At 60.5% G+C, this 114,817-nt stretch overlaps 8 protein-coding genes across 22 annotated transcripts; 4 read left to right on the top strand and 4 right to left on the bottom strand.

Moving 5' to 3' along the window:
• The first annotated feature begins 702 nt into the window (after nt 1–702).
• ASPHD2 (aspartate beta-hydroxylase domain containing 2) lies at nt 703–9,793 on the top strand. Its single transcript, XM_083803367.1, has 4 exons — nt 703–841; nt 3,880–4,966; nt 7,305–7,418; nt 8,669–9,793. Exons 2-4 carry the CDS (start codon nt 4,087–4,089, stop codon nt 8,776–8,778), a joined length of 1,104 nt encoding a protein of 367 aa, XP_083659493.1. The 5' UTR covers nt 703–841; nt 3,880–4,086; the 3' UTR covers nt 8,779–9,793.
• A 1,742-nt stretch (nt 9,794–11,535) lies between these two features.
• On the bottom strand, nt 11,536–25,019 carry HPS4 (HPS4 biogenesis of lysosomal organelles complex 3 subunit 2). Of its 7 annotated transcripts, none has more exons than XR_014573468.1 (14): nt 24,868–25,019; nt 24,644–24,734; nt 24,108–24,251; nt 22,988–23,095; nt 22,781–22,897; nt 22,569–22,663; nt 20,923–20,995; nt 20,172–20,205; nt 19,434–19,530; nt 18,058–18,976; nt 15,339–15,471; nt 14,965–15,264; nt 14,753–14,827; nt 14,467–14,503 (listed from the first exon to the last, which is right to left on the bottom strand). XR_014573468.1 is itself a non-coding variant. In XM_083803358.1 (13 exons), exons 1-13 carry the CDS (start codon nt 24,891–24,893, stop codon nt 12,665–12,667), a joined length of 2,118 nt encoding a protein of 705 aa, XP_083659484.1. In that variant the 5' UTR covers nt 24,894–25,019; the 3' UTR covers nt 11,536–12,664. The 7 variants fall into 7 exon arrangements, 4 of the variants coding, with proteins under 4 accessions (XP_083659484.1, XP_083659485.1, XP_083659486.1 ...); XR_014573469.1 differs by having other exon boundaries at nt 14,469–14,503; nt 14,965–15,171; XM_083803358.1 differs by lacking the exons at nt 14,753–14,827; nt 14,965–15,264 and adding an exon at nt 11,536–12,836 and having other exon boundaries at nt 14,395–14,503.
• Nucleotides 24,973–27,462, top strand: SRRD (SRR1 domain containing). Of its 2 annotated transcripts, none has more exons than XM_083803372.1 (7): nt 24,973–25,103; nt 25,177–25,217; nt 25,699–25,832; nt 26,171–26,269; nt 26,345–26,499; nt 26,743–26,788; nt 27,060–27,462. In XM_083803372.1, the coding sequence occupies exons 1-7, from the start codon at nt 24,997–24,999 to the stop codon at nt 27,282–27,284; spliced, it is 807 nt and encodes a 268-aa protein (XP_083659498.1). In that variant the 5' UTR covers nt 24,973–24,996; the 3' UTR covers nt 27,285–27,462. The 2 variants fall into 2 exon arrangements, with proteins under 2 accessions (XP_083659498.1, XP_083659497.1); XM_083803371.1 differs by having other exon boundaries at nt 26,090–26,269.
• An 864-nt stretch (nt 27,463–28,326) lies between these two features.
• On the bottom strand, nt 28,327–36,741 carry TFIP11 (tuftelin interacting protein 11). The gene is made up of 12 exons (XM_083803357.1): nt 36,419–36,741; nt 35,985–36,141; nt 35,193–35,349; nt 34,566–34,693; nt 33,942–34,094; nt 32,837–33,346; nt 32,028–32,134; nt 31,643–31,811; nt 31,194–31,437; nt 30,387–30,529; nt 29,946–30,111; nt 28,327–28,766 (listed from the first exon to the last, which is right to left on the bottom strand). The coding sequence occupies exons 1-12, from the start codon at nt 36,607–36,609 to the stop codon at nt 28,411–28,413; spliced, it is 2,481 nt and encodes an 826-aa protein (XP_083659483.1). The 5' UTR covers nt 36,610–36,741; the 3' UTR covers nt 28,327–28,410.
• A 134-nt stretch (nt 36,742–36,875) lies between these two features.
• TPST2 (tyrosylprotein sulfotransferase 2) lies at nt 36,876–52,431 on the bottom strand. 5 transcript variants are annotated; one of them, XM_083803364.1, is made up of 8 exons: nt 52,347–52,423; nt 45,765–45,837; nt 45,341–45,636; nt 41,939–42,857; nt 40,352–40,550; nt 38,992–39,042; nt 37,883–37,931; nt 36,876–37,105 (listed from the first exon to the last, which is right to left on the bottom strand). In XM_083803364.1, the coding sequence occupies exons 4-7, from the start codon at nt 42,772–42,774 to the stop codon at nt 37,902–37,904; spliced, it is 1,116 nt and encodes a 371-aa protein (XP_083659490.1). In that variant the 5' UTR covers nt 42,775–42,857; nt 45,341–45,636; nt 45,765–45,837; nt 52,347–52,423; the 3' UTR covers nt 36,876–37,105; nt 37,883–37,901. The 5 variants fall into 5 exon arrangements, with proteins under 5 accessions (XP_083659490.1, XP_083659488.1, XP_083659489.1 ...); XM_083803362.1 differs by lacking the exon at nt 45,341–45,636 and having other exon boundaries at nt 52,347–52,431; XM_083803363.1 differs by lacking the exons at nt 45,341–45,636; nt 52,347–52,423 and adding an exon at nt 46,858–46,906.
• A 95-nt stretch (nt 52,432–52,526) lies between these two features.
• CRYBB1 (crystallin beta B1) lies at nt 52,527–55,947 on the bottom strand. 2 transcript variants are annotated; one of them, XM_083803373.1, is made up of 5 exons: nt 55,832–55,947; nt 55,110–55,257; nt 54,262–54,380; nt 53,494–53,892; nt 52,527–53,103 (listed from the first exon to the last, which is right to left on the bottom strand). In XM_083803373.1, exons 2-5 carry the CDS (start codon nt 55,236–55,238, stop codon nt 52,920–52,922), a joined length of 831 nt encoding a protein of 276 aa, XP_083659499.1. In that variant the 5' UTR covers nt 55,239–55,257; nt 55,832–55,947; the 3' UTR covers nt 52,527–52,919. The 2 variants fall into 2 exon arrangements, with proteins under 2 accessions (XP_083659499.1, XP_083659500.1); XM_083803374.1 differs by lacking the exon at nt 55,832–55,947 and having other exon boundaries at nt 53,494–53,636; nt 53,760–53,892; nt 55,110–55,244.
• On the top strand, nt 55,261–59,713 carry CRYBA4 (crystallin beta A4). Of its 3 annotated transcripts, XM_083803370.1 has the most exons (6): nt 58,186–58,301; nt 58,462–58,507; nt 58,631–58,749; nt 58,977–59,118; nt 59,241–59,383; nt 59,477–59,713. In XM_083803370.1, exons 2-6 carry the CDS (start codon nt 58,469–58,471, stop codon nt 59,622–59,624), a joined length of 591 nt encoding a protein of 196 aa, XP_083659496.1. In that variant the 5' UTR covers nt 58,186–58,301; nt 58,462–58,468; the 3' UTR covers nt 59,625–59,713. The 3 variants fall into 3 exon arrangements, with proteins under 3 accessions (XP_083659494.1, XP_083659495.1, XP_083659496.1); XM_083803369.1 differs by having other exon boundaries at nt 55,262–58,301; nt 58,631–59,118; XM_083803368.1 differs by having other exon boundaries at nt 55,261–58,301; nt 58,462–59,118.
• Nucleotides 59,714–60,292: 579 nt separating this feature from the next.
• LOC310883738 (uncharacterized protein) lies at nt 60,293–68,158 on the top strand (the record flags this gene model as incomplete). Its single annotated transcript, XM_083804552.1, has 5 exons — nt 60,293–60,484; nt 61,187–61,344; nt 61,822–61,851; nt 63,284–63,364; nt 63,679–68,158. 5 exons carry the CDS (start codon nt 60,293–60,295, stop codon nt 64,373–64,375), a joined length of 1,158 nt encoding a protein of 385 aa, XP_083660678.1. The 3' UTR covers nt 64,376–68,158.
• Nucleotides 68,159–114,817: the final 46,659 nt, after the last annotated feature.

The following is a 114,817-nucleotide window of genomic DNA, read 5'->3' as shown; positions in this document are numbered from 1 at the left end:
TGTCATTTACCGACCGAGGGACCCTCCTAAATGGGGGGCAGGAACCGGCTGCGAGCCCGGGGGGCCTCACATGTGTCTGCCACCCCTCTGGACTGCTCACACCCCTGGGACCTGCGTCCCCAGGCACCTGCATCCCAGGTGCTGCATCCCAGGTGCCCACGGCCCCAGGGCCAGCACCTCCTGCATCCCGGCAGCCAGCACCCCAGCCGACAGCCTCTCCCCATCCCAGGTGCTGCAGCACAGCCGCAGATCCCTGGCTGGGCAAAGTCTCGGGCTTTGCCTCCCCGGGTGCTCCTTGTCCTGGGGGCCGGCACCGCCTGCATCCCGCACACCAGCATCCTTGGGGACCAGCAGCTCCTGCCGCCCGGGTGCCGGCTCCCCGGGTGCCCGTATCCCTGCGGACGGCGCTCCCCGCGCCCTGGCCGCCCGCACCCCCCGGGGCCAGCAGCCCCCACACCCCGGCTGCCGCATCCCTGGGTGCCTGCATCCCCCCGGCGCATCTCCGGGGTGCCCGCAGCGCTGGGGGCCGCGCCCCGCACCCCGGGGTGCCCCGCGCCGCGCTCCATCCCCGGGTGCCGCAGCCCGGCGGCGGCGCGGGGGCGCGCTGCGGGGGCGCGGGGGCGCGGGGGCGCGCTGCGGGGGCGCGGGGGCGCGCTGCGCCGCCCCGAGGCCGCGGCGAGGGGCGGGCCGGGCGGGCGGTGCCTTGGCCCGGGGCCCGCAGGCTGCCGCCCGGCGCGGTGCCGGCGGGGGCGGCGCGGGCCCCTCCTGCCCGGGCTGCTGGGAGTTGTGGTCCGGGGCGGCGGCGCGGAGCGGAGCGGAGCGGGAGCGGAGCGGGCGGCAGGTCGGTACCGCCGCATCCCAGCGCAGCGCGGCGGAGCGGGCGGGGCCGGGCGCTGCGGGCCCGGGGCGGGGGCCGGGGGGCGGCACGGCCGCGGGGGGGGGGCACGGCCCGGCCCGGCCCGGGGCTGCCGGGGGTCGGCGGCGGGCGGGCGGCGCCGCGGGGCCAGGTGCTGCCGCCGCGCCGGGGATGTGGCGGCGGGGCACGGCCCGGCCGCCGCACCGGGGACGTGCGAGGGGCTCAGCGCCCGGTGCCACCCGGTGCGGAGCGGCCGCCGCGGCTGCCCCCGTTGGGCACGGCCGTCGGGAGGGGCGAGGCTGCGGCCGCCGGGGCCGGGCCGGGCAGGGCTGCAGCCCCGGGAACGGCCCGCCTGGCCCGGCCGAAGCTGCCCCCCCGGGAGGGATCGGTGTCCCCGGTGCTGCCCCCCCCCCGGTGCTGCCCCCCCCCCGGTGCTGCCCCCCCCGGTGCTGCCCCCCCGGTGCTGTGCCGGGCCGGCCGCCTTATGTAACGCCTGCCGTAAGCTGCCTGGCGCGGGGCTGCCCCCACGTCCTGCACAACTTCGGCACGGCGGTGAGCGGAGCCCCCCCGGCCCGAGGGTACCGTGGGCTGGCGGTAGCCGGTCCGCTCCTGGGGTCTCAGCCCGCGGGGGTCTCCCCGAGCCCCGTCTCAGCCCGGCGGCTGCAGCCCCGAGCGGGTCCCGGCGGGGGCTGCGGTGCCCCCGGGGAGCTGCCCACAGGAGCCACGGGCGAGGCTCGGCCTGAGGCCACCCCAGGGAAGCTCGGCCCCAATTCCCAGCAGGTCCTGTGCCCCTGGGGAGCTGGGTGGGGTGCCGGTGGGTGCAGGGGCTTTGATCCTTTCCTGCCCTGACGGTTTCCCCTTGATTTTCCCCATCTGAGGTGCTGGCCGCAGCCCTGGGGCAGCAGCAGAGCTGTGCTCGTGCTGGGGACCCCCAGGCTGTCGGACCCCGCTCCCCCCAGGCTCTCACTTCATCCACCAGCTTCAGCTTCTGAAGGAGAGCCTTGCTGCTGGGCTCCGTGTCAGGGCAGGGGAGCTGCTGTGAATACAGATGGCTCCTGGGCTCTGCCTGCCTTCCTGGGGCACGTTCTGGCACCGCTGAGCCGGTGCCGCCGGGGCTGTGCCAGCATCGGGGGGGGACACCCCCACGTCCGGCCCCGCGGCTGCACTCGGGAGCCGAGGGCTGGGCTGGAGGAGCCGGCGTGTGTGGCGGGATGCCAGCCGCTGGGGAGGGAGGAAAGTTGTCTTGAAATTTCCAGGCGGCTACGACACGCCACGTGGACGGCGGGACCCGGGACGGGGCACACGGGCACCGTGCCACGAGGAAGCAGGGTGGAAGGAGCTCAGCTGTGCACGTGTCCTGCCTGTGGGATGAAGCTGCCTCAAGCCCTGGTCCCCAGCCCTGCGCCGGGCCTGCTGCTGCAGGGTCAGGTCCCAGCCAAAGCTCCATCAGCTGAGGTGCATCACCCTTCGGTCTGTGGGGAAATGCACGTTCATTTACGAGCTGCAGGACCTTGGCAGGGAGGGCCGGGAATGGCTTGGATAGCTTCCCTGGCTAATAAAGCCGGCCTACTCCTTCCAGTCCGTGCGCTTGCAGATGAGACAGATAAGCTCCCACAGCATCTCCCTCCCTCCCCGTAACCTCTGCCATCCTTGTTTCTCTCCTCTGAGACGGAGGACGCGGAGCTGGTGCCCTGCAGCTCCCGCCTGCCCCTGCCCTCCAGCCGGGCTCTGCAGCGGCTGCCACGTGCAGGAGGTGCAGTTGGGGCACGGCGCTGGTGGGGGGGGACCGGCTGAGAGCCTGCAGCCCTCGCTCTGCTTCCCTGTGCCCCGGGGTGGGCTGCACCCCCCGCACGTGCCCAGCTGCCTCAGCCCATGGACGGTCCCAGTCAGCAGCTAGTGGCTGGCTGGTAATTGCAGGGCTCTCCTTCGGGGGGTATAGTCGGGGGTAGCCCTTGGTGTGCTCTCCGACCTGGTTTGTGTTTCCCTTCTGTTTCTCGCCGCTGCCTTCCCTGCCCCTCTACCTGCCGCTCAGAGGCGCCCGGGGGTGGCGCTTGGGGTGAACAGGGGCCACGCGTGGTTACCAGGAGCAGGGGCATGGCCTCACCCGGCTGCTTCCCCGAGAGCTTTGGTGCGGGGCAGGGCAGAGCTGCCTGAGGTCAGCGCTGCCGGCGTGGAGCTCTGAGGGCCTCGGACAGCAGGAACGGCCCTGCCGGGTGCTCAGTGGCTGTGCTGTGAGGATGGAGCTGGTACGGTGCTCTGCCCGGTGAGGGGCAGCGAGCGGCCGCTGGCTGCGTGGGGGATTTGCCCCTGCCCAGGGGAGGGAGGACAGGCTCTGCTTTTCGGGCTGGGCTGACACTAGCCCAGGTGAGCCGGGCCGTGGTGGCAGTGCTGGGAGCCATTCAGCTCCTGTGACCCGCAGGCTTGGGAAGCTTCGGCCAGTGGAATCAAACCGACCGTCCCCAGACCTGCCACTGTCATCGCCGTGTCCCTACCAGGCCAGGCGGGCACCAGTGGGAACCCGCAGCGGGTGCTGGGCTCGCTGGGTGCAGGTGGCAACCTCCTGGTCTCTGGAGGGAGCGTCGTTTCAGAGCGTTCAGATCCAGAAGATAAATCGATGTGCTGCGAGGTGGGGCTGCTAAGAGGCTGTTCTGAGCTTTGCTCCTGGCTCAGCCAGATGTGGCTCCTTAGCAGCCGGATTTCAGGTGTGACAAGGCAGCAAAGCAGAAGAGAAGTGTGGGGAAAGAGCAGGGGAGGAGATGGGGCAGCGGGAGCTGGGGGGCTGGCTCTCCCCACTTACCTTCCAGTGGACGTCGGGATTCTTGTGGCAGATGCTGTTGGGAGCGGGTAGAGGCTTTTCTCAGTGTGGGACAGCACTGGGCTCGTGGGCAAACAGCGGGGCTCCTTGTCAATCATCCCCTCTCCCCCCATGAGGAGCCAGTGCCCCCCACAGCCCCAGGCTGAGCCCCCCCAGAGACCCCAGGGGAAGCCAATGCCCCGTAACACCTCCGGATTTGTCTCCCCAGATCCTCCCTGGTGCTGCATTTCGGGATGATCCGCCCAGGAGCGCAGGCGGGGACCCTCTGGGCACGTCTCTGCTGACACCGTGGCTCTGGCACCCCCAGGCCGCCCGGCCGCCCGCCTCCCCGCGAGCTGCCGGCGGCCGCTGCCCATGCGGAGGTGCCGGGCGTGCTGGGGACAGCCGCAGCTCCGCTCCCCCATGGCAGACCTGCATGGTGTGGGTGCCCCTGAGGACCGCCAGGACTGACCGCCGGGCCCCCCTGCGCGCCAACCGCTGCGCCAACATGTCTGTGGAGTGGCTGGTGGACTGGAGCTGGTCCCTGGACGGCCTCCGGGATTTCATCGCCACGGGCATCCAGTCCTTCCGCGACTGCGACGCCACCGCCCTGGCCGCCGTCGCCTGCCTGCTGGTCCTGTTCGTGTGGTACTGCTACCACGTGGGGCGGGAGCAGCCCCGTGCCTACGCCACCGTCAACGCCCTGATGCAGAGCGCCGAGGCCAACGGCGTGCAGAACGGGTACGTCTACTGCCACTCGCCCGAGTGCGTGCGCTGCACGCACCACGACGGGCTCAACCAGAAACTCTACCACAACCTGCAGGAGTATGCCAAGCGCTACTCCTGGTCCGGCATGGGCAGGATCCACAAGGGCATCCGCGAGCAGGGCCGCTACCTCAACAGCCGGCCGTCCATCCAGAAGCCAGAAGTCTTCTTCCTGCCGGACTTGCCGACCATGCCCTACTTCGCCCGGGACGCTCAAAAGCACGACGTGGAGTTGCTGGAGCGCAACTTCCAGACCATCCTGTGCGAGTTTGAGACCCTCTACAAAGCTTTCTCAAACTGCAGCCTCCCGCAAGGATGGAAAATGAACAGCACGCCCAGCGGGGAGTGGTTCACCTTCTACCTGGTGAACCAGGGCATGTGCGTGCCCAGGAACTGCAGGAGATGCCCACGGACGTACCGCTTGCTCGGCAGCCTTCGCACCTGCATTGGCAACAATGTCTTTGGGAATGCTTGCATCTCCGTGCTGAGCCCGGGCACCGTCATTGCGGAGCACTACGGACCCACCAACATCCGCATCCGCTGCCACCTAGGTAAGCACCCCGCGGGGGCCGTGCGTCCTTGCGGGACGTCCCTCGCCGTCCCCCGCTCCGGGCAGCCTGGGGCACTGCTCCGGCCACCGAGCTGCCTCCCGGTGTGGGTCCATCCTGTATGTCCTGGGTTTTAGGGCGAGGGACACAGTTATTGCCACTGGGAGGTGTGAGCAAAGAGCTGGGCCAGGCGCTGCTTCGGTGCCGGTCCCAGGGCAGGGAGGGGGTCTCTGGGGGTCCCCTCCAGGGGGGCAGGCGCTGGGCAGGCGGCGCGGTGCTCCCCGCCCCGCGGGTGCCCGGGAAGGGGGGAGCCCACGCGGCACAGATGGCTGGGACTCTGCCGCGCTGGAAGCAGCGCAGATCGCGACGGGGGAGGCACCGCACGGGCCCTGCTGGCAAACACCGAACGCGATTGTTCAGCCAACTCCTCTTGGGTAAACACACGCCGGCTGCGACTGGCCATTTAATTACAAGTGGGAGCTGGTCTTCTGAGCTATCTGACGAGCTCTCCTGCCCTGGGGAGCCGTCGGTGAGTCGGGAGCCAGCCCCTGAAGCACCTGGGGAGGCAAGGGGCAGAGCGCGGTTCCTGGGCGCAGAGTGAGGCACGGCTCAGCCTGGTGCAGGCGACAGCAGCGCAGAGCCGAGGCCAGCTCTCCACCTGGAGCGTGCATGCCTTGGGGAGACGAGCGATGTGGGCCATCCCCTTGTCCTGCATTTCCCAAAGTCCTGCTCCATCTGCTGCCTGCTGCTGGCCCTCCTGCCAGGACACAGCCCCGTGCCCGGGGCGTGCCGACAGCTGCTCATCTCAGTGACGTCCCCACCTCGGTGCTGCTGTCCTGGCTTCCACTGTGCCCAGGCCATGGCCACCTTTGAGACAGCCAGTCCTTCCAGGTCAGCTTGCTCTGCGTAGCCAGAACAGCAGGCAGTGTAGCTGAATCTTCCCGGGTTTTACCCCAGCCCCCCCATTGCTCTGCCAAGCACCTGGGGCCAGGCACAGCCCCAGTCCTGCTGCTCCAAGGGACAGGGACGCATCCTGCAGAGCGCTGGCCCAGAAGGAAAGGCTGCACGCTGCTGCCGCCTCCTCCTGCCTCCCCTGGCTGCTCAGCTCGCCCCTTCCAGCTGGAGCGACTCCAGCTGAGGCCACTGTGCAGGGAAATGGGTTTGGGTTTTGCCGTCTTTGAAATGTACATTAGGAAAGCAGAGCAGCTTTTACGCTCCCAGCTCTCCTGGGCAGATGGGAGTCCCTGCTGTGCTTGCTTGGATTTGGCGTAGAAACCCCTTCCTGCTCGTTTGCAGCATCACTGGCACCTGACAGTCATGGGAGCGCTGCCCCTTCCCCACCATGGCTGCACCTCGGGGCAGGTTGCTGCCCCAGCTCCAGCACTCCCCCTGTGCCACGGCTGGCACTCCTGACGCACGGGGCGGTGGGATCGTCCCTCACCAAACTGTCCCGACTTGCGCTAGTCCTTTAGGAACAGACCCATTTTATTCCTAGGGCTGTCCTTCTGCATCTTGCCTTCGTGGAGCCTCTTCTCTTAGGACAGTTTTGCAACCCTGCTGAATTTCTGTCCATGCAGCTGCCTGGTGGGGCATTGCTGCAGCAGCATCTTGGCTGGGTGACCAAGTGACAAGGCACACGATCCTAGAAATGTAGAATGCCTTGGGTTGGAAGGGACCTTGAGGTCATCTAGTTCCAGCCCCGAATGCAAGAGGTAACCGTGACGCATGGTGCAAGGTCAAATGGGGAGCAGGGGCAGAGCCGTGCATTGAGCCCATTCCTTAAGTCCCAGTGCAACGTTTTCATCCTCCAGCCTTGCAGTGGGCAGCGTAATCACACCAGTGCTGGAGGAAGATAAGCGTGCAGGCTCTGCCTTTGGTCCCGAAGCTACAAAAATGCACCAGGAAACTGGCTTCCTACATACAGCTCATGCCTGTGGGCTCCTGGGACTTGGCAGCCGTTCCGGGTACAAAAGAGGGTGCCCACGACGCTGAGCTCGGTTTGGGTACAGCAAGGCACTGCAGGGGGGCGCCCCGCAGCCCTGGGCACAGGATGGGCAGGAGGGAGAGGGCAGGGGCCGAGCTACACCGGTTTGGGAGTTCAGCCTGCAAACCCAGTGCCCTGGCGCTGTTTGAGCCCTGCGCTGAGCCCTGCTGCTCCTGTTCCCGGGGGGGGCAGCAGCCCCTCAGCACCCCTTGGGCTCCACTTTGCCCGGGGGCAGCAGCACGGAGCTCGCGTGGTGCTCGCTGCTCCCATCTCAGGACCGCTCCCTGAGGGGCTCCCTCGCCGCGGGGAGCGCAGCGCCACCTGACCCCCCCTCTCTTCTCTCCTCTGTGCCTGAAGGTCTGAAGACCCCCAGCAACTGCGAGCTCGTGGTGGGGGGCGAGCCGCAGTGCTGGGCGGAGGGGCGCTGCCTGCTCTTCGACGACTCCTTCCTGCACACCGCCTTCCACGAAGGTAAGCGCGGAGCTCACACGTCGGCGCTTGCCCCGTCCCCCTTGCCCAGCTGACCCGGGGTCCTCTCCTCCGCGGGGTGCTCTCTGCCCTCACCCTGCAGCCTCGCAGTCCTGCAGTGATCCCGCCAGCCCCTCGGGGCCCTCCAGCCTCTCCCCACCCAGTGCTGAGCACAGAGAAGCTCCCTCGCCCCCGAGCGCTGCAGGGCTGCCCAGGCACCGACGCTGGCAGCCCCGCGCCCCGGCTCACAGCGGCGCTGCCAGCTGCAGCCAGCCCTCTCGCAAGGCAGCCGCTCGGCGCCTGGTGTGCCAGAGGGGCCTTTTCCTCCATCGATGGGAGAAAAGCTTCACAGCCCCCAGCACCCCGCTCCCCGACCCCCAGGGCTGGCTCTGCCACCCGTCGTGCCCCAGGCGCTCCGCGGCAGCTCCTGGTGCCTGTCCCCTCTCTGCATCGGGTCCCAGCTCCTCCGGCTTTTCCCCCAGCCTCCCCCCAGTTTGCAGAGCTCGAGCCAGCCCAAACCTTTCGGTAGCCGCAACACCGGGCAGGGTGAATTTGTGCTTCCCGTGGCGAGCACAGCAGGGGTCGGCCGGTTCTGCTGCCCCTCTCCGTTACCGGCGGGGCTGTTCTGCTCCAGCTCTCCTGGATTAGCCGGCATTAGTTGCCGATGGCATAAAAGCGTCACGCGGAGCTGTTTTTTGCAGGAGAGCGTGTGAAGAGGGTGGGAGAACAAAAGCTGTTGCTCCCACATAAACCCTGCTATGGAATGGGGAAATGCAGCTCATTGCAGCGCCGTGGGGATGGGGAAGGCCAGAATAGCGCAGCAGCGGCTCCGTGCACCGCTCTGAGACGCAGCTGCAAGGACGGCTGCTGCTGAACAGCAAACTCAGCACCATGCCCGCTGCCCTGAGGTGCCACACATTGCTGTGTGATCGCAAAAAGCGGGGCTGGGGCCCTGTCGAGAGCACCCCACCCCGGGTGCTGGAGGCACTAGGCTCCCGGTAGCAGCTGGGGTGGTGTTTGCTGGAGTTGCGCAGGGCCGAGCCTGCTGCAGCGTGCGTGATGGAGGGGTGCGCGCAGTGACCTCGCCGAGTGCCTCGGCTGCCCATGCTGTGGGGGCCTCATGCTGTGGGGCTGCCCGGTTCTGCGGCAGAGGCCGGCATCCCGGTGCTCAGGCAGGCGCAGCTCGCTCCGACCCGAGCAGGGCAAGGAGCACAGCGACCCCGCGCCTCACCCCGCTGCTGCGTCCCTCCCAGGTCCCCCGGAGGAGGGTCCCCGCGTGGTCTTCATGGTGGATCTGTGGCACCCCAACGTGGCAGCCGCCGAGCGCCAAGCCCTCGACTTCATCTTCGCCCCGGGACGCTGAGGGCGCTGCCTCGCTGTGGGGGTGAGGGCAGCCGGGACCCGGCTTCGTGCTGGTGGCACCGCCGCAGCCCCAGCGCCGCACGCGGCCGCCCGCCCCGGGGGGGCTGCTCACAGCACCCGGCGCTGGGGGCTCCCCTCCGGGTTCTTGTAAATGGAAACGTCGATGTGTATCAACGCCCATCTCCTCCCTCCCATCACTGGCTTCAGGGATCCTTTTCCACCACGACGGTGCATTTCCTTCCCTCCGTGGTTAGACGCGGCACCGCTCCTCTACGTGTTATGTTGCTACCGTGTTTTTGCAGTGTTCAGAAGTAGAGTTACCAGGGTGTTTGTTTGAATGTGATAGTGTAAAATTTCTCGTGGCCATCAAAAGGACAACGCTCCCGCACCAGAACAGCGAAGCAGCCAAACAGCGGAGCTCTGCGCTCAGCCTGCCCCGTCCCGTGTGCGGTGCCGTGTGGACGGACGGACGGGCAGCAGCAGGCACCCAGCACCTCCCGGGGGGCAGACCCAGCGCCGGGCACGGCCAGCCCTGCTCTTTAACCTTGCCAGAGGTGTTACCCATTGCCTAAATCCCCTCCTTGCGTTATCGGCAGCCCTTGGTTTCCACAAGTCGAGGCTGGGAAGCCCCCGCCGGGGCAGGGAGGCGTTCGGCACCACGGCCCCTGCGCTGCCCCTGCGCTGCTCCCCTGGCTGGGGAGGGGCTGGGTGACTCCCCCACCCCCTGCCCTTCCCAGGGGGGACGCGGCCCAGCTCCAGAGCGACTTCTTTACAGACTTCTCAGCGGTCGGATTGCAAGGGAAGGCAGAGATTTCAAATACATCCAAGATATTTTTTACACCTGTCTTGTTACAGAATATCTGAAAGTGCATGATTTCTACCATGATTTCTACATGCATTGATTACTTGGAAACAGACTCTGAGGAAGCAGGCTGGCTTGGCAACTGTCTTACAGTTTGGTAACATTCATACAGTGGATAAGCAAAGATTATCAATAAACCGTTGTGCTGAAAACAGACGGGGCTCTGCCTGCTGGTGTAACTGCTCCAGGGTAAAGCAGAACGCCGAGGAGCTGGCTCCTTTCCTGAGCTGGCCCCGGCCTCCCGAGGCCTCAGCAGCTCGGTCGGCGGGGACGGGGAGAAGTGCTGAAAATAACAGGAGCGCTGGGGGTGGGAGGAGGTGAGGGGCCTGGTGATGAGCTTGCGGGCGATGCAGGGCGAGGGCACCGTGTGGCACACCCGGCCCTGTGGCACCTCCGTGCCCCGCAGCCTCCCCACCGCCTCCGCTGCCACCGCCCTGGGGGGCATCCGCTTCGCGCCTCCCCGCATTTATCGCGCCCCCTGGGGCCGTGCCGCCCCCTGCAAAGCCGGGCAGCTGGCCCCAGCCTGCGCTTCCAGCGCACCGCCTGCCCCAAGGCAGCAGAGGCCGTGGCCCGGTCGGCAACGGGAACTGCCGCGCTAATTCAGCGCTCTCCAGGCTCGGCAATAGGGCCACCAGAGCCTGCACGAGCCTCCCAGAAAGAAACAAAACACAGCGTTTTGCAAAAAAAAAAACCTCACAGCTGCCTGCGCTGGCCCACCAAGGGCAGCAGGCAGCTTCACCAGGAGCAGCTCTGGGGCAGAGGATGCCATGCTGCCACCCAAACACCTACTGTCTCTGTGCCCAAAAGCCAGCGGAGCTCAGCGAGAGCCCCCCCGGCCCCGTTAGCAGCAGCACTGCGCCCCGGCAGCACGGCCAGGGCCGCAGCCGCCCTTCGTCTCGTTACACTCGAGCACGACCACTTTCTGAAGTGGGCTCTCCAACGCAACCGCTCAGTCAAGGGCCTGGAGCGCTTTGCCGGGTGCCAGCAGCCAGCTTCCCCCCCCGCAGGGCTCCAGCAGCTCTCGGTGCCCAGACGCAGCTCGAGCAGCAGAACGCAACGAGACCGTCCCAGCTGCTGCGCTGCCGCCAGCCGGCACAGCTGATTGTGGCGGAAGAGTCCCGAAGACAGCAGGCGAAAGCGTCCACGTTGTGCTTCGCTGCTGTGCCAAACTCCCTCCTGTCCCCCTCAGGCTTTTCCTCCATCCCCGCGTTTCCTGACGGAGCACACAGCCACTTCCCCAACGCCAGGCTAGGAGTCAGCCCCCGCCTTCTGCTCTTTGCAGCCCAGAGACTTCCTCACCCCCCGACCATCGCAGCGGGGCCCTGGCTCAGGGCAGCGTCGAGCGGAGCACGGGTGGGAGCCGCTTGGCCCGGGGCATCAGAGGAGCCCAGAGCACCGCAGGGCTGGAGCACGAAGCACCACTCCCTCCTGCCTCCCTCCCTCACCTACACACACCTCTCTGCGCTGTCCTCGAGCCGAACCAGCACCCAGCTTGCCCGTACCCCAGGAGAGCGGAGGTAACCTCACTCCGCGCGCTGGCTGTCGCCTACCCAAGGCTCAGGGACAGCCGTGGCTCGGGCTGTGCAGCGGTTTCGCACCTCTGCTGCTAGCAGCCGACAGGCACCGGGCAGCACTTCCACCCAGAGCCTCCCTGGAAGGGGGCTGCTGACACCGACAGCCTGCTCGCCATTTCACAGGACAGCCAGGAAGGCACCTACCTCGAGCTCTGCGCTCCCGACAAGCGGCTCCTGCGCAGGGGCGGCTGAAGCAGCAGGCGCTGCCCGCTCGGCCCCAGCAGCACAGGAGCTCGTCTTTGGGGGGAGCTGGCAGGCAGCGCACGGGTCACCCGGCCCTAGCCCCCCACAGGAACCACAAATGAGACGACCAAGCAGTACGTGGGACTCTGACACGCAGGTCTTGTCTCGGGGACTTTTATTTTCACAGTGATGTGTGCGTGGAACAGCAGCGGTCTTTGAAGCACGCAGCACAGCCCGGAGGGAGGTGCTCAGCCCTCGGACCTAAGCACCCATCACCGCCTGTCCCGCCGCCAGCTGCGCAGTCTGCCCAAGCAGAAAGACAACAGCTGCTGAGGGGCTGCAGACCCCCTTTGGTCCCGTTAGCTTAAGGGGCTCCCACTCACCTCCTCTGCCGACGGAGCGCAGACAAACCGAGCAGCGAGGGCAAGGAGGTGAGGCAGGGTGCTGCAGCAGGAGGGGAGGCAGCGGGCAGCCCAGGAGCAGGCAGCAGGGAGCAGTGCTCCCAGTTCCACAGCCCCCTTTGGCCCCGGGAGAGGCCGGCAGTCACAGCACCTTTCTGCTGCTGGTGGGCAGCCCGGAAGGCAACGCTGCACTTCACAACCACTGAGCAGGCATGCGAGCAGGGACAAGGATCTCCCAGATCCAGCTACAGAAAAAAAACCCACTGACAGCTACTGGCGGAGGGCTAGGAGCTTTGTAGAGCTTGTTCTATTCCAGTTAGCGGGAGAGCGCGTAGGCTCTGTTAATCAAGGTAAGGCACAAAGGTGCAGCAGGGGATCGTTTCTATATATTAAGAGGTATAAATAAAGCCCGAGTCTGACCAGGGCAAGCACAGTAACAGAACTCTGGGCAGGCGCAGTGTCTGGCTGTCATCTCTGAAAGCAAGTACTGCCCAGTAACCCAGTGTCCTGTGTAGCTTACAGCACAAAGAGGTTTTTCTTTAGGTCAAGGCACTCCAGGAGTCTCTGCCTACGGCAGCAGAGCACCATCAACAGTTACAGTCAATGTAAACCAAACACCCCAACACAGCTATTTTCTATCTTCAGTCTTTGGTAAGTGCTAACGTCAATGATATCCTGCACTAGAACAAAACGTGCTGCAGGAATAGGGCAATAAGGGTACCTCTCATCAGGGCTAGGCAGGCTGGAGAGCCCGTAGTTAGCACGGAGCCCCATGCCCCCTACAGAAAAAATGGCTTTGAGATTTCGCTTCTTGGAGATGAACCGTCTTCCATCACGGGCAGAGACACGCTGCCTCGCTGCACCAGCTCAAAGCAGATTCACTCCGTGCTTCAGCAGCTTCTGCTTGGCCTTGCCTGGCAAGCTAAACGCGCTGTCGTGAGGGTTGGGAACGCCCGAGTTACGGAGCGGAGCACCCAGCTGCTGGAAGTAGGTTTCCTGGACGGGGTTCCGGCAGGCGTACACGGCCGTGGAGGCGTTCCTGGTAGGACAGGAGAGAAAGCAGCGGTCAGGATTTGCAGCCTTGTGTAAGACCCCCTTCAACTCCCAGCGCTGGGCACTGGGGTGCTCACAGCACTGGGCTCCCAGCCACTTAGAGGGACTTTGAGATCTATTTCAGCAAAGGAACACAACGCTGAAATGGGCACCAAACCCCGGCAACGTATTGCCAAAAGGCCACAGGGAACCAGACCCTCCTTCCTTCTCAAGGGTCCTGGCACCCTGAAAGAAAAGGGGTCATATCCCTCGTAGTCTGGAACCTATTCAGCAGCATTAACACCTGTGTACGTGTCCATCCTCAGAGAACCTCCCTTACTGGCAGAGCAGCCCAATACACAAGCTGACGGCTAAATACTCCTCGTGTCTAACGCCCCGTCCTTCCTGCAGGAACCGAACTCCCTGCTGCTGTCCATACGGCAATCCCAGCACAGCGCCCTTCAGCAGGAACCTTACGAGGTTTAGTCACGTGTGATGAACCCAACGCACTGGTCAGACACGGTAACCGGGAAGGCTCAAGTCATTCACTAAAAACCACCGTCAGTATTTACCTGAGAGAGGCGGGAGGAAGCAAAGCAAAGGACTCTGTATTCCTGCGTGACAGCGGAAAGCAGCAACTGATATGTTTGCTGACACCCTTCTGTGACAACTCTCCATAAAAGAAAGCAGTTTTAGTCATCTTGTTACTCAGCCTGATTCACACAGTGAGTTGCTTTTTTTGGGGGCAACGCAGAATGCGCCAGCTTACCCGGTACGGGGTTTAAGGAGCCAGTCAATCTAACGCTAACCACGGAGTTCTCCAGCATTAAAGTGTATGACTCACATTCCCTTGGCAAGCAGCATCAAAGAAATGCAACAGTAATTCCCAGAAGCATCTTTATTCCATCACATTTTGGACAAACAAGCACGGCCAAGCAAGCAGGAACTCTGCACACGCGACACGAGCACCCTGCTCGAGATCAGCTGCGGGAACGGGAGCGCTGGAGCACAAGAGCAGCTTCTGCTGGGGCTGTGCGGAGAGCTGGCTGCGATAAGGCCATCCTGCTTGGCGCATTACAATTGAGTTTGCCACGCACATTACAGCGTGTTTCCAACCCAACAAGCCGTGCAAGAAAACAAAATCTAGGTTGCCAATTCTGGGTGCTTTTGGCTCCCAGCCGAGACACAAATTATTAGGAACAGCTATATTTAAAACTGTGTCTCAGAACCTTATGGTGCCAGGAACTGGTAATATTCTAGTATTATATCTTAATTCAAACCCGGGGCACAGCTCAGCTGCGCCTCCAGCTCACTCGTGCTGGTGCCATTTTAGCTTATCAACACCCAGCTCAAACTACAGACAGAATATTAGGCAGCCTGCCTCTGAGGAGGGGACTTCAGGGGACGAGGTGACAGGCCTGACCGCGGCAAGAGACACCAGCACGATTACAGCACGTGCCAAACCTCAGCGAGCTTTAGAAAAGGAGTTCCCCCCTTCCGCCTACTGTGTGCGCTTCACAGCAGCCCCGTGCCTGGAGGAGGAGGCAGTAACAAAGACACCTTACCTAATTATCATTTCGGAGGCAGTCGGAAGCTGACTGAAGTCCGAGTGGATCAGTGTGGCAGCCCTCAGGAAGTGCCGATCCAGGGGGCCAGGTGTGAGGGGCAGGTTGGCTGCCGGGCAGGAATAAGGGGGGTGTTAGGAGCCTGCGCTGTGAAGAAGCGAGCAGGAAGAGGCTGGGGATTCCTCCCGCAGTCCCTGGGTATCAGCAGAGCAGAGCGCACAGCACCCTCAGTCACGGCGTGATCTCAACAGTCAGCGGCCGGTTTGTGCTCAGCCACGCGCAGACAAAGGGCCTGGCGTGCCTTTGCCCACGTGTACACGGAGCAGAGGGGCGACAAGGGAGGCTGAGGTGGGACTACCTACAGTCACCGGGCTTCCTCTTTCCCTAAAGCGATTCCTCCAAGCGGGAGAGAGCCGGGACGCTGCCTGGGAGGCTGCCAGAGAAGGGGGCACGTCAGAACGAAGGGGGGCAGTACGTGCAGGGGGCCTCCTGCGTGGGCTGCCCGTCAGCGCAGGGCGGCGCTCTCCCAGCCGCAGGCTGCTGCCTGCCCCCAGCCCCTGCCTGCTGTACCTGGGGAAGGCTGACGCCAGGGCTGAACAACGCCAGGGGGCTGGAGGTCGTGGTCAGAGAGGGTGTCGGTCCTGTCCTTGGGCCCAGCAGAGCCCCAGCCAACATCTCCCCAAGCAACGTGCCAGTGGCAGAGGCTCCATCTCCCAACGGGCTCCGGCTCTGAACCGCACGGCGTGCTCAGCAAGCCTTCAGCGGGCTACAAACTCACTAAAGACGAAGTTTCCTCAACTGAGCTGTATAACCGGGCCATTTCTTAGGGGTTAACTGCACATAGCTTAGCGAGCAACGTTTCTGAGGTGTCTGAAACGTGAGGAAGGTTATCACAAACCCCGTGTAGCTCCTGCTCTGACACAGCCCGGCAGGCGAAGGCCTACCTGTGAGCACGTTCTGGATGCAGTCGTAGTGCGTGAAGCTGTAGGTCGCCTTGGCTGAGGACACGGAGTCTTTGGGCAAAGTCTCCCTCAGGTGAACCTCGAGGCCATTCAGAGAAGCCAGGCTGCTGTGGTACTGCACACAGGGCAAAAGAAGGCACACGTCAGGGCGGGCTTCCCAGGGGGCACCGGAGGGAGCGTGGTGACCGCTGCCGGCAAGGCAGGGACCAGGCCCCCGCGCAGGAGCCGCCGGTAACTCGGGCAGAGGAAAGCAGTGAGACGGGGACCCAGAAAGGGGCACCCCAACCTGAACAGCAGCCGTTACGCCACCTGGAGTTGCGGCTCCCCCGGCTCAGCGCAGGCCTGGTGCCCCGGGGGCTCACGGGGCTGCAGCCCGGGAGGATGGATCGGGTCGCCACAGAGGCTGCAGCCTCCACCGGCCCCAGGACGATTAGCTCCCTAATCCCCCGCCCCGCTCCCTCCTCGGCCGCCCAGAGGATCAAGCCTCTATCCAGCACTAGGCCCCGGGCACAGAGATTTGCTTTTCTCTCCAGCGAGGAGAAGGGACAGCACCCACGGACACGTGCCGGGGCCAGAAGCCTGCCTGCTCTGCAGGAAAGGTCTGCCTGCCTTAGGAACCGCTCTCCCCGGGAGATGATCTGCGTTGCCACTGCTTGCTGCCGCGTAAGTAGCATATTTTACCCTTCTTTGGTGTCATTGAGGGGCCTCAAAGCGTTTGACAAATTAATTACAGCTAAGCTTTGACATCCCTGAGAGCTGAGGGTCATTTGTAACCCACAGATAAACAGAAGAACAGCCAAGCTGAGGCCGTGCCTCAAGCCCAGCGCGGCGCCAGCAGCAGAGCCTCCAAGTTCCCAGCTCTATGTCCTAGAGCAAGGTGCTCTTCCTCCCGGGGTGACGGGACAGGCAGCACATCTCCTCCAGGAAATACCTGCTCCAAGAGGAAGGGTATAGCCAGGAAAACCAGGAGGAAATTAAAGCTGGGCAGAGGTAAAGGTTGGCTAAGACGAGATCCAAAGCAAAAGCGTGTGCGCTGGAAGCGGCGTGTCTGAGGAAACGGGAACCTGCACGGAACAGCCCCCCGTCAGCACTGGGACTACACAAAGGGAAAACGAGCCGAAGGCAGCACAGCAGTGTCACACGGGAACGAGTGCTCATCTCGAGACGTGGCGAGCCCAACGACCGACCGAGCCAGGACGGGCCCACCTTGCTCGTTGCTGGCCGTGCCCAGGGTCCGATGGAGGAGGAGCAACGCGTGCCTGCCACGAGCAGCGCTAACCCCAAGGCCTTTACACGCTGGCTGTGTCCTTCAGACGTTCCCTCTCAGCGGCAAGTAGGGCTGAGGGCACGAGGCAGAGCAGTGGCTGGTGTCTGACAAGTTCCTGACAGAGGGTCCGGCCCCTCCAGCAGCTCTGCGCCCCCACGAGCTGCGGGACGGCACCGCCAGCCCCACGGGACAGAGGGGAGCCGAGGGCGTCTGCACAGCACCGACACCCTCCAGCTCCTGAGCGTGTTGTTCCTCCCCGTGCGCGCCCCACCTCCTGCCCCAGAGATGCACTGGCCGCTGTGTGGCCGCCTGTTCAAGGTGAGCGGGGGGGGGACAGCGATTTGGCACCTCTGGTGCAGAAAGCTAAGGCGTCCTGGCCTTGCCTGGTTCTGCAGCAACCCCTTCCCTGGCAAGCCAGCCCCTGCGGGCTGCGCATCCCCCGGGGCACGGGGGGGTCACGGACACAGCCGCCGAGCCCAGAACCAAACCTCGAGGTTTGTAACCTTGAGGCTGTGCTGCTGCTGGGAGCCAGCATTAGCCTGAGCTCTCCTCCAGCTTCCCGTCTGGCAGCTGAAGAAATGAGGTTGTTCCTATGGCAACTGGCGCACCGAACGGGCCTCTGCAGCTTTGACTCAGCTCCCCAGCTGAGGCAGAGGCCAGGCAGCAGCTCTGCAGCCCAATACCTGGCAGGGAAGCGCCGCAGCAGGCACGTCCTTCCCCCGCGCTCGTGAGCGCCTCGTTAGCTGCACCGCAGCGCCTGGCAGGGAAGCCGGCACACGGCAGCAGGCCCGGCAGCACGAGGCCTCTTGGGTCGCCCCGGCGCATCACCCACGCGCGGCGCTCCGAGGACAGCCTTCGCTCCTGCCACGGGCCCCCCAGGGAGAGCAGGGCCAGGGAGAGGCCGGCTGGGGGCCCGGGGGCCCGTCGGGAGAGGAGGCGCCGCTGGGGCCTGCTGCCAGGCGCCTCGCCGGTGCTGCCGCGCCGGGAAGCCGCGACCTGCGACGCGGAGGTTACGCGCCGAGCAAGGCCTGCCTTCCAGAAAGCGCCACGGAACTGGCGGGGCTCCCCAGCAAATCCCAAACCCAGCGCAGCCCCGGGGCAGCCTGCAGGGCCGTCTGGCACCAACACGTTCTGCTCAGGAGCGCCGTGCTGGTGCTGACAGACGACAACAGCTACGGGAGCGACCCGCGGCAGCGCTCCCACCTCCCAGGCTGGCTCCTCACATTCACCAACAGATCCCTGTGTTGTCTGCCTGTGGCGGCTGCCGCCACGCCGAGCAGCTCTGCCTTCTGTGCCACTCAGCAGGTGAGGGAAGAGTCGGGAACAGACCCACTGCTCACTCTGCGCCTCCAACCCCCGTCCTGCACCACCACCACCACCACTGGACCGGCAGCAGCCAAAGACGTGCAGGTGCCGAGGAGGTCTCCTACTCACCACATCTTCGATCGAGCTCTGGTCATCTCTGAGGTGATCCTCGGCCAGCAGGGCGAGCACGAGCCCCTTGATGCAGTGGACGTACAGGCTCATCTTAACCGGTCTGCAGTGCCCGCTGGTCTCCGCACCACCCTGGGCTCCCCGAGTGCCCACCTGAGGCCAGCCGCTCTCCCCCGCCCCGGGACGGGCTGTGCTCCCCGCTGGGGCACTGCGCGGGCTCCCCTGCACGCCTGCAGCTGGCAGCTCACGCCTGCTTCTGAGCTCTGACCGTGCACCAGCGGCTGGACAATCCGCAGCCCGGTTACCACCAGCTGCACCGCTGCTTTCTGCAGAGACGCTTGTACGGCTCGGAGTCCCTTCCCTGTCTTGTTCACTTGACTTCCTTCTGCTCAGCTCCTGGGCAGGAGAGCAAATAGACGGACTGGCGCTGGCTGCAGGACAGCTCTGGGAACTGTACCGTTTGACATCGGAGTCCTCAAGACGTTCCCCTGTGCTCTGCCTCTCCTGCGCGTAGGGGTTTGGGAAGGAGAAGCCTTCCAGATACGGACCTGTAGTCTGCGCGTGTTCAGCAGCATGCAGTCTGGAAGGGCTCGGCAGCTCTTTCACGGGTCTGTCGGATGAGAAGGACGCTTTTCCACCAAGCTCTGGCCTCCTGTTGTCTGGGCAGCTCAGTTCTGCAGTTGGGGAATTCTTTGCCCTGGCTTCCACCTTGGGGACGCTCTTCAGAGCACCTGTGCCTGCGAGGCTGCCTGACTGCACACCATCTGCTGCTGCGGATGTGCTCGAAGCTTGCTCGGGGGACTCCTGCTCAGAGATATCGTTCAGGTCTTGGTTTCCTTGGATTCCTGTTGATTCTGAAGTTGCCTGGGCGCCAGGAGCATTCTTCTCTCCTCTAAGGCTTGCTGGGGACATGGGCGACCTAGCAAGAGGTAGCAAGTTGATTAAACTACTGAGTAGGATCTGTTTAGAGCTATTATCTACTTAATAATTCTATCACTTCCTGCTACAAAGAACATCTACCTCGGCAAAGGATGGGGTAAGTTCTAACACAGCTGAAAGGCACGGGCCACACATGTTGCAGACTGCTGGGCATGTCACTGCCTTATTCACAGAGCACAAAACAACTCTGGGAACTGAGAAAGGAGAGAGCACCACAGTTGGTCCTGGGACACAGTTTTGCTTTAGGCTGCTTCACAACAAAGATACGGACACCACGGATTCTGTCCAGCCTAAAAGACCTCAGGCCCCTTCAACAGAAAGACGCTAGAGTTTGAATTAATGTTAGAGAAAACAGTAGCAATGGCTGCTGAGGACACGGTGCCACACGTAACTCCCTAGCTGCAGAAGCCTTTTTAGGTGTCAGACTGACTTCCTACCTGGTCATCCACTCCACTGGGAAGTCTCGGAGCACTGAGACTTCGTCTTCTGTTAGGAACACGGGGATGATACGGACGCCCTGCGGCAATGGAGAACCTGCAAGAGCAGCGGAGGTTTGAGAGTTAAACGGCCATGCCCCAGCACACAGAACAGAAGCCAGACCCCCTCAGCACAAAGCCTTCTGCAAGAGGAGAAGGCGTGCAACCACCCTGTGTGCAGGGGCGTCAGAAGCTCTCCCGGTCTGATTAGGCAGCGTCTTCCCATCTTCCTCGTACACTTAGTGCCTGACAGAGTTAAATTCCACCCCCCCCCCTTTTTTTTTCCCCTCCAACTGTCCTGGCAGAGTATTTATTAACTGATGCTCAAAACCGATGACTGAAGGTTTGGACTGAAAGCAGCAGCCATCTGTTTTCAAGGTTCCGTCAGTGGCCAAGCAGACACATGGGTGACTGGAATTCAAGCAGGCACGTTGGGAATCTGCAGAACTCATGACTAAACCCAAAAGAGCAAACTCCTTTGCTTAGCTGAAGGAACTAGTTCTGATTGCACAACACCCACTGGCACATGCTGACTAGCAGCAGCGATGCCCTCAGGGGTTTACTCCTGCATTCAGCAAGAGCTTTGACACAATCCCAGAAAACCTCCTCATACTCCGACTGCAGAGGACGCAGCCCAGGGGGCTGCCCGCGCACTGCTGCCCTGTGCCTGGCAATCAGCGCTCTGCAGCTGGTGCTCACCGTGCTCCCGCAGCTCCTCGCCTCCACGCTCACCCTGCAAGAGAAGTCAACAGTCAGCTCCAGGGCACGACTCAACGCCTGCCATCGGCGCCACCACGTCATCCCCTCCAGCCTCCTCAGAGGACAGCGAGTATCCTCCCTGTGACTACAGCAGAACCCAGACCATCCCCTTCTGCAAACGCAGTTATCAGTTTACCACGCTGGGCAATGATTTATTCCTTAGGTAGCCCTCAAGGCCGAGGGGACTTCCCAAGAACCAAAATCCACCTGAAAGCAGGGACAAACACACCACAGTCTGCTATTACTGCCCGCTCGGGGCACAAAAACTTGCTTCTCTCCACCAGGGAGAAAGGAGAGGCATTCCTCATACTGGATCTTGATGCATTTTTGGAGAAGATCTTGAACCCCATAAGTAATTACTTCTGATAAGCTTTAATGACAATGAAACGTGATCTATTCATCACTTTCGGATGCTCATTTTGGATATTGAGCACTAAATACCCAAATTTAGGTAACACGCTCATCAAAGCATCATATAGTTGAGAATCCACGAATTCGGATTGAAGCAAAAGCCAATTCCTAGTGTAAAAGTCTTGAAACCTTCCTCAATCTTAAGTAATAAAAGCTCTTATCATCAGCATCAATATTTGTCCTTCCCCGTAACCACACACAAGATCTGTGGGACGCGAGCTCCCAGAGGGCATCCCCACGAGCGCCCACCTGCACGCAGCGAACGCGCTCAGCAGCATACCTGGCCTGAAGGCTCATCGCCCTGGAGGAGAACGTTAGCCGTGAGAGGAGGCGGCAGCTGGGTGCTCACAATCCTAGAAGTGCAAAACAAAGTCACCCACGAGCAGAGCGTCACCTGACAGTCAGCTGTAGATTCTCGTGGCTCAGTGCATCCAGACAGGCTGAGCCAGCGGCAGCGTGGTGCTCACACGAGGCTGTTGTCCTCTGAGCAGACCTGACTGGGCTGCAGGGCCCCGCTTGCCAGACAGGTGATCTCTGGGGGGGTCTTTTCCACGGCACCCACCCCTCCAGGTTGTGCTAGACACTCTGCGCGGGTTGAAGGGCCAGCCTCAGACGTGGTACCATACCCCCCGCAAAAGGAACGCAAGCTGGGTGACCGTCAGGGCTCCAGTTCTCTTCGTTGGGTCGGGTCCACTACAAACCCTGCTGGCATTTCCTCTGGGCCAACAAACCTGGTTTTGCCGAGTCAGGACCTAACACAAGCAATGTTTCCTGCCAGCCCCTGAAGAGCTGTGAGCAGTGGAGAAGATTCAGGAGGACAAACACTCCAAGTATTGCAATGCAGGCCCCTCGTACAGGGCTTCGGAAGGTTTGTGATCCCTCCATGTACACCTTGCTGAGATCCACTTTCTTCAGATTCTCCAAAAGACTCTAAAGAAAGGGAAGTTTAACCCCAGCACAAAGCCCTCTGCAGTGCTGTAGCAAGGTGCAGAGAACTCTGACGATGTTTGGTGAAAAAAACCTCTACTAGACAGAAGAGCAACACAGTGAGACACACACGGGTGACGGGCAGACACAGGACAGGAGCCGGTTCTCAAGTCAGACGTCTGCTTCCAGGGCAACACGCTGCCAGATTTAAGGATGCTGCAGTGACTCACGCTCAGTGTCCTGCCTGCAAGAGTGACATCATTGCCTTAAAAACGTCTGGCCAGCCTCTGTCAGTCAGACCTGGACAGCAGCACACATTGCGGCATGGTTCCAGCGCTTGTAAGAGGTGCTACAGGCACAGCCTATGTTGAAGGGAAAAGAATGCTACTGCCAAGAGATCCTCCAAATCCCCCAAGGCCACCCTCGAGGCTTTCCTTGACGTCGCTCAGTGCCACACCTGCAGCATCTTCAGCTATCTGTGATGTATCTGTAGGTGAAAGATGACAGGATTTCCCACAGGAAATTCTGTCTCATTCTTCTGCGTACTTTCTACCAGTACAGACGGTGGTCCTGCCTACAAGGCAGACAAAAACATACAGGTACGGGCACTCGTGTGCCCTGCAAGACAGCAAAGAGAACGCTAAGTGAAAAGAATGACGAACACACTTCTTTCTTTCTCTTGGTGACTTCCACTGGAAAGTCTAACTCGTTAGGCCTTCACCTTTCATTGAATACCAAAGACAGTAGCCTACTCTTTAAACTGGAACCATGAATTCCTTCATGCTTCAATTTTTCCCACTTACAAACACAAGTGACGATTTACCCTCTCTGAAATACAACAGCAGGCAGGGATGACCTTGCCGGAAGCATTAACGGTCCTACCAGTAACAGAGAGCAGCCCTGTGTGTACAGCTACCGCCCCTGCTCTGCTCCCTGGGTGCACTCCAGGATCGGAGCTCTGAGAACAGGTACATTTAAGGGCCACGCCTGGTCACTTACAAGCCTTTGTAGAGAATACAGCCTGCCAAGACATGGGGAGACCGCTGGCAAGTCTGCAAGATGAGAGCTGCTTTCAGTAAAAGCAGTGGGTCCACCTAGACAGGGAGAAACAAAGGTTATGCCAAAGAACCCCAGGGAATGCTCAAAATAGCAAATAAAAACAAAAACTAAGGCATTTATAGAGCTATGCACTGCAGAGGACAGACTTTTACCTTGTTTTTGTCCAGATTCCAGAGAGAATTAAAAATCCTGTGGAGGTCATTGGTGTTTTTCTGGATGTGTTCAATGTATCTGTCCCACTGCCCGTCCAGTTCCTCCTGAGAAAACGCCTGCGGACAACCAAAATCCACCTGGCTGTCGCTCCACGATCCCTAATGCACTCCCAGCCAGACACATCACAGCTGCTGATCTCTAATTACCGTGTAAGCGTGGTGCACAGGTCCATTGTAGAACGTGAAGAGGCTGATCAGCTGCTCCAGAAACCGTCTACAGCTGACGTCAGGGAGCTCAACAGCGCAGCCCAGCACCTTTAATGCAGACAGCCATGAATTGAGTGTGACGACTGACAAAACCCAGGGACAGCAGGTGAGAGCAACTCTTACTGCTTCCAAGCGAGTATCAAAGGCATACGGGCAGTTCTGTGGCAGGCAAACATTCCCCAGATTCACAAGTCTGATTAAAAGAAAATTCAAAAATACCCAAAGAAGAGCCCCGGCACAGGCAGGGTAAGTAAATGATAACGGCAAGCCGGAGTCTTAGACGCTCTCCCTTCTCACCATACGTTAGATGACCTAGCTCAGTGCTCTAAACAGTTAACAACATTGTCCTGAAACTAAGGACTTTAAAATGTTCAAGTTCACCTGTAATTTACAGCAATCGAGACGTTTCATTTAGTTTTTGAGTTGCTGAGGAAGAAAGAGAAGTGCCAGAGCCTTCTGCCTCTGAACAGCGCTGCCAGTTACGTGGGTCTGGCTGGCCTCACGCCCGTCTCCAGAGAAAGGTTTAGGGCATTTTTGCCGTGACCGTGCTGCACGCTGCTCTTTGTACACTAAACGTCTCCTGACACTGCCAAAGCTTTGCAGCACGAGTACCGAGGGCTTGAAAAACAAAACAGACTGCCAAGAAGGGAGACCGAGTCCTTGTTAGGAGCCGCAGCACGCGGACTTGTGTGTGCGGTCACCACCTGCAGCCCGGGGATACGCAGAACAACGCAGACCTCGACTTCTTCCAGCCATTGCCGGGCACATCCTCGGACAACGCGCCGGGTGCGGCCACACAAACGAGGCGGGCGAAGCTTTTGCACACCAGGTGAGGCGGTGAGGTGACCGCCCCTGCACATGCTCGCACACTGTGGCAACCACAAGGCAAGTTACCTTGCAACGAAAAGCTGTGCGTTGCAAGTTCTCCCCCTAGCTCTCCCCAGGTCTAGCTGTGTCAGGCCCACACCCTGGAAGAAAAACCCCTCTGAGCCTGATAAAGCGGTTCAGGCTTTCTCACTGTTTCGGCTCTGCGAGTGCCTCCGCCCCCCCCCGCGCTCACCCACAGGTGGTCTCCGTCCACTCTAACGGCGAACTTGAGCTTCCTCAGGCGGATGAGGCTCGGAGGAGCTCCCGAAATCTCCGCCACGCAGCGCACCGCTCCCGCCACCTGCCCGCACAGCAGCTCCTGCTGCTCAGGGGGGGTCTGTCAGGGGAGGCAGGCAAGAAGGGCTTACTTCTCTCTCTTTTAACAGGGCTTGGAAAAGACATGTCGCCGCTATATTCAGATATAATTAATTATAAGTTCGATTCTAAACCAAATGCGGTCGGACGGGGAAATCTGGGGGGAAAATATAAGCGAACTGCTCTTTTTGGGCAGCCCAAGGACCTGCGGGTTATTTAGGGGCACTCCTTCACCCCGCTGCGGGGTTGTTCCAGAACCCAAGCGGGCTCTGCCGGAGGGCCTGCGACCGCGGGGGCCGAGGGCCGAGGCCTCACCGTGCCCAGCCCCCGGCACCGGGCCCCCCCCGAGGGGCGGCTTCCCGCAGCCCCCGCGCCGCAGCCCCCGCGGGCACCCGCGACCCGGGCGGGCGTTACCTGGCGGGGGTGGAAGCAGCAGATCCCGGCGCTCGTGGGGTCCCCCTCCTCCTTTACCTTGGAGCCGTCGTACAGGAAGAAGTAATTCCACCTACAACGGCGAAGCGTTGGCAGGAACGGCCGCGCGTCAGACGGGCGCCGTGCCCCCCCCGGTCCCGTCCCGTCCCGGCCCCCCCCCCTCCTCTGACAGGACCCCGGGGCTCCCCCCCCCCCCCGCCGCTCACCACGGGGCCGGGCCGGGCCGGGCCATGGGGCTCAGGCCGGGCCCGCTGCTGGGGGGGGGGGGGAGGCGCTGCCGGCCCCGTGCCCGCCCCCGTGTGACGGCGGCGCCGACGGCGGCCGCGCGGGGCCCGATGGCGGAGGGCGCGTGGGGCGCGCCGGGAGGGCGGCGGCGGCGGCGGCGGGGCCGGGCGGTGACCGCCGAGGGGGGCGCGGTGCTGCGGCGGCTGCGGGAGGCGCGGTGAGTGCGGGGCCCTCCCTGCCGGGGGTCTCCCCGGGGGGGGCTCCGCTCACCCCGCTGCGCTTCCCCGCAGGGACGAGCTGCTGAGCTCCGGCTTCTGGGAGGAGAGCGCCGGTGCGTGCGGGGACCGGGGGGGGAGGGGACCGGGGGGGACCGGGGGGGACCGGGAAGGGACCAGGGGGGGCCGGAGGAGGCCGGGGGGGAACCGGGGGGCACCGGGGGGGGACCGGGGAGAGACCGGGAAGGGACCAGGGGAGGACCGGGAGGGCACCGGGGGGGGGCGGAGGAGGCCGGGGGGCACCGGGGGGGACCGGGGGAGGAGCGGGGGGGGGCGGCGGGGCACTGGGGGCACCGGTGTGCCAGTATGTGGGTGTACCGGTATCTCGGTGTATCCCTGTGCCGGTGTACGGGTGTCCCGGTATAGGGGTATCTCGGTGTACCGGTATCTCGGTGTATCCCTGTGCCGGTGTATGGGTGTCCCGGTATAGGGGTATCTCGGTGTACCGGTATCTCGGTGTATCCCTGTGCCGGTGTACGGGTGTCCCGCTGTGCCCGTGCCGCTGTGCCGGCGCCTGACGCCCGCCCCCCCCCCCAGGAGCCGTTCGGGCCCCGCCGTGCGGCGCGGGGCGGCCGTGGTGCTGCGTCTGCTACGGACTGGGCCGCTTCGGGACGTGCCCCGCTGCCCGGCACCAGCTGGCCTTCCTGCTGCTGCTGCTCGACCTGCTGGCGGTACGCGTGTCACAGCCCCTCGCGGGGCCCTGTCCCCACCCGTGCCCTCAGCCCCACGCGTGTCCCCAGCCCACGCAGGGCCCAGTCCCACCAACACGCGTGTTCCCGACCCCACCCGTGTCCCCAGCCTCACGCTTGTCCCGGTCCCTATGCGTGTCCCCAGCCCACCCAGGGCCCTGTCCCCACCCGTGTCCCCCCCACGCATGTCCTCACACCACACAGGGTGCTCTCCCCACACGTGTCCCCTGCCCCCACAGGGCTCTGTCCCCACGGGTCCCCCACACATGTCCGTGCCCCACGCTCGGCCCCGTCCCCACCCGTGTCCCCACCCCACGCAGGTGCCGCCCGACCGCTGCTCGGTGTTCGACCCGGCCTTCTCGGAGCTGGAGGTGGCGGCGCTGGGCGAGCTGGGGCTGCGGCTGCTCCCGGAGAACGAGGTGAGGGCGGCCCCGGGGTCCCACCCGTGTCCTGGCCCCTGGTGCAGCCCGGCCCCACCGCCGTGCTCCCCGCAGGAGGGCAAGCACCGCGTCCAGGAGGGGCCCACGCTGTTCTACATGGTGCACTGCGGGAAGGCGCTGTACAACAACCTCCTCTGGAGGAACTGGTCCCCTGCGGCCCTGTCCGACATCGTCATCATCGGCAACAGCTTTAAGGGGATGGAGGAGAGGTGCGCGCCCGCCCCGGCCCTGCTCTCCTCTCTGCTTCCTTCCCTCTTTCTTTGCCTTTTTCTAACGCTTCTGTCAGGGACGCCTGCGTGGTGCCCGAGGCTCGGCCCAGGTTCAGCGAGCTGGCACAGCAGCAGCCCTCAGGCTTCTCTTACCCCTCCTGTCCCCCCGCAGCTGCAGAGAAGTTGCGTCCAGCTCCCCGGAAGCGCACGGACCTAACGCTAGCTCCCGCCTTTGTTTTGCAGAGTGCTGTCAAGAATACTGGAGAGGGATTACTCCTACATAGCAAAGGTAGGAAGCACGGGTTTTTTAAAAGCTACTGGTTTGTGCCGACAAAGCGCCTTTTAATGAGAAAGGGAATTAATTGCAACTGTAAAGAAGGGGGTTGTTTTTAAAACCTTCTGTCCTCTCAGCTACAGTATAAAAACGAACCCCTCTAGGACTGTTTTTTGTTGTCTGCAGAAGATGCTGAACAGGGGTACAGCTCACACCGTTCCCATCATCATGTAACCTCACAGAAACGTTTTTACATCACACATAGCATTTTTTCCGATGTGCTTAGGTCTTAAAAGGGACAGAGGAATTAGCACTCCCAGCACACCCTCGGTACGCGGACACCTTTAACGACACCTCCGTCCACTGGTTTCCCCTACACAAACTGGAGCAGCTCTCGCCGGAGGTTTGGGAGTTCCTGGAGGAGCCGACGTACCAGGAGTGTGAGGACTTGGAGATCATCAGGAAGGGGGACGAAGGTAACGGGCACAGCCCCACGGCAGCGCAGTCCTGACCGCTCCCTGGGCGGCTGCCCCGGGGCCGCATCCCCCCTCCCAGGGTAACGCCAGTGCGGGAGGGAAGCCCAAGCACAGAGAGCGTCACCCCCACCTGTGAGCATGGCGCCTGGATGCTGAGCCCTATGGGACATTTTTGTAGCTTAGTGGTTTTTTTTAATAAAAGTGGAAGCTGTGCTTTGACTCATGCTCACTTAACTAGAGCAAACTTGGTTACCTGCTGAAAACTGCCTTTTAAACCAGCCGCAGAGCACGGGGGTTGCGCTTCTGATCTCCCCTTTCGCGAGCAATTCAAAGCCTGCGCCTGTACCATGCACGTTTTGACGTATAGCGAAGGGCAAGTAATTTGAGGGAGGTGCAGTTGAAAGCAGGAGCAGCTGGTTCCAACACAGGCTTATGAAAGCTCTTCCCCAGGCAGGGGACTCGAGCTGTTCAGCGCTACTCAAACCAGCTCCCCAGACATTCCTCTTTGAAGAGCCACGTCATTTCCCTCTGGGGAAAAAAGTGCCCTGAACTACTGAGTTCCTACAGCACATGTGAACGTACTAGAAAAGCAATCTCCCTTCCAGCTCTGCTTTGGCAGGGCAGAGATGGGCACTGGGAGCTGATGCGGGCCTGAGAGCTGGGGCAGGGACCAGGCTGAACAAGCCTGTGGCACACCTGGAGATGTGGCCCAGGTCCCGGCCGCAGCTGGCAGAGAAGGGCCCACTGTGAGGGACAGCATCAGGATCACAATTATCATTGCCAGGGCAGCGCAGCAGCTGAGCAGCTGTGAAATCTCCATGAGGGGAGCCCTTCAGGCTGAGCTGCTGTTGGTGATGGCCCTGCTTTGAGCAGAGAACGACTGCCAGTGGGCCCTTCTAACCCTCACTGGGCTGATGATTTCAAACAATTACTGCTGAAGTGGTGTCACAAGTGGCAATTACACAACATCGGAACTGCTGGCTCCTCCTCAGCACCACCTTCCATGAATAATTTCACCTCTTGACCCTGTCAGAGCAGCTAAGAAACCGATCCTGGTACACAGCTGAAGCTTCGTTATTTACAAATCTGTAACTTCTTTATTTTAAGACAGTTACCCTAAAAATATCATTAAGATCATCTTCACAGTTCGAAGCAGGAGCCTCACTTCGCCATATCGATGAGGCTCTGGAGGGAGGTTGGCACCCACGTCTTTTCTCCTTGCACAAACACAACGCCCCTGTCGATGTAGATCACAATCCGTCCAAACGTGTACAACTGTTTCCCTTCGTGCCGCTTGCCGATCACGGGCATGAACACGATGTTGTGCTCCTCTGCCTTGGTCTGAATCAGGTCCTTAAAGTTCATCGGCACGGAGCTGGCGGCCATGCCGATGCCTCGCTGGGCCATGTTCTCGGCCTCTCGCCGCTCCTGCATGGCCTCATACTGGAAGTCTTTCCTCCGCTCCGTGTGCGTGAGGTACGCGATGTTCTCCCGAGCACCCGGCTGCATGTAGCCACCTGGTGGGCAGACAAAGCGTGAGAACAAGGTCCCAGCCTGCTCCTCGTGCAGGCTCCCTGGGCAAAGTCAGTCCAGGACACAGTAAATATTATTTAAATAAGTAATGTTGAGCCATAGTGTTCTGAATCATCCCTTACAGCTTTTGCTGCGTAAGTGTTAGTGTTAATACGACAGACTAGATAGCTGAATCAGAGAACTGCAGCAAAGGAGACAGGGTTGGATATAATCCCCAACTGAATCTGAGCGTGCACAAGAGGACGCTGCGCTCCTACTGGAAAAGGGAAAACGGCAACAAACAGCAACAACAAAATGTACTCCTCAAGGCCCAAACCCAGCCCGTGGTCCCCACGTGCCACCTCCGAGTTACAAACAGTGACTGTTGCAAAACACGGCTACGGGCTACAGGCACCACGCTGCAAGAAGCAGCGCTGCATCGCAGGGCTTTCGCCGTGAGCCCCAGTTCGCCTTGTAGCTGCACGAGTACCATGCCAGAAATCTCTCAATAGCTGGATTCCTCTTCGTGCAATGCCTGCCTGTCTTACCACAGGAACAAACACTTAAAATAGAGCTTAAGGAATTATCCATGTTTCCGATGCAAATTGTCCATCACACTATGAAGCAAGTGGCTAAGAAGAACACAGGTAAACAGCAGCCTTTGAGGGCAGGACAAATTTCAGGCACTGCTCCCTCAGGCATTTCCTTCCCTTTTTACTCAGTTTAATTTCCAGCAAATTCCTAACGATCTCTTTTATATCAGAGGGAGGGTCACGTGGAAGGAAGGGCGCTGCTCCAAAGCTAAGGAGAAGAACCTGCATCTCACCATAAAGGGAGGAAAAAAACCAACCCACACTAAATTATAGCTTCAGAAGCCAACATTTTGCAATGATGGTCTCTGCTGCTCCCTCCTGACATAAAATACACTGTACCCAGGCTAGGCTGAAAGGAGGATCAGTAACCTCATGGCACAGACAACCAGACGCTAAAAAACAGTTTGTGCTTCAGTGAAGCACAGATAATTACTATGGGCAGAGCAAAATAAAAATCGCTTTGGTTCTTAACGCTCACTGGAGCAGCTGCAGTGCTGATTAGCAGGGCCACTCCTAAATACAGCCTCACAAGAGCCAAGCGCTGCTGTGCTGCCATCACAGCAAGCGGAGCCATCACAGGAAGCCACCTACCAACGCTGGAAGAGACAGCCCGGTTCATGATATCAAGAGCTTCGTTAAATTTGTCTTTGATCGAAGGATGTGCCAACACTTGGTCTGAGAACATGGACTTCCAGCCCAAGTACCACTTTGTAATCTCCTCATAATTGGGGCTGTTACTGAGCCAAGAGCACAGCACCTGCAAAACAACACGACCAGTCAAATTCAGTTGGACACGTTTATGAAAGAATGTCCGTATAATGCATTACTTTATTACTGAGCTTTCAGTAAAAGAAGGACCACGACAGTCTGAGGAAAAAGTCTGGTCTCCTGTGTATGGAGCTGCAACAGAAGCAGCTCCATGTAGCAGTTAAACCATTTCAGCACCGGGGCAATTGCTCGGTCAGAGTCACTAAAACACTTCACTTTGAATCACGCCTGTCAGAAATGAGTCAACCTTGGTAAGTTCCTCACCTGCAGCCACTTGGGGAAGAAGTGTTTCTCCAGCAGCCCGACAAGACTGGAGACAGAAATCATCCCCTCCCAGTCAATCACCCAGTAGAAGGCATCCATGTGCTGCTGGTGCGGGTTTATGATGAGTTCATTCAAACACATCCCTAGGAAACAGGAAGAAGAGTTACAGGAGAACTCGACTTCCGAGCGCCCTGACCTATTTCACAACGATATATACACGATTTGAGGAGCCACGGTACTGCACCAGGAGACATCTGGGCTCTTTAAACTGTTTGCCTGATCCCTGACGCTGGAACAGTGCACTTCCATTTCCCACGATCACAATTTGCTGCCAGAGCTGAGACACTTAAAATGTTCAACTGTTGTTTTTGGTTTTTTTTGGACCACAGAGCTTTTTAGCCAAGTTGCATGGCTGACTGAGGAATTGCAAAATCTCACGGTGAACGCATTAACACAGGCCTAAGAATACAGGAGTATCACGCCACAGAATGCCTCTCCATTGCTACCCGACAGCCATCAGATATTCCTGTCAGCTGAAGGACAGAGGAATCAGATGACTTAGAAAAATAAAACAGAAAACACTGAGGATAATCACAGGACTTCCCCATAATTTCTACAATGTCTGCGCCTCTTAAAAAAAAAAGCATAGTAGTGGTAACACAAAAGATGCAAACTTTGTCTAAAGTCACTGAGCTGATTTTTGAAGTGACGTTGACAATTATGCCCATGTGATTTTTCAAGGGTTAAGGGGGAAGGTGACAACTAGCAGATGCAGCACGTACATTGGTGTTACTTGGCTTGTCTCACCTAGCTTAGGCACGATGTTTTTGACCATGAAGGCCTCCCACGACCCAGGTGTGAACATGTCCTTCCAGGGCTGAAGGATGAGTTTGGCTGAGGAGTCGCTGGGATGCCACTTCTGCAGCGCGTTCGCCAGCTTGTTTCGGATGGGAGAATAGAGCGGCTCTAATCGTGCCTGCATCAGGGGAAGCCAGGGATGGATCCACGAATGGATCGGGACGGTGTCTGTCAAAGGATTCCAGTTTTCAACCTTAAGGCAAAACACGGAAGAGATTTCTTAAGTCTATCCGCTGGCAGCAAGTCTTGCCAGATACAGAAGGAGCCATACCGTAACCCCCCAGTTCCTAAACACGCCGACAGAGGCAACAGGCTGGTGTTTTGGAGGCGGTGGTTGGCTGAAATTGAATCGCTGGTGCAGAGTAAGGCTTCATTCTAGCGCAGCTCTCCCATCTTACCTCTTTCTGTAGCTTGGGGAAGATGAGCTGATCCAGAATGTTATCCAGTATCCACACGGGAACAACGTGTACCCAGCTATCCAAGAAATCCACCATCGATCCGCAGTTCCTCGGTTGCCACTGAGCTACTATGGTTCTGACGTACGGCATCCAGATTTCCCACATCAGTCTGGAAAAAAAAAATCAAATTTTAAAGCTGTAGCCCCAAGCCTAGATAAACCAAACGGGTAACTTGTTTAAAAGCTACTTCCTTTTGTATAGTAAACAGCTGGATTTTAACGGACACCTCAAGAGAATCATCTGGAAAGCACACTTCTCTCTCTTCCATCACTGAGGAAGCAGCATTTGAAGATACTAAACAAGGTGCAATTAATTTCTGATTTACCTGTGGAAAGCATCTGTCGAGAGGTCCTGCCCGCCGTGCGATAAGAGCTGGTCGTTTTCTAAAAGGCTCTTCCACTTGGCTATCATGTCCGTGCCGTACGTGCAGTCCTGGGAACGACAAGGCGTAAGCGCTCTTTATCCTTTTCCATTCCTTTCAGCCGATACCTACACAGAACAGGCCGATGGCACGCCCAGCCCCAGACAGCCTTTGCACCGACTCAGAAGACAAGCCAGCAGCTTGCAGCAGTTATTGAAGTCCCACAAGAGGAACCCCCCCTTTATGGATTTATCATACCTCCAGGAGGAGGAAGAGGATTGTCAGAACTTTTCCAGGGGCACAGAGAGAATACAGACTCTTAATGAACCACAGCCTAAATGGCATTAGGAATAAACACCGCACACCTGACTGCTTGAGAAACAGACCCCTCCGCTTTCCAAAAACTAAGGACTAGGGATTTAGCTTTTATCTGCCTTTTCTTCCTAACGTCCATGAAAAGACTTGATTTTAATCTTACAAGCTCCCAAACTGTCAGCCATTTTACAGAACACCGGCCTTGGGCCTTAGGAAACGTCTGAGGGCGTGTGCAGAGTGGATCCATCCTTCTGCACATTTATCTCACTCTGACATGAACGCTGGCAGCGTTCTCTGGAGCCTTCTTTTCTCCTGCCAGGTGAGAGGAAGGGTCTCTCTCTTTTTTTTATTTTCTCTCCAAACTGGACAGGAATTCTGGGCAAGGAGGGGGGAAGTCAAGATGATAAAAAGCTTAAGCCATCAATTAAGAACTGCAGATAAATCGAACTAGCGCGCACCTTGAGGGGATCCCAGTTCTTGAAGTAATCTTTCATGAGGGGATAGACTATTGCCACTGCCAGGTCCACCCTGTCAGACATTCTGTATTCCTCGTAGTACTTGTCTTGAAGCGTTTCAAAAATCTTTGCACACTCATCCAGGGTCAAGGGATTCTCGCAGTTGGGCTGCATCCGCCTCTCGCACTCCTCCACCATGTCCAGGACCTTGCTGAGATTGCTGATGGCAGTCTCCTCGTGCGAGAGGACCTCAGACATCTTCTGAATCTCGTGGGTCAGGTTGACGACCATGTCCCTCTCGTACTGCAGCTGCCGGTCGCTCTGGATGATCTCCTGCTCCGTGATGTCGATGAGGAGCTGCAAGTTGTGCTCCAGCTCAGGCAAGGCAAATCCCTGCGGCTTAGCGTCCTTGCCCAGCGGCTGCTGAGGGCTGTCGTCTGGGATGTTGTGCTTGTGGCTGATTTGACTGTAGCTGTAATAAACCTTTTGTTCCCGGCCCGTCATATCTATCACCTTCCAACAAACAAGAAAATACATGTCTTAAAAAACGTATTTCATGTTAAATCAGGAGGAAATCCCTTACCAAATTGGAGATTTTCAACAACCTTCATTACTCCTGCAGGCTAGTAATGAGATCTGGCATTCAACTGGGGCAACAGGACGCTACCTCTAGAAAGGCCCGCTCCTGGCACGAAGATTTAGAACGAGTAAAAAACACTTTGGAGTCAGAGCTGGAAGACACTACCTCTGAACTCAATTTTACTGCTACAGACTGCATTGATGCACGCAGTATTTTGCTCATTATTGTATAGGAGGCTTAGGTGATTTAATACTTTTTTAAAACACATTAATTTTAGGTGGATCTCTTAATTAAGCTGTGTGAGCTGTGACAAATGTGAAACAAAACTTGCAAAAGCAAACAAACCCAACATCCCAGGTGATGTTGTGGTCTGTTAAATGAGTTGATAATGAGTCTGAGGCCTTGATTTGCACGAGGCTGTAGACAGTCGGTTTTTAGAACTGCCTTCTATTAAGGCTAAAAATGACTCACAACATTTAATGGATGAATTGGCTTCCAGAGATGCCACCACTTGGGCAGCAGCCTTACCTTGACTTGAGACAGCTCCTTCTGAGGGGCTGAAAGCTGTTTGTTGATCCTGCCCTTGGCTTTCAGTTCTTCTACTGTCTTATAGCTGTATTTGGGCTTTTTCTTGCCTCCATTGGGATCCTTCCGCCACTGGCTGAGCTCTTTTTGAAATTCCTAAATAAAAACGAAGAGAAGTTGCTGTTGATGCTCTGTCTCACCCCCAAATTGTCTATTTCCTATGGAAAAAATAACCACCAGATCAATGAAGAATGCTGTAGAGCGGAAGAACAAGGAAAGAGGTGAAGCACAGCAGCCAGCTGGCTCGGCCAACCACCTTATTCTCAAGGCTAGCAGAATGTTTCTTACTTTTTTTTTTTCCCCTCTAAGCAGAAGCCAACTATTTATTTGGGAGGGGACTGTTTGAGGATGGGGTTCTAGGAAGACTGCCAGAATAAAGTGAGCCAGAACCAACAAAAAGAACATTGCAAGGACAAGAAAAGATACCACATGAACTGCATTTAGATACGTCTTTACCTTCGTATCTAAAATGACCTCAGTTAGTTTTCTTTCCCATGGAAGAGGATACCAGAACTGATTTTGTACAAGTAAGAGGGAAAACAGGTGTACCGGGAACCATACAAATACCTCTTCAGCTTCTTCTTCTGAGTCGACAACAGGGAAGTCTTGCAAAGACTGGCTGGTCCGTTCAGAGCCGTATGCTCCCACAGCTCCTTTGCCTTTTCTCTGTTTGGCCTCGATCGGGTTGATAATACCTAACGAGACAGCAGTTACGTCAGGAGGAAGAGCAGCTTAACTCAGAGAGAATGTTTTTCTTACAGTACCTGAATTACCTGACCAGCACAAACACCCAGCCTAGCACTCCACCTCTATTTCTTTGGCATCCTTTTCCACTTCACTAACTTCTTAATGGCCACAGAATCACTGATCTGCATACGCACACAGTGTTACTCACATCTGTATTTTATTGCTTTTTTATTCTATCACATACTGTAACATCTCCTTTTCTGTGAGCTGCCAACCCCGGGCATTTTGTCTCCCTTCTTTCTTCCTGCTCTCACTTGCAGGAGAACAAGAACACAACACTGGCCTTTGGTAAATTAAACACAACTGAACCTTGCCATGAGGACCCAGATCACTCGCAAGAGAAACAAGAACTCATTTGAAAGCCACCTCAAGATGAGGGCTCTTTAAAGAGCTCAATCTCTTCTCTAACTCACAGCTTCACAAGAAGCAACCAGACAATGGCAATACCTTGAGCATTCTTCCCGAGACCTTTTCCGGGAACGTAACCCATCTTCTGGAGGAGCTTCTGCCCGATCCCCTTGGTGTGTCTCTCCCAGCTGCCAAAGTCCATGAAAGATTTTGTCCCCCCTACGAAGCCTTTCTGACTAGGCTTGAAATTACCGCCCTGTTAAAACACACAAACAGGCCACAAAAGATGTTTAAGGAACCAGAACAGCCGAGCCCTGCTGAGTTCCTCTCGGAGAGGCAGAACTTCCCAGGAGCACTTCAGATGTCACGGCAGCGCACTGCTGCTTCTCCAGCTCACTGCATCAGGGAGCCACGTCTGCGCCGATGGAAGCTGCCAGTTATCAGGCTCTGTCACTGGCTTTAGCTGGAGCTGCTTCCTGATTCTTACTGAATTTGATAGTTGAAAATAAGCATTTTATTTTTTTAATCTGTAACACTCTCATCTTAGTCATACCATTCAGTGGAATTAAAGAAGTTGGAGTTTTGGTTGTCCAAAGAAAGAAAATAAAACATACATTCTTTTAGTTTAACCTCAGCTAACCAAAGGATTATTTCGGAAGACAAAAGAGCCCACAAGGGAGTGATTTTCCCAAGGGCGCACAACGTGACATCAGAATAACCGTGAGCAGAGAGACAAAACGCCTCCCTTAACTGAACGCTGTCCCGCGTGGCTCCCTGGTTTCAGTTACTTCTCTCTTTCCTTCGTGCTCCCTTACTGTTCCACGGCCTCTGCCCACCACCTACGCCCCATGAACACGTCACGCGGCACCGAACCTCCCCGGGGCCGCTCACCGTTTTGAGCTTCTTCGGTACGAACTCCTTGGGCATCTCCTCCTGCTTGGCGGGCTTCTCATCTTCCTCTGAGTCCTCCTCCGAGCCATCCTCCGCCGCCGCCGCCTTCTTCAGCCCGGCGCTGATGAAGTTGACGGGGGCCGAGTAGTCTCTGGAGCTGCACCGAGACAGAGCGGGGAGCGATCACCGACCGGGACCGGCCCCGGGGGGGGGAGAGGAGGGGAGGGGCACTGCGGAGCGGCACGGGCCCGGGGGCGGCTGAGGCTCGGTACCGCGCCTTGGAGCCGAACGGGGAGGGCAGGGGGCGGCGGGGGCCGCGGCCTGGCTCTGCCTTCACCGGGGAGCAGCGGGGGATGCCCGGGGGAGCCCCGGGGCCGGCCGGGGGGGGCCCTCGCGGCCGGGAGGCACCGGACCCGTCCCCCCCCGCCCCGTACCGCTTGCCGCCGAAGCTGGGCCGCTCCTCGTCCGAGTCGCGCTCCGCCCACACGCCGTACGTGGCCTCCTCCTTGGAGGGCCGGTGCCGCGCGCGGTGCGGGTTGAACTCGTTGTGCAGGTCCCACTCCGACACCTCGAAGCGCTCCAGCTCCACGCCGTCCTCCGCGCCGTACAGGTGCGACATCGACATGGCGCCCCCCGGCCCGGCCCGCCGCTGCCCCCTCAGCCCCCGGTAGCCGGAAGCGCGCCGTCCCCTTCCGGTACTTCCGGTACTCTCCGGTACTTCCGGTACCGCGCCCCGCCCCACCACAGAGACGCCGCCCGGAAGGAGCGGCCGCGCTCGCGCCCCCTGCGGGTGGGGGCCAGGCCCGGGTCCTCCCGGGGCGGGGTCGCCTATATTAACGCGCGTATTAACTAATTACCAATTAACTCAGCCACAGCCCGCACACGGCCGCGTGTAGTAACACCGCATATATTAATGGACTCTTAAATACAGTCTGTACACGGCGGGGGCCGTTACGGCCCGCCCCTGCCGGGCCCGGGGCTGCGACCCCACGGCGGGGCCGGTACCGGCACCGGGCCCGGGGAGCCCCGGCTGGGGCTGGGGGCACACCCGGCCGGTCCTGTCCGCGCCCAGCCGGCCTCCGGGCCTCCAGCCACGGCCTCCTGGCGCTGTCCGCAGCGGCCTGCAAGAGAGAAAGGGAGCGGGCGTCAGGGAGCGGCCCCGAGGCACCGGGCGTGAGGCCCCGGCCGTCAGGGAGCGGCCCCGAGGCGCCCCCAGCGCGGCCCTCACACCGCCGGGGCCCCGAGCCGCCCCCACGCAGCAGCCCCCCCAGGCACACCGAGCTCCGGCTCAGGGCACGCCTCTGTTCCCACCCAGTGCTCCTGCCTTTATTTTTATTTTTTATTTTTAGCCCAGATACTGCTTTGAAATGGGAATCCCTAAGTGTTCGATTCCGGCGAGAGAAACGGCCTTTATGTCTTAGCGCGGAGGCTGCCTGACAAGAGACGGAGGCACCCAACGCGCTGCACGGACGGCCGCTCTCGAAGTCGAGGGCAGCAGTCCGGGTTTGCCGAGCTGACAGCAGCCGGGCCGGCTTCCTCCTCCCTCTTGGTGGCGGCTCAGCACAGCCACCCCTTCCCACCGCCACCCCTTCCCACCGCCCCGCTCCGTGTTCCCCACAGGGGTGCTCGGTAATAACGCTCCCAAGCGGGTGACTTCAATTTTTGCCAAAGTAAGCCTCTTTCAGGGCTCAGGGGGAAAAAAAAGTTCTGGCAAATCACCTCACGTAACAGCATTGCTCCAAAAACTTAAAGCAATTGTGAAAGAGATCATTGGCATGGTGAGCGTGCCTGGAGCAGCCTGGCTAATCCACAGGCGCAAGAAATTATACAAGCAAAATGCTATCCCTGGAGCAATGCAGGCGATTTGCACAGTCCCAAATTAAACTACAAGGTCTTACCTGGAAATCGTTAATTTTATTAGTGAGAAGATGATGTGTTCTGCATCACCTAGAACAACCAAAAAACAGAAGGATCAGTTTAAAGCCACTGTCTGCAATTTAAAGCATTCCCAATGTGCTCCCTGTATCAGGAAAAGGAAATGTCCAGGACAAAGCGGTGCCACGGCACAGAACCTGCAGCCACGAGACTTGGCCACGGGCCTGCAGCTTCTCACTTCCCTCCTGTACGTGCACCGCGAGCCACGCGGGGAGGCCACTCAGGAACTGCAAGTGACACCTCCTGCGGTGAATACACGTGCGTGCTTGCTCCCCCAGCAGCCCCGTTTCCTCACTGCAGGGTTTGGCTATGCATGTTTGCACGTGACAGGGGCAATGCAGATCAATCTGCTTGCTTAAGGAGTCCCCGTGCCAAACAGGTCAAACTGGCACCTTTGATCAAAACATCTGTGTAACTCCACACCAATCTACTGCACCTCCTGTGCAGGCAGGCAGTGCCTTCTGGAGAGTCAAGAAGTCTATTTTGTTTTTAAGTCTTTATATGTGATGGCTGTTGGGCAGCTCTGCATTGTAAAAGGTGGTCATCAACTGTTCTCAAACACCGCTCTGCAGGGAGGGAGCCATGCAGCGCATGTTTGACACTGAAATACAATCACACAGATACAGGAACCAGAAGGCCTATCTGTATCCTGAAATCAGATAAGCAATCCTTCCCTAAACATGGCAAGACCCAGGACAACAAAAAACTTTGAGTTTCAGAACAGAGGCAAGGTGGAAGTGTCTTAAAGTAAGAGAATGAAGAACTCGAGTCTGAGGAGTGAACGCAGAGCTCTACAGCAATCACCCACAAGCAAGAGCAGAACAGAAAGAGCTGACGGGGTGAATGAGCAGGCTGTGAGCAGCACAGAACACCACTAGGATTTGTCGTGACCAAGACAGGATGTCAAAATAAAAGTGGGGAGGGTGGAGCGGTGCACAGCAGGAAGGACAGAACAACAGAGCGGCGCCGGGAGTGCTTCCCCAGCTGGGCTGCCCAGCCCGCAAACGCCCGTAAGAGGGAGCAAGGGACCAGGCACCCAGGGCAAAGTGCTCAGATGTGACATGGGACGTACCTGCAGGTGACCTTTCAAGTTGGCTGGCGTTTTATATTCCCCTTTTAAAACCTATGGAAAAGAAAAAATTACTGACCGCTTCTTGGATAGCGACCGTACGAACATCTGCAGGTGCACCCTGCAAACTGCGGCGTGTGGCCTGGTACACGCGAGCCAGCAGAAACCTCGGGGGCATTGTGCCGCCTCGTGCTGGTGCTGTACCGGGGCAACGGCAGGAGGCTTGCTCCCGAGGGACTGAAGGCAGAGGCAGGGAAGAGCCCCCCGCTACAGGGAACTGGCACAAGCAGGTCGTCTTGTTCGCCCCTCAGCCTTGGGAGAGGGTTTCATCTTTACCGTCATGCCAGCTCTCCAAACACATCCCAAGAAGTACCGAAAGGCCCAAGTCAGAGACCCGCAGTCCCTAGCTCTGCCCAGTGAGGATGTTCACTCAAATCATCTGTGTCCTCCAATAGCTCTCAGCAAGCACAGAGAGCAAGGAGGAACTGCGAGAGCCCAGAGCACTCCGAGCACAGACCGGCTCCAGGGAAGCTCTTCTGGGCTGCCGGGTTTGTGCTGCTGCTCTCCTGCCTGCCCGCAGACCTGCCTGCAGTACAACAGGAACAGGCACCCCCGCAACAGGCACAGGCACCCCCCACTCCCATCAATGTGACGAGGGACACCTCGTCACGGGGACTGCACACAGGGCTGGGGGCTGCAGAATCCAACCCCAGTCCGGGTAGGACCGGTCCACCCCAAAGTGTGAGAAATTCCCTCTCTAGTAACTGCTGTCTACGGCTCGGCAGCTGCTTCCTCCCCGTTCTGATCCAGACACGTGAGTCAATATTCTAAAAAAAGTTCTTCTGGTTTTGCCCAAAGACATTACGAGCCTCCGGTCACTTTCCCCGTGGGACTGCGGGAGCGGCTGGCGAGCTCCAGGCAGACACAGCACAGCCCGAGCCTTCTCGTGGGGCCAGACTGGAGTGTGTGGTGCCAACACCCCCACATCCCGATTAACGTCGCCGTGCACCACTAACCCCCACGGCTGGGTTCAAGACCGGGGCTGGATCAGGGAGGGACAGGCCAGTATCTGCCACAACAGAGAAACGAACCCCACCACAAGATCACAGGGAGCGCAGTCGCTCCGAGCCACGCCAGGCTCCGCGTAGCGCACGTAACTCCGCAAATCTCCTCGGTGTAACTGCACAGAGATCGCTCCGGCTCCCGCAAGGAGCAGAGCTTTTGTGTCTCCACTCTTTTTGACTCGCTTCAGGAGCCCGTGCAGCTGCAGGCGGCTGTGTGGGTGCAGAGCTCCGCCGTCCAACGCCAACACCCCTTCCCGCCAGCGCCTGGCCGCGCTCCAGGTGGCGGCGGCGACACTCACTCTGTGCGTGTTGTTGACGACCAGCGGGTCCGGGTGGCCGTAGTGGGGCGGATTGGCGTACGGGTCGTAGCCCAGCCTGGCAAGCATGGGAGCTATGTGGGCCATGTCCTGCAGCACATCCCCCGGGATGTGCCCGATCCATTTCGATAACGCCTCCATGTTCACCGGCTTGATAACCTGGTCTGTTGATCTTTCTATCCTGGAAGGAAATAAAGAAAAACGTAAAACAAGGCACTAAAGCTGCTGCCGCTTGGGTTTCGCGGACACGCCGGGCTGACAGAAGGACCTTCAGCTGGGCTAGCTGCCTCCTGAACATTTTGCTTTCGGTGCCCAAGACAAGTGTGCGGCTCAAATGCTGTCCTGCACCTGCTGTGAGCGCGGGCAGAGCCCCCACGGGCACAGTGGGGCTGCTCTGGGGGCAGCCGAGGTGCCTGCAGCCCTGGGGCTCGGGTCCCTGCGTGAGCTCCCGCCTGCCTCCTCGCCAGCTGCCGCTCCGGCCAAACCCCACGAGCACCGCGGCTCCACAGGAGCCACTCGCCCTGCGATCGAACCCGGCCACTGCACCCAGCAGGAGCAGCTCTGACGAGCAAAGCCAGCCACGGAGCCCTGCTGCGCTGCGCTGCGCTTGCTGCTCCCCTCCCACCCCGCGTGGGGAGGACGCCCAGCCCAGGGCTGGCTCGGCTGCAGCCCAGGGAAACCCCACCCAGCCCCGCGCGCTGAAACGGGTAAACGTGCACAGCGGCTGCAGCCCGTGAGCCTCGGTGCTGCTACCCGGGCGGTGGGGCACGAGGGACACGCGGGGCCACCCAGCCCTGTCGGCACCAGCGTTTCCACGCCGGCCGCACGCCCCGCGCTGTCCCCGAGGAGAGGAGCGGCCACGTGCCCCGCTGCAGCCCCCCGCAGCACTGCTCTGGGCGCATCGCGCTGATGCAGGCGAGGGGAATTTATACAAGGACTGCTTGTGTGGTTCCCATAAACGGCCGATTACATCTTGCTAAGGCAGGCTTAAGCTTCCCTGAGGAAAGAAAGAGCAATAAAAGACCCGAAGAAGGTGGGCGAAGGCAGGCACCTCCTAGAGCCCGGAGATGGAGAGCCAGCGAGGAGGGACCTGGGTGTGCCTCCGTGGGAGAGAGCATTCGTTTCGTTCTGCAACACCGGCACCGACAGAATTACTGCACACCACAGCGTGACTCATCAGCAGCAAAACTGCAATCACGGTAGGAAGATTTGAGGATGGGTGGAGAAAAGGCACGGTAAAGAGCTCGCGTTTCTGAGCAAGCAGTTCTTTTCGAATTAAAGATCGATGTCATTTCTGCACTGTCAAGAAAGATGAATAAAACCGTCACCCGCTCCTACAATCCTCGTCTGGCAGGCTGCTCGCTGGGGCACGACAGACTGCCACCACCAAGTCCTCCTTTACTCAGAAACACAAACCTGCTGCAGTAAAACTGGACGTGCTGCAGCTTCTACCCCAAAAAAGCACACACCGACACAGGGAACGGATCTTTGCCCCCCAGTTTTAGCCCTGACCGGCTTTGTGTAACGAAATGCTCCTCGGTAAGCAGAGACCGGAGCTGAGCCACTCACTTGGAAAGGGACACTCCGCCGGGCTTCCCTATCAGCTCCTCGTGGTGCAGCACGGCATCGCTCCAGGAGATGTCCAGGAACTTCATGATGGCGTGCATGGACTGCTCGGGGTGCAGCACCAGCTGCTCGTAGTAGACGGGCAGGCAGCGGGACCGCCCGATCTCCAGGCACTGGGAGTACATCACCTCGATCGCTTTGTTCCACTTGGTCAGGCAGTCCCGGTAGCTGTTCAGGTCAAAGCCCGCAATCGTCACTTTCCGTGTGATCATGGAGTGCACCGAAGCCCGGCCGTCTCGAACCATCAGGAGGAACTTGGAATTGGGAAACAGCCTGGACAGGTAGACGGAGGACTTCAGCGTGAAGGGGTCCTTGTTACACAAATACCTGGCCGGCTCGCCGTGCTTGGCGATCACCTCCAGTATAAAGGCCTGCATGGCGGCGTCCAGGACCTGGTCCGTCACCCCCGCCTCGTCCAGGCGCATCTTCTCTCGGCCCGACTTGGACCAGGCCTGCCGCATCGCCAGCACGCGGGGGATGATGCGGGTCTCCTCCCCGCAGCGCACCTCGGGGTGGGCGTCGAGCATGGCCCTCATCAGCGTCGTGCCGCTGCGGGGGACGCCGCCGATGAATATCAGGGGCATCTCCTTGCTGTAGCGGTACTCGACGTGGTTGGAGTCCATCATGACCAGCTCCTCGTTCTCCGGCCTCATCAGCCGGTGCCTCCTCTTGTTCAGGACCTGCTGGCACTCCAGGACCTGCTGGCCAAGGTGCAGAGTCACCATCAGGGCGACCACCGAGCCCACCGCCAGCAGCACCCGCCTCATGGTCACCCGCATCCTGCTGTGCTCTACATGGGCTGGAGACCAACAGGCGACCACGCTTCAGCTTTCGGCTAGCGAGCGTCCAACCCGGCGGGCACCTGCAAGAGAAAGACAGCGCCTCCGGTGAGCGGGGCCGGCACTCGGCCGCGGCGGCACCTCCGCGCCCAGCCTGGCTCCTCGGGACGCCCGCGCCGCCCCCGGGCTTTCATCAGCTCTTCCCTATCAGCACTTTTCAGGCTAGGTGTCTTCTCCCCAGCACGTAATTAAAGCGTGCCGGAGAGCACGCCCAAAGAGATTACTCCCGACTGTTTCTGTACCCAGGATCTCAGGTTTGTGGCTGGAGCAAAGCTCCACGGACGTTTTGGAGAGGGGGGACCACCACTCACCCCGTCAGCTCTTACAGAACCGTTTCCTTAAGGCACCGACCGGCTTTGCCTTCATCCGGTTACTCCTTTGCATCGAGCGTGTATTAGGTTAGGAGAAAAATCTCCGGCTTTACTTCCACCAGCAGGGTAAGACACCTTTAAAGAGCCTGCTCCACCCCAGACGAACCCCGATGCTCCCACCCTTCTCCTTCCTTCCAGCACGGGTTCCCTGCACCCAGCGCACCACCTTCCTCTCACTCCCGCCAGCCACCTGCTTCCTTCCCACAATGTCTGTAGTTTTACGTGTGCTGCCATAGGGGAGGGAGAAGGCTGAAATAAAGAGAAAACCAAAAGCATCTCATGCAAATTTGAAGCGCCTGACTCAGAAGAAGCAATTACCCATAAGAACGAAACGAGTTGAGAAATTAAACCAATTTCAGGGGTGACGCGTCGGTAACAGCAGCGTGCGGTCTGTGCTCCACACCTGCACCCCAGGCTGACCTTACGCTGACGTCCTTGGAGCCCTCCCGTGGTCCCAGGCCAGGTGCCTGCTCCGCGGGACGCTCCGGCAGCAGGCTGCCCGTCCCCGCGCCGCTGCCCGCAGCGGCTCCCGGGAGAACCGGCACCGTCCCACGCCCGCCCCCTTCTCCCTCCCTCTGCGAGCGCGGGTTTTGCAATCCTCCCGGGGTCACGCAGGGATTTCGAGTCCTTTGTGATCACGCGGCCGGGGCGGGAGCTGAGGCGAGCGGAAGGAACGGGACGTCCACGCGCTTTAGTTCGCCGACAAGCGAAAGAGCTGCCTCGGAAAAGCGGCCTCCCCTCTCCGCTCCTCATGGATGGCGCCTGTCCTGGTGGCACGGCGCCTGTCCCCATGGCACGGCGCCTGGTGGCAGGGTGCCTGGTGGCACAGCGCCTGTCCCGGTGGCACGGCGCCTGCCCCGCAGCCTCGCGCCCCATCCAGCCCCTGCCCGCTGCACCCAGCTGCTCCCGCCCGCCCGCGGCCCCGCGCACCACCGGGGGCAGACCCAGCGAGGCAGCGCCCGCCTGCCCGGCCAGGTAGGCTCCTTCCCACCCCGACAGCAGAGCGATGCCACCCTGGGACCACCCGTGCGGCCGTGTCACTGCCTGCGCTGACTGCTCCGTTACCGTACCAAGGGTCAGCAGCGCCAGCTGCGTGCCCGCGCTCCGCGTAAAAGTCAAAAAGCCGAAGGCGGGTGCGCCTGGTCAGGCCACAAGTCGCAGGGAACAACAAACAGCTCCCTGGCATCTTGTCAGCACCAGGCGCAGCCAGAGCCAGTGAACAGACAAGCCCGGTCTGCTCCACCCTGCTATCTCGATCTGCTTCAGCCATGTAAATGTATTCAAATGTTCACCCTAAAAATAATTGCTGAAGGCCACAAGACCCATTGCAATGCATTGCAGTCGGAGCGCTCGGGATCTAAGGCCAGCTGGAATAATTAGGGCTGTGCAGACCAAGACAGGCTAATTAGCAGGAAAAATCAGCGGTGTAAAAGGAGGCTGGGAGCACAGAAGTGCTCTGTTCTTTGCAATAACGGCTTACAGGGAGCATTTCCCACCGCGATGCTCCCCGGCACAAAGGAATTCTCTCATTTTGCCGGGCGGAGGGGAAGGGTGGCTGCGAGCCCGCCCACGCCGTCCCTCGGCTCCAGAGAACCCGCGTGGGGGCTCGCCCCGCCTGCCGTGGGGGCTCACGGCCCCCCCAGAGCCCACCCCACAGCGGCACCGCTGCCGCGGGCAGGGGAAAATGCCGAAACGCGGGGTCTGATGGCCACGGGCAGGGACACGGCTCCTCCGTTCCCCGCTGTGAGCTGGACCCCCCCCTGCTGCAGCACACCGCTGCCCCCCCCAGCAAAAACCCCGCTCTGCCTCCCGCGGGGCGCCGTGGGGCTGAAAGGGCTGAAGCATGCTGAACGTCTCGGGGGGACTGATTACCCCGTACCTGGGCCGGCGGAGCCAACAGCGGTGAGCGCTCCGCAGCATTCTGCCGGGCGACGGCAAACAGCTCCAGCTTATTTCTGATTCTTGAGCGTAACCCTCCCGTCAGAATTTCCCCAAATTTACGGGGTTTATCAGCCTCTGAGAAAGCGGGGTCGGATAGCGCCCTGCACAGCAGACGCCGTGCTGCGGAACAGCCTGGCCCAAGCGGGCAGCACGGCCGGCTGGTCAGAGGCACCTCCGGGCCCCCAGGTACCTACCTGCCCCGGAGCCCTCCCCTCCAGCAGCAGGCAGGGGGCTCTCGGCCTCCCCTCCCGCACAGCGCCGCGGGGACAGCAGGGAGCAGCGGGGACAGGACACGGCTGCGACCAGCTGCAGGCAGTGCAAGGCTCGTGCAGGAAGCCAGGAGTGAGGGAAGATGCGGGCTGGCGGGGAAGCGGCAGTAAAGCAGCGACCAACAAGGACACCAGAGGCCCTGCAGGCAAAGCGCCTTCCATATTTTGCACGCTGCTAAGACATCCATATCAATCAGGCTTAAAGCGTTCCTCGTAAGCTACTGAAAGCAATAAAATATTAACGGAGCATCAGTGAAGGTGCGGGCAGACGTATGAAATATTCATCAGTCCACTGCTGGGACCACAGGGGAATCAGCCGCTCTGGCAAGAGCTCTCCATGCAGGCTTACCTCCTCCCCGTGTGTTCATCTTGCTGCTAGCCGAGTGTCACGCCGACACACACCCAGGTGGCCGCAGAAACACCTGATGGGGAAGAAGAAGCACAGGGTGGATTTGTTTGTTGCTCACAGATAGGTACGAGCGTGGCACAGGCACTGCTCTTCCTCCTTGGCACTGTCCCCGCCGCACGCACGCCTCCTGCCCAAAAGCTCCCACCAAGCCCCGGGAGAGGCGGCCCCTGGGGACACCTCTGGCCAGCACCTGGAGCAGGGCCGGGGTGTGGGCGGCTCGGCAGCCCTCATCCTGCCCAGCTGCGTTTTGGCGCTGGCAGAGCTGGGACAGCACAGGGAGAAGAGGGGCGGCAGGACGGTGGCTGCTCTGCGCAGGAAACCGAGTGCCCTGGAAGGGAGAAGCCCCAGAGGAGCAGAAGCAGCTGCAGTATCTAAAAGCAGGGGCCAGCCGTCCGAACGTGGCACGGTTCCACCGCACACAAGTGACCGGAGCAGCGCAGCCTGTCCCAGAGGAAGCAGCTTCGGACTCGCTCACCGCAGGCCTTGTTACAAACGCTGGAATCAGACAAAAGCCAGAATGCTGTCAGAGATCCCGAAGCAGCAACAGCAAAGGGAGCCCAGAGGACACCTCGCGTCCAGGCCCTGAAACTCGAAGCTCGCAGCTCCCAGCAAGGCCGCGGGGATGCAAAGCTCAAGACCAGAGCTACGCCACAGAGCTGCGTGAAGCTGATATCCCCCCGGTGCCAGTTCCAGGGCGAGAGCCGGCCCCAGCACCGCCCCGGTGCTCCCGGCTGCCCGGCGCAGCTCCAGCTCCTGGCGGCCGCAGGACCGAACCCGCCAGGCGCCCCCGAGGACACGGCACTGCCCGTGCCCGTCCGCGGGCCCCGGAGCACGGCGCAGCCCCGCGGCCCTCCTGCACTCAGCTCCCCTCCGTGTGACGCTGTCCCAGCCCTGGAGGATGTTCGTGAGAACATCCGAAGCGCAGCCACTGATTGTTATTCCAGCTACCCAAGAGTCTCCTCCTCTCCTGCCCGGCTGGACGTCACCGGCCCCTCTGCCTTAGCACTAATTAGGAACGAGAGGGAAACTCCACCCGGCGGGGACGTCGCAGCGGGGCAGAGCTCAGCTGCAGCACATGCATCGCCCTCCTTCCCCACAGGGCCTCCTCCACCGACCGCGGGTTTCCAGGTCTGGACGAGGCTGCAGGTCTGCGCGGCAGCAGCCGCATCCCCGGGCGCGCCCCTGCAGCACCGCGAGCTGTCTGGTGCACCCGGCGGCAGCGGTTTAACAGCCGCCCCGCTCCGGAAACCCCTCCGGCTCTTGCCCTCGCACACACGCAGACACACGCTTGCAGACTTCCTTCCTGCGCCTCCCGCCGCAGAGCGGGGCCGTGCAGCGTGCCATCGCGCAGCCGGGGGCCTGCAGCGCCCCTACACCACCCCTACAACCTCCTGAGAAGGGGGCGAGTGCCAGCGGGGTCCCGCGGCAGGCAGAGGCAGGGGCGCACGGCCCCGAGGGGACCCGCTGGCTGCAGGGCACGACAGCAGCCGCTTGTGGTGCTGAAGGCACGGCCGGTGGGGAAGGCGCCACGCCGCAGCCCCGCGCCGCTGCCTGCTCACCGCAACGCAAAAAGCACGGCTCGCCCGCGCTGCCCATCGCCGGGCCCTGCGCTGCGGGGCCGTGCCGTGCCTGGGGACGCCTCTGTGCCGACACACGACGAGCTCACCGTACACGGGCAGGCAGAGCTCACAAACAAACAGCGCTGGAGCGGGACAGGCAGCCCCGCACACCGGCTCGCCCGGGGACGGCCACGTTCCAAGCGCAGACGATCCGCAGCGAAGCGGTGCTGCGGGTACATTTTTCAAAGCAGTGATGTGTTACGAACAAGCAACCAAAACAGTTCCTGCAAGAAGCCTAATGTGATCAAAAAATGCATTTTCTTTTAAGTCATTCCCAGAAATGGTTGCTGTTCTCTGCAGCTCCCCCAAAAGCCATAGGTGGGGCATGGAAAAATTTAGCTCAAATCCTTGGTGCTTAATAAAGGATGAGGAACTGCGAGCGTCCTCGTGGTGGAACAGCAGCAGCAGCAGCTGTGGTCAGCAAAAACACACTAATGCGTCTAACTGGCATCTTTGCAAATCAGCAAAACTTAATTACTTAATTGATAGCCTTCAATTAATTCACGCGCTGTGTGCAGCACAGGAACACACCCGGCCTGCCGGGAGGCAGCCTCGGCTGGTGCACCCCGGGCCCGCGGCACAGCGGGGCCAGGCGGTGGGAGAAGGGCTTGGACGTGCGTGAGGTTATGCTGCTGAAGGGTACCAACAGTGTTCAAATTGGAAAAAAAAAAAAAAAAAAAAAGAGTTGCTTTTAAGCAACCACGTGACGAGAGCAGCAACGCCGAGAGCAGGGCGTTTTTGCTTACTAAGGCTAAGGAGGTGCTGAAGGCCACAAACCCAGGAGCATCTACAGGAACCAGAAGCCAACCCCACTAAAAATACATGGATTTTAGACCACTTTGGGGTTATGGGTCCCTTTGAAAATCCCCAGATAGAACAAAGAGCACTGTGGCTTGCATTTGCAGCACCACAATCCCGGGCAGAGCGGTGAGAGCAGCACGAGGTCGGAGCTCAGGCATGCCCTGCGGCTCCCCCGCCTGCACACCAAGCCGCCCGGGCAGCCCCATGGGTCCCACCCAGCCTCCTCTCCAAGGAGCATTTACCTCCCAAACCACAGAGCCCCCCGCACGGAGGCACAGGGGGATCTCTTCGCACCGCTGAGTACCCAGGAGGCGAGCCCAGGCCCAGCCGATGCAGGAGGGCAGAGGCAGCGCCCCGGCTCGGCGCCGGCCTCCCTCGCTCAGCGGCGCCCGGCAGGTGCCAGGCGAGGCACGGACGCGGTTTGTTTGCTGCCTCGAGGCTGTCACCACCAGGGAAACCTTTCATTTTCCTGCTCAGTGCTAAAATGTTCCCGAAGTAATAAAAATCCCACCAGTTCTCGGTATCTTCACTCCGTTTGCCTCCCGTTCCAAGCACGGCAATGGCATTTTGTCGTTCTCTGAAGGAAACCGCAGGATCCACCTCTGCCAGCCCCTCCGAGAGGCAAAACCCGACCAGCCCTGCTCTCCAGCTGCCTTATTAATTATGAAGTGCCTAAAATGAAAGCTGCCTGCAAAAGGCAGCGCTGGAAGCATCAGCCCCGGTGACCTGGAGCAAGCTTCCACACCCCAACAGGGCTCGGGCGGGCTCTGCCACCGTCCAAGCCCCTCAGGAAAAAGGAAGGACAAAAGCCCAAAACGTGCTGCGGTGGCAATGGGGACCGGAGAGCCGCCTGCCCACCGCCAGGGCCCGCAGCCGGTGGGGAAGCAAAGCCCGGCGTGCTGCTCCCAAGGAGCTCCCCCGAACGAGGAGGGCAGCGGGGCCGGGAGCAGGGCTCGTGGGGAGGACCCACGCCGCGAGGAGACCCGCTGGCCCACCGGCCCTGCAGCAACGCGGCCCCGGTGCACCCCCGGCCCCAGCGCCCCTTGGCGTGCCTGGGGCTGCCCTCGTTCTTCCTGGAGACAGCAGATTTCTGGCTAGCGATGGGGAAGTGGCTCTTACCACATCTCATTTCACAACGCTCACTGCTTCGGAGACTCTTGCAGCGAGGACAGCTCTCCTGCCCAGCACTGTGCGCCAGGGCCGGCAAGCAGGAGCCCCGCGCAGGACCCCCGCCGCGGTGACGGATGTGGCCACCGGGCAAGGCGCAGCCCTCGGCCCTCGCCGGGGAGCATCCGCGGTGCACGAAACCAGGCCGGCAGCTGTGAGCTTCAGAGGGACGTTTCTGACGTTTAATCAATTCACAGCTCACATTCACAGCTCCTCCTTGCCCACGACTGTAATTACATTGCGGTAATTCCCTCGGGGGACAAAGCCAAAGCCCCGCGGGCACCCCAGAGGACCGGCACTGAGAGCTCACGGACCGGCACCTCCGCTGCTCCTGCCTCTCCCCCACCCTCGCCCCTGGAGCCGCCGACAGGAGCAGGAGCAGGAGCAGGGCCCGGGGCAGCGCAGTGTGCGTGCAGGCACTTATTCCTCCCGAGCTGCGTCCTGACGGGCTGCGCAAGTGAAACCGAGAGCGCCGCAGGTTTTCCTGCAGCGAGCTGCAGAGGGACCGGCGAGGGGAGCGCCGTGGCTGCCGAGGGCAGGGGTGTGCACGTTAATGCACCAGCCCCGCTGCAAACCCAGCTCCGCACTCCCAGAACTGAACAACACATTCCCCACAAGTGTGGGTGGTCAGAGCCTGCCATGCAACAGGGAGAAAAAGAAATCAAAGGAACTGCTAGAAAAAATACCGAGCGTCTTCAAAAAAATATTTTCCAAGTCCCCATGCCAAACCGTCAGTCTTAACGAGCTCCATTCCTGCATGCACAAAGATCAGGATCTGCAAAGTAAAGGTTGTTTCTACAAGAGAAACCCCAAAACCTCAAATTTGCTTAAGAAACAAAATCAAAATATTTTATTTCCCTATGAAGCAACACCAGCCATCCCCAGCCCCGAAGGCCCCGAAGCAGGAAGGCGCGGGCAGGGGGCATCGGCTGCAGCCTGGCCCCGACCCCAGCCCCGTGCGGGTGCGCAGCCCCCCTCGGACGGGCGCAGCGCCCCAGTGCTGCCTGGTGGCTCGTGCAGCGCCCAGAGCCCGGGCAACAATTTCCTCCCAAGCCACGGCCCAGGAGGAGCTCGTCTCGTGGCACCGCGGATGGATGGAAATGGAAAGGGGCCCTTGTGAGATGGCTGCCCCGTGCTCGCCGTGGCTGCCCTGCAGGACAAACCACCCCACCTGGAGCCTCAGGGCTCTGAGCCTGACCTCGGCTGCCATTTACGCGTGCAGATGAACCGAACCACGGCGATGGGCTCGGGGCGTCCTCAGCGTGCCGCGCCAGCAGTGCCTGCAGCCTGCGCACGGCCACTGCCGGCACCGCCACCCACACCAGAGCTGTGCCCCGGCACCGAGCAGGAGCAGGGCAAAACCCAGCGCCTGCCCCACGCAGCTCACGGACGCAGCCCCCAGGTCCAAAGCGAAGGGCTGGCGGCTGCCGCAGGGCAAGCGCCCGGGCGCTGGGTGAGAAGCAGCCCTTCCCCAGCCCCGAGGCCGCCCGTCGAGCAACCTGCCGCCGCTGCCGGAGCTCCTCGTGGCCAGGTCCTGCACGGCGGGTGGGAAGGCCGGGTGGGTGCCCCGCAGGCGGGCTGCGCCGCAGCCAGAGGGAGGTAAGGCACGGGGGGGACAGGGCAGCAAAGCCGCTCCCGCGGGCCCTGCCTGCTCGCTGCCTGCACTCGCAGGGCTGTGAGATTTGAAGCACCGCAGCTCTCCTAAGGCAGGAAGGAGGCCGAGGCTTCCTAAAAGCATCACAGATTCGTCAGAAGACATCAGCGCAGCGCCAAGCAAAACCACCTGCTGGGGGTTTGCCTCCCTTCTCCAGAAACGTCCCTGACAGGCACCGCGCGTCGCAGAGCTCCCGCGATCCCACCCACCCCTACAGCCTCGGCACATCTGCAACGCGAGCTGCCTGTGGGACCAGCTGCTTCAGACGGAGCAGCGGGAGTCACTAACGGGGTTTTTGAGACCTGCAGGCAGAGAGCAGCAGCCCCGCGGCCCTGCCGGGGGGGGCACGCGGCGACTGCGCCCACAGACCCCGCGGCAGCTCCCGCCGCGCGCGCAGCCCCGAGCCGTCCCCGGGTGCACGTCGGGGCGTCCCCAGCTCACCGCTAGCCCCCGGTGCTGAGCGGCTCTGCAGGCAGCACGGCACCCACCCCGGCCGGAGCAGCGGGGAGGGACGGGGCAGAGGCACACGGCCAGCACGGTGCGGGCGGCAGCGACGCCCGGGCCCGGCTCTCTCCGGGACGCGGCAGCAGGGAGCGCGGCGGGCCCGGGGCACGGCGCCGGCACCGGCACCGCGCCTCGGCCGACGTGCCGCAGAACCCCAGGGCCCGGGAGCTTGCTCGGGCGGCCGAGCCCTGGGGCGGGCGGGTGCCGTGCTGCGGTGCTCGGGGGCGCCGCTCCCGCAGCACCCCGCAGCCGAGGGGGGAGCTCCGCGCTCCGGAGCAGCCCGCCGGGGTCCCGGGAGCGCCCGAGTCCCCGCGGCAGCGGCAGCGGCACCCGCCGGCCCCCTCCCCGACCCCCGCCTCCCGCCGGCTCGCCCCCAGATGGGGCAGCGGCCGCAGCGGGGTCCGGCCCGGCCCGGCGCCGGGGCCGTTCGCCTCCCCGAGCCGGGGGCGGGCTGCGGGGGGCCGGCTCGGTGCCGCCCGGCGCCTCCGCTCCCCGCTGGGCACCGCGCGGGGCCGGGCTGCGGGCAGGGGGCGGCCCCGCGGCGCCTCTGGGGGCACGGCCGAGCCGGTGCCGGCGTCCGCCCCGATCCCCGCGGAGCTCCCGGAGCGGCGGCGGCGGCGGCGGATCGGGGCAGCCCCGGCACGCCCGTCCCGCACCCGGGCACGGAAGCCGAGCACCGGGCACCGGGGGAGCCGAGCGCCCCGCACCGGGCACCGGGCGCCGGCAGCGCCCCGCCCCCCGCCCCCCGCAGCCCCGCGCCCCCCCCCCCGCACTCACCGCTCCCGGTGCCGGTGCCGCCGGCGGCGCGGAGCGGCGGGGACGCGGCGACGTCACGCGCACGAGGGGCCGGGATCCCCGCGCCGCCCCGCTGCGCATGCGTCCTGCGGCGGGGGGGGCGCGGGAGCGGGGGGCGCGGGAACGGGCACGGGGACGGGCACGGGCACGGGCACGGGCACGGGCACGGGCACGGGTATGGGTATGGGTACCGGTACCGGTACCGGCACCGGCTGCCGGCCCGGCCCCGCCGCCCGCCCTCCCCGTGCACGCCCGTGCCGTGCCCGTGCTCCCCGGGGGGCGCTTGTGCCCCGCGTGTGTGTGCGTGTGCAAACGCCGTGCACAAATGTCCACGCGTGTGCGGGGCGGGGGGTGCAGGCAGCACCCAGCACCCACCACGCGGCAGGCAGCACCCTGCAGGCAGCACCCAGCACCCTGCTTGCAGCACCCAGCACCCTGCTTGCAGCACCCATCGCGCAGCACCCAGCACCACCTGCACCGTCTCACTCTTTATTGCTCCCGGGCCAGGCGCCGCTCAGCACCGCGCGGGGCCGGGGCCGCCCGTTTTGGGGGCGCTCAGTCGGAGGGGGGGGCGTCGGGGCCGGGGCAGGCGCCCCTCTGCTCCCACTGCATGTCCCTGACGCGGCGGATGGACTGCAGCTGCGGCTGGAAGGCACGCCACTCGTTCCAGTGCCTGAAGTCCCCGCTCTCAAAGAGGTACTGGTAGCCTCGGTACCCCGGGTACTGGTACCCGACCCAGCTGCGGGGAGAGCACACGGGTGTGAGCGGGGCCGCTGGGCGCTGCCGGCCCCCCGCTCGGTGCCGGACCCCGGCCACGAGCTGCGAACCCGCCGGCAAACATCCCCACCGTGACGCCCTGCCCAGGGTCCCCACCGCCCGACTGTGCCCCGCTGCCTGCGGGACGCCTCCTGCACCCAGGGGGCTCCGTGCGGGGCTGGCACGGGGGCGAGGCGGGCAGCGGCCCCCTCCCAGGCCTCTCCCCAGCCGCGGGCAGCAGGAGCACAGCTGGCAGGCTCGGGGGCAGCACGCGGAGCCCCCCGCACCCAGGGACGGGCCGGGAGCAGCGCAGCACCGCCAGCTGCCCAGGGCCCGTGCGGGTGCTGTGCAGCGAGCTGGGGGAGCTGCTTACGTTCCACTGGGCACCTTCACGCTGCCCACGCGGTCGCAGAAGCCGTAAGCCCAGAGGCTGGGCACGTCGTCCTCCTGGATGTCCATCTTGTTGCCCTTGAAGTCGGCAGACTCGTACAGGGAGATTTTGTGGTCCTCAGCCTCCTGGGGAGGACAGCGGGGAGGCGTTGGGCGGCCGGCGCTCGCAGCGACGAGGCACCGCGCGGCACGGACCCAGCCCCAGCCCCAGCCCCAGCCGGAGCCGCCTCCTGTTCCCGGGCCACTCACCATCCTGACGGGACGCATGGACATGAAGCAGTCGCTCCGGTAGCTGCTGGACCAGGTGTCCCAGCGAGGGTACTCGCCCTTCTCCAGGACGAACATCTCCCCGCGCATGTTGGCTTGCTCGTAGGCCACCCAGCTGGGGAGAGGGGCAGGGCAGCGAGGGGTCAGGCTCCTCTCGTGCTCCACCAGCCTGCGGGGCAGCCGAGCTGGGCTCCCAGCACCCGAAATATCCGTGGGTGCCGGGACCGAGCCCGCCGCCCTGCGCCCACCATTCTCCCAGCCCATGGGGGGGGCAGGAGCTCACACCCCCCTGGGCACAGCGACCGCTGCTCGGCTCCACAAATGGCCCCGACAGCCACCCCCGCACCCACTGCCCTTGTCACCAGGGCAGGGACAGGCGCTGTGCCCAGCTGCAGGAGATGCCCACGCATCACCCTGCGCCCAGCGCGCCCCTGAGCCTCGGCGTCCCCACGGGCACGGGTCCCTCCGGGGCAGGGCCACTCACGGTCCAGAGCTGACAATGACGCTGCGCACCCGGTCGAAGCCGCAGTCGGCCAGGTTCAGGCACTCGGCGGTGAACTCCATCTGCCTGCCCTGGAAGTTCTCCTGCTCGAAGACAATGATCTGCGGGGCAGAGGGAAGGGCTCGGGCACGGCACTGCGTGTCCCAGCACGGATCCTGCACGCGTGTCCCGCCGCCTGAGCACGCCGAGGTCCCCCCCGACTGCCGCTCCCTGCTCTGGGAGCTGCAGCCACGCCGGGTGTCCCCGTGCCGGTGCCCCCGCAGCGGCTGCAGCCAGGCTGGGATGGAGCTGTGGGGCCAGGAGCTGCACCCGCACCGTGCCCCCTGTGCCTGGCACCGCGGAGCTGTCACGGGGCACCCGCACGGCTCGCCCCTCGTCCCCAGCCCCGCCGCAGCTCCCCGGTAGCTGTGTCACCCCGGCCTTTCGGTGCTGTCCCCATCACCCTTACCGCACCGCGGGCCTCCCTGTGCTGGGCTCCCGCCCTCCTCGTGGGGCTCCCCGGGGCCACGATGGCCGGGTGGCAGCACCCAGCCCCGAAGCTGGGGCGTGGGGAGAGCAATCCCGAGACCTGCGCTCTCAAACAAGATGTCCTGGCTGAGGGGAAGCGTGTGCATCCCCTGCAGCAAACCCACATCGCTCCTGGTGCTGCAGCAGCTCCCCGAGCCCTCTGCCCCGAGAGCTGCTGCCAGGCAGGGCCAGCACCGGCCGTGTTCCTCCTGCTGCTGGCGGAGGCCGAGGGTCCTTCCCCCTTGGCCGCCCAAGCTGTCCTCCTGCCCGCTGCCCCTCACCCCGGGACCGTGTCCCTCCACGCGGGGATGTGCGGGGCTTACCCGGAAAGCTTCTGCGGCGGGCTCCTCGCCCTTGCTGTTGGTGACGGGCGCGGGGTCGGAGGACGGAGCCGGCGCTGGGGCCGCCTTCTCCTTGTCCTCCGCAGCGGCGGTTTTTGTGGTCTCAGACATCGCGGTGGTCAGCTCAGGTCTGGGAGCAGAGACGCCAGCCGCAGGTTAGTGGGGGCACGGCCATGGGACACCCCACCCGGCCCCAGGGACGGTGGCATTGGGGTGGCATTGGGGTGGGGAGGGGCGCAGCCGTGGGGCGAGGAGCTGGGGGCTCCCCCAGGCAGGCCAGGCAGAGGCAGCGGGTCCTGCCTGGGCAGCGGGGGGTGGCGGCTCACCGCACTCCCCTTCTGCGGCCAGAGTGCCCCGAGCAAGGTCTCACTGTGCAGGGGTGCCCTGAGCTCCCTGCTCCCGCCCCCTGCCCTCCCCGGGGCCTGATCCTGCACTGGGGCTGTCCCGCACGGGCGTGCGTGGGGCGGGCAGGGCGCACCCCCCTTTGTGTGTGGACCTCCCGTTGGCACCCCGATGGCAGCACCGTGGGTTAGGGCTATCCAGCAGCTCCCGCAGAGGGTGGCGGGGTGCTGGAGCTCTGAAACGGGCTCGGGGTGCTCCAAGCAGTGGCACGGTGCTGGGCACGGACGAGCCCCTGTGTTTCTCTCTCCCCCCTCGGGACCAGCTGGAGCGAGTGCTGCAGCCCGGGTACTTTGTCCTCTTACCTGGGCAGCTGCTGCTTCTTGTTGGAGTGAGCGGGCTTGTGTTTGGGGGTGCAGCAGGGCCCCCACTTTATAGCCTGGCAAGGGCAGACCCCGGGCGGGCGCACAAAGGAATTGCGAGCTCATCAGTGTCTGCGCGGCCGCCCAGTCATCACATCCCGCACAGCGCGGCCGAGCTGGAAGCCTCTCCCCGGCCCCGCGCCCAGCTGCTGAACCCAGCACTTTCCTTTGTGCCCGCGGCACAACAGAAGGCCTGACCGTGCCACTTTGCAGCGCGCTGGCACCCGCGGACCCGCGCAGGGCATATATAGCCCCCGCGCGCCCAGACCCGCACCGGCACCCGGCTCCAGCACCGCCGCAGCTGGGCATGGTGCACCGGCCCCGTGCCCCACGGCTGGCCCGGACCTGGCCCCACAGCTGCCCCGTGCCCACCGCCGGGGGCAGGAGCCCAGCCCGGTGCTGGCACCAAGCCGGGCAGAGCCGGGGATTGCTCCCAGCCCCCGCTGTGCGGACCCACGGCTTTTGGCACGGGGAGACCTCAACTCTGGGGGCAGCGCCTGCGGGTTCCCCAGCCTGGCGTTGCATTAACCCTGTCCTGGGTCAGCCCGTCTGCTTTCTCACTTCCCCTCTGAGCACCGCCTATCTTGCTTTAAACTTCCCTCTGTACCGGCCAGCACCTGAGCGCTCTGCCCTGAGGTGCCAGGATGCAAGACTTCAGCGTTTCAAAATCCTTAGAGTTGTTTCTGAGTTTTTTCCCCCAGGTGGTTTGCAATCAAAGCCGACACTTTCTGAATATCTCAGTCCATAAAACCAGTGTTCTCCTTTGAGGATGCTACAGCTGGCCGGCCCGTGCCATCCCTGCTTGCCATCCCCACTCGTTAGCGAGTTTTCAGCACATTTAGCACATGCCGTGCTCATTTCCTACCGCTCCTACCAGCTGGTACCAAATCCCATGCTGGGTTCCAGTGCAGCGGTGCTGTGTCAGCCCCTAGGAAGGCAGGTGGAGGGGACGCGGGTGCTGGGAGGGTGCTGAGCAGCCATGCTGGTGGCAGCTCAGCCTGCAGCACCGCCCCTACAGCACCCGGACGGGGGCACCCTGGGGAGCCCCCCTGCCCGGCCGAGCCGCCCCGCGGCTGCTCTCCGCCTGCCAGCCGTGGCCCTGCTCGCCGTTTGAGCCCCTGGCACTTGTTTTCTCCCCGTCCCATCAAAGACTCCCGGTGCTCCTGCCGCAGTGTCAGCACCGCTGGGCCAGCCCGCAGCACCGGCAGCAGCAGCGCGCCCGGAGCGGTGCACTAAATGGGCGCAGAGCCCCGCTCAGGGGCTGCCGGCTGACACCCTCTCGTTCCTCCCGGGGGTGAAGCGTTAACTCGCAGCCACGCGGCTCAGCTGCACCACCTGGGACGCTTCCCAAAATACCAAACAAAAAGCATTTATCGATCACTCCTCCTTTCCCTGCAGTTTCATCGACCGCCCCGCCGTTCCCGCGGCTGCACGGCCGGGTGCGTTTGGTACTCCGTTACCTCCCGGCACTCCCAGGGGGCAGCTTCCTCACCTTCACAGCAGCCAGTTTTCGTGGCCCTTGGCTTTCAATTTGCATTCATTTTCATGTTTGTTAGACGTATTTCTATTTTAAGTTGCGTTTGCTGCCTCTCAGAGCCAGGGTGGGTTTTTTTAACCACTCTGCCTTGCCTGTGGCTCCCGAGTGCTCATCAGCAGCTCCTGCCCACCCTGCAGCTCCCGTTCTGCTGCCTCTGCTTCTCCCTGCCAGCCCCCAGCAGCCTTCGGACGGGGCATTTCGAAGCCTGGAGGGGCTGGGCTCTGCTCTTGGGGCTGCCCCACGCTGCTTTGGCTGTGGGGCTCTTCCCAGGTCCTTGAGCACGGAGGCAGGAGACTGCTGCAGGGATCCCTAAATCTTGACCTGCGCCTTCGGACCCCTTAATGCCCTTGAGAATCTGCCCTTTGCTTTGCCGTGCCCCAGCTCCCTGCTTGCTGTGATGCTCGGTGGCTTGCTTTTTGCTTGACCTGCAAAGAGCTGCCCTGGCCCCTGGGGAGAGCTGCTCTGCCCCAACACGGACAGCGAGCGCCTCCCCACGCGACGGTGTGTCTTGGCCTGCCGCCCCACGCTGCATGCAGCAAACCCCCGGTGCTCCCTGCCCGTGGTGCAGAGAGGCAGGGACGCCTCCGGTCGTGGTCCCAGCAGAGCCTCGAGCAGGTGAAGGGCTCCTCTGGGGAGCCGGGCAGGCCCCAGGGCGATGTCCCGGCTCCACAGGTCTGGGGTCACCGGGAGCCGTGGTGCCCCCGCTCACCAGGCTCTGTGCAGCTCTGCCTTTGTTCCGCCCGGTCCCTCCTCCCGCCGTGTGCTGAGTTAGGGCTTTCCGTAATGCTCTCCCGGCCTGGCTCCGTCTGGAGCTATAAAAACCCTGCCCCAGGGCTGCCGGCCGCGCCACCTCTCCGGGCGCTGCTCCTCACCCCGGTAAGTGCAGGAGGCCGGCAGCAGCGTGCGGACCCCCTCGGCCTCGCTCTGCCCGCACACCCCACGCAGCGCGGCCCCACGCACGGCCCCGGGGCCGGGCAGCGGCTCCAGGCAGCGGTCTGCCGGCAGCCCCGCACCAGCCTCCCGTTCTCCGGCACAGAACCACCATGAGCCAGCGCCGCAGGACAGCCTCCGGTCTCTGGAAGGTGCGGGAGGCCGGGGAGGACCAGGAGCACAGGCGGAGCCCCGCGGACACCTGGGCACAGGGACGCGGCATCTGCTGGGGGCCTCTGCGCCTGCAGAGCCTCTGATCCGCCCGTGCTCCCCAGATCGTGGTGTGGGACGAGCCCTTCTTCCAGGGCAAGAGGCACGAGTTCACCGCCGACTGCTACAGCACGCCGGAGCGCGGCTTCAGCACCGTCCGCTCCTTCAAGATCGAGAGCGGGGCGTGAGTGCGGGGCCGGGGGGCTGCAGGGGCAGGCGGAGGCGCAGGGTGCCTTCTGCCACCCGAGCCATGGGGCTGCCTCCCGCGGGGAGCGGCCCCAGCCCTGCCGTGGGCACTGGGGGTGCTGTGTGCCGCGAGGTGCTGTGTGCCGCAGGGTGCTGGGTGCCGCGGGGTGCTGGGTGCCGCGGGGTGCTGGGTGCCGCAGGGTGCTCACTCCACCTCCCCGGCAGCTGGGCAGGCTTCGAGCACTGCGGCTTCCAGGGGCAGCAGTTCGTGCTGGAGCGCGGCGAGTACCCGTGCTGGGAGGCGTGGAGCGGCAGCAACGCCTACCGCGTGGACAGGATGTGCTCCTTCCGCCCCATCGCCTGCGCCGTGAGTAGGGCCCGGCGCGGGGCCGTGCCGGCCCCCAGACGGCCCTGGACGGGGAGACGGGCAGGGGGCAGGGGGTAGGGGGCAGGGGGTGGCCGTGCCCACGCGGTGCCCTCTCGCTGCAGGACCACCGGCGCAGCCGGCTGATGCTCTTCGAGCAGGAGAACTTCCAGGGCAGGAGGGGGGAGCTGAGCGACGACTGCCCCTCGCTGCCCGCCCTGGGCTGGGGCAGCAGCGCCGTCGGCTCCTTCCTCGTCTGCTCCGGCGCGTGAGTACCGGGGGCGGTGGGACCCGCGGCACCGGGTGTCTCCGGCCCCGTTGCGGTGCCACCAGCCCTGAGACGTGCTGCGTCCTGCTCCAGGTGGGTCTGCTCGCAGTACCCGGGGTACCGTGGCTTCCAGTACCTGCTGGAGAGCGACAGCGGCGCTGGCGAGTACAAGCACGTGCGGGAGTGGGGCTCCCACGCGCAGACGGGCCAGGTGCAGTCCGTCCGCAGGGTCCAGCAGTGACCGCCCGCACCGCAGCCACCCGGCCCTGTCCCCGTCCCTGCGCGGTGCCGGCACCAAAGCTCAATAAAAGCTCCGTTGTACGAGGCGGCGCGCTCGCACTTGGGGGGGGGGGGGGGGGGGGGCGTGCGGGCAGGGCGACGGGCGAGCGGCTCCATCGCCGTGTCACCGCGGGCGTGCGGCTGCGGCAGTGCCGTGTGCCCAGGCAGGCGCTGCAGGGGCAGGGACGGACGGGGGTCTGTCGGTCTGTCCTGCCGTGGCACCGCCATCCGCCTGTCCCTGTCACAGGCAGGCGAGGCCCCTGCCCAGCTCACGCAGGGAGCAGCAGAGGGGTGCAGTGACCGTCCCTCGGCTCCCCCAGGGATCCCCACGTCCCCCCCCCGCCCCCAGATCCCGTCTCCTCTGCCAGCACCCCACTGGGGCAGCACTGCGGCCCCACCAAGGCGGAGGAGGACACTGCAGCCACCGCTGAGCCTGGGCAGGAAGGACCGCGGGGTCTGGCAGGCCCACGCTGCGCACCCATCCTGCACCCACACACATCCCCCCGCCCATGCACACAGTCCTGCACACCTCCGCACCCATGCACACACCTGTGCACACCCCCACGAACTCATGCGTGCGCCCCACAGCCGCGTACACCCCCCTGCACCCCCCTGCACACCTCTGCACCCATGCACACCCCCCCCGGCCTTGCAGTGCAGCCGCTGCGCAGAGCAGAGCCCCAGGCCTGGGGCTGGGTGCCCCCCCTGCACCCCCCCAGCAGCACAGGCCCCCACCGCTCCTCCCAGCCGCTGCTGATAAACCACTTCTTTGGCAAGCAAGAAAATGGTGGCCAGCTGGAGCTGGAAATGTGGCAGGAAAAAGCCGGTTTGGAAATATTTCTCATTTCAGAAGCACTCTGGAGAAAAAAAAAAGGTTTGATGTGATTAAAATGTCCCATTCCTGACATTTGCAAAAGAAAGACCACCATCGGAGAGAATGCTTCCCGGGGACGGAATTCTCTTCGCAGGACATAATAGTTAAAAGGACAGAATAGCAGAAGACCAGACGGTTTGGGGATGGGCTGAGTGAAACCCTCCGGCTGCCCCGGGACATCTGGGGCTGTTGGCTGGAGGAGCTGGTGCCCATCCCCTGGGCAGAGGGGACGGCGGGGACGGTGCCACATCTCGGGGGAGCCAAGCCGGGAGCAGGGCCAGCAGCTGCCGCTGGGACCAGTCCTGTGCCGCTGGGCCCCTGGGGTCCCCCGGGGACCTGGGACAACAACGTAAGGGCGCAGTGGCTGCAGGTGGCTCTGGGTGGCTTCGGGCAGAGGCAAACCTGCCTGTGCTCCAGACCCGTCGTGCAAAGGGCAGGGCTCTCGGGGTGCCTCTCCAGCAGCCCCCTCCTGCCAGGCACGGGCTGGGGGGCTCCACGCTCCCCCCATGCTGCGGGGGGCCGCAGGGCCACCTTGTCCCGAGCCAAAATCACCTGGGGCCGTGGGGGGGGGGGGGGGTGAAGGTGACTCGGCCGCATTTCCAGCATGAAAATTGAATGGGAGCTGCAGCATCCTCCTGCGCCGTAGGTAGGGCCGAGGCGGCGGCGGGGGCTGCGGGGGGAGGAGTTTGCATGGCGATGTCTTGCTCGGGGATCCTCTCTGGAAGGCTCCAGCACAAAGGAGCCGTGCGGCGGCCACGAGCGAGCGGAGCCCGCCCGTCCCCAAGCCCAGCCACCGCCTGGAAATCAGGTAAAGCCGCCCTTACGTTTCTCTCCGCGCTTTTCTGGATGGAAACCTGGCTGCCCTCCGGGTGCTGCCGCGTGCCCGGGGGGTGCAGCCCCGGGAGCCCCCCCAGGGGTGCGATGCCCGCATGCACCCACGCCCGGGCAGCTGCTGCGGCAGCGCTCCCGAGGGGCCGGCAGCACGCGGGGCCGGGCGCTGCCTCGCCGCCTGCTCCCACCGCAATGCCACCCCCCGGGAACTTCTCCTTCCCCGGCTATAAATCGTCCCCACGCGCAGCCAGGCCCGGGGGCAGCAGCCACCGGCTCCTCAGCAGCGCTGCGGGGCTGGGGGTGCCGCTGCCCCCCCCCCCGCCTTTGTCAGGGCCGCAGCTGCGGTGCGTGGTGGGGCCCCCCCGGGCCCGCAGCCCCGGTACCAACATCACTGCTAACTGAGGCACCGCCTGTTTGTTCTGCTTTTGGTTTTTTTGCCTTTTTTTTTTTTCAGAAACCTCATCAAGAATAGGGCTCGAGACAGGTAAATGGATTCTTGCCTAATTTTCAGTGCTCCCGGAAGGAAGTTAGCCAAAATGATGGTTTGCTTCTTTGTCTAGAAACCACCATTTTCTCCCAAACCCGGTGATTTTAGGTAGGGGCTTTAGAGGAGGGGCCGGGGCCAGCACCGCTCCGGGCGCTTCGGCGCAGCCTTCCCCCTGCAAAGAGTTAACCTGGCAGATGCGGCCGCTGCTTTTGGGGAGCCATTTTCTCTCGCTATTGTCTCGCCGCCCTTTGTGCGCGGGCACACCTCGCCCTGGGAGCGGGGAGGCGCCCAGGAACCAAACCCTGCAGCACCCCCGAGCCTGCAGGACCCCCCCGCACCCCTGCGGCGGGCACAAAGGATGGGGGGGGGGTGTTGGGGCCGGGGGGGGGCTGCAGGGAGCGGGGGGCCGGGGGTCCTGCCACGGGCAGGGGGAGGAGGGCGGCACCAGCGTGCCCACCGCGCTCAGCACCGTGGTGCTGTGCCTGCAGGGCACGAGCATCTCGCCCGCTGCCTCCCCGCTCCTGCCGTGGCGCAGCTCGTGTCCCCCGGCTCCCCCTGCCACCGGGGGGGGCTTCATGCCTATGAACCCGGGTGCTGTGCCTGGACGCCCAGGTGCCACCGCCCGTGGCACAAAAGGAGCGCGTGGTGGAAAATTGGCACCAGATTGTTTTCCTCCCCCTCCTGCCCCCCCAGATATGTCTCCCTGCTGGCCCACAGAGGTGGCTGGGAGCAGGCACCTGCCTGCAGCCACGTCCCCCCCCTGCCCCACCAGCACCTCCCAGCTCAGCACCAAGCAGACCCGGAGCCTGGGCAGAGCTGGCCGGGGCTGGGGTGGGCTACCCAGCGCTGTGCCCCGTGCCCAGCCCCTGGCCAGGAGCCCCGAGGCCCTGCTGGTCCCTGTCCCCCCTGCAGCAGCGCCCAGGTGCCGCAGGAGGGACGGGGGTGCAGCGGCGGGGCTGGCGGCACCTGCAGGGCACGGGGTCCCCTCGCCGCAGGACGCTGCCACGCTTCCCTTAGGGCAGCGCCGTGGTGGGGGGGCCTCCGTCCCTTGCTGAGCTGCGGCTCTGCCTGCGTTCAGCCCGGGCGGCTCCTTGTCCCCTTGGGCACCCGGCACGTGGAGAGGGAAGCCGCGCAGAGCTGGTGGCCTGGCACCTCCGTCTCCCATCCCTGCCCTGCAGGAGCTGACCCCTTCCTTCGCGGGAAGGGCGGGGGGTTGGGGGTTCAGAGCAGGGGACACCACTTCGGGGGTCTAACCCTGCAGGCCTGGGGAGCCGCAGGGACCCGCGGAGCCAGGGGCGCCCTGCCCGCACCCTGCCCGTGCCCCCCGCGGGGCTGTGCCGGGCGGAGGGCGCTGCGCCTTGCTCTCTTGCTGCGTTGGTTGCTTTCTTTTGCAGCTGCTAATGACTGACTGAGGTCTGTTCACACACAGTCCCCTGCGCAGCCTCCGCGGCGGAGCAGCCAGGCAGGACAAGGGGACATTGCACGGCGCTCGTGTAGCCGGTGACGACAGGTAGGACCAACGGGGGGGGGAGGACATGGACGTTCCTCGGTCCTGCCTGGCCGTGGCAGCCCCGTGCTCACCCACACCCCGAGACCTGGCACGGGTCAGTGCAGCTGCAGCGCTGCTCCCTGCACTCTGGGCTGCCCCCTGCACACCCTGAGCAAAACCCTCACAGCTCCCCCCAGGCTTGGTCCGTGGGTTCACCCCATCCTGGGGCTGCCTGCATGGGGGGGGGGGGGGCTGCATCTCCGAGGGGTGCCCGATGGTGGGGAGGGGGCGGCCATCGAGCTGCCAGGGCTCTAACAGCATCTCTGCTCCCCCAGCACCGCCAGCCCCGGGGCGCTGCCCCAGCTCTTGCCCATCCGGGCTGACTGTGCCCGAGGGAGCCGGGGCACAGGGAGCTGCGATTGCTGCCAGCACGAGGACCCCCGGAGCTGCCCGGCCCCGGAGCTGCCCGGCCCGGCACAGCCACCCGGAGAGAGCCCGGCCGCCGCAGGGACACAGCCAAGGAGATGGCGGTGGCGGTGCCTGAGGACACGGGTCTGCCCGCGCGCCGCTCTCCTGCCAGGTGCTGGGGCCCCTTTCCTCCTGCTGCTGCGGCTGGTGCAGGGCGACGGGGAGGGCATGGGCAGGATGAGAGCCGCCCCCCTCCCTGAGCGTAACAGAGGAGGGGGAAGGGGACGGGCGAGGAGCTGGCTCAGCTCCCCAGGAGGACACAATGGCCGGAGCCAGAAGGGCCCCCCGCCATCCCCACCGACCCTGCCCCGTCCCTCTGTCTGCCGGCAAAGTCCTGGTGCTTTCTACAAGTGCCCTGCACCACCGCTGCCTTGTCCTGGCGGGACCCTGGCTCTGCACTGGGTGTATTTTGGGGAAATGCCAGGTTTCTGGACCAGCCTGGAGCCCCGAGGGGAGCAGGGCTCGGCGCATCCCTCGTGGGGCCGCAGAGGGATGGCAGCACAAGCACGTGTGCCCTGTGCGCTGCTGAAGGTCCCGACGGGGCACGCGGCCCCTGTGGGATGAGGGCACCTGGAGGCACCAAGGGGCAGAGGGTGCCTGGGAGCCGCTGCCCGGCCTTGTCTTGCTCCTCAGCACGTGCTCAGCACCCGCTCCTGCAGCCGGCCCCACCGAGAGGCGGCTTCTGACGGGGAGACGACGTGGTGCCAGGGCGCACTGCCCCCGGTCCATGTCATGGTTTTCTCTGCCAGCCCTCCTCCTCCTCCTCCCTCTGTGTGCCAGCGGGCTCGGTGCAGACCCCGGTGGATGCCTCTGCAGAAGCCCTGCTCTTGCAGGACTGCCCCTGCCCGGACAGCAGGCACCGCCAGCAAAGGCTGTGCCGTGCTCTCGCCATGCCTTCACCCGTCCCCTTCCTCTGCTTCCTCTGCTTCGGCGCCCCTGCCCTCGGAGCCTCGCGATGCTGAGGCAAAGGCTCAGCACTGCCGGGGCTGCCCCCTTCTCGGAGCACGGCTCATCCTTGCTGGTGCCGGGGCTGGGAAACACGACTTGCAGGGGAGCGCTGCTCGGGGGGGGGGGGGGGTTGTGCCCCACCATCACGGGTGGTAGCGGCAGATCCTGCAGAGCGATTCGTTCAGGAAGGGGGTTACGTTACGCAGGCCGAACCATCCACTGACACCCTCCCAAATCTCGATCCAGTGGCAAAGCCCAAAAATGCCTCCTGCTCTAGGAAGCTGTCACCCAGGAGGGCACTGCCTGGCTGTGGGGGGACTAACGGGGACCGGCTGTGCATGCGTGCGCTCTGCTCCGTGGGTAACGCACTAACCAGGGCCCCCGGCCCCTCGCGATAACTAACCCACTAACCAGTCCCGGCGCATGCCCTACTAACCGCTCCTGTCTCGCCTCCCACTAACCACGGGCAGCCTGCGCTGTCCTTAAAGGGGAACGGAAAAGCTGGGTAAGTACGGGGTGCTGCGGGGTGCTGCGGGGTGCTGCGGCACGGCACGGCTGGGGGAACGCAGGGGCAGGGCTGGGCAGCGTGGCACCAAGGTGGGCAGCGCAGGGCAGAGCAGGGTGGGCAGAGCAGGGTGGGCAGCACAGGGCAGTGCAGGGCAGCACAGGGCAGCACAGGGCAGTGCAGGGCAGTGCAGGGCAGCACAGGGCAGCGCAGGGCAGTGCAGGGTGCCCGCAGGCAGCCCCCCGCAGGGGCCGCTCGCTGCCGCAGCGGGGCGGCGATGCCCAGGCCCCCGTGGGGGTTCTGCTGCTGACTGGCAGCCCGAAACGGTTTTATCAGCAGAAGCTTTTCAGTTCCTTTTTAAGCCAGTGGATCTCTCTGTTACTAACACATTCCTGAACTGAATTAAACAAACTAATCGTCGCTGCTTTTCTCTTCATTTCTCTTCCAGTTTGTATGCTCTCTAAGTACGACCGGTGATGCCATGCTTCTTTTACTAACCGCCTGTACTAACCTTAACGTACTTGTTTCCCTACTGCTACTAACAACTCTTCTTTGCACTTTAACTCTCTGGTGCTGTTCATCATGGCAAGTGAACAGTGGCCTCCTGCCTGCCCAGGGGACTCGTGGCTGCCGGTGCTGCCCAGCAGCGCTGCTGCCCTGGTACCTCGTGGAGGGCAGTGCTCGGGCTGCGGGGCTTTCCAAATTTCCCTATTGGCCTTTTGTCTTCTGAGAAAAACTTGTGGTTACGTGAAGAAAAGATGTTGAGTGGAAATAGAAAAATGCCAAAGCTGTTAGCAATTGGTAATGGCCATGAAAGTGCAGCAAACCCAGTTTGCGGAGAGATTCCCCCCCAAGCAGCATCATTGCCACGAGTCCCCCAGCACCAGCTCAGCTGTCACGGGAACGGCCTCGTGCTGCCTCCCCGCGTGGGTGCTGCCACGCGGAGGTGGGTGCGGGTGCTCCCGGGCTCTCTTCACTCCCTTTGTCTCTCCACAGTTTATCTCCTGCCTTGCTGCATGCGGGAAGCCGTTGCCAGCACCGTGGTCCTAACTAACTGCGAGGCGCCGAGGGCCGAGGCTGACCACGGGTTGGTACTTGGAGCATCCTCCCAGCCACTGACACGGCCAGAGGGCAGGCAGGGACAGGGACAGGGACAGGGACAGGACAGGGCAGGGACAGGGGAAGGGACAGGGATGGGACAGGGACAGGGACAGGGACAGGGACAGGGACAGGGACAGGGACAGGGACAGGGACAGGACAGGGACAGGGAACGGGATGGGGACGGTGATGGTGATGGTGACGGTGACAATGACAAGCCAACCAGAGGCACTCTGCTCTTGCTCTGCCTGGCAGGGTGAGGGTACTGCTAATGCTGGGGCTGGTCTGCAGCCCCTGCTTTGCTTCCACAGGTCCGTAATTAGGTAAAACTTGCCCTGAACGAGCACGGATTCTGCCGAGGTGAAGGCTTCAGGAGCCCCCGGGGTTGGCACGTGGGGTAGCGCTGTGCAGTGGGGCGTGGGAGCAGCAGCGGGGCAGGACGCAGCCCTGCAGGACACCAGAGGCACGGTGCTGGGGGCGAGGGGACGCGCTCAGCAGGGGCCAGCACCCAGCTCCAGCTGCTCCCTTTCTCTGTCCTCAGTGGTTTTTGCTTTTGCTCACTAACCTGGTGCTGGTGACCTTTGGAGGCAGCCAAGTGTCCGTGGCTGGCCTGCCTCTAGCTGCTGGCAGCTCTGCTGCTCTGTCAGGGCACCCACACCCAGCACAGCCCCCGTGGCTGGCTCAGCACCACTGCTGCCTCCACTCAGGCTCTGCTCAGGCTCTGCTCTGTGCTGTCAGCCCACACCCCCAGCGGGGGGACGCCTCGCTGGGCTCTGGCTGCCCCCGTGGTCCTGCGCCCCCAGCTTCTCGGGTGTGCAATCTGTGGCCAAAGCGCCCGCGGGCAGGTGGCTGCCGGCCTCCGCATTAACCCACTAACATTGCCCCTCCCCGTCCTCAGCGACACCGGGGTCAGGAGGAATTTTTGGGCTGATCCCGATGTGTTCAGTTGAAGAGGGTGCCTGCCCCCCCCGGATCCGGGGGCAGAGGCGGTGCTGAGGGGTCCAGGAGTCGGCTCCGCAGTTGGAGCAGAGGAGCGGGGATGGGGAAGGAGCAGGGGGCAGAGGAGGGCAGGAGGAGGAGCGGGGTCCAGCACAGGGGTCCCCAGCAGGTCCCCAGAGCCCTCCAGCCCAGCCCCTGCCCAGGGACCCTCTAGGGACCCGCTGTGCCCCCTCCAAGGGGACGGGCCACTGGTGCCCGCTGGGCGGCTGCTCCCCTGCACGGCCACCCCTCCCGAGCAGGGGAGGGCAGCGGGTGACAGAGGTGTCACGGAACAGCCGCGGCTCCTTCGCTCTGCCCTGTCCCCTCAGGAGTCCCTGTCCTGGCTGGGAGAAGTCTGTCTGTCTGTCTGTCTGTCTGTCCCTGTTTGAGACCCGCCTGAAGAAGGGTGGTGACCAAGAGGGGATCCCAGCAGGGACAGGGGTGGGGGTCGCGGGGACAGCGCCTGGCCCTGGGGTGCCCCAGCCTGTCCAGGGCACACCGGCTGCGGGCTGCCTCTCGTCTCGGGGTGTGAGAACCTCACCCCATGTGCATCACCCCCCTCCTCCCCTGGCCGGGCTGTGGCGTGCCCGGTGCCTCACAGGGCCCATGGGTGGGAGAGCACCGGGGCTGGGGCACGGGGTGCTGGGGCAGGACACGTCCCCAAGAGCCCGCTCGGTGCCGCAGCGTCCCCCATCGTCCTGCAGCGCCGCGGGTCTCGGTGCTGGCACGGGGCAAGGATGCTCCGGGATCAGGGATGCGGGGCCGAGGATGTCCTTACTGCCTGTAATGTCTGCTGTGAACATGGCAAGTGTGCAAACGCCTCGTGTGTGGTGTCTTTGTGGGGCAGGGGGGACTGGGGAAGCCGGGGGGTGGGGGGATGATCTGCCTCCTGCCCCTCCCCTGGGGGTCCTGGGCAGTGGGTGCAGGCACCAGCCCCCCCAGTGGCTCCCTCACCCCATGGGGAGCAAAAGGGGTGCTGGGCTGATGGGTACGCAGGGGAGCAGTGCCTGGGGGGGCTCTGGGGGGTGTCCCAGGACAGAGGCTTTGTCCCACAGTGACTGGGGCAGGGCATGAGAGGGTGTCACCTCCCCCAGCACCCACAAAGGATGGACTTGGAGTGAAGAGACACCCAGCACCCCCAGCACACCCCCAGCACACCCCCAGCACGCCCAGCACAGCCCCAGCACACCCCCAGCATGCCCAGCACACCTCCAGCAAGCCTCGCACACCCCCAGCACACCCAGTACACCCACTTAGCACCCCCAGCACACCCCCAGCACCCCCGGGCAGCCCCGTGCCGGGTGCGCTGCCGGAGCTGGCAGCAGGCACAGCCCCGAGCCCTGCTCCAGGTGCACGCCCGGGGCCCGGCTCACGGCTTTTGGAGCCCAAGAGCTGCAAGGCGGGGGTCCGCGGGGAGCCGGGGTGCGGGGGGAGCCTGCCCGGGGACAGCCCAGCCAGGGGGTGCGGTGCGGGATGCAGGATGCGGGGTGCGGGGTGCGGGGTGCGGGGTGCGGGATGCGGGATGCGGGATGCGGGGTGCGGGGTGCGGGGTGCGGGATGCGGGGTGTGGGATGCGGGATGCGGGGTGCGGGATGCGGGGTGCGGGATGCGGGGTGCGGGATGCGGGATGCGGGGTGCGGGGTGCGGGGTGCGGGATGCGGGGTGCGGGGTGCGGGGTGCGGGGTGCGGGGTGCGGGATGCGGGATGCGGGGTGCGGGGTGCGGGATGCGGGGTGCGGGGTGCGGGATGCGGGATGCGGGGTGCGGGATGCGGGGTGCGGGGTGCGGGATGCGGGATGCGGGGTGCGGGGTGCGGGCGCGGTGCCGGCGGCAGCAGGTGGAGCTCGAGCTCCAGCGAACCCTGCACGGGGAGCCCGCAGCCAGCCCGCAGCCAGCCCGCAGCCCCCCGGCCACGCCGGGCAGCGGGGGGGGGGCACCCGGGGGGGGGCCCCCAGGGGCTGAGCGCAGCCGGGGCTCTGCGGGGTCCTGGGGGTGCGCCCAGCCCCGAGCCGGGAGCTGCAGGGGGGGGCACGGGGACCCCTGCTGTGGGGGCACCTGCTGTGGGACATCTGCTGTGGGACATCTGCTGTGGGGGCACCTGCTGTGGGACATCTGCTGTGGGACATCTGCTGTGGGGCACCTGCTGTGGGGCACCTGCTGGAGCCCGCGGGGGCGAGCAGCGCAGGCTGCACAGGGACATCCCCACGCCCACGGAGGAGACGCTGTGGGCAGTGCCCACGGGGCGCAGCTCCCACTCGGGCACACCGGGCACGCCGAGCAGGACGAGGCGCTTTCCTGGCCCGCTCCTAGCAGGGGGCCACTGCCCCATGGCTGGGGGCCGGGTGCTGTGCCTGCAGACCACCCCCGCGCGGCCCCTTCCCCTCCAGGCAGCGCGGGAGGGAAGCAGCCAAACCAAACCGCCGTGTTTATTTTCCCCCCGGTAAGCAGCATTTTGACATGTCACAGCAAGTCTCTCAAACACGTGTTGACAGAAAATGTGTACAAGCAGGAGAAATGTTGTTCATTTGCATCAAATTGCAAAGTGATGCCGTGAAATTGATATGTGGCATTTCGCTCGCGTCTGCAGGTACTGCAGGTTCCTCCGGCACTGTGAGCCAGGAGCTGCCGAGGGCTCCTGCGAGGGAGGGCTCAGCCCGAGGGGGTTGTGGGGGCCCCGAGTGCCCCCCGATGTCCCAAACCACCCCGGTGCTGGCCATGGAGCTGCCAAGGGACAGCAGGAGGCAGGCAGGACACTGCCGGGCACGCCACTCCCCAGCCTCCTGGGCTGCTCCCCCCTCCCCAGCCCTGGCAGGGCCCCTCTCCATCCTGCCCAACCCTTCCAGTGCTGCCAGGGGTCCCTGGAGCTGCCCGGGTGTCCCTGCGGATGCCCAGGGTCTGGTGCTGTGGTTGTGAGCTGCACATCCCTGCGGAGCTGCTGGGCTGGAAGTGGCTCAGCGTCGGGAGCTGTGAACCACCCCGGTGCCTGCAGCTCTGCTGCGAGTCCCAGCTGCACCGAGGTCGCTGAAGAGGTCTGGAGTCTCTGGTCTCAGATCTGCAAAAATGACAATTAAAAATAAAAGTTATCCTTTTTTCCCCTCCCTATCTGCACTCCAAGAGCTGTGCTCACAGGGATGTGTCGCCCCCGGGCTCGGGAGGTGGCTGGCTGAGACAGGAGGCCCACGGGCTGTAACCTCACAGCGCGCACATCGCAGAGACCCTCCGAGAGGTTTTCCCTGCAGTCCCGGAGCACGGCGTCGTGTGTCTGCAGCCCCCAGCACCTCGCAGGGGTGCCAGGGGGAGACTTTGTTTGGCCTGGGTGTCGTGGTGCAGAATGAAATGCAACTGCACAGGCGGCCTCTGACCTAACCTCATTAGTAAGGTGGAAGTAATAATAATTACAATCATGAAGTCCCAAACTGTGCTTCTCCCCGGCATAATTTATTTCTGGCCACTTCTCATTCTCACAACTAATTCTGCACTGAGTTCATATTCAGAAAACGTTAAAAAGATGGGCGGTGCGAAAGGACACCATTTCGGGCGCGTTATCGGTGCCTGGGCATTTACACCCAGGGCGCGGGCGCTCGTCTGCGGGCGCCGTGCCGGCCGAGAGGAGCCCGCCTGTTTTCCAGATGGCTGTGGCTGCTTCGTATCTCGCAGCAAACAGAGCCGAAAGCCATGTGCGAGATAATGAATAAAGCCGAAGCTTTGGGCAGGAGATCCCTGGCGTATCTTGAGGCAATTAAAATATCGGCGACAAACTTCCGCGCGTGCAAAGCCAGCGGCCCTTCTCCTCCCACCTGCGCGGAACGGGGCGGTGGCGCTGCCTGGGCCGGGCAGCAGCCCCAGCACCGAACCCCCGCGGGAGACGGGGCTACGGGAGCCGTGCTGGCAGCAGCCTGTGCTGCGTGAGCTGCGGCCACCTCCGCGGGGACTCGTGCCCCTGTGGCAGGGTTACGCAGGGAAGAAAAGCCCCTTGGTCACCCGGCCAGGCAATCGATGCTCGGTGATGGATCGGGCTGGTTATTAACAAGGTAGAGGCCCGTCCAGACAAAAACCCAATTCCTATCAGCCCCAGAAATATCAGCGGCCCCTGGGTAGCACCGGCTCCGTGCGGCAGAAGGGCTCGGGGCGGCTCCTGCAGACCCAGGTGCCTCGTGCTGGGGTCCCGCAGTGTCCCCCCAGCACCCCCCCAGCTCTCTGCTCCACCCAGACCGGGCTCCCGGCCCGTGCCGCCGCGCGCTCTCATTAATACGTGGGTTTGTAAGGCGCTCCGTAATTAGATGCTAACTGAGTTTTCTCTAAGTTGGGTGAGGGAAGGTCACCAAGGTAGAACTGGAGTCAGCTTATTGTTATTATCAATCAATAACCTATTTATTTTCCAACATTCCTATTAACCTCTGCAAGCCACTCGCCGTTTCCATTTGAAAGGGCTGCGCAGCCTGCTTTGCTGACTGGACAACTCTGATTGAAAATGTAACAGTGACCCGACCCCAAAGGCAGAATCCAATTAAAATCATTTTCATTTGTAGATTAATATTTTTTAACATGTTCTACATTCCTTGCTTCAGCATTTCACACCGGAACTGCTGCCTCATTACACGAGCAGCCCCTATCGATAGTGTCATATGAAAATAATTACAATTAATTAGACACCGGGACAATAGGATCGTCCTTTTACGGGGAGCGAGGGGCTGTGTTCCCTGTGGCGTGCCAATGTGGCGGCGATGACCGGGGTGCTCCTGGCTGGCCGCAGCGGGAGGGGACAGCGTCTCTTGGTGCCTGGCCCCTCGTACTGGCCACCCGGCCACTGGGTGCTGCAGGGAGGGCGCTGAGTGCAGGTCACCTGCGCCCTGTCCTTGGGCACCGGGAGCCCGAGGGGTGCTCCGTGCATCCCAACGGCCCCATCAGCCCCGTGCGGGCCGTGGGCAGGTGCTGAGGCGCTGAGGGAAGCGGCCGGCGCCCCGGTGCTGGGCACGGCGCTGTGCGGGGCCGGGGTGCCGGGCGGTGCAGTAATTGGCTGATGGAGCCTGGTCTTAATGTAAAGTCTATTATTAATAACGTGACTTTGATAATAAAAAGATTAAAATTAAGTTTACGGTTTGCTGACTGCCCTTTCCACACTGTAATCATCTCTCATTCATATTCATGAGGCGCTCATTAGTAACCGCTGCTTACGAGCGGGCTGAGCAGCCAAACTGTTCGCAGCCACTGCCTCCTTAACTGCTTAACTTGCTCACTGATTACCAACATCAAATTAACTCTGCAGAACGGATCTAATAAGCTTCCTGGTGGCTTCAAACCTCCTTGAAAATTGCTCTGATGTCTCCATGGGGCCCTATTAAAAAAATTCTTCCCCTGTGAATATTGCACCGCTCCGCGGGCAGCGCGCCGGGCTGCAGCTCCGCCGCCCGACCTGCCTCACGGGGCTGCCGTGGGTGTCCCCATCCTACTTGTTGAGGGACACCCCTCGGAGCCGTCACTGGGGCCGCCCGTTGGGTGCACACGGGTGCTTTCACAACTCAGGTGGCCGTTCAGACTGATTGGGTGGCCACTAAAAGCCCTGGGCACCTCCCGCACCCCCGCTCCGGTCAGGGGACCATGCGGCCGCCTCGTTCCGTCAGCACCTTTACAGCTCCTGCACCGTCCCAAGAGCAGCCGGCATCCAGCCCCTGCCCTTCATTAAATGCTCCCAAGTCTTAATTTGACTGTCTGATAGCTTGGGGCTTGCATAATGAAAGAATAAATAAGAACGACCTTTCATTTAATTACATTTTTTAGACGTGGAAAACGCATCGGCCGGCTGGCGGTGCGGAGTGCCGAGCTTTTTGGCGGTGTTGAGGAGCTCGAGGCCAGCCCGATGCCCTGCCACTGACGGTTCACCCGGCCCCAGCCGGGCTCGGGGACACCAGGACGGCAGGAGACAGCCGCGGGCTGGGGATGGCACAGCGCCAGCAGCGGCCGAGCTGGGCACGCGGGGCGGGGGCGGCTTCCTCCCAATTAGCTCTGATTGATATTGCTGCAGCGGGCTGGCGGCACGGCTGTGCCCACGCGGAGGGATGCTGGGCGGAGGGATGCTGGGCGCAGAGGGATGCTGGGCACGGAGGGATGCTGGGCACGGAGGGATGCTGGGCGGAGGGATGCTGGGCACGGGGGGATGCTGGGCACGGAGGGATGCTGGGCGCGGAGGGATGCTGGGCACGGAGGGATGCTGGGCGGAGGGATGCTGGGCGCGGAGGGATGCTGGGCGCGGAGGGATGCTGGGCGGAGGGATGCAGGCGCGGAGCATGGCGGGAGGCGAGGCCGAACCTTTCTGCCTCATTGCCATGGCAACCGCGGGAGGCAGGGGGCTGCTGCGGGGGCTGTGCGGGGCGCTGGGGATGCCGTGCACCCTATGAGCAGGGCTGAGGCTGGGGTGGCTGCGGAGCTGCCCCGACACCCCCTGAGGATGGACAGGTGGGGGGGGGCCGCTGTCACCCTGCGCCCCCCCAGCCGTGCCTGGGGCTCGGGGCACCCGTAGCCCTGCAGCTGGGTGGGATGCCAGGAGCTGACCCCAGCCCCAGCTTGCCCCAGCAGAGGGGTGCATCCCCCTGGGAGCACTGGCCTGCTCCTGCCCTGCCTGCAGGGCAATGTGCGTGCTGTCCCTGCCCCACGCTGCCCCTGCCCAGTGCCGATGGAGCGAGCGAGGCGGCTGCAAATCCCCGCGGCAGCAGCTATGCTCTGCATGCTGGTGAGCGTGCCTTGCAGCACGTGGGAGACAGGCGAGATTTAGTAGGCAGGATGCTGAGAATTTGTGGATCGGCTGCCTGCTTGATGGCAGAGGAGTCGGGGAGCTGGAGGGAGGCGGCAGCCGGCACCGCGCCAGCTCCAGCCCCGCACCCGCGGCTGCTGGGGCAGGATGGGCAGAGATGGGCACCCTCTGCCCGGTCCTGAGCCCTGGGCCCTGTGACGCCAGGGCTCGTGTCACCCTGCACCCAGGGTCGGCAGCGTCCCCCTGTGTGCACGGAGGGGTGCGTACCACCTCCTGCCCCAGGGTGGGAGAGGAGCCCTGCATCCCTGCCCTCCCACCCCTGCCCCAGAGCTCATCGCAACCCCACCTGCCCACGGCACAGCCCCGGGCAGCGCAGCCCCTGGGAGCCGCAGCATCCCCTTACTGCAGGACAGGGGGGACGGGGACGGGGATGGGGATGGGCAGGCACACCGCAGGCAGGAGCAGAGGGCGTTCCCACCAGGTTCTGAGCAGACAAGAAGGGGGAAGCACAGCATTTTGCAGTGCCGCAGGAGACCTTCACGGTCAGAGCCCAGAACTACCCAGAGCCAGGCAGCACCGGGCAGTTAGAAGCTGGTCTGCTCCTCAGCCCCTTACTTTGACTGCCCATCCCTTGCCCACAACCCCCTCGCTCTCACCTCCCTGCATATTCTTCCCAGGCACCTTCTAGAACTGGTATTAATGATGGTTTATTTCAAGTTTTCAGCCCACTTTCTCCCAAGAAAATATTTATACTGAACTCCATTTTCCATTTCTTTTCAATTACCACCGTGCCTGATCACCTCCCCACAACTCTCCTCTTTAGCCATAAACACAAATCCTATTACCTTTTCTCTTTCTGTGTATTTGCCCTTTGATTTAAGCTGCATTTTCTCCCGTTTTCATCAGTTCTGGACCTCTCCTGCTGTATATCTCCCAGTTTATCTACTTTCCAAAGGCCTCCTCTTATTTCTCAGGCCCTGATCAATACGGCTGCGGAGCCGGCTGGCAGCTCTTCTCCAGCGCTGCCTGTAGTTTTTCTTGGGGGACTTGTCCAGTATTTCTTGTTAAGCTTCTGTCTCAGCTTGTTCCATTTCTCATTAGGTTTTAGCACTGGCATTGTAGTATTTCTTGTATTTCCACGCTGCCCGCTGGATCTCTTGTAATTCTTAATGGCGAGGCTTAAAGTCTCACTCTTTAGTGGACTCCGGAGCCCATTCTGCCAGGATTTGAAGCGGCAAGCAGCGTGACACTTTTATTTTCAGGTGGAGAAAAGCATGTCTCTGGTTCCAATCCAGGCCATGATTTTTTCTAACAAAAGGGGCAGCGGGGATTATTCCTGTTTTATAGCTGTTATTCCAGAGGACGTATTTACCGGGTGGAGGCGGCGGGGGCTGGGGGCTCTCCTGGGGCAGGGGTGCATGGCAGGGACCCCTGCGTCCCCCCCAGCTGCCCCAGAGCCACCCACGCACCCCCTGGGGCCAGGGCTGACTGGCCAGCACCCAGGCTGTCCTGGAGGGTTTTTTCCTATGTGTTCCTCTCAAAATGTTCCTTCTGAGAGAGAAGCTGGTTTTAAAATACACCCCAGCTTCCCAGCTGTCAGGAGCCAGCAGATGTATTGCTCTCCATGGCTGCATTTCTGAGTATTAAACATGACGCGCAGTAGCCACCGCACAATATTTCCTCAGATGCCACTGCACCGCAGGAGCCAAACAGTGTCCTTTAAAATAAAACCAATTTTTCCTGTCTCCTCCACAGAATAGTCTTATTTATACACACTCAAACAGCTGTTACTGCAGGTTAACCAAAGGTTGTAAAAACATTTTTCGAATGCCCTTAACTTTGCTTGGTTTGTTATTGAAATTGTTAATCTTGGGGTTAGATTTTTTCCCTATCAGGCTGGTGTAAAATAACCCAAATGAGCCCTTCCCTGGCCATGCAGGGCTTCGTGCCCGTGTGTGCATGTGCACAACGAACGCCTCCCTGCCGGGGCTGTTTTGGGCCCCGTGGCAGCCCAGGACACTTTGTTTTTCACCATTGAGGCTTTTCTGACCTTGCAAAACTCTCCTGATTATGTCGATGTCTTCTGTTGCCTTGATTCTCCTCTAGACCAGGACAAATGGGATTTGCAGCAATTAAAACCACTTTCAGCTCATTTCCAATTAATAGTATTTTAATGTTCATACCTGAGACTCACTCTCAGCTTAATTGATCTCATCTGATCATCTCATCTGCAGGAAGCAAACTGAGTGCTGCAGCAGGGTGCACGCTTCCCTGCCCCCCGGCCGACAGGCTGCGGCTGGAGGCTGCCCGAGGCTGCTCCCCCAGCCCCTGCGCGGTGCTGTGCAGGGGGATCCAGTGCCGAGAGGTGCGGTGCTGTGCAACGTGGTGCTGTGTGAGCAGATCCAGTGCTGTGCAGTGCGGTGCTGTGCAACGTGGTGCTGTGTGAGCAGATCCAGTGCTGTGCAGTGCGGTGCTGTGCAACGTGGTGCTGTGTGAGCAGATACACTGCTGCGCGGTGTCAACTGTGCAACACGGTGCTGTGCAATCTGATCCAATCCTATCCAATCCTATCCAATCCTATCTAATCTAATCTAATCTAATCTAATCTAATCTAATCCAATCCAATCCAATCCAATCCAATCCAATCCAATCCAATCCAATCCACCCCAACCCAACCCAACCCAACCCAACCCAATCCAATCCACACTTCCCCATCTAATCTCCTCTTTTCCTCCCCCAGCCAAGCGCTCGGGCGGGCCCCTTGCTGCCTCCACCCCTCCTGCAGCTGCCCTGCCCCTGCACCCAGCACTCACTTTGCCTCCCGAGCCCCTCGATAGCCCCCCGGGGTCCCCACCACACTGCCCGGAACGCTCCCGGCTCGCTCAGCCCCTGCTCGTGCCGCTCGGAAGGGACCCGCATGGCCGATGAGTGATGGGCGTCCTCCCCCGTCACCCCGGCACGCCATTTCCATGCAGATGATTCTCCACTCTAGGCGTGGGAAACCAGCGCTGATGAAATCCAATCTCATCTTCAGCCCGATTGTGATAATTTGCAACGAGCTAAAGGAAAGTGAATTATTATTAAATGCAAATAAAAGTTAACTGATGTTGTTTGGAAGCTGCTCCGTGCTGCAGCACCCCATAAATCAGGGAGAGGTTTAACCCGGGGCCGTACATCACCGCAGGCAGCCACCACCCCAGGACACTGCTGCTGTCCGGAGCTGCCCGGACCCCCAGCCACCGTCCCGTGAGCTGGAGCCTGGAGCCAGGACGGCCCCCCCAGAGAAGTGGGGGGGGGGGGGGGGGCGGCGTGGTGGTGCTGCAGCCCCCCCAGCCCCTCGCAGAGCTGCGGGCATGTGCCAGGAGCTGGAGGGGGGCCCCTGGATCCGTGCGCAGGGGCGAGTGCCCGGCCGGGGGGCAGAGGCACCCGAGGTGCACGGAGGAGCAGGGAGGCACCCGGAGGTTTTTATGTCACTGTAAATTGTCTACCAATCAAAAGGCTGACAGAGATGTATTTTTAGACGCTGCAGCACAATTAAGTCTTCTTGTTAGTCTCAGGAGGAGAAAGAGGTTGTTGGTTTACTTGCAAATGCTTGAGGTAATTCTCTAATGGCTCCTCCACCATTACACAGACACTGTTTTCAATCTCTTATCATATGTAATCCCTAATGATTTCTCTGTTATGTCCTGTTTTATTAAAGCGCCATTGAACTATAGCCTATTGATTTAGATTTCACAGACAATTGAAATTTAAATTGACTCCAAATTGAATGTCTCCATGCAATCTGTGTTCTGTACTAAAGATAGATAAAATGCTTCTATTTTTGATAACAACTTATAGCAGAGACACATTTTAATTTCGAAAAGTGTGGAAGGGAGTCATGATTTCCATGACAATGTCAGGCAGCCGGGACGGCTGCACTTGTCGGGCGGCGCTTCTGTGACCTGCGCAGGCATTTCCCATCACCCAGGGGCTCGGAGGGAGGCGGGCAGAGCCCTGGCAGCATGCTGCAGGTAAGCGTGCATGCTTTGTTTTGGTACAATTCAGAGAAAAAAACCGAGCTGATGCCATGAGGGATGTGGAGCATGAATTCCTGAAGGGCTCCCAGCTCGCTGAGCACGAGCCGAGCAGCCTGCACGTGGGTGCTTGGCCACCGGGATGCTTTTCCCTGCACGGCAGCGCTCTCAGCACCGTGCAAGTGGGGGACGGGGCGAGCAGAGAGGCACGTGGCTGGCACAGCGGCACGCAGCTGGAGCATGGCACCGGGGATGAAAACCCTTCAGGGCCCCTAAATGTCTGCCCTAAATGTCTCCTGCATTATTAATAGCTTCTGGGCAGATCTGCGCAGATCTGGCTCTAGCACCAAAAGCTGAAATGTTGGAACTCCCCCTGGGACGCAAGGTCCTGGGGGCATCAGCCCCGGAGCTCACAGTGCTCTGCTCCCCTGGAGCTGGCCCACACCTGGCTGTGGGTGGCCAGCACCATGCACCTCGTGCACTGTGCACCTCGTACACCACGTTCCTCGTGCACCGTGTGCCTCACGCACCGCCCCGTTGTGTGCAGCCCAGCCCCGCCGCCCGCTGGGTCTGACCGGGGAGCAGGATGCCGGGATGCTGCTGGGCAGGACCAGCACCGGGGAGGCAGCTAGCCGTGGGGGCTCTGCCCGGGGCCCCATTTCCAGGAAGAAACTGGAGGAGCAGAGCCTGGGCCCAGTGCCGTGGCTGCCCACTCCCCATCCTGGGTGTCCCCATGGGCCGCTGGGCGAGCGCAGCCATCCCACCTCTGCCTCCCAGGAGCACGGCTGCCTCGGTATAAATAATAAAGAGTTACAGGCTGCGATCTGCCACAGACTCTACTTATATGCCTCCCGCTAGTAATAATGTCTGTGTTACAGCCGACCTTAATGCCAGCAAAGATAATTCTTTCCGTGCAATGAACTGTTTATTGGCTGATGGATGCAGCCCGGTCACGCGGGGCGATCCCTGCCGACCTGCCAGCCCGCGGAGCCCCCGGCCGGGTGTGGGAGCGTGGGGGCCCTGCCGCGGCCGGAGCATCCCCAGCTCCCGCGGCAGTGCCAGCAGCGTGCCCGGTGTAGGACGGGCACTGCCTGCCTTGTCGGTGGGCGAGGGACCACGAGCACCTCAGCGCCCTGCTGCATCCCCGAGCCCCAGCGCTGGCGGGGGAGCGGCTGGGAAGGCTGAGCGTGGCGGGGGGGAGATGCCGGCCCCCCGGCGTCCCCAGCTCTGCCGCCTCCTGGCACCCTCGTCTCCAAAGAGCCGCGGGGCCCGGGCACTAATTTGGAGTTCAGATTGCCCCCGCGTGTGCGCGCATGTCGATGTGTGTGCACGCATTGGGAGCGGCATCTGATAAAGTGTGATACGTTCCAGGCTTTTAGAGACATTTACGTTTAATCTACGGTTTAACATTCCTAGCGGGAATACTTCACAGCTGAAGAATGTTTTCCCCAAGCCTTTAGTCTCATTTCTGACATTTCACCTGTCATATTATGTGCTTTTCAGGGGAGCGAAATGGCAGCTTGTCTCCTTAAAAGCAATGGACACACTGTTTGTCAATGAGATGAGCTCTGGGCGCAGTCCCGTGCTCATTTAGAAACAAAATTCACCTCAAATGGTGTTTTCAACAAATAAGCCGCCTTGCCAGCGTCTTCCCAGCAGAAGAGTGGAGGCCTTTGGGTGCGTTCAGCACGGCGCCAGGAGGGCGAGGGGAAGGCCTGGCTGCGGGGTGGGCGCGCTGCACGGCTCTGCTCCAGGCACAGCACCGGGTGCTGGGTGCTGGGTGCCGGGTGCTGGGTGCTGGGGCAGGACACCCAGCCAGTTCTGTGAGTGTCCATGCTGGGAAGGACGGCCCACCCCAAACTCCTTGGTTAAAAAAACGGTGTGTCTTTAAGGCCCACCTAAACTCCTACAGCCAGCGCTGTCACCTAATTTATCAGGTTACTGCGGTTTTCTAAGAATGATAGACAGTAATTAAAACTAAGCTAATAACCTCCTCACTCTTGACATTTCTACAGGGGTTTTGTTCACCATTATCTACATATAGATTAAAAATTGTAATTGGACCAGAGATAGGGTTAGAAAAATCAACCACCTTCCAACTGATAGTTTGCTAGTGAGTGACACTTTGAAATTTTATTTAATCTGAGAAAATTGAGTTGAACTCAAGTAAAGTTGAGTTATCGTGAAGTACCTGCGTTGGTTAGGAAATGCACTTCCCTCCTCCACCAAGGCACCCGGGGGGAGCAGCGTGGGGGCCGCGGCACTGCCCTAGCCCTGCCTCGTGGCCAGAAGCCCGGAGAGCTTGCCCTGCGGGGGTTCCTGTACCAAGGAGGGATGTTGGAGCAGACCGATGGGCATTGCCAGCAGCCCGGGCATGTCGGAGTGCCTCTGGAGCCCCCTGCCATGCTGGCAGCTCACGGCACAGCCCCCCTCCCTGCCAGGCTTGCAGCTCTCCGCTGCCCGTGGGCATCTGGAGCACGAGTGTGCGGTGCTGCGACAGAGGTGCCCTCAGGAGCCTGCTCCGTGCTCCTTCGCACAGCTGCCAACTCCGCAGGGATCTGCCCTTTATTGCTGCTGCTGCTGGGGGCATTTTGTTCTCCCATCTTTTGCAGCGGGGCTTATTCACATGCCTGGGCCGGCGCAGGGCCCTCGGCAAAGGCTGCGCGCCCTCTGCACGGGAGCTGTGCCCCGGCTCTTGCTGCGGTGACGTTTCCCTGGAGCACCGTGCCGTGCCACCAGCACCCCCGAGGGGACACGCGCGGCCCCCAGACCCCGGCGCGGTGCCCCGCGGGGACGCGGCGAGGCGGCTGACACGGCAGGGCGGGCAGGGGGCAGCGAGCAGAGCCGCCGCTCGTGAATTTCCTGGTGGTGCACACAAAGAGCCCCACGGACCCGCCGAACCTCACCGCACCGCCGGTGGCTATTGCTCCGGTGTTATTTACAGTGATTTCTATTCCGATCCATGGCAATCCATGATCGCTATAGACACTTAATTATTACTGCAATAATTATTATAACACAGTATTAGTAATGGAGTAATGACAGCATTTATTTTAAACCATGACATATTAACTAAGCAGGGCAGTATTAATTGCAATGGTGAATTATCCTCATAGACACTATTTCAATTATTGTTTTGTCACTATTACGTTTATGACAGTAATAATTACATATCTAATACAGTCATTATTGTTAGATATACAGAATAAGTCTGAATAAATGCAGCAATTAAGGGATAATGTTCCTGGTGGGGAGTTGAGGAGCAATAAATGACTTTGGTGGCTGGTTTTAGTGCTGGAGCAAGGCAGGGACCCTCCTGACCGGAGAGGACCTTCGGCAGCGGGGCTGCCTGGTGCTCACGGGCGCTCTGTGCCGCTCCGAGGGCTGTGCTGGGGCTGAGGGCTCAGAGCAGGGCAGCCTCCTCGCTGGCCTCCAGCCCAGCCAGCACGTTGCCCCGAGCCCCCCGAGACGTGAGCAGCCACACTGGGCTCCAGCCTCCCGCAGGGGGAGAGGTCCCCGGGCAGCCCGGGACGCAGCACCCTGCAGCGGGTCCCCAGGGGGATGCGCCCTGCTCGGGGCCAGGAGGGACACGCCTTGCCCCAGCACCGGTGCACGCTGCTGCTGGCGTGGGCACATCCCCTGCCACCCACACCGGTGCCACCGCAGCGGCTGCAGCCCCCCAGCTGGGGCCGGGCTGGGGCCTGCGCTGCTCCCCCAGCACCCCGAGAGGGGCAGGGGCTGGGTGCTGCACACCCACACCGATGTTTCTCTCTTTGCTGTTTTTCTTCCCTTTGTGTCTGCTTTTATTTTGTCTCCAAGGAAGTGAGATCAGCTCCAGCAATAGCGGCAGCAGCATCTCCAGGCAGCCTCAGCTGAGCCCCCAAAAGCAGGTATCACCAGCACCCGTGCTTCCAGCAGGTTTTGGTTCTCCGCTTTTTAAAGACTGGCTCTTGCTAAGGGGGAAGGAAATAAATGGCTTGTTAATTGAAAGCTTTGCTTAATACTGAATGTGTAAGATGCTATAACTGTTTTCTTTCTTTTCTATGCCTCTAATAAAAGCCTAATGAGATTTTTAATGTTGATTGTTGCCAGGGGACTGAGCCAGCGCGAGTCCTGGAGTTTGACCCCCTTTGCCCCAAACACTAACACAGTGGGGGCTGCAGCCATCCCTCCCTCCCCGGCCCCATGACACAGCTGCTGCTGCAGCCCGGCCCCAGGACTCCCCACGGTGCCCAGCCTGGGTGCGCAAAGCCGTGGGGCTGCCAACCCACCCGGTGTCTGGGGCTGCAGCACGCGGCGGTGCAGGGTGCGGTGGTGCGGGGTGCAGTGCAACGTGTGGCAGTGCAGCGTGTGGTGTTACAGTGTGTTGGAGCATGCAGTAGTGCAGCGTGCAGCCATGGTGCTGCAGCATCTGGTGTTGCAGCGCGCAGCATTGCAGCGCGCAGCGGCAGGCAGCATCGCAGCGTGCAGCAGTGCAGCATCCAGCAGTGCAGTGTGCAGTGTTGCAGCATGCAGCATTGCAGCGTGCAGCGTTACAGCTTGTTGCAGTGTGCAGCAGCACAGTGTGCAGCAGTGCAGCGGCGATGATGCAGCATCCAGCGTTGCAGCATGCAGCAGTGCAGTGTGGCAGCTGGTTGCAGCGTGGCAGCTGGTCGCAGCGTGCAGCGTGCAACGTTACAGCTGGTTGCAGCGTGCAGCAGTGCAGCGTGACGGCTGGTCGCAGCATGCAGTGTCGCAGCGTGCAGCGTCACAGCTGGTTGCAGCGTGCAGCAGTGCAGCGTCACAGCTGGTTGCAGCGTGCAGCAGTGTAGCGTTACAGCTGGTTGCAGCGTTGCAGCGTTGCAGCAGTGCAGCGTGCAGCGTTGCAGCGTTGCAGCGTGCAGCAGTGCAGCGTCACAGCTGGTTGCAGCGTGCAGCAGTGCAGCGTGCAGCAGTGCAGCGTCACAGCTGGTTGCAGCGTGCAGCAGTGCAGCGGCGATGCAGCACGCGGCGGTGCAGCACAGCCCGGCCCGGCCCGGCGCGGCGCGGCGCGTCCCCACACGGTGTCCCTCTTCACCCGCCGCACGGCCGCATCCCGCCCCGGTAGCCGCCGCCATCCATCACCGCCGCCCCGGCAGCCCTCTGCCAGACAATGAGGGAAAATCGGCCTTTTCAGGAGAGCCACTTTGTTGTTTATACAAAGGAGTTTGGCTGTTAACACATGTAAGGTAATGGGATCCCCCACCGACTGCTTCCAGGGCCTTACGCAGGGTCTGCCTGATGGATTACCCACACCATTCATCTAAATTATGTCACAGGCAATAAGCAACTTGCTTAATCTGTCTAAATGAAGGGCCCGGTTGGCTGCTGCTGCCACGTGCTCGGCGCTCCTGCCTCGCAGCTGCCGGCAGCGCGGCCCTGCTGCAGCCCCTGCCCGCACGGCGCCGGAGCTGCCCGAGAGCCCCCGTGCTCCTCCTGACCCCACTGCCGGCTTTTCCCCAAATAAATCCACTGAAAGGACCTGCCGGGAGCAGGTTTCTGCGGGTCGTTCTCACCACCTCGACGCCAAGGGCAGGAGCTGCCCCAGCTGTGCTGGGTGCTGCACAGAGCCCAGCCAGGCTGCAGCCAGCGCTGTCTGCAGAAATGGCACGCCTGAACGCCTGCAGGGCAGGCTTTTCTCAAATGCCAGGAGACCTTTCAAAACTTTTTGCCTGCTTTGGCCGGCGTGGGCAGGTTTGGTTCTCTCTGTCCCAGCAGTGGCAAGCAGCGAGCCTGAGTGGCAGGGGTGGGCCTGACCTCAGCACACGCCTTTGGCTCCTCTGTGCCCTATAAATGAGAGGAGAGCTTCACAATCATCCATTCAGCCATTAGCATCTATCCTGCGCAATTCTTGAATAAGACAGAGATTGGCGTAGATGCGTGTTGATTTGCAGGGATAAAGATTAATTCTGCCCTGGGGCTCTGCGAGCGCTGCGCGCATCGCCTGCTCCCTGCGCCCTGCCCCTTGCTTTGGGCACGGGGCGGACGCCAGCGTGCAGGATCACACCGCGCTGCTGACGCTCCCTGAGGCAGGGTGCAGCACACAGCCCGCTGCTCGGGCCCTGCGGTTCCCCGAGCCTGAGGGCAGCAGGGCTGCGTGGCCGCGGTGCCCTGCCAAGGCTCTGCCGGCTGCTGATGCCGCGGTGCCACGGGCTGTGGTGCTCCAGTGCCAGGGAGGCTCAGGGCGCAGCACCTCCCTCGGCCCAGGGCATCCCAGGGCATCCCAGGCCCTCTCTTCAGAGGGGAATTTCCCGTGAGCTTGCTGACGCAATTTGTGCCACGCCTTACCATAATTATTTCTTTTATAGGACAGCAGCAGGGCTGGGCTGGCCCTGTGCAAGGAGCTGCCCCAGGTCCTGTCCTGCAGCTTTGGGGACTGGTCCTAAATCAGAGGAGGGCACGCAGAGCAGGGTGTGATGTGGTGGGAGGCAGCGCCGAGCTGCAGGAGCACTGACCCAAGGGTCACACGTGTGCAATGCATTGCACACACACGTGCATCGCACCGTGAGCAGTGTGCAGCCGCCAGCCAGGCCCTGAGCACCAAAACCATCGCAGCAAAGTCAAACAGCGAGGAAACCCAGGCTTTACTAATGGGCTTTGCCCATTACTAAGAAACTAAATGCATAAGGAAAAGAGACATATAATTCATATTTATGTAAATTCTTCGACGTGTCAGAGCTGCTCTGAATCTGGAGACACCTGCAGGATTGCTACAAGTGCCTGAATCCAACTCCTGCTCCGTCATCCGTCACGGGGAAGTGTGAGCCCTTTCCCACACCCTGCTCCAAAAGGCCCCGCTGTCTCTGTCGAGGTTCGTACCGCAGTGACACGTCTGTCCTGCTGCCGGCCCACGCAGCCGGCCCGTCCCGGCTCACAGTGCTCGCAGATGTTGGCAGTGACTTCCTCTGGCTCTGCTTTCCACGGGGGACGAGGTGCAGGGAGAGTTGTCCCCCGCCAGCCCCACTGCCCAGGCCCCCGCCGGAGACCAGGCACTAGCGTGAGCTTGTGGTCGAGACGAAGACAGAAGGTGGGCGAGGAAGAGGAACCAGATTTTCTACCAGTTTGGTGCCAAGCTGATGACTGGACATGGTGGCTAATTTGACAAGCCACTCGGTCCTCCGGTGACGGTGCCTGGCTTTCTGACTAACGACGGCGGATGAACTCCCTGTTAGCGCAGCTTACAGTTGAATAGCTCTGGGCGATCACCCAATCGAATGCTCAAAATGTTGCAAAGTAAATTGTCTAATAAAGCAATAAAGTAAGGGCCTTGCTAAATGATTTGTCTTTTAACTATTGTAATGGAATTTTTTTAACATTGTTTTATGTAGGAATGCAAAAATTATTACAAGTAATTAGAGTCATTTCGATTCAAATCTCTGCTTGGGCTTGACATATTTTGCATACTTCCACTGCGTATAACAAGTCAGCTCATAAAAATGCAGGCAGCCTGCGAGCTTCGCAGCTCAGGCGAGAGCGGAGGTTGTCTAAACTAGCGGAAAACTGCCTTTGCTTTAGCGCAAGAAGGCGGGGGGGGGGAATCCAACACCACGTAAATTTATTTTGTCTCATTAGGGAGAAAGGCATGGCGAGGTTCTGCACCGCCGCAGAGCCGCAGCATCCCCGGCTCCCACGGCTCTGCTGGCCCTGGGACATGCCGGCTGCTCCGCACAGAGGGACCGACCCGCAAAGGGACATTTTGTATTTCGCCCTCATTCCTCAGCCCCTCTGAGTATGCTCAGGCACCGGTGGCTTTAGGCACGTATTTCTCTGCCCTGTCTCAGAAGTGGGTGGTTTCAGCGGGAAGTCCCCAGGGCGCCGGGTGCGCAGCAGCCCCTGGCAGCAGCAGGGCGCACCTCACCTCGTCCAGCCGAGAAAGGCGGCGCTGCGGGGGCAGCTCTTCCTCTGGCTGCGGCAAACCCCGGCTGCCAGGTGGCAGGGGGCTTGGGCAAAGCCCTCCCGTGGGTGCCCCGCGCAGCCACCAGCAGCACCCCTCTCATCCTCCTCGGCGTGTCTGCGGTCTCGCCACCAGCCTCGTAATGAGGCTGCAGCCCGTCGAGCTGTGGTGAGGCACCCTGACGCCCCAGGGCAGCTCCGCAGGCTCCCACCCAGGCACTGCTGAACCTCGCCACTGGTGCAGCCGTGCCAAGGGATGAGCGAGGTGGGAAGGGGCAGGAGCGCGGAGGTGACCTTGTCACCGAAGGACGAGGGACGCCACAAGGCAGTGCTCAGCCCTTGCAGCAGCAGCGCGACACAGAGAGGTGCATTTCTGCCCCGGCACCAGAAACCCGCAGTTATTACCCTGTCAAGCCTGGGATGGGGACAGCGATGGGGACGGGCACGGGGACTCGGAGCCGCTCAGCCGGGCTGGCTCCTGCTCGTGCCCTCCGCAGGGACGCGCCGTGCCTGACAGCGCCGTAGATCTGCTCCTGACAATCAGCTGGGATCTTTTACCCACCGCTTTATGTATCACACCCTGTACACAGCATCTCAATACCAGATCTTATTCTTTCTATTTGTCTTGTTTGAAAGCCCCTGTGTAAGAGAGACAATTTTTTAACTGTAAGATAGATTGCCTGGAGCTGTGCGACAGCAGGGATAGGGAGACAGGGGATGATGGATAACGTACAAATGATTAGAGGACAGGCCGCACAAATTCAGATGGAGAAAAAAAAGCTACCAACAGCGTCACGCCTCTCTTCTCCTTTGGTCAGTGCCTTCCCAGGCGGGTGGCTTCTGGCCGTGGCTCCTGTTCTCCAGAGCTGGTGGGGACTAACACAGAGCCACACGCAGGGGATGCCTGCACCGCAGGACCCCCCAGCCCACTCCATGCTGCGCTCCAGGCAGCAGCATGGCCAAAAGCGGGCAGCAATCCCGCAGCGTCTCCTTACCCCTTCTCTTGTCTCACTCCTTGTCCCAGGGAGTCCCAGGGTGGAGAGGAAGAGGAGTGCCGGCAGGATGGAGGAAGGGCAGCCAGAATGGGTACAGGGGTGTGAGCCGAAGGAGATCCTTACCACCACATCGCAGCTGGAATGTGGCTGAGCTGGAAACAGCAGTGGGATCGCTGACACGGCCTCTGGGCACCACGGTGGGGCCAAAATCTCTTGTGTGCCGAGGATGGCACACGGCCTCTTCCCCTGCACCAGCCTTCACGCTCCGCTACAAACCGCACGTGCCCCGCACCGAAAGGCGCAATGTGCGCGGTGCCACGGAGCTGCGGTGCTGCAGGCAGGGCTCGGTGCACAGCCCCGCTGCTGCCCGGGAGGACGGTGGCCGGGCTTTCCACCGGGCGGGTGGCACAGAGCCCGATGCCCGCGTGCCACCGGCTGCTGCTGCACCCGCCCGCGGACACGAAGGCAGCAGGAGCTGCGGAGCCCAGCGGCTGTGCGGAGCGAGCTGCCAGCAGAGCAGTGCTGGGCTTTGGGTTTCCTCCACCGTCTCATTAATCCTGATTTACAGAAAAAGGCAGCAGGCTGGGGCCCTCTTAACAGGCTGTCCAGGCTGCTGATTTGCCTTCGCTGAAGACAACGGTGCCCCCGAGACGAGGCCACACTGAATTATTCAAATCAGCATCGAGGAAGGGGAGCGGGAGGCAGCAGCGTGGCAGCACAGCCACGCTCCCACCCGTGCGCGGTGGCACAGCCCTGGGGTGTGCAGGGACGTGGGCTGCGGGCTGCCTGTCCCACCGGCTGGCCGGCAGGGACCCCCAAAGGGGGGAGCGCCCCAAGTCACCTTCCAGCTTTATTCACACCAGGAGTTCGCTGGCTTTGGGATTAACGTGACATGGAGGTGAGGGTGCAGACTTGCCCGGTGCTGTGCCCGGTGCCGGAGCAGCAGCGTCTCCCTGCCAGGCCGGGGCTGCCCACGCTGGGTGCATGAGATGGCCGGTGCCACTGCTCCCCCTGCGCCTCGCCGCGCGGTCACGGCCCTGGGACCGGGCATCGACACAAGGATGGGAGCTCCCCATCCATCTGTGCACCAAATACAGATGCTAGCACCTTATTACACCTCTGTTCAGCTATTTTTCAACTTAAAGGGCTAATAATGCCTTAATAAAACTGTTTAATTACAGGAAATGTCTTTTATTAAACATAATTACCATATGGTTGCAAAGTACTTATGGCCACATTCATTATAAGGGAAAGTAAAGCTTCTCTGGTGACACCGGTGGTGTCTCTTATACGGCTGCCTTTAAATTATTTCCACACGCCCCCACATTAATTGTTTCAAAACCAAAGGAAGGAGTTTGTCACCAGGCAGGAGCCAAAGCCTGCACCCCAGCTGCTGCCCCGTGCTGTGGCCGTGTCCCTCCCGCAGCCGGGGCTCGCCCCGTGCCCAGCCACCCGCGGGCTGTGGGTGCTGAGCAGCTCAGGACATCGGGTCCCTGCACGCGGGGGGACAGCCGCAGCCGAGCCCCTTCCCCAAACCCTGTTGCACGCTGGTCAGCAGCGGCCAATTAATCTATTACCCAGAGATACATTTTCCATTAGCTGCCGAATCACTGACTTCAAAGCAATTAGCACAAGTAATGAACTTCAGTGCTGCGGCAGCGGAGGGAGCTGTTAACTCCTTCTCCCCCGGAGGAGGAACCAGAGGTGGGGGCCGATGGCAGCCCCCGCACGTGGCGTCCCGACCTGCCTCGTGCTGTGCCCGCGGCGAGCGGCACGGCCGTGCGTACCCGGGGGCAGCAGCGGCAGCTCCTGCACCGCTCCTGCCTGGCACGGCCCCGCAGAGCAGATGTCCCCCTCCTTCCCATGCCTGCACGGTGCCGGCGATCAGCGCAGCCTACCCGGGTGATGTTCTGCACTGGGGACTTGTTCTGTCCCCGGGCAAACCGGGCGCGATCGCTTTGTGCGGGGAGCAGCACCGCCCGGGCACGAAGGCAGGGCCCTGCCCCGCTGAATCGGGGACGAGAGAGGTCCACACCAGCGCTGAGCACTGAACACATGGCGCCGGGGAGAGGTTTTCAGAAGATGAAGGAGGCTCCGGGGAGGGTTTCCAAACACAGGACATGGTGTAAGGAAAGGGAAGAGCTCTGCCGTGCAGCCGCCTGGGCCAGCTCCAGGCTCAGCGCCCGTGCCAGGCTCCGCACGCAGCCGGGCTTTGCCTCTCACGTACCCCACCATGGCTCGGCCACGGGGGTGGGCGCATGCGGGACCCCTGGGACCCAGCACCAGTGCCACAGCCGTGCAAGGATGGGCATCGCCTCGTGAGCCCCCCGGGAAAGGCCAGGCGGGACGCCAGGCTCAGCAGTGCCAGGGCTGGAAGAGGGGTGGTGGGGCGCGGGTGCTGCCCTGCACCCCGCGTCCTCAGCCAGGCTGGGTGCAAAGCTGTAGGAGAAAGGATTGCACTCATTTTTCAGCTGCCATGATGTAACACATAATTAAGTTTATTAATTGTGTATATTAGGGATGAAATGGAGACACATGACCACCGAAGGCTGCCCCGCAGGCATTCGTCTCGCAGGCGTCCCACCTGGAGGGAAGGCAGCTACGGCAGCCGGCCGCTGTGAGCTGCAGCAGGGCCCCAGGCTGCCGCCGTGCCCTGAGCCCCGCCGCTGTCCTGCTGCGTGCTGGGAGCAGGGAGGGAGCTGGCTCCTGCCAACGCGTGGGGAAATGAGCCCCGGAGTGCCAGGGAAGGACGGGGCATTGAGTGGGCAAGTCGTGCCCACGGCCCTTTGCTCAGATACTTATGCTCTGATTGCTTTATTTCCAAACTAAAGGCACCAAAGAAGATCTACGTAGAACCTATATGTGGTCCTAAGACACTCAACAGATAAATATACATAATATCTATTTATATGAGTACATAAAATCCTCATAAATACACATAAATAGGGCAAACCTGGCATTGGTGCTCGGAGGCCAGGCGGGCAGCCGGGAGGGCACGGGCAGCTGGGGCCAGGAGCCGTTTCCCAGCGCCTGTGCCCCAACAAACGCCGGGGGTCCGGACGGGAGCCCCCAGCTGCAGCCCTTGCCTGCAGGAGGGTGGATGTGGACGGGGACCACTTGACCCTGCAAATCTCCTCGCTTTGATACCTCCTGCGCAGCGGGAGGGACTCGCTGCAGGGCGCGGGGAGAGCTTTGCCTTGGCGATCCAGGGCTATCTTTCCATTCGGAAGCTGCGTTAATTGCTCCTGTTTGTGCTTTACCCTTGGCAGCTGTTACAGATACTATTCATCAGATGCAACATCATAATCCATTTGTGCTAACGAAGTGCTTTGCAAGGCACGGCTCTGCTACAAGAGTGATGAACCCAGATAGTCCGAGGAAAAGGAGAGACGGTGCAAACACGGAGGGGTGGAGAGACAGACAGATTGAGGCATCCAAAGAAAAGCCAAATATGATTATTATTCATAATAAATAGACGAAGCCTGTTAATTGCGGTATTAACCTTGCAGTGCTGAAAAGTCTCCCAGCCCGGTTTGTAGCTCAGCTAATTAACAGCACAGCCTCCTGGTCCTTGCTGCTGTCATTACGGGGCTATCAGTTTGGGGGATCCCGGGAAGCTGCTGGGAGCGGGCGCAGCGCAGGAGCAGCCTCTGACAGGTTTTCTCCCTCCAGCCACTCGCGGAGGTTCAGCCCTATTAGTGATTTGCTGATCTTCATGGCCCTGGGTGAAGCCAGAGGCTGAAAACTCCTCATTTAAGCAGCGCCAGGATCCCTGCACACAGTTATTAGCCCTCCTCGCAGAGGGCTGGCTGTTGTTTAGATGCTGCCTTGGCCTTTTGTTCTGATTGGATTTAGTTTTTACCACTAAAAAAAAAATATACAAGAGACAAGAGTGTAACAGCGAAGACGCTCTGGGGCTTGCTGCATAATTTGCACTAACTGGCTCCAGCCCACCCCCGGTGCAGGAGCTGCTGCCACAGCTTTCGCACAGCCTCCGGCTCTTTCGGGCACACATCCGTGTGCGGGTGCCTACGTGTGCGTTTTTTTTTGTTTGTTTTTTTTTTTGTCAGTGCAAACGGGTCTGCAGTGGCAATCACCATCTGCAGGACAAAACCTCATCCCCTGCCTTTAATCTCAGCTGAGAGCTCCGGAGCCTTCGGCTCAGCCCCGGTTCGGGCTCAGGCTCTCCGGGCGCTCAGCTCCGGGTGCTGGCGCTGCCAGCCCAGCTCCAGCAGGGCAGGGGAGCGGCCGGGTGCCAGGGGGTCAGCGGTGCCTGCGGAGCCGTGGCTGGAGCTGTGCCGAGGGTGCCGGGACTGCTCAGCTCCCTCCTGCACCCGGGCACCAGCACCCCCGGCACGGCGCGGTGCCCTGACACGTGGGCACGTGGGGACAGCGGGAGGCCGAGGTGGCACGGTGTGGCTGCGGCAGCCACTGCGTGTTTGCAATTACACCCCCGCCCCGCTGCGGCTTCTGCAGTACCCGCAGGGCTCTGGGCATTAACTCCTCCACCAGCGGTGGCTTTCAAAGCACACCCACCTTTGGTTTTGGTGAAGAACACCCCCGCAGAGCAGCAGAGCCTCTCCTTGGGGATGCGGGGCTAGCCCCAACCTGGGGATCTCATTCATTCTTTCCATGACGTGCGATTTGGGAACACCTGGTTAACATTTTCCAAATGAAAAGAGTTAAAGAGTTCTTCTTTGTTGAAAAATGGCTTTTTTTTTTTCAAAATTGCTGAGATATATGAAAAATCCTTTTCTTTTTTCTTTTTTTTTTTTTTCCCAAAGTGCTCTGTCCTTAACCGGGTTTCCCAAAGGAACCTGCTTATACAATCAGGAGCTGGCCATCAGGGGCCCCCCAGGAAGCTCCTTCCCCCTGCAGCTCCCACCCAGAGGGACGCAGCCCCAGTGGAGGCCCACCAGCCTCCGCTCACCCCCTGCGTGGGGCTGCCCCCCCCGGGCGCAGGAGGTGGGTGATGGGTGGGTGACAGGGGGTTGTTAGGGGGTCGGTGATGGGTTTGGTGGGCGCAGGGGGGGGTGATGGGTTTGGTGGTGCCTCCCCCCCAGCCCCCCCTGCACCACCCTTTGCCCCCTGCATTATTTATCGCTGCCGGCTCTGCCCGGTGCCGGCGGTTTTCGTTAGCCAGCGAAGCGCTCCCAGCAGCCGTGCAGGTGTCGCTGCGTGCCCCTGGCAGGAAGCCTGTTGCTCTGCCTCCCCCGTGACTGTATTTGCTTGGATATGTGCGTGGGGGGGCACTCAGCTGCTGAGCAGCCTCTCACACCGGGTGGACGCTGAAGTGCCGAGGCTGGCTGCCACAGCCGGCAGCTCCCTGCTGCGTGCCAAGGGCACGAACGTCGCAGTGAGGAGACCCTGGGGGCATGGGCATGGGGCGAGCACGGGTCTGTGGGTCCCCTGGCCGGTGGTGATGTGCCCACAGGGTCCCTGACGTGTGGCCAGGGCCAGGGCGGCTCCGCAGGTCCTGTGGCCGGCAGGGACGAGGGGACGGCCACCCTGCACCACGGGGACGCTCGCCCCGAGCCCTCCTTCCCACAGAGGAAGCCAGGCGGGCTGCTGGCTGCCCGCAATAATGGGATTCGGGAGGAGTCTGTGGGGGGAGAGTTTGCATTTTTTCCCTTCAAATTTCCATACCTTGGATTTGATCGGGCCCTCTGGGGACCGCAGTGCCGTTTGATCTCATTTTGTGTTCCATTTCTGATGTTACACCTTGTCATGGTGTATTAAGTGCCATCAAGCTCCGTAATGCAGTGACACGAGAACCTGATGCTACATGATCGACAAAAATATGCTTGTCCCCCGAGAGATGCTGACAGTGTCATATCCACTACCTCCTCCCACCATGTGCAAGAGGCACAGACCCTCTTTCATGGCAGCTCCTGTGCTTCTGCCTGTACGTTTGAGTGGGGAAGTTGAATTTCGTTAAATCTGATGTCCTGGAGCCTGACACCTGCATAAAATGAGGCCCCCAATTAAAAGCAGGATCCGTGCTCAAAGGTGGCCTAACCAACGCGGGCGGTGGAGGAGCCGAGCTGCCGGGTGCCGTGCCCAAGTTCCTGACGGACCTGCAGGGCTCCCAGGCCACCTGCCTGCACAGCAAACACGGTGAAAGCATCGCAGTGCTGCAAATTCTGGAAAAAATGCGACAAACGCACAACACAGAAAGCAGCAGTGAGATACCCCGTGGCTGCTTTGAAAATCCTTCCAGGACGTTCCAAGACAGCCTCTGGAAAGCCAAGAGGAGAGAAGCCGCTGCCATGGCCACAGGCTGGGCACCGGGACAGGCGCCGTCGGCGTCGGCTGAGCCGCGGTGGCACGTGGCCGGCTCGCTCGGCGAGCAGGAGCAGGCGTCCGACCCTGCCGGGGCTGCCGAGGGCTTGCATCCACGCTTATTGCCCTTATTTCACTTGCTGGGATTTCTTGACAATCGCTAATGTGCAAGTTGACTGATTTTCATGGTAATATGCTAAACAAGTGCCTCTTTCTCTCCGCAGCGATTCCCCGGCTCAGCCAGAGCCCCCGTGATAGACTTGGTGTACAATACCCTGATGTAGTGAATGTGGCGTGCCAAAGTAATTCTGAGTGAAATCCCAAGGGATTTATGTCAAGGACAAAATAGTGTATCCCATGGGTAAATATAGTTAGCACAGCTGCAAAACAGAATTTATTTCTTGTTTGCGATATCATTTTTAAAGTATGGCATAGGGAAAGCTTTAAAAATGAAATTATAGCATGCAATAAAAAAAGCTCATAGGCACTGTATTCAAATTATGCAACAGTAATATGCCGAGTTCATAAATAAACATCTCTTATTAACCCTTCTCATAGCAAAATGGTATTTTTCCCTTGAAATAAACAGTCGGAATGATTTGCCAGGGAAAACATCAGCGAACAGCGGCAAGCCGTAGCTGCGAGCGGCTCCGGCGGGGCAGCAGCACCGTGAGCCGGGCGCTGCGGTGGGGCCCAGGACCGGGGCATCCCCGGAGCCCAGCAGAACTCCGGCCCCGGCGAGGGGCTCGGGGGGAGCAGCTGGGTCCCACCACGGCTGCACACGCCGCTGCCTCCCGCGGCCCCCACCGGCGCCCTGGCCGCTCCCGGAGGTATCAGGCGCAGCGCAAAGTAGCTAATCAATTTTGTTTGCATATGCAAGCGGAGACGCTGTCGTTTCATTAGCTCAAGTAAGGACTCGGCACACTTTGTGCAGCTTCAATAATTCTCTTTAAAGTTATTGAGAAATGTATGCTTAATTATATTTGCATATGAAAAATAGGGTCTAATTAGTTTGATTGATTATTATTTTAACCTTAATGACATTTTGAGTATCTGTCCCAACTAATAGCAAATGTATCTCTAATAAATCACGAATTTTTATAGCATGGCCTATCGAGCTTCCTTTTGAAATATATTTTATTAATACACCAGAATGTATTGAAACTGAAACAAGTCAAACAACTGCTCATTTATTAAACCGTTTAAATGTCAGTTTTATACAAGAGTAATATTACAGGAAATACGTTCCTATGAAAGACATCTGTAGGCCAGGGATACTCAAAATATTAGTTATTTCGCTGAAATATATTAAGGAAATAAAAATTCAATTATGTCATTTATTGCACTAAATAAATTTATATCGACTAGCATAAATGTTTTGCATTAGCAGATGTGCCGTCCTGCAAACCCCCTAATTTTCCGAGGTGGGGGCTGGCGGAGCGGGAGCGAGCGGGACGGGGCACCGGGGCGAGGAGCTGCCCTGCGGCTGGGGCTGGGGCTGGGGCTGGGGCTGGGGCTGGGCTGGGGGGGCTGCCAAGCCCCCTGGGACGGGCGGGCACTGCTCCCTGCTGCCCACAGCTCCAGCACCCGCCCATCGCCTGCACGCCGGGGCAGCGAGCTGTGGCCAGGTGCGCCCTGTGCGCACGACGCGCGGCTTTGCACAGCTCTGCCGAGGGGCCTGAGATCAGCTGAGGTTTGGGGGCTGTTAGGAGAAATCCTACATTTTTTAGGAAGGTGTGCCCGGCATGGAGATTCCCTGAGCTCTGCGAAAGGGCTCACACTTCTGCCCTGCCCTGGAGAAGGGTGAATTCAGTGCGGGGCTGTGGCTCCCGGAGGATGCTCTGGCAGCTGGGAGCCGGAGGTGCGGAGCTGGATCGCGGGGCAGGCAGGGGCCTCACAGCCCTCATCTGCCAAGGCACGGGACGTGGGGACTGCTTTTGTGTTATCCTCGGGTGAAATTCGTATGCTATGGCGGTGTCCCTGCCATCAATGCCTTAATTAGAAATTAGGATAGTCACATTGGCATAAATTAAATCAGACTAAAGATGATTAACAAAGTAATGCAAGAAATCATTAAATTAAACCACTGTGCCAAGTCCACTGCCGATCTATCACAAATTTGGGCTGCTAATGAGGTCTTAATTAGTAAGTTAGGTCGAAATAATTCATGTCATTCAATTCAGAGAAGACATTTCTTTTTCCAAGACTCGATGCAAATGCATCAACTAATGGGTCCATAAATAAATAAATAAATAAACAAATAGCATCCCTGTGTTATCAAAACTCGGTTACGTTGAAATGGCAAACATTAATTTGCAAAAGAGTCATTTAGCACTGTCGGTGCCCAAGGCAGGGAAATGAGCAAAGCCTGAGCACGGCAGCAACGGGTCTGTGCAGCTGCTTAACGCGGGCACCCCTCGCTCCGGGCTCTGGTGCTTTTTGGGGTGCTTCTGGGGACTGCAGCCGTGAGACATCACAGCCCTTCAGAGAGGACGGGAGCAGAAGGGCTCTCTCCGCCAGGAAGAGCAAATTTCTTCTTCCCTGTTTTGTTCTTCTTTTTGTCAGGTGTTCTGTAGTTGGAGACATGGCACGGTAACATTTCTGAGACCTACTCCTATTTTGGGTAGTGGCGCCGCATTTATGCTTGCACAGGCACAGAAGGTCACTACTGTAGGCACAAAGAGAGATTATTTAAAAAGCGGACTGAAATGTCCCTTTTGAACTTTTGTTCTGTGCTTCTCCTAGTGCCTCTTCCCCTCGTGTGCAGAGCAGGACAAAACTCCTTTTTCATCACCTCCTGGTTCCCTGCTGACTCGCAGGGCGCTACGGAGACAAAACCACGACACTTGTGCGAGCCGGGCAAAATCCAGCCCTGTTCTCTGCTAATCCCCAAGCCGAGGAGAAGGAGGCGCCCCTGCGGGGTCTGGAAAGGGGTTTTTAACTGCAAAACTGAGCCAGCGTGGGAACAAGCGCCAAACACAGGCTCTGCTGGAGAGCCCCCCTGGCACGGCTCGGGACACTGCCCGGTGCCCTGCCGCTGCCGCCAAGGCCCCAGTGGCCCATCCTGAGCACGGCCGGGGGGAGCGCGGGGTGGGCGCAGGGGGGCTGCCTGCAGCGGGTGCCACAGGAGGCACTTGGGGTCCTGGGGAGCCCGGCAGCTGTGCCACCGCAGGGCTGCAAGTGGCAGCGTCTGCAGCAGTTTCAGACTGGACAAGTAAATCGTTCCATTCCCTCTTCAAAGCAGTAGGAGTGGGGCTCTCAATTTGCTCCGATGCTTCTGTAAAGCTCAGCTTCACCGCCCCGCCTTTGTGTCTCTGCCCCTAAACCCCACAGCGGCCTGGGACCAAGCCAACGTGAAGGAAGCGCAGCACTGTCACCGTCACCCACAGGGCGTGGGTGTCGGGAGGGTGTCTGCGTGGTAAGTGATGCCTTTATATGCAGCGCTGGCCATGACGGCTTTGGGGACTGTGTGCAGAAAATGATGAGGGTGTAGTTAGAAAGGTAACCCGAAGCATCTCCAGGCACGTCCCCAACACTGCGATCGGGGCAGCTCCGCACCCCCTGCCCCAGCTGGTCCCAGCCTCTGGCAGGCCGAGCGGCAGCGTGGCTCTGATGGGCAGGGGATGGCCCCGTGCCCGCTGCTCGCCCCCGCTCCCATCGTCGCCACCGCGGGGGCTCCCACAGCCGGTCCCTCCTCCACGGGCCTCTCCCCGCTGGGTCCCCAGCCCCGGGGACGGTGAGGCATGGGGACGTCAATGGACCCTGCCGTCCTAAGGCGGGAGGCACCCCGCAGTACGGGAGCAGTGGTAACAAGAGATGATCAGACAGAGCCAAGGAGGGTGACCTGAAAACCTTGTCTGCATGCATTCGGCTCTGCTGTCTTGACTACGGTGCGGAGATGTGTTTGGGGAATTAAGCAAAGCACATCACTTTTTTTGCATAATTGAATTCTCTGCATATTTTTTTCTTTCTGTGCATAATCTTCCTTTCATGTTGTTCATGTACTTCCTAGATAATTCAGAGGTTACTTTCCTTGAAAAGAAAATACTGAAAGAACCTATGGCACTATATCCTTAAGTATTCCACTTGTTGTAAACTCCCTGAGGAATCTTACCGACACTAAACATCAGTGAAAAAATATTCAATACGTTTTCAGAACAGCTCTTTGTACTCGAAATACTCTGGTTTATATTAAAATATTCTCATCTCCCGATAATTTATAAGAATTCAGAGAAGTAAGAGGACTCTTTCTCCCAGACCCCGCCCGGCAGGGGCACGGGCAGCGCCAAGCACCAGGCCCCGCGGCAGGATGCGGCCGGGGGGGAGCTGAGCCCGGAGCCCTGGGGGGGCCTCGCGTTCAGGCGCCTCAAATCCGCCTCCAGCGAGGCCTCGGTGGCCGGCACCGGGCTGCGGGGGGGGGTCGCGGGGGGGCCGGGAGGCTGCCCCGGGGTGTCCCCGGCCCCGCGCCCCTGCCGCCGGCCGCCCGCTGGTGCCCGGGGCCGGACGGGGCGGACGGGACCGGAGGGGTCCGGGCGGGGCCGGAGGGGTCCGGGCGGGGCCGGAGGGGTCCGGGCGGGGCCGGAGGGGTCCGGGCGCGGCGCGGGGGCCCCGATCCAGGCGCGGCACCGAGCACGGCTCGGAGCGGGGCCCAGGAGGCGAAGGGCGAGCCGAGCCCGAGCCGTTTTGCGTGTTAAAAGGGAATTTTCCACTCCTTATATGGGCCCAGCGGAGGCTCCGGCAGGGAGCGAGGGGCCGGGGCACGCCATCGCCCCGTCCTGCCCGGCTGGGGTCCCTTTCCCGACGCCAAGCGCAGGCCCCCCACAAACGGGGGCTGCGGGGCCCACGCCTGCCGCGCGCTCCCCTGCCCGCGGCCTGCGCCGAAGGGCACGGAGCAGGAGCTCCCCAAATTCCTAGCACCTCAGTGGTTAAAATGTTATCACTTTTATTCGTGTAATAGAGATGAAGTTCCTGGGCCTTCCAGGAGCATCAATCTAGAGATTTATTAACCAATTTAAAATACTATTGTCTTTCACTTCAATGTGAGATTGAGGTGTGTTGTCGGAGGAATATAAAGCTACAATCAGTGAGCCGCAGTGCTGGGAGACGCCAGTACCTGGAACTCAATAGATATTCATGAACATTCTCGTATTTAGTGAAGGAAATAACTTAATACCGACAGTGTCGATGGAATAATAGCCATTTCCTGGCTGACTTGCAGCCCTCAGAAAATGAGATTGCGCCTGCCTTCATTTTTCTTGTCTTTCCTGGGTTTCTTGCAGGGGAATGCACCGCGCAGGGATGCTGTGCGCATTCCAAATCAGCCGCAGGGCGAGCCCCGCCAGCACCGGGCGTCCCACCCCGGCCGCCACCACCGGCTCGGCCGCGCCGGCAGCGTCCCCTCCCCGCAGCCATCTCATCCATGCGGAGATTATAAATATCCCAATTATTATTCCAGCCAAAAGGAGGGCAGGCGGCTGCTCCGGCATCCCACGCCGAGCCCCACATTTCCCCCTTTAGCACACGCACAGCCTCGCGTGCTGCATAAATATTCATAGCAAAATCAATTTGCACCTAAAGATCTCTTCTGAAATTGCATTCCCGGTGCGGAGACTTGGCCCAGGAGCACAGATGGGACGGCATTGGAATGCCACGCTCAGCCTAAATACATAGAATGGGGTAAATCTCCTGTAAGTAATTGTTATATGATTTCTCTTATTCGGCCATCATAAATGGGACTAAATTGGTTTTTATCATTTTAAAGGCTGCTGGCAGACGCTGCTATGCAGGCTCCAGAAAAAAAGAGGATCCCGCTTCTCTTCTGGGTGCCAGCTGCAGCGGGATGGTGCTGCCACACCAAGCCTGCCGAGGCTGTAAATCTGCACCTCGGGATGGGGCAGACGCTGCCACGCTGCTGGGCAGCACGGAGCAGGAGCGATGTCACCCCAGGTGCCAAAGGACTCGGGCGTTCCAGACAGGTGACCTCAAGGGATATGCAGCTGAACCTGAAGATACTGTCAGAAATACGTTTAAATATATATATAATTAAAATGACCTAATGTATTTCCTTAATTCCAGTAAAACCACAGCTTGCAGAAAGAAGCAAGGAAAAGGATTTCATATTTCACTGCTCATTTATTTCACCTGCCTTGCACCAGCTGAATGCAGGACACTGTACATGTGTCCGTGGTGTCCAGGTATTTCTCCTGCTGCTTCCAGTGGCTGCCTGCAGGGTCTGGGCCAGAGCACAGCCACAACTGCTCCATTTGCCCAAGATCGTGTGAAAGCCATGAGTTCTTTTTGCTCCCCCCCAGAGCTGGAGCCCAGATCCCCTGACCCCAGCGGGGTGGGTCAGTGCAGGCAGCCCTCTGCTGACTTTGTGCCCAGGGCTGCTGCTCCCAGCACCGTGTGCGAGCGCGCTGCTGTCCCCGGGCTTCAGGAGCATCCAGCTCGTCCTGCAGGACAGGGGCGCGGGCACTCGGGGCTGCCCCTCGTGCACCGTCAGGCTCTCGGCCTCCCTTTTTGTGCCTGATTCCCAGCATCCGGACCCAATGTTTGTGAGCCTGTGGTTTTCCATGACATTTAGCAGGGAGCATGGAAAAGGAGAAACAGCGAGTGATCGTCCAGCTGGCCCCGCGCACGGCCCGCCGGGCTGAGCAGCGGTTGTGAATAATTAAATTACGCTGGGCAAAAAAAAAAAACTGGGCTCACATCCCTTTACCCGGGGGTGCAGATGCTGTGCCCAGCCTTGTGAATTAAGCATCGTGCTGTGTTCCCGGCTGGGTCCCCACAGGGCCGTGGGCACGCTGGGCAGCACCGCAGAGCTGCAGCGGGATGTGCCGGGCTCGCGGGAGGTCTCTGCCTCTCCCTCGCTGAGGACAAAGCTGTGCAGCGAAAACACTGATCTTCCATTCTCGGGAAAAAGCTACAGCACCTACCAATCATTTTTATACCCGCTAAACAAAACCTGACAATGAGGATTTATTGCTTATAATATTAAGTGAAGTTTAATTTAGACCATCTATAAAAGTCCCATTCCAGAGTGTTTCCCAAAGATCCTCGACGCTTTAAAATAAAGAGGACAAATACTGAAGTGCTCTCTGAATGTTATGGGACAATTTCCTTTTATGTTGCCATTCAGCGATGTTTTCTCTCTGGCTGGAACCCAACATTTCAATGAATTTTTCAGACTGTATCATGCTCTTTCCCTCCCAAGCTGCCAGATGATGCTCATATGAACAAGCTCACACTGGCAGAACAATAACCAACGCTCAGCTTCCCCTGGAAGCCCTGTGTTAATTTTAATCTTATACAGCTGGGCACTTGTTCCAGGCAATGAATGCAGCAACATGTGCGAGGAGCCATGCCTGGGTTTCTGAGCCTCCCTCCCCACCCTGTGGGACAGGGACAGGGGGATGTCCCCACGGCGGCTGCAGGCGAGACCCCAGCAGCTTCACCCCTTTTGACCTCCCCTGCTGAGCACGTGGGGTTTGGGATGGTGGGGACGCAGCCGCGGCACGACAAGCTGCTGCGGGCCCTCGCCCCGTGCCCAGCCGAGCAGGGCTGCAGCACCCTGCTCCCTGCCCCAGCCCCATGTGGCACCAGTCACACCAGTGCCGTGGCCCCCTCGGGCACTGGGAGCTGGCTTTCCTGCGTTCCTGCGCGACCTCTTCCTGGGGGAGTTGAAGGGAGGGCAGAGCAATGCGGATCCCTTCTAGATCTTAATTAATTTAGGGCTGTCATTGCCTGATGGCAGACACTGAGCAGCATCCATCGCTATTCTTTTGTTCCGGATCTGGCTCTCCCTCGCAGGGTTTATGAGGCGCCGCACCTGCCCTTCCCGAGCCCCCCGGCGCTGGGGACGCGCGGTGCTGTGCAGCCGGTGGCGCTGAGGCTGCTCACAGTCAAGTCCTTGGATAAACAGAGAGCAGAATATGATCCCTACACGGAGCTGGAAATGGCAAAGCAGTGATGAATAGCATTGCTATGGTAACTTAATCAGTTAAAGTCCTCTTGCTCAATCCACTCTTGTTACCAGCAAGGCTGGGAGGAGAGGCAGGAAAAAAATAGAGACCGGGAGAGTGAGGGATGAACTCACCTGAACGCTGCCAGCGCAACGGGCTGATTGGATTAATAGCTGCAGATGACTGCAGCTCTATTTAGAAAGCACTGTCTTAAAAATATGCATAATTTTAATTATGCATTGACACACGCTTTATTCCTAATGAAGAAGAACTTGACAGCAAGGGCAGGTGCTGTTAATTACAGCTTCTCCTGGAGCTGGAGCTCACCGCCCCAGCCAGGAGCGCCGGCACCGTCCCTGCCGCCGGTCCCCGTGCGCCGTGCTGGCAGGCGGCCCCGAGCCCCCGCACGGGGCACGAAGCGGACCCGCTCCGGAGGGGTGCAGGGGGGGGTGTAGGTGTCCACGGGGTGTACGTGTCCGTGGTGTGTACGTGTCCGTGGCGTGTATGTTTCCACGAGGGCCACCGGCTCTTGAACGTGAGCCCACAGCTCTGCCGTCCTCGCTGCCACGGGCTGCCCCGCTCAGGCACTCACCCCAGGGCCGGCCCAGCAGCTCTGTAGTTCAGCCATGCATTTTGTGCTGGGGGACAGAGCAGAAATAGTTCCAGCCTGGTAACAAGGAAGGTTTCTGTATTCTGCCATTAAAAATCAAATACTAGGCAGAAGAAGATAGGTCTTTGGGGCCAGTACATCGAGCTCTTTGCATCACGGCCTCGTAATCTTTGCTCCTGCAGGGCTGCTCCGATCCTCGGCAGGGGCACGGCCTCAGGGACAGGGTCTCTTTTTCTGCGGGACCGAGGGGAGCCTCCCTGTGCCCCTTCCTTCTTGGCCAACCTCAGAATTTTCCTCAAGGCAGCAACAGCCCTTCCCCTGCGAGGTGGAGCCCAGAGCTGCCGCTGCGCAGCTGGGCCGGGTGCCTTCAGGTGGTTTGCGTGCTCATCTCTCGGTGTAGTGAACTGGTGCTTCTACACCACACCAGAAATGACGGTAAATGTGTTTTAAAATTTTGTGACAGTGCATGCACAAATCACCAATTAAAGACTCCCTAAGTGCCCATTAACATGATAAGTCGTAACAGCTCCAAAAGAGACATTATTGTTTATCACGTCAGCGACCCGTGGATTAAGGACTCCCCAAGTACACATTGACAGGGTAGAGCGCAGCCTCTCCGGAGCTGCTCTGCGTGCCGTGGCGATGAGCTGGGGAGGAGGGGAGCCCAGCGAGCGGCGGCAGCACCCCGACCACCCCAGCCCACCCCGAGCCACGTTTTGCTTGGCATCGGCCAGTCCGCCACCAATTCCCACTGCTTTAGAGCAGGCTTAGGAAATAAAGTCTCGTGACTTTCCTCTTCCTACCTATGCCCATCCCACGTCATGAATCTGCAACAATTTGAGCGGATTCGTTTGCTCAAACTTGATTTATTTCAGATCCACTTAAAAGTGTAACAGCAGTAGGTTTCTAACAGAGGTTTTCCACTCATTCGTTTGCAAATAACATCAATTTTCTCTAAAAATTCTTCACTTTTAATTAGAAAGCACGGTTCTCCTGAGCTAAAATATCATAGCCAAAAATGGAAGCGTTCTGAAGGCATTTGCTGCCACGGTGCCTTGTGGGAGCTGTAGTTCCTGCAGCGCAGCTCTGCTCTCCGCAGACCCGGCTCCAAGCATCCCCTCACCGCGCCGGGATCGGCCGGGCACAGAGGAGGCTGCCGGGGAGCTGGAGGCTGCTCCAAGGAGCATCCGTGCTCCTGCACGGGGACACGCGCTCCCAGGGCAGCGCAGAGCCCGCCCGAGTGCCCCCTTCGTGCCAGGACCCCAGCAGCCCTGCCTGCCGGCCCGGTGCAGGTGACAGCCGAGGCAGTGCCTCTTCCTGAGCAGGGAGGCCTGCAATTTGCAGCTCAAAGTGTAACGATGTCTCTTAATTTCCGGCCACGCTCATTACAAGTCAGGCCAGCATATTATACACAATAGACAATTTGCGCAGGGAGCGCGAATTCCCAAGCCTATAAACATCCCATTTCCAATTCCAGATGCACTGACAGAGTTGTACGGTTCAATTTCTACTTAAAACCTCATATGCTGTCTGGTCCCATGAAGGGCTCTCAGCTTTATTCTGCTCATCCCAATTATTGTCTCAGAACCTTAACTCAGGCAGGATTCAGCCTGAATTCCCCAAATCTCTCCATTAGACAGATCTGTTCTTGTTAGAACCTATTTATTCAAGATGCAAATGACAGGCTCACTACCCAATTGAAATCATTTTCATCCAGAGCCAAATAACACACTTTAGTCTTCTTGGCATGAAGCAGCGAGCTATTAAAAATGGGAAGGAAATACAGCCAGCCTACTTCATTCCTAGCTTCGGGCCTTCATCAATATTTTACTTATGGAGGCATAGCTCCATGGTAATGTGCCTGCTGTGAGCAGCCAGACGGCCGCTTCGCCCGCGTGGCGGGTGTGCCAGCCGGGAGCCCAGCGGCACCTGCTGGGGCAGGGGCAGGCTGCAGAAGATGCAGGGCACGCTCCCAGCTGGCTCCGGCACGGGACAGGCAAAGCGGGGCCCCTCTGCCCCTGTGGCCCCAGGATCTGCTGTAACGGCAGCCCCAGGCTATCAGCGGCACTTGGCTCTGCAGCCTGTGCTTACCTGCTGCCTGCTGGCATTTCCCAGGGCAGGGCCACCAGGAAATGGGACGATGCTTATGGGATGACGCTCGTGGGGTGGCTCTTGTGGGATGATGCTCATGGGATGATGCTCATGGGATGATGTTTGCAAGACAATGCTTGCAGGACAGTGCTCACAGGCAAGACGGGGGCTTTGCTGCATGAGTCAGTGATGCCGTGTGGAGCCCGACCCCAAGCACACGCACGGCTGGCAGGAGGCAGCCCCGGTGCACCACAGCATCCCTGCGCAGCCTGCGCCGCCCTGTGCCCACGCGCTCCTCGGTGAGGCACCGGGGAACAGGAGAGGGAAGAGCAGCCGGTGAGATAGCAGGCTCCGTTACAATGGAAGGGGAAAGTGTTATTCGATCCAAGAGCTACAGGAGCAGAGATGAATAATGAGTCTACAGCACTTCCACTTGTTTTCCTCAATAGTCAGACTTGGCTTCTTTCCCTTAGATCCAATACTAACAAAACTGTATTTGAAATTCACCCAAGTGTACAGTAACCATGCCAATGTGTTAGCAACTTACTTCTGGCACACTGCTGGTAACATATAATTACACCTGACACCATGCTATTTAGTGTATTTCATTCAAATTAAACAGTGTGCTTAAGAGTATTTTAAGGCGATGCCTACGTTGCGCCGCGCAGAGGTGCACGGCTGGGACTCGGTGCCAGGCGCGCGACGTCTGGGCACCAGGACCCCCCCGTCCCGCCTGGGCGAGGGGCTGGGACAGATCCTGCTCCGGGCTGGTGCTCAGGCCCCCGTGGGGTCTCATGGCCAGAAGCTGCCCCGCCAGCAGCGGTGCCAGCAGCGGCTCCGTGCGGTGCCGAGAGCCAGGAGCTCGCAGCGGTTCCCTGTGCCGGCGGCCGCGCAGCCCCCGTGTCCCTAATATGCTCATTAGCGTCCCCGGCACTCCGGTTGCTGGACGTGAGGCTCCTCGGTATTATATTTAGAAAGTTAACAAGGATCTGCAGGGCAATTCTGAAGTAATGGGAGCTTTTAAAGGTTTATTTTATTGAAACATTTTAGCATTAAATCTCCTGTTACACCAGCAATTTCTATTTCAATACTTTAAGCTGTTTCTGGGCTTGTCACTGAATTTTAATGGGAGCGGAGCAGGGCTTGGTGCTGGGCCCTGCACCTTGCGGAGCAGGAAGGCGCTATTACTGGCGACTAATGTCATCAATTACCCCCCAGGCTCCCCGCCTGCCCCATCCCTGCCGTGTGCAGGTGACCTAATGGCTCCGCCGCCCGCAGCCGCCCGGCCCCGCAGCTCTGCCCGGTGCACGGGGCTGTGCAATGGGGGCCGAGGGGACTTTTCAGGGCAGAGAGGGCCACGGCCCTGCGCAGGCTGTGGGCACGGCAGAGGTGAAGGTGGTGGGCACAAGCTCAGCTCTCTGGCGCCGCGGGGCACTGCTGGCACCCCCATGCAGGGCACGGGCAGGAGGCGCCCGGCCGGGCGTGAGCCTCGTCCCCAAAGGCTGGCTGCACGGCCCCCCCGGCATCCCCGGCCTGTGCCCTGCCCTGCCTCCGCGCCACAGGGCTCTGTAGCTTTGCTGGGCTTCAACTCTTTCCCCTTGCTTCCGCGTGCTCGACGCGTCTCTCATTTCTGGCAGGTATATTGAATTGCTCTCCTGAACGTATATGAAGTGTATGAAATGTTATAGAACAATAAATACATTTAAAAGATGGGGATGCAGCGTGTCAGCCAAGTAATTTCCCCTCAGTAAAAGGAGCCAGGAAAGGGAGCAGTGAAGTTGCTGCGATCCTATTTCAGACTTCATACAGTATCCGCAATAACATCAGCGCAATCCAAAAAGAAACAATACATAGTTTATGAGCACCTTAAGTGCCTCTTGTACCTGTATTTACTCCATTAGGCTGTGTCACATCGCATTTGAACCGCAGGCTTTGCATCTCAGCCTGTTCGCCGCGCTGCACGAGGCAGGAGAAATCCTCGCGGGTGTGGGAAGGGCCCCGCGGAGCTTCCCTGCGCGGCGGGGACTTCGTCCCGCTGGGGGGCTGTGGGGGCTTCGTCCCACTGGGGGGCTGTGGGGGCTTCGTCCCGCTGGGGGGCTGTGGGGGCTTCGTCCCGCTGGGGGGTTGCGGGGGCTTCGTCCCGCTGGGGGGCTGTGGGGGCTTCGTCCCACTGGGGGGCTGTGGGGGCTTCGTCCCGCTGGGGGGCTGTGGGGGCTTCGTCCCGCTGGGGGGCTGTGGGGGCTTCGTCCCGCTGGGGGGCTGTGGGGGCCGGGCCGGGGTAGGGCAGCAGCAGGAGGGCCCACCACAACCTCACACACTTCCCTTGTGACCCCGCCGGGACTACGGCTCGGTGCGGGTCGGCAGTTATCTGTAGCGAAAAGCAGCACAGTTACAAGCACACTAACAGCACGCGACGCCTGGGCACGGCTTGGTGGCGTGATGAGCTCCAGCTCGCTGCTCCAAGCGGGCTCTTTCTGCTCCAATTCCACACGCTGCTGTGGACGATAAGCTGCCTGCACTTAAAAAAATACAGCAAGCTTATCTGGATGCTCTGAAGGGGATGGGTTGTCTAACCTTTAGTGCAGCTGGTGATACACTGAGGCATGATTTATTAGTATAAGGCAGTGATCTGCATGTGATGGATAATAGTAGTTCATTATAAGTCTGAAGTAAAAATTAATTGTAGCACATTGGAAAAGGTCACAACTCTCTCTCTAAACTTTATAGGATCCGTTAAAATACCGTAGAACAAAAAAGAAAGGTGATAAAAAATAAGTATGAATTCTGAAAAAATAGATCACTAAATAGGTAGGTAGGTAGGTAGGTAGAAAGATGAACGGGGTATAGGAGTGTGCATTATGCAGAGGGATGAGAAGCCATCCATGGTCCTGATTTCTCTTCCGCCTGCTTGGTGTCACCCCCTGCCCCAAATTCCCAACTTCTCTCCCAGTTATTTATTTGTTTCTTTGCGCTCCTGGGACAGATCACTGGGACTCTCCACCACAGAAACCGGCTTTTCCATCCCATTCAGAAACGTGCATTTGCAATTAGCGTTTCACAATTCGTGTTGCATTCACGAACTCTACGAGTGAGCCGTTCAGAGCCCAGGTACAAGCCCCTCCAGTTTTGCAGGGGATCAGCAGAGCAAGGAGGCCGGCCAGCCCCGGCCGTCACTCTGCAGCACCGGTGGCCCTGGCATGGAGCTTAGGCACGGCGCGGGGGCACGGCTGCACCCAGCTCCCCCGGCCGTGGGGCTGTGCCAGGGCAGGAGGGCTCCAGGCAGTGGATGTGCACAATACTCGCCTCTAACGGGTGGCTGGGGGAAGAAACTGTGTGTTATTTAGGAACGCCATCAGTGGCGAATGTCAAAACCGGCTTGTGAGCAGCTAATGAAAGGATAACATTTGCTGAATAAATTATCTGTTGCGATTTTTTTTTTTTCTCTGCTTTGGTGCGTTATGGTGGTGCAAGACAATAAAACTTTTATTTATGCCTGTCTGTAAGCTGGTGGCTGACAGTGGGGAGAGATGAATGATATCCTGAACGCTGCATTGCATACTCTCCCCATGAACCCTGCTAATATTAGTTTGTCCAAACTGTAAGGCCCTGAAAATAAGAGCTGATAAATGGAAACTAAAGCAGACACTTGACCCTCCTGACGTGCGAGCTCCTCCAGAACAGCCCGGCATTTCCAGCACCTGCTCCGTTTGCTGAATGTTGATAACTGCCGGGCTCTGCGGCGTGCGGGGCTCCGCAGCACCTGCTGCACCTGCAGCACGGGTGATCCTTGGGGCTGGGGGGTCCCCAGGGAAGGGGGGCACGGGACCTGCCCCTGCCCTGCGTCCTGGGGCAGCGCCGTGCCCTCCTCCTGACCGCAGGGCATAGGGATGAGCAGGGACACAGGGACGCAGGGTCAAGCAGGGACACAGGGACACGGGGCTGAGCCAGCCGAGTCAGCCCAGGCGCTGCCGTCCTGCTCGGCTGCTCTCCTGCCCGCTGCCCTTTGGCTTCCCGGCCACGTGAGGGATTCAGGCAGCGCAGGAAAAGCACACAAGGGATCCTCCGTGGAGCTCGCAGGCAGCTCTTCCATCACGCGGAGCGAGGCACAGCGTGCAGTGGTGGGAGCTACAGCTAGGGAAACGCAGAGGGGATGTGCTTTAGACAGGGAGGATGTTTAGCTGAGTTAGAGCCGTCTGAGCTAGGAATGTGCTGGATTCCCCATCACTTGGGGTTTTCAAATCAAGACCAGATGCCTTGCTAAAGGATCTGCGGTTGCTCACAGCCAGGCTATTCGGCCAGAGCTCCACGGGTGCCTGTGTGACGCAGCAAGAAAAGTACAGTGGGGTGCCCAGCCCGGCAAGCCCCGGGGGAGCCGCCCTCTCACGGCGCTGCAGTTCGGCCCCGTCCCATCTCTCCAGGGGCTCGCCGCGTCCTGGCACCGCGCGGGCTGCAAGCAGGGAGGGGGATGCGCGGGGCTGGGGCATGGCCAAGGCTGGGGAGCAACCATGGCAGATTTTGCAGACCATAATTTCTAAATTTTAACAATGGGTGGAGGGGAAAAAAAAAAAAACAACAAAAAAAGTCTAATTAACAAAGCCACACAGCATGGTTCGGTAAAAACTTTGGGGCGATTCCATCCTTCTTTTGCTTCGGTGATTTCAGAAGAACATGAACCATGCAATTATCCAATCATTTTTACACTGTCTGATAAGCAGCTAAGAAAGGGGAAAGGTCAGCACATTCCAGAGAGCAGGACTAAAATGCCTTCATTTTCTCTAATATCTGTCTGTTTAATTACTGGAACAATTGTTTGAACATTTTAATATATTAATTTAGCAGGAGGATAATTGTATGGTTACAAATTCACTTCGGCCACGATAAACTGAAAAGCTGGAGGTTTCCCTAAAACCAGAATTTGTAGGAAGAAAAAAATAATAATAAAAACGTGATGTGCATTGGGTTTCCCTGGTCTTAATTAATTGTGCGTGCACACAGCTTTGTGCAAACGCGAAATGCCCCAGAGGAGGAGGGAGGGTGGTGGCAGGGGAGGGCAGGGGGGCAAAGCCCCGCGCCTGCAGTGGGGGGGCGGCGGGCCCCGCAGGGAACAGGAGAGCTGCGACAGCCACAAAAGCAAAGAGAATTGGGCATTTCCCGCTGAACTTCTCCAGGATTTTTGTCCTGATGCTCCTGGGAAGGGTTAGCTTCGAGTTTTTCCCAAAAAGAGCCTTAAAAACGTTGAAACATCAACACTTTGGTGTCAAAGCACTTGTGTTTTGACATTTAACAAAGCCTTTCAGATTTTGTTTGAAATAGTCCATATTGATATTTAGTCAATTTACAGTAAAAGTATGTAAACAGAGGTCAGCACGGGAAGGCAATGTTTTGAAATGCCTGAAATGAAACATCCCTGGGAGCCGAACCCGCGGGGCTTTTATCGACCGCAAAGCGAGATCCCGACCTCCCTCACCCCGTCCCTGCCTGGCCACGGGTCCTGCCCCTTCCCCTGCTTGAGTGAAGAACTGGGGGGCACCCAGCCTGCCCCCCCGAAAGGTCCGGGGGTGCTGGCCCGGGGACCCGCTCGGCACGGGTCTGAGGTCCCCCGGGTGCCCCCGGCCCGAGCTAGCCAGGGCCGGGCGCAGCTCCCTCGCACAGCTCAGCTGGCATTTCTGCAGCCACCAGCAAGAGAGAAAATTGGTCTTTAACAGCTATTCATAGAAATGTCACAAAGTGTAAACACCAGGTAACCTTTGCTTCTCCCCTCGCTCCTCGGGGAGCGAGCAACAAATTCAATAATACAGCTAGCGGTTTCTAAATGATATCACCTCCCATTTTAAGTAAATTAGTATCAAATCCACCTGGCCTGGCGCCTTTGCTGGCCTTCAGACAGAGGCGCTCTGCCCGCAGCGCAGCAGCAGCCGTGCGGGCAGCCCCTTGCCCCCGTTCCCGCCCGGCTGCCGGAGACGTCCCCAGATCCCTGCCTTTGTCCGGTATCTCCCCAAGTATCTCGTCCCAGACAACAATTATATAATCCATCCGTGACAGCACGATCAGTCACACTCTAAATTAAGCATCTCAAATAAGGATTTATTAGAATTAATCAGACAATTAATGTACGGCTATTAAATAGAGTTTATTAAAATACATTTCAGTGCGTTAACTATTTAATGGCATAGACGCTGGTTACAGAGCTGGCCAAAGGCGCACCGGTCACACCGTCCCACCTGAACACGGACGGACAGACGGGCACGGTGCCGCCGTGGGGCTGCTCCCCCCCCCCCCCCCCCAAGAAATCAGTGGCAGTGGCTCCATGGCAGCCCCCGGACCCCCTGCCCCAGCCCCCAGGGGGCTGCATCCCCGCAGGGTCCTGCACCCGCTGAAACCTGCGTGCGGCTCCCAGGGCGCTGGGCGGGTGCTGCTTGCTCCAGACGTGCACATGCAGGTTTCAGGGTGTTTGTTTAAAGACAGGAATTTAAAAAAAAGTTGGAACTAAAGGGGTCTCTGCCAAATAGGTGCAGGAGATGCTTTTCGTGTCACAAGTGAGTTCTGCCGGAGGGAAGGACCGCGCGGCGCACAGAGGGATGGGTGCCTCCATCAGGACATGGTGCAGCCACCAGCTGCTCCCCAGGCAGGACCAGTGGCGTTATCACTACTGCCCTACGAGACAATTGGCAACCTTTTAAGTGCAGCAGTGCTGTGAGAGCATCGCCTGGACAGCCAGCACCATGCTTCTGAGCTCCGGCACGGGGCCACACTGTGTCTGTGGCACCTTGCAAATCTCTGCAGCCCCCGGTAACACCCCCGGCCCCCAAGCCCCCTCGTGCTGCCCGGCCCAAAGCCCAGGCTGGATTTCCCTGGTTTACTACTACGCTTTTAACTTGCATCCCTTCCTTCCCTCTAACCCGCCTCTCCTCTAAAGTGTCTCTCATTATCTCGAGTACCATTGCAGGATCATCCCATTTATACTTTGCATAAGTACAGCGCTTTACATTTTCAAAGCAGACCTTAACTAATTAATCAGATGTTAATGATTCCTCAAAGGTGCAGCAGACCAGACAGCTATCAATTCTTGCCTCTCCTTTTGTATCTCCCCCGCCTCCACAATTAGATTCCAGCAGATTTTCCTCCTACTTTGCTCTGTTTTCCCTGTGGCCTCCGTTTCGGGGAAGGACGGCTCAGCAAGCATCCATCAACTCTGCGCCCTCATTACAGATGCATAGTAAGCAGGGCTTGGCCGCGTTTACTGCGAGCAGCTCCAGCCGGGGAGCACGGGAAGGCTAAGCAGCGAGCACACACATGCAGACCAGCAGACATTTGTTTTAGTCTGAAAAAGCTGAATTTGCTCTTAGAAAAATGATGCGTCCTGGAGATATCCCGCGCTGCCCACCCTCGCCTTGGTCTCCCTAGCAGAGGTGACAGCATTTCCCCACCTCTGGGCGTACAGGCATGGTGCTGGGAGCTGGGGGCTCATGGCACCACGGGACACAGAGAGCCGGGGGTACAAGGGGGGGCTGCTGTGGCAGGGATGGGAGGAGAGACAGCAATGTGAGCCACCGGCTTCCAGGGCCCCCATTCCTGGGGCCAGCGCCACCTCCAGAGATGAGGCAGCTCTCTCTCCTCCGCTCAGCCACGATGCGTGATTCATCTAACCTGTGGGGCTTTGCACTTCCACTTCCTAATGGAAAAGATGGGGAGGGGTAGCAGGGGGAAAAGGGCAAAGCAAAAATACAGATCTTTATTATATGCAAAAATATTCCAAGACAATGCAAATTAAGCAATTTAGCCTCGCAGGCATTCCTCTGCGCACCGTTATTGAAAGTTCCCAGTCTGGAATCGCAGCGTCTGATCACAAAAGAAACCCAAGTTGGCCCAGCAGGAGCCAGGGCTGGGGCTGGGCAGGATCAGGCAAAGCAGCGCCCACGTGGCGAATGTGTTCTACAGAGAGGGACAGAGGGCGTTTAGTGCCAGGAGGTGAGCAAGCAGGGGCACCCCTGGAAAATTGCCTGCAGGTTACTGACCTCTACCATCCAATGCCTGCAGCGTGGGGCAACCCTGCAGTCACTGTGCCCCTGTGTGGAAGGGCCCCATCCCATCCCACCCCATCCCACCCCATCCCATCCCATCCCATCCCATCCCATCCCATCCCATCCCATCCCATCCCATCCCATCCCATCCCCTCCCGTCCCGTCCCGTCCCGTCCCATCCCATCCCATCCCATCCCCTCCCATCCCATCCCCTCCCGTCCCCTCCCGTCCCATCCCATCCCCTCCCGTCCCGTCCCATCCCGTCCCACCCCGTCCCGTCCCATCCCAGGAGGAGCAAAGGGTGCTGGCTTTTCCCTCCTGCACTGGGAGCGTGGGGCTGGCTGGGGAGCACGAGGGTGGGCCCCGAGGAGGGGCAGGGGGATGTGAGGGCTAATTAGTTAGCAGCTGTGAGGTATTCTGCAGGAGCATATGAAATACGTAATTATAATTACAATAATAGCAACTCCATGAGCAGTGCGCAAGTGATGAATTCAGTTCAGCAGTGGTGATACAACTTGACAGGGCTTATCAGAGGGAACGTTATATCCAATTAACAATTAACTGTACTGCAAGGCTGTGCTAAGCACCCCCGTGCAGCCACCGGCTAGTGCTGGCAAACCTCTCCCCTCTCCAAATTCCTGCGGGGTGCAGCCTGCTCCTGCCCCGCCGCTCGGAGGCACAGGGCTGGCTCCCTGTGCCTGGGGTCTCTTACCCGGTGCTCATTTCCACGGTGATGTTTTATTGTCTCCTCTCCAGAACGTCACCCCCATAGCCCCACGAGGTGCAGCCAGGCAGAGTGAGGAGGGAGGCACTGGAGGCACTGGTCCCTTCTGGCCAAGCCAGCTGCTGTGGGAAGCCAGGGCGAGGGGAAGGCCCAAGAGATGCAGCGGGGCAGCAGTTCCCAGGGCAGGCACGGTGAGGCAAGAGGTGAGATGCTTCCTGCACCAGCTGCCAGAGGCGATGGTCAGGGTGCTCTCCTAAAGCCCCTTTTGCAAGAGGAGACTCAGAAGACACTACGAGGGGGAACAGACAACAGCTCTCACCTCGAGGTCCGCCTGCCCCAGCCCCTCCCCAGCCCTCGCAGCGCGGGGAGAGGGCGGCCGGAGCAGCCCCGCTCATCCCACCTCGTCCTGAGAGCCACCACAAACACCCCCAGCCAAGGAAGGAAACGTGAAAAGGGAGCGAACTCTGAAAAAGTGAGAACGAGCTCCAAGGAGAAAGGAACCCGGGGCATTTCAGCTCAGATCTCGTGGAAGTGCTCATCACGGAGGAAGCACTGTGTGACCTCTCTGACCCGAGTAACAGAAACAGGATGAAATATAATAGCAGAAAGCACAAACGCCTGCATTTAGGGACCAGTAACGACAAAGCACTCGCCTTAGACTGTGGACTCACCAGCTGGAGGCAGCGGGAGCAGCGGGCAGCCCGGTGATCACAAAGCGGTGCCGCGGGTGTGGTGCTGCTGCTAAAGGCAGCGCAGGTCAGGCTCCGACACATCCACACCGCTCTCCTTCATCTCCCTCTTATCTCCTAGCTGCTACTTTTTTTTTTTTTTTGCCTCTAGTGTTTTTGTAGGAGCTGTAATTAAGCTGAGCAGTCTCACCCAAGACAGATCTCCATCTCTGTTTAAGGGGGAATTAATCTTTCTCCTGGTCTCCTCGTTCTCTCCGACCGATGCTCGTCCCTCACAGCCCCTCCGCACTCCATGTCCCCCCTCGCCTCGGCCTCTCGACATTTGCCAGGCGTACCTGGGCTGGACTTTTATACCTACCCACAGCAGTTCAGTCAAATCTCTACTTTTTCTGCGCTTTCCGCACGTGAAGTCACTAAGAATCCTGAGATTCCCGTATTTTGAAGTGGTTTGTCTCTGTGTATTAGCATCATTTGTTTAAGGAACTGGCTTCTCTTAACGTGTTTCTGTCAGTTCTGTTTCCAAGGATACCATACCTATTAGTTCTCTGAATTTACTCTTTCTCAGAAGCCCGCTGTTTTCACTTTGCTCGCCTTCCTCTTTTCCTTCGTAGGAATTACGAACTTTATTATTTCATGGCCATCCCCTCTCGGACAGCCCGCTGCCTTCACATTCCCAACCTCTTCCTCCTGGAGCAGCATCAGATCCAGATGAGCTTCCTCTCCCTTTGTATTTTTATCTTCTTTGTTTAAAAGCTGTTTGGTGCAGAGGAATTCAACAGCACAATGAAGGCTAATCTGAAGAGCAGCTAGAACGGGGGGGTGAAAGGGAAGACAGAGGAAGCTGCTCTTGGTTAGCCAGAAGAAAATTCTGAGGGGGGACACGAGGATTGCCTCTGGGAATGCAGAAGGTGACTGAAGTAGAAAGCAGCGTGCTTCCTCCTGCAGGCACCAGCTGAAGAGCCTACCTGGGAGGGAGGGAGGTTCGGTTAGTAGCAGGACAGCGAGGCTCTCCAGGAGAGAAGGGCCAACAGGGCAGGAGTGGTGCCACCAGCCCGTCCTGCCCGCATGTCCCGGGGGTGCCCGCGGCACGCTGCGGGGCGGGTGGGATGTGCCAGCCTCAGCTCCGGGGCCCCACGGCACCGCTCCCCATTACATCAGTGACTAACGGTGTTAGACTAATTAATAAGCTATGGAAGTGTAAACAATTGTGTCAAAGGGAATTTAATTATTGGCAATATAATATGATTGTGATTAATACAATTAGGTTCCCTAATTGCATTAGTAAAACCAAAAACTAGCTCCTGGTCGCTAATTTGATTGAAATTTCCAGCTAAACAAGCTTCTTCCCTTCTCGCCTCCCTGCGGTGGGCACGACCCGCGGCGTGCAGGCGGCTGCAGAGCCCCCCTCCCGCCCGGGCAGGGGCTCACGG

This window comes from Anser anser (assembly GCF_964211835.1).
Source record: "Anser anser genome assembly, chromosome: 18".
In the NCBI taxonomy this organism is placed as follows: Eukaryota; Metazoa; Chordata; class Aves; order Anseriformes; family Anatidae; genus Anser; species Anser anser.
Note: the sequence above shows the minus strand (reverse complement) of the source record. Positions and strands in the feature narration are given on the sequence as shown.

What these genes read in the sequence shown, in the direction of transcription:
- CRYBA4 (XM_083803368.1), top strand. Translation starts at nt 58,209, where the DNA reads ATGCTCTCCCGGCCTGGCTCCGTCTGGAGCTATAAAAACCCTGCCCCA. An exon ending in GGGCGCTGCTCCTCACCCCG is followed by an intron (nt 58,302 to 58,461) that starts GTAAGTGCAGGA and finishes TCTCCGGCACAG; the next exon opens with AACCACCATGAGCCAGCGCC. An exon ending in TTCCTCGTCTGCTCCGGCGC is followed by an intron (nt 59,384 to 59,476) that starts GTGAGTACCGGG and finishes GTCCTGCTCCAG; the next exon opens with GTGGGTCTGCTCGCAGTACC.
- HPS4 (XM_083803358.1), bottom strand. Translation starts at nt 24,893, where the DNA reads ATGGCCCGGCCCGGCCCGGCCCCGTG. An exon ending in TGGACGGAGACCACCTGTGG is followed by an intron (nt 23,096 to 24,107) that starts GTGAGCGCGGGG and finishes TCTGCATTAAAG; the next exon opens with GTGCTGGGCTGCGCTGTTGA. An exon ending in CTGTGCACCACGCTTACACG is followed by an intron (nt 22,898 to 22,987) that starts GTAATTAGAGAT and finishes GGTTGTCCGCAG; the next exon opens with GCGTTTTCTCAGGAGGAACT.
- SRRD (XM_083803371.1), top strand. Translation starts at nt 24,997, where the DNA reads ATGGCGGAGGGCGCGTGGGGCGCGCCGGGAGGGCGGCGGCGGCGGCGG. An exon ending in CTTCTGGGAGGAGAGCGCCG is followed by an intron (nt 25,218 to 25,698) that starts GTGCGTGCGGGG and finishes CCCCCCCCCCAG; the next exon opens with GAGCCGTTCGGGCCCCGCCG. An exon ending in TGCTGCTCGACCTGCTGGCG is followed by an intron (nt 25,833 to 26,089) that starts GTACGCGTGTCA and finishes CTGCCCCCACAG; the next exon opens with GGCTCTGTCCCCACGGGTCC.
- TPST2 (XM_083803362.1), bottom strand. Translation starts at nt 42,774, where the DNA reads ATGCGGGTGACCATGAGGCGGGTGCTGCTGGCGGTGGGCTCGGTGGTC. An exon ending in GGCGGAGTGTCCCTTTCCAA is followed by an intron (nt 40,551 to 41,938) that starts GTGAGTGGCTCA and finishes ATTTCCTTCCAG; the next exon opens with GATAGAAAGATCAACAGACC. An exon ending in TCGTCAACAACACGCACAGA is followed by an intron (nt 39,043 to 40,351) that starts GTGAGTGTCGCC and finishes TCTTTTCCATAG; the next exon opens with GTTTTAAAAGGGGAATATAA.
- ASPHD2 (XM_083803367.1), top strand. Translation starts at nt 4,087, where the DNA reads ATGGTGTGGGTGCCCCTGAGGACCGCCAGGACTGACCGCCGGGCCCCC. An exon ending in CCGCATCCGCTGCCACCTAG is followed by an intron (nt 4,967 to 7,304) that starts GTAAGCACCCCG and finishes CTGTGCCTGAAG; the next exon opens with GTCTGAAGACCCCCAGCAAC. An exon ending in GCACACCGCCTTCCACGAAG is followed by an intron (nt 7,419 to 8,668) that starts GTAAGCGCGGAG and finishes CGTCCCTCCCAG; the next exon opens with GTCCCCCGGAGGAGGGTCCC.
- CRYBB1 (XM_083803373.1), bottom strand. Translation starts at nt 55,238, where the DNA reads ATGTCTGAGACCACAAAAACCGCCGCTGCGGAGGACAAGGAGAAGGCG. An exon ending in CCGCCGCAGAAGCTTTCCGG is followed by an intron (nt 54,381 to 55,109) that starts GTAAGCCCCGCA and finishes TCTGCCCCGCAG; the next exon opens with ATCATTGTCTTCGAGCAGGA. An exon ending in GTGAAGGTGCCCAGTGGAAC is followed by an intron (nt 53,104 to 53,493) that starts GTAAGCAGCTCC and finishes CTCTCCCCGCAG; the next exon opens with CTGGGTCGGGTACCAGTACC.
- TFIP11 (XM_083803357.1), bottom strand. Translation starts at nt 36,609, where the DNA reads ATGTCGATGTCGCACCTGTACGGCGCGGAGGACGGCGTGGAGCTGGAG. An exon ending in AGGAGCTGTCTCAAGTCAAG is followed by an intron (nt 33,347 to 33,941) that starts GTAAGGCTGCTG and finishes GTTTGTTGGAAG; the next exon opens with GTGATAGATATGACGGGCCG. An exon ending in TCGACAGATGCTTTCCACAG is followed by an intron (nt 31,812 to 32,027) that starts GTAAATCAGAAA and finishes TTTTTTTTCCAG; the next exon opens with ACTGATGTGGGAAATCTGGA.